Source organism: Scatophagus argus, chromosome 16, assembly GCF_020382885.2.
Source record: "Scatophagus argus isolate fScaArg1 chromosome 16, fScaArg1.pri, whole genome shotgun sequence".
Lineage (NCBI taxonomy): Eukaryota > Metazoa > Chordata > Actinopteri > Scatophagidae > Scatophagus > Scatophagus argus.
The window spans coordinates 9480138-9587227 of NC_058508.1; the positions used below are offsets into that span (position 1 = coordinate 9480138).

General features: G+C 41.9%; 10 protein-coding genes and 1 long non-coding RNA gene across 17 annotated transcripts; 7 read left to right on the top strand and 4 right to left on the bottom strand.

Moving 5' to 3' along the window:
• The first annotated feature begins 10074 nt into the window (after window positions 1-10074).
• Window positions 10075-18303, top strand: pecam1a (platelet and endothelial cell adhesion molecule 1a). Of its 4 annotated transcripts, none has more exons than XM_046416069.1 (16): window positions 10075-10222; window positions 10331-10354; window positions 11686-11976; window positions 12493-12789; window positions 12883-13143; window positions 13300-13584; window positions 13693-13983; window positions 14063-14344; window positions 14713-14845; window positions 14976-15043; window positions 15165-15218; window positions 15657-15746; window positions 15860-15916; window positions 16537-16559; window positions 16658-16731; window positions 18015-18303. In XM_046416069.1, exons 1-15 carry the CDS (start codon window positions 10162-10164, stop codon window positions 16688-16690), a joined length of 2250 nt encoding a protein of 749 aa, XP_046272025.1. In that variant the 5' UTR covers window positions 10075-10161; the 3' UTR covers window positions 16691-16731; window positions 18015-18303. The 4 variants fall into 4 exon arrangements, with proteins under 4 accessions (XP_046272025.1, XP_046272026.1, XP_046272022.1 ...); XM_046416070.1 differs by having other exon boundaries at window positions 18018-18303; XM_046416066.1 differs by lacking the exon at window positions 16658-16731.
• A 9791-nt stretch (window positions 18304-28094) lies between these two features.
• Window positions 28095-30856, top strand: ppp1r27a (protein phosphatase 1, regulatory subunit 27a). Its single transcript, XM_046416513.1, has 3 exons — window positions 28095-28878; window positions 29081-29231; window positions 29835-30856. Exons 1-3 carry the CDS (start codon window positions 28437-28439, stop codon window positions 29953-29955), a joined length of 714 nt encoding a protein of 237 aa, XP_046272469.1. The 5' UTR covers window positions 28095-28436; the 3' UTR covers window positions 29956-30856.
• Window positions 30857-31378: 522 nt separating this feature from the next.
• Window positions 31379-33865, top strand: mcrip1 (MAPK regulated corepressor interacting protein 1). The gene is made up of 5 exons (XM_046416371.1): window positions 31379-31479; window positions 32215-32308; window positions 32506-32624; window positions 32893-32997; window positions 33098-33865. The coding sequence occupies exons 2-5, from the start codon at window positions 32301-32303 to the stop codon at window positions 33160-33162; spliced, it is 297 nt and encodes a 98-aa protein (XP_046272327.1). The 5' UTR covers window positions 31379-31479; window positions 32215-32300; the 3' UTR covers window positions 33163-33865.
• Window positions 33866-34494: 629 nt separating this feature from the next.
• alyref (Aly/REF export factor) lies at window positions 34495-37651 on the top strand. Its single transcript, XM_046416368.1, has 6 exons — window positions 34495-34860; window positions 36277-36435; window positions 36561-36708; window positions 36899-36962; window positions 37064-37247; window positions 37336-37651. The coding sequence occupies exons 1-6, from the start codon at window positions 34621-34623 to the stop codon at window positions 37348-37350; spliced, it is 810 nt and encodes a 269-aa protein (XP_046272324.1). The 5' UTR covers window positions 34495-34620; the 3' UTR covers window positions 37351-37651.
• Window positions 37652-39059: 1408 nt separating this feature from the next.
• arhgdia (Rho GDP dissociation inhibitor (GDI) alpha) lies at window positions 39060-52121 on the top strand. The gene is made up of 6 exons (XM_046416370.1): window positions 39060-39216; window positions 47897-48092; window positions 48786-48869; window positions 49426-49502; window positions 49645-49708; window positions 50484-52121. Exons 2-6 carry the CDS (start codon window positions 47903-47905, stop codon window positions 50684-50686), a joined length of 618 nt encoding a protein of 205 aa, XP_046272326.1. The 5' UTR covers window positions 39060-39216; window positions 47897-47902; the 3' UTR covers window positions 50687-52121.
• Window positions 51966-59304, bottom strand: cdr2l (cerebellar degeneration-related protein 2-like). Its single transcript, XM_046416367.1, has 5 exons — window positions 58446-59304; window positions 55884-55996; window positions 55465-55613; window positions 54772-54936; window positions 51966-53734 (listed from the first exon to the last, which is right to left on the bottom strand). The coding sequence occupies exons 1-5, from the start codon at window positions 58522-58524 to the stop codon at window positions 52810-52812; spliced, it is 1431 nt and encodes a 476-aa protein (XP_046272323.1). The 5' UTR covers window positions 58525-59304; the 3' UTR covers window positions 51966-52809.
• A 120-nt stretch (window positions 59305-59424) lies between these two features.
• On the bottom strand, window positions 59425-71790 carry recql5 (RecQ helicase-like 5). Of its 2 annotated transcripts, none has more exons than XM_046416366.1 (19): window positions 71629-71790; window positions 71292-71413; window positions 70679-71200; window positions 69679-69775; window positions 69480-69591; window positions 69234-69396; window positions 69060-69142; window positions 64770-64988; window positions 64577-64670; window positions 63532-63568; window positions 63386-63444; window positions 62716-62786; window positions 62525-62618; window positions 62265-62450; window positions 61632-62167; window positions 61505-61553; window positions 61201-61431; window positions 61019-61091; window positions 59425-60944 (listed from the first exon to the last, which is right to left on the bottom strand). In XM_046416366.1, exons 1-19 carry the CDS (start codon window positions 71723-71725, stop codon window positions 60820-60822), a joined length of 2970 nt encoding a protein of 989 aa, XP_046272322.1. In that variant the 5' UTR covers window positions 71726-71790; the 3' UTR covers window positions 59425-60819. The 2 variants fall into 2 exon arrangements, with proteins under 2 accessions (XP_046272322.1, XP_046272321.1); XM_046416365.1 differs by having other exon boundaries at window positions 69679-69778.
• Window positions 65625-69034, top strand: LOC124073844. The gene is made up of 3 exons (XR_006845731.1): window positions 65625-66170; window positions 68011-68129; window positions 68220-69034. It is a non-coding gene; the product is annotated as an uncharacterized LOC124073844 (long non-coding RNA).
• Window positions 71791-72528: 738 nt separating the features above from the next.
• si:ch211-120g10.1 (E3 ubiquitin-protein ligase TRIM69) lies at window positions 72529-77306 on the bottom strand. Of its 2 annotated transcripts, none has more exons than XM_046416429.1 (10): window positions 77211-77306; window positions 75615-75697; window positions 75112-75210; window positions 74854-74955; window positions 74607-74741; window positions 74393-74530; window positions 74233-74284; window positions 74119-74145; window positions 73524-73550; window positions 72529-73432 (listed from the first exon to the last, which is right to left on the bottom strand). In XM_046416429.1, exons 2-10 carry the CDS (start codon window positions 75672-75674, stop codon window positions 72873-72875), a joined length of 1200 nt encoding a protein of 399 aa, XP_046272385.1. In that variant the 5' UTR covers window positions 75675-75697; window positions 77211-77306; the 3' UTR covers window positions 72529-72872. The 2 variants fall into 2 exon arrangements, with proteins under 2 accessions (XP_046272385.1, XP_046272384.1); XM_046416428.1 differs by having other exon boundaries at window positions 77092-77226.
• A 315-nt stretch (window positions 77307-77621) lies between these two features.
• Window positions 77622-85972, bottom strand: LOC124073899. Of its 2 annotated transcripts, none has more exons than XM_046416451.1 (5): window positions 85519-85972; window positions 84868-84977; window positions 82514-82606; window positions 82026-82199; window positions 77622-79670 (listed from the first exon to the last, which is right to left on the bottom strand). In XM_046416451.1, exons 1-5 carry the CDS (start codon window positions 85931-85933, stop codon window positions 79503-79505), a joined length of 960 nt encoding a protein of 319 aa, XP_046272407.1. In that variant the 5' UTR covers window positions 85934-85972; the 3' UTR covers window positions 77622-79502. The 2 variants fall into 2 exon arrangements, with proteins under 2 accessions (XP_046272407.1, XP_046272408.1); XM_046416452.1 differs by having other exon boundaries at window positions 77623-79670; window positions 82026-82196.
• A 1897-nt stretch (window positions 85973-87869) lies between these two features.
• On the top strand, window positions 87870-102059 carry xylt2 (xylosyltransferase II). The gene is made up of 11 exons (XM_046415763.1): window positions 87870-88079; window positions 92349-92886; window positions 93624-93799; window positions 95393-95595; window positions 96172-96252; window positions 96712-96928; window positions 97305-97481; window positions 97595-97851; window positions 98264-98459; window positions 98749-99082; window positions 99400-102059. The coding sequence occupies exons 1-11, from the start codon at window positions 87948-87950 to the stop codon at window positions 99720-99722; spliced, it is 2634 nt and encodes an 877-aa protein (XP_046271719.1). The 5' UTR covers window positions 87870-87947; the 3' UTR covers window positions 99723-102059.
• The last annotated feature ends 5031 nt before the right edge of the window (window positions 102060-107090 follow it).

Genomic DNA, 107090 nt, shown 5'->3' on the forward strand with positions numbered 1-107090 from the left:
CACTTAAAAGTTACAGAAAGCATGTGTAAACAACCCTACGTTACACTATCTCTGCCCAGACATAAGCCTCTTACGTTGCGTTGCTCCGATCATTCGGAGTTGAATTAATGATCCGCTTAAACGTTCGCAGCGTCGTCCTCGGCGGGATGCTGGCGGTCCGTTATTCAGAAGATGCGGAGTGTTGATCTCTCGGCGGCAGCGGAGAAAATCAGCGGTGAAAAAGTTAACAAACTTTGTTTCGTCCTTAACAAAGTCGGCGCGCGGCTCGTTAACGTGCGATCAGCTGATTGTTCAGCGATCCACGTCGGATGAAGAAAAAAAGGAAAAGTTACCGAAAATTACAGCAGTCTGTTTCTCGGCCTGCGAGTTGCAGAACTGTGACCCGGGATCTAAAATGATGTTAATCAAAACGTTTGATTGTTGCTCCCTTTTGGCGGTTTGGACATTTGGAGAGCCTGGAGAAGCTCTCACTGTCACAGCACGCACGGGGAAAAAGCGCATGCTGATGGTCGCAGTGACCTTTTATTACCTGAGTGACGTCACCTCGGACCCCCGTGGAGATGGCTGGCACGCAGCCAATGTCCGTGCTGGTTCTGAGTTTAAACTCAGGAATTTATGACTAGTTGCACATCATGAGTGGGGGCTCTAACAGTTGGTCACTCTAACTCAGGCTTTATGGGTTACATGTAGGCCGCTCTATTGTTCTCCAGAGCGCATGGCCAGAGATCCCAACATCCCCCCTTTGGTCTGAAGAATGGGGTAGGGGCCACGGTCTTTAGAGCAACATTCTCTAAGGTCGAATGGTCCATGTGCGCTGAAGGTGGTCATCCTTCTGGCTTCCTTCCTGTTGGCTGATGAGCAGACACAGTGATCAACAGTTCAAAGTTCAGAGTTCATTGAGGCTTTAGCTCAGAGTTCATTGAGGCTTTAATTCAGAGTTCATTGAGGCTTTAATTCAGAGTTCATTGAGGCTTTAATGTCTGGACAGAGTTGAGGCACAGTCTGGGCAGATATGAATAATGAGCTAACTAACTCTACTATGATTATTTGGCATTTCAACAACACATTTAACACAATTTCAAAAGAGCATAGCTCAATGTAGGTACCCAAGGAAAGAAAGAGAGGAGAAAGAAGAGGAGGAGTATCAGTGAATTGGCTATGTATTCTAATGTAGCCAGCAGCTTAGTGGCTGTATCATGCCGGTCGTAGGCTAATGGGGCTTTGTGGTGACTGTATTCACCAACCATAGGTGGCCAATTCACTCTGCAAGGATCTCACTTTCCTCTGTTCTTGCAGACACGGTACCCTGGCATTTTTGCTAGGGTGAGTCAACTCTCAAACCACAGAGATCATCCACATCTCTAATCAATGGCTGCTGGGGCAGACTCAGTGGATATTCCTGGTTCAGGTACATGTGTTAAGGTTCAAAATACAATGAGGAGTCTCTCCTCATAATACACCAATATAAATGACATACGTGTAGTGTCTTGCCAAAACCAACATTCAAAACAGACTTCAGTTGCTCATTCTGCCAGTCTATAATAGTTATGGTTACAACAGAGCCTAGCTCTAATTTCTAGAGGTCTATGATAATTATAAGGAGGGATTTATTACCTTCAGTAAATTTAGGGATTGGTTCAATCTAACTGACTTGAAGATTAGAATATAAAAGGGTGACCCCCCTTTCCCTGAATTTGTGCTCGATTCAGAGGATGGTTGGTTAAAAATGACAGCAGGTAAGGCACCCTTGAATTTAACCTCTGGTGTCGTTGTTCATGGATGTCCAATATGCAACCTGCTGAAGTGTCTGGAGAGTGGCTTTGTAACCATGGTGACCACCACAGGTGAGTCAGGGCGTGTGTTAGCATCAACCCCCCTTCCCTGTGGCTGGTCGGGTTAATCTATCCTATATAGCTGGTGATGCTATAAGAAAATCAAAAGGAAAAATAAAAAGAAGAAAAGCAATCAAAGGAACAGGGTTTCTGGTGTTAGGAGTATGTTTGAGTTACTAGGCGGCCTGAGTGGTCGATCTGAACGTCTCAGCCACACACTTCCTTATAAGCTCTTTTAAGCTTTCCTCTTGGAAGTCTTCCTCTTTAAATGGAAGTGGGGCTTTGCCACCATACCTCCTACCCTGTTTGGAGTTGGGTTTAAACCTGCCCTTTCTGTCTGGCTGGGGAGTGTCTTTTGCCGGTGGGCTCAGGTTTCGTGACCAGTTAGGACTGTTGGTCCTCTGACTGGGGTGTCCACCCTGTGGGCGGAGTGATTGGTATGCCGGGGGACCTGGTCCCGCTTGCATCTGGGCACGAGGCATCTTGCTGCCTTCCAGTGCCACCTCTGCAGTGGCGGACGGCTGGATCTTCAGTACCCTGGCACTGCTGTCAGCTGTCCTACCTGGGCGTACTCGTGTTTCCCATGCCAGCTGCGCGTACCGCCTCATCTCCTGCATATTGAGGTTGTTAGTGCGGCAGTGCATGGTCACGTCGTAGCGTACGCTCTCGTGCAGGTTATGGAGGAAGAGAGATTTGAATGCATGTTCTTCCTCTAATCCAGGTGCATTACGCCCTTGGAAATATGCTGCTCTGAGCCGCCTGTAATACTCCCAGGGAGGCTCAAGTTTCTTCTGCATGACAGCAAAAGCATCAAGAGTGGCGGAAGCATGGTCTGTGTAGTGGGAGTATTCTTCCCGCAGGGCTTGGCAGAGCGCTGAGTAATGGTCTCTGGTTCTTGGTGGGAGAGTCTCCATGAAGACACGGGCACTCCTGGAGGTGGTTTTCCAGATCAAGCGAAGTTTCTCCCGGGCAGATGCATGGGGAAGATCAAGGAGACAGCGATCTACCTCCCTCAAGTAGTCATCAATGGATGACTCCTGGTTCCTGGGGTCAAAGCTCTCTATGTCTCTTGCAAGAGATTCAAGCTGACGTATGCGCAGACCCTGTTGATAGTAGGTGCTGGCGTCGTCAGAGTCATCTGAGGGTTCTGGATTCCTCAAGTCCTGGTGGGAAAGACCATGACTACTCCTTCGTTGCAGAGAAGGGGTTTGGTCAAAGTGAGGGCGTGAGCGGCGCCCTAGATATGGCATGTCGGCCGGTGTGGGGCCAAAGTCCCTGTCGTCTCTCAAGGAGTATGGCTGATGTCCACCTTTCTCCAGGGAGGTTCTTCCTTTGGCAAAGTCAGGTATGGAGCGCTGGAGAGCTGATGAAGTTGCACTTCTTGTGCATGAGGCATTCCCATGCCTATGGTGGACCAGTGGAGGAGTGTACTGGTCAAGAATGATCATGTCGGGAATCTCAGTAGGGGCTGCTACCTCTCCACTAACTGTCCTCAGATCAGTGGGTGTGGCTCGAACTGTCTGTCGAGCACCCTCAAGCTCCTGACATATGGTGGCTATCCGTGCTCGGGATGCCTGTCGTTCAGCCCGCAGCTTGTCCTCCATGGTGTCCGCCGTTCGCGTTTTAACCATCTCTTCTGGGACAGGGGCTGCATCTGGGTCAGAAACAATATCAGACGGACCAGGGATCAAGGCTGCTTTCACCTGATCCTCCGTCGTTTGGAGCTGCAAATTTAAATAAGGACAATCCTGCTGGATGGTCTCATTTTCCTCCTTAACTTCAATCAGCTGATCCCTAAGGTCCTTAACCTCTTGCTGTAGGATCAAGTTTTTGTGTTGCTCAGCATGATAGCTGGTCTGCAACACTGTAATCTGCTCCATATACTCTGCAGCTTGTAACTGGGCTTTACGGTGATAAAGCATTGTTACCTGACTGAGCATCTGAGAAATGAGGGACAAGTGACAAGTGACCACTTCCTGTATTTTCTTATCACAGGTGCTAGCGTTGTAGCTGTTCAGGTCACTCATGCCATTAACTGCCAATTTCACGAGGCCAGTGACTGTGGCCTGCAGGTTCAGGTCATCTGCCTCTTGGGAGCCTCTAGCTCCTGGGGTGTGGGAATCCCTACTGCTCATTTTGTCTTTCCACTGAACAGACAAAACAAAAATCACAAAACTGCTACGCTGAGCAAGTTTAAGTTGCACAGGTGGGCTTCAACCTGTGGCTTATAAAAACTACACAAATCAACAATGTGCTGGGCTAACTATGGCTGCTAAGTAGTTGTAACTGAGGTTACACAGTAGCACTATACCTTATGCTAAAGGAGTTAGTGCACGTCAAAACAGGACTCACAGATCCAGGAAAGCAAGAGAACACGGTCTGTGTTCTGCTACTTAACCTATGTAATCCACTATCCAATCTATGGCACCTCTTAGTGCAATCACAACACAACACAACCAATACTCTTAGTACCTGTAATTAATAGTTAACAATTAAAATGCAAGGGACGGCTTCTTCACTCTAATTCTGAGAAAAGAGGAGAATAAGGAGAATAATAAAACAACACAAAAGAAAAGAAATTCTCTAAACCGTCAGCAGCAGGTTACTGTGGTGATACTGTAACACAGCTGGAATTAGACAAACTCACCTGGGACCCCAATTATGTTGGTGGACCCATGGAAAAGTTTGGTTTTGCCTTTTTTGTTATTGTGTTTATACGGTAACACAGCTAGAATAAGACAGCCTCACACGGGGCACCAATGATGTTGTGCGACTTAGTAGGAGCAATTTGGTTATTGGCAAAGAGTCAATGATTATGGAAAATAATCATCAAAGTAAAATCAGTGTATGCTTAATACACATAAATATCGGGGCACCACCCTGTCACCAGGGACCAATAGCCAAATTAATTAATGGGAAAACAGTCTCTTAAAATTGTGAAGGATGATTCCGAGCACTGGCTGTCATGAATTCAGCTGGTATTACAAGTACATACACAATAACCACAGACAACGACAGGTTAAACTATAACAGGATTTATTAAACAGCAACAACCATCCATAGATAAGTATCACTTTGTAATAAACACTATTATAATCTAAGTTTTATCAACACACATTAACTATTAACTAAGATAATACAGGTACAGTAGCAAGAGTATATCTATATACAGGTGTGCATATATACAGGTGTGTGTGTGTGTGTGTGTACGTATGGGTGTGTGTGAGAGAGAGATGATGACAACAGTATGGAGGCTAACAAGCTAGCCAGGTAGCGGCTAACAAGCTAGTGGCTAAAAACAAACAAAATGGCGGTTAGCAAGCTAGCCAGAGGGTGGCTAACAAGCTACAGGCTAAAAACAAACAAAATGGCGGTTAGCAAGATGGCAGCTAACAAGATAGCAGCTAACAACAAGCTAGTGGCTGACTATAATTAAGATGGCGGATGGCCACATGAGGGGAGGAGCTACAACCAGAATGGCGAGTTGGGAAACTACAACCAAAATGGTGGAGGACTACATGAGGAGGGGTCAGCACACCAGGATGAACAACCACATAAAGGATGACTCAGCAAACAAAACTAGTCACACGCATGTGATGACTCAGCAAAACTCCAAATGACTACCGAGGAATACGCCGGCCGTATTATTCAGAGCCAAGATGGTGATAACCAACGTGATGTTGCTTATGTGGTCACAGAAGGGAACAATGGGCGGAAGCCTTTGAGCGCCACGTACCCCTTGGTTACGGTTCGTGATCGCGTGCTCGGACTTTCGCCTCACCGTTCAGATTAAAGAGTGTGAGGAAAGATAGAAATGAAAATACAAGAAAACACAACCCAATAAAATGATCCACTCTAATTCTTTAGAAACTCGCGTGTCACCACACAATAGCGGAGTCAGTAAACCGGAGCTTATCTGCTCAGCTATTGGTCCTTTAACTGGTGACGCGCGGTCTCGCTGAAACGGCGGAAATGACCGACCGGAAAAAAAATCAATAAATGCAGCACTTAAAAGTTACAGAAAGCATGTGTAAACAACCCTACGTTACACTATCTCTGCCCAGACATAAGCCTCTTACGTTGCGTTGCTCCGATCATTCGGAGTTGAATTAATGATCCGCTTAAACGTTCGCAGCGTCGTCCTCGGCGGGATGCTGGCGGTCCGTTATTCAGAAGATGCGGAGTGTTGATCTCTCGGCGGCAGCGGAGAAAATCAGCGGTGAAAAAGTTAACAAACTTTGTTTCGTCCTTAACAAAGTCGGCGCGCGGCTCGTTAACGTGCGATCAGCTGATTGTTCAGCGATCCACGTCGGATGAAGAAAAAAAGGAAAAGTTACCGAAAATTACAGCAGTCTGTTTCTCGGCCTGCGAGTTGCAGAACTGTGACCCGGGATCTAAAATGATGTTAATCAAAACGTTTGATTGTTGCTCCCTTTTGGCGGTTTGGACATTTGGAGAGCCTGGAGAAGCTCTCACTGTCACAGCACGCACGGGGAAAAAGCGCATGCTGATGGTCGCAGTGACCTTTTATTACCTGAGTGACGTCACCTCGGACCCCCGTGGAGATGGCTGGCACGCAGCCAATGTCCGTGCTGGTTCTGAGTTTAAACTCAGGAATTTATGACTAGTTGCACATCATGAGTGGGGGCTCTAACAGTTGGTCACTCTAACTCAGGCTTTATGGGTTACATGTAGGCCGCTCTATTGTTCTCCAGAGCGCATGGCCAGAGATCCCAACATGACACTTGACCGGACAGATGGAGTTGAGGTTGGGTGCAAGGTTGTGTGGGACAGGTAGCCTCAAAGCTTTGCCTTGTAGCAACACACTCACTGCCTCCTGCAGGCTGTTGCGCCAGAGGCAGAAACATCTCGATGTCGTCCCTCATCAACAGTGTTCCAGCTCTTGGTTCATCCAGCCTGGTATATGGTGCAGGAGCTCTCAGGGGAACCAGCTGGCTGCAAACTGTCAAAACACAACATTCCACAGGAGATGCAGAGTGGCTTTGTAAAGTAAACATTTGGCTGTAGTTGGGCCAGCCACATAGATGGGCAGACTGCTTTTTATGCAAGATATTGCCAGTAGGTGCACCTGCACATAAACAAATCTGGATGGAAGGAACATAAGTTTGATTAATTGCTGATGACTATCATCCTATCAGTGCATCAGTCATTAGTATGGCATAAGAATGAGCTAAAAGTAGGACTTTGGAATTATGGACTAACAGTGGACTAACATGGGAGACAACTGTCCTTTTCCTGTTTCCAGCTGAGAGTTTTTTTAAGCGTGATCAATCTCTAACCTTAACAACATGTTTAGGTCAGGTCAGGAATCATTTCCATGTGTCTTTCTAAAGAGCAGAGACCAACAACGTGTTTTTCCATTTAATGGCTTGTTGGTTTCTGTAAACATGCTGCATAAAAATGCTATAAAGTGTAAAGGAAATAGAAAGTCAAAGTCTGAACTAAATCTGGCTGTAAACATGGCTACTATCCTACATGCAATTTCTCTTTTTTGATTTGTTAAATTAAACCATTTTCTCCCCATTTCTGCATCACTGTACGGTCTAGATTTGCTACAGAGTCTGAGCTGATTGCTTGTAATTAGGGCCTGTAGACATTTGCCTTAGAGCAGAAATACATTTCCCATTTCATGTCTTTCAGTGGAGGGTTATATTATTTGTTAATATTTCCCATAGGCCTAAATAAAGCAGGAGCCTAGATTAGTTTTTACTTTATCTCCTTATTTTCTGCTCCTCTTCAGATGTGTAGTATATTAGAATGTCCTTGTGTAATTCAGAGCAACATCAGGACAGTCCATTATGTTCAGTTTGAAAAACATTATGAACACTGAATCATTCTTGATTTCTTGCACTTGTTCTCACCTCAAGCATAAGCAGTATTGTTTGTGTTTGAACTGTACCATAACATTTATTTTGTGCTTTTAAATTTAAAACTGCATGCAATGAGACTTCCTGTGTGTCTTCTCAATGCTACCCACGCACAGTTTTGTCAATAACAAGTCACCCAAGTACCAATGAAACGAATCTTGAACACCTCAAGGTTACAGTAAATTGATTGAAGTTAGTGTAGAACTGGGGCTTCTGTCTTCATGGATGGCGTGTATGATTGCAGTGGTTGAATCCATACTTGCATCCATATTGCAGTGCAGCAGAGGCCCCAACACCCTGAACCTGTTTGGCAGTCTGAGAGAAATGGTGGAGCTCAGGGCAAAGACATCATTCACACCAATGCCCTGGACTTACCAACACCTGTGAGAGTGTCAGTGGCGTACTATCATGGCCATCATCAATCACTCTAATCAATGCAGCACACTCTTTACAGTCATGAAAATGCCAATACAGTAAATGCATGCTGGTGCTCTCCTCTGCCATGCTCGTCCAGCAGAATTTTAGAAGTTGGCTGCTTTTCGAAGGAGAAACCAAGCTAAAATATCAAAAAGACAAAATTATTGCAGGCCACAATGTCAAGTTTTAAGTCTTTATAACTTTTCTGTACCTAACACAGCCAAACCAGCCTCAAAACTCTGTTGCACCGCTGAGAGGGTGGCTCCCTGCAGGATTTCCATGTAACCAGTCATGAAGAACACAGATGAACTTAGCATGATATTCTTTGAACATTTGAAGTTGTTTCATTTGAGTTGTGTGCATGTGTGCGTGTGTGTGTGTGTGTGTGTCTTTAATCAATGATAATTCAGTGGAAATGAGGGGGTGAACATGTTATGGCTAAGCTGAGCTGTGCACAGCAAGGAGCTACAAAGGTAAGGCTATTTCCTGCAACGGGCTATTTGTAGAATCGCTTTTAAAAACTATCACAGCCATGTCTGACACTGTTGGAAGACCACTGACACACTAATAGAGGATAAAGACCAATTGGTGCTGTCATACTGACCAGTGGCTATATACTATATACTATGTACTATACAGACCCAAGGAATGCTTATTAGGCCAATGCTAGGTTGCCAATCAACACAAACAATAGGAAACAGCCTGAGCAGAGTCTTTGCTCTTACTGATCGGTCAGAAAGGACAGTTTGTGTCGAAATAACATGGTGGTTTCCCATCAAGGCCACCCTGGTATCAGCTCTGCAGAAGTTAAAATGCACCCTGTACTGCCTGAAAGCATTTGTCGCTTATAACATGTGGCACAAATGGAATCAACTGGGATAAATCTGCAGAGCACAGAACATGTGGGTTTTTCAAGCACCTTTTTCCTGTTAGTCTTCAGCAGCTCTTAGTGGTCATAGTTAAGGATTGCAAGTTGCTGCATGGCATTGCATACTTGCATACATCTGGAATTTGAATACAAATGAAACCCAAAATGAAACCCTCTCAGCATTAGAATGTTTGCACAGTCATGCACTTGTATCTCTGATATTGGCATTCTACACATATACTGTGCAGATTGGAGCAACTGTCCCCCAGAGCATTCCCATAGCTAAAGGCTTTTTATTTGACAGGGAAACACATCCATGGCAGCTACAATATTTGTTATGAGATTAACCTACATTGAATCTGACATTCCCTTATGTTGTGTATTTCTCCACAGATTGCCCAAACACTTGATCATATATAAATCATTAATACATGCTGTGCACTTAAAGATCTTAAAGATCATCTCACAGTTTTAACAAGAGAGTACTAATCACCAGAGGACGACCGTGTGGGCTGTGAGCTGATAGGTGGCATCATTGTAATCATGCAAAACATTGTATGATTATAATGATGTGAAATACATTTAATTTGAGACTGGATCATGACTCAGTGGGAACTGCTTGCAGTCCACTAAAGAAACAGCATATCATTAATTTAGGAAGTGAGATCTGTGGGCGAGGCAAACTGGAGTGAGGCCTCCAGCACAAGGTTATCTGAAAGCAACACTCCACTCTCTAATATTGCCAAGTGCAAGCACAGAATGTGCATTTAGCTCCAAATGGCTGTCATTTATATTGAAATGTTGAATTATGTAGGAAACACCTTCCATGCTCAGCTAGAACTGAGGACGACACAAGGTTTCTTCAAGTCTCTGACGTTACTGTTGAAATTTCTTTTCTCTCAACACTAATAAAAGAGTGGTGGATTCTTGAGGAAGTAACAGCCATTTCCTTGAGGCAAGCAGCGCAAGGAGCGTGTATGATAAGAAAAGGAACACCCCCTCACAACCACCACCACTGCCTGAGAGAGTTTGTCTTTCACGCGCTCCACCTCTCCCTTCCTATGTCCCTCCCATGTTCTTCTGATTGCCCCTCTGGCCTCCATCACCTTATTCCTCTGTATTTTAATCTTACAGCAGTAAACCACTATCACTCAGGATGGACTCCCCCAGACCCCCCAGCCTGCTGCTGCTGCTGCTCCTCACCTTCGTACACTTCTGTAAGGATCCACCATCATATCGCTATAAGGATTGGATGTTCCTTCAGTTAATCTAAAGATTCTCACTTTTGTTTTTAATTCCTTTTCTTTGTTTTTCTCCAAATACAGGGCAATGTGCCAGAGGACAGCCATGTAAGTATAACTACAACTGCATATTTGACTTTTGCTTAATATTCGGTCTTTAGGGCTTGTAGTTTCTCCAGCAATGAGGAAGTTTCAACTTAACCACCATAGTCCTTTCTATCTTAGACAGTAAAACTATTTTTACCTCACACAGTTATTTTTGTAGGAAATGAGCATTGTGTCATGCACTCCTGGGCTCCCTGATATTTTCAAGTCTTTTATGAGATTCATTGAAACTATTTTTAGTTAGAATGAACTTCCCACATTCTGAATAGCTTTCAAACAATTTGAATTTGAATTAAGATGATAATTTCTTCTTGTTTTTTTGTTTGTGGCAGGGTTTTTCTTTCTTGGCTAGGTGGCTGCACAGACAGCCAGTGCCTGATCAGAATAATTTTACATTTTAGGAAACACCTTCCTGCCAAGAGTTAAATGAAAAAAATCATAATGCTGTCATGTCTGCTCAGAATAAGACTACAGACGTTTTAAGGGATTTTATGGTTTAACTTAACATGGAGACATGAAGAAAGTCAAGGTCTGAAGGTGACAAAACCAGCACCTCTGAAGTTCACCAATAACCTGACTATATGAAGTTACAATACTGCCCTCATAAAATGACAAATTGTTGTTTTCAAACTTCAGTTTTTGTACAAATAGAGCAAAAGAGATCTGATTTGTTAAACAGTGAACTTCAGAGGCTAGCTGCTTCCCCCGATTCCCATCTTTGTGTTAAGCTAAGCGACTGCGAGACTGTAGCTTCATGTTTAGAGTACTTTCACTTTTGGCAAGAAAGCGTCTTTCCGAAGATGTTGAACAATTCCTTTAAAATTGCAAAACCTGAACGTGCTCTTTGACTTAATCAAAAATAAACTTTCTCACACTGTACTATTTCTACAGCAGCAGAGTTAGCACTGTCATTCACTGCCTCAGTCACCCTACATCATTGAGACCAAACTAATTTTGTACTTTTAGAATAAGTGATCGTTTCGTAACTGTTGATGTAGGTTACACCCGTCTGTTGCTGAGTGAAAGCAGAAGTCAGGATAAATCAACACAGCTCTCCCACGGGAGTCAGAGAGGGTAGATGCTGTTTCTTGAAGCTTTTTCCTTCCTTCAGTAGCTTCTGCTTACTCTGCAGTAGACGGGTGGCCAGAGGCCGCCTTCCTTCAGAGTTCACCTTTATTGTGGAGAGAATAATAGACCCTGAAGACTATGGTGTATTACTGGCACAGTCCCTGTTGTTGATTTCACAGAAACAAGACATGCAGTTCTGCTGACATTATTTCTTTCTAACACATGTGCAATTTGTTTGTCTGTCTGTGTGACATTTCGACCCACAGCATACATTATAGATACAGTTGACCTGGCAGTCCGACCCAGCAGTACAGTTCAGAGCGGGACAACGGTGACTATACAGTGCAGGGTTAGCGTCAGTCACAACATCCCTCACCTCACACATACTTTCCAGCTCACAAGGGATGAGGTTTTGGTCCACTCTTCTACCACCATAGAAGATTCAATCGTATATGAACTCAGCACCGCCAGGGCAGCTGACTCTGGTGACTATGAATGTCGGGTCACAGTCAAGGACAAGAAAAAAACCAGCATCATCCAAAAACTCAATGTCACAGGTAAAGCTGGAGGGGGGGTTATTTGTTTTCAGTTGGCTGGGTTTGTTGGTTATTCCTTCTTTTGTCTCAGGGCAGCATAATGTAATGCAATATGAAAAATGTCAAAATATACCTGAAATTCTGCCATATATCAGCATATTTGGGAGGAAAAAAGTCAACATGAAATAACTGGACAAAACCAATGGTTTTTTTTCCAGTTGTTAAATAATTCACATTACTGCCCATCATTTTAGAAGTTATGTCATGAAAAATGCCACGTTTTTAATTTAGAACAACCTTGGGAAATTGTTATCAGGAATGTAAGTGTACACATTTTCATGTGATTGGGTTAAAAACACAGAAAACCATGGGTTTAGCCTTTCAAATTCTCATTGTCCATAGTGGTGTCCAGTGTTATGTAAACATTCATCATCAAGCTCTAAATCACATGTTCTTTGTTCCAGCTCAAATATGTGCCATTATATGTGAACAGACAATGTAAATAATAATTAACCTATGAGATTTTCCTTTCCTCAGGCCTGCAGACCCCCATTCTGTATTTGAGTAAGACTAAACCCTATGAGGATGAGGAGTTCATAGCCATCTGCAGCGCTCCAGAGGAGAAAGGATCCCTCAACTTTCGGTTTTACCAGAGATTTAGGAACGGAGAGTCTTGGATGATAAAGCAGTCTGCACCCACTGGGAACTCCTCACAGACCACACTGGCCCTGAAGCCGGCTGGAGACAGAGTCCTCTACTGTGATTATGAGATGAGTTTGATTTCTGGGTTCAAACGCTCCAACCGCAGCAATGAGATTACAGTGATAGTCAGAGGTGATTAGATCGAATGCTGTCATGTCGCAAAGAAAAGATCAGATTGCTTAAAGAAGGGACATGTGATTGATTATTCTGAGTTGTGTCTTGCAGGACTTTACATTTCCCCAATCATGAATGTGCTGCCCTCTCCAAATGTCTATGAGGGTGATATATTGGAGGTGGTATGTAAAGTGGTAAGTCCTCCAAACAACACTAGAGTATTCCTGACAAAGGACAAGAGGATCCTCAAACAAGCCCCAGTCAGCCTCAGTCATCGATTCACTGTACAAGAAGGCGACTCTGGAGATCTCATGTGCAAGGCAGAATGGGGCAGTGTGCTGCAAAAGAGCAATCAAACAATCACAGTCAAAGGCAAGAACTGGATGAAATCCTCTTTGTTTTGAATTGTCCTATGCTGTGATATTAAGTAATCTGTTATCTGAAGATTAAAGCCTTTTCTCTTCTCAACGATAAAAAATATACCATATATACATTGCATAATGATTTTTGCCATTCCTCCCCCAACAGAGGTGTTTTCAAAGCCGCACCTGACTGTGGAGCCGACAGATGTATTTGAGGGGGACAGCTTTAAACTGACCTGCTCTGTGTCTATTTATATTCCTGAGAGGATCAGCAATAGCTCCATGCAATTTTCCATATACAAAGATGATGTCAAGCTCACCAGTGCGTCGACACACATTATTGTGGCACATTCTTATAACAACGGCAACTACACCTGTAAAGTCCAGGCTGCTTCTCTTACACAGAGTGTTCTTGAAAAACAAAGTCAAGCGCTTGTTGTTAAAGCAAAAGGTTAGTCATCAGTTGCATAAAATAACATTAAATTGGCACAATTTTAGCCTTGTTAATCTGAATCCACTTCTGTTGCACTGACTAACTTGTCAATTATCTTATCCCCAGTTCCTGTTTCAAAACCTGTGCTGAGTGTGGTAGGAGGTACGCTGGTGTTGGGAAAGCGCTTCCAGCTAGTCTGTCAGAGTGACAGTGGCACTCTTCCCATCACCTACACCCTTTATGGACCCAACAGGCTGCAGGAAACCCAGGTGGTGAGCGAGCCATGGGAGAAGGCCATCTTTAACTATTCAGCCATTTACAAATATTCAGATGTAAAAAACTTTCTTTGCCATGCGAATAACAGTCAACACAGGCCAACTAAGACCGCGCAGCTGCATAATTCAACCAACGTCATAGGTGTGTTGGATGCAGCGGTTATCACAATGCATTCAGACAAATTTGTGTTAACTTGGTCTAACATACGCTTTCTGTGCAGAACCTGTGTCAAAACCAGTGTTGAACATGCTCCCCAGCATGGGAGATGTCTCTGAGGGCCAGGACGTGACCCTTGTGTGCTCTGTTCAGAGAGGGTCTTTTCCCATCAGCTTCACCTGGTACCATGCTGAGAAAGAGGGCGCGCTCACTTCCCAGACCGCCAGGAAACTGGAAGCATCCTACAGGATCACCAATGTCAGAGAAAAGCACAAAGGGAGATATTACTGTGTGAGCAACAACCCAGCCAACGAAACCAAACAAAGTCACACCGTCATGATTGGAGGTGGGTTTTCTTGAATACGTGTGATGATGTTTTTGAGTGTGCTTCCTTTCATCTGTCTTTGTGAGGACCAATCAGAGTTGTTTTTGTTTGTTTTTGAAAAGGGAGAAAATTTGTGTGATTGTGTGGCCCAAAATAATCTTTTGATTTAAGTTTCTCATTTTTGACCCAAAACCCACATGTCTACTCAGATTGTCTCTGGACTCTGACATGATTATAAAGGTAAATAACTACATAATTAGACCCAGCGGGGAAAGGTAAACTACATTAAACTGAAAGGAGAGAGAGTTGTTGTTTTTTTAATGTTGTGTTTAAGACTAATTTAGAATATAATCATCATATCCATCCCTGTATGTACTTCTGTTTTGCAGTGAAGCTTGCAGGCTGGAAGAAAGGCCTTATCACAGTCTTCTGTATTCTGCTCATACTGGCTTTGATCCTTGTTATCGCCTTCAGGAAACATCTCCTTCAATTTAAGAGGAAAACAACTTCCAAGCTGTCAGTGTAAGTAACATTCCTCATGCTCTGAGCAAGAGTCAGTGTTTTCAATCTAATATGAGAAGGTAGGATGGTGACACCCATACAGCTTCCTGTTTCAAAAAGCTGATTGTGTTTTATGACCACCTTGTCACAGGAAGTCAGCCGGGAGCAAAGTGGAGCGGCTGAGCCTCACCCAAGCAGAGGTCAATAAGGCTGTCAATGGTAAAGTCTATACAAAGTCTGATACAAACACTGAGCTACCAATTGTACTCTCGAGCACAATAAGTTTTAAACTAATTCAACTAATTCTACAACTGAGACTGTTTCTCTCCTTTCTGTGTAGCCACTCCAGGCATGATGGGAAAAAGTGTTTGGAGTGAACCTGTTTCAGGCTCTGGTGAGTAGAGTATATGCACAGGTTTTGGGTTTTTTGTTTTTGGTTTTTTGGGGGGGGGGGTTTTGGAAGTATTTTCAGCTGCAGATTAATAAACAGTTGGTGCACCAGTGAGTTTTTACCGCAGTAGGTGGGCGTACACGGGACTGAAGAACCAGTGTTGATTATAATGAAGAAACATGTCAGGCTGTGCAACTGTTGACTTTTAATAGTTTTTGAACAACAATGGAGCTCTGTTAGAGTAATGAGATATATCAGGCTTAGCAGACAATACTATGCCTGTAAGCCCAAGTGATGTTTTAACAAAAAAAAATATATGTATAAAATATCAACATCCTTATCCTTTAAACATTACCTGATCTGGCTGCTGTAACATTTGATTTGAAATAATATGAAATTAAGTTTATCTTTGTTAACGTTTTCTGCTGTATTTTACTGCAGAGTCTGATGACCAGAATAGTGAGAAGTCTCCAGAAACGGCAGAGCCTCAGTACACTGAGGTGCAGACCAGACAGGCAGATCCTAACAGAGGTGAGACTGTCTCTGACATTTAATACTTTTAGTGTCAAAATGAAATGTCATCATTGTGATCTGAAAAATACCGTCTCAAAATAAAAAACAAAAACATGTATTTGTTGTGACAGCACCGGTAACAAAGGGCACAGACACGGTGTACAGCGAAGTGAGGAACTCAAAGGAAGGTATGGCAACTAACATCCTGCTCTTCATTCAAGTCTCCATTTATGTTATGCAGTACAAAAACAAAAAAAAAAAATCAGGCCACTAAAAAGAAAAAAAGCGCCAGGAAACAGGATCAACTCCAACTGTAAACATCAGCATTGTTAGTGAAAGAATGTCCCATTAAAACACAAGCACTGGACCAGGTGTCCACTTTCTGCTTTCGTCAAAGAGAACTTCCTGTTCTAACAATCAGAGCCAAACAGTTTGTACATCCGTTAAGACTGAGTGTGCAACATGGTCCATTGTTTGATATTCATAAGGAAAACTTTTATCCATTGTTCAGTCGTTGGCTCCTAATAACTAATGGTTTAAATGTCAGCTGTGTTCATACCAACAATGATGCAGCAGAAGTAAAGGAAAACACAATATCAGCTTCATTTTTCACTCTATAAAGACACTTTGCAGATAAAGACTGTTTTAGCATATACATAGAGTGTGAATGTGTGCGATATGATAAGCGACCAGTTTCCTGGGATCTGGGAGCTTGTTCATGGGACTTCTGATGACTATATGAGTCCTCCTTCAACCATCAGACTCCTCTGTAGTTTCCTGAGCTTGTCCTCCTGCTTTATTTTTGCAGATGTTCCAGAGCAGGCTGATGGTGTAAGTAGAAACACACGCATCGCGCACACATCATGCATGCAGTGCATACTCATACCACAAAGAGGCACACACAATGAATCTGTTGTGTCTTTGCTCAGAGAGACCTCTCACCGACAGACACAGTGCAATAAATGGAAACCCTGTGGAGTCAGTTTTAATTGTTTGTAGACAGGTAACTGAAACACTTTCCTGGTTCATAAATGTATGATCATTACGTAGGAAGTGCCCTTGAAAGAACAATGCAGCTTGACACTAATTGTGTTCTGTTTTCACAGTTAATTAACCTAGAGCAGGGGTTTTCAAAGTGTGGCACACAGGCCAATGGTAGCACTCAGAAACATTTTGTGCAGCGCCCTCACTGACATGAAATTTATCCATTATAGTTTAATTATTCCATTTCAACACTTTGACTTTCAATAGTGTACATTTTACACACAAATCAGCTACTGCTCAAGCCTTGCCCACCTAACCAGTATCTGTCGTGATAGGAATGACAACTTGCAGAAAGCTTCTGGTTGCATGGCAACTAGTGGCATCTTGCGAGTGTTGTAGGAATTACATTTTGTTGTCAAGGTTAGTGCTTTATTTCAGTGGATAATTGAGCAGTTTATTTCAACTCAACTACCACAGGGGGATAAAAGCTGTAGTATGTAGAAGGAGGTTTCAGGAAAAATGGATTAACTCTCAACACATCTTAAGGGGCTAATCTTAATAACATATAAAGTGATCTGCCCTTTCTTCGAACAGGTGAATTTGGTGCTCAAAAAATTAGAATGTGAAACGTCATGAGATCAATCACAAATCCTGCAACAAGCTCATGGGATTTTCCGTGCAGGCCTCAGCCAACCGCAGGCCCCCAAAACTGGCACTCAGTCATCTGACCTTTGAGAACCCCTGATCTAGAGTCAGTCATTACACTGCAGGTCAGCTGAACACGCAGAAAGTGTGCCTACAAAAATTCGTCCACAAATACAGTTGAGCAGATATGAGAAATAAAGTTTCCTACAATAAATGATTGTTTATACAATTTTACTTGGGCTGGAAGTACATTTCTGTGAAAATCAACATGTGCTCAGCTAACTAAGCTACCTCAAATAACAGTTTCATAACTTTCTCTTTTTAGCCACACTAACGCAATCTCTTTATTTTTCTGGAAATGTCAGTCCAGGCTGAATTATTTCAGAAACTTTTAGGTGGATTGTGAAGAAATTTTGCACAAACATTCATGGCTCCCAGAGAATAACTCCTACTGACTGACTGAAGATCCTAATGGACCATTTATATTATTTGTAATTTTTTTTCACTAAACTTTTTGGAAATTATTCGAAAAGTTTAAAGAAGTATCGGACTCTTGTCATCCGACAATTATTTGCATGAATATGTATTTCACAGACAGATAATTACGCAAAGAAGGTCTGTCTTGCAGCAATCCCTTCTTGTTTTTGCTCCTCTCAGCAGGGGTCAGTGGAGTACGCACAGCTGAATCATGATGCGGATCACCACGGTAACCCCGCTAGCCATGATGACCACTGTGTCCGTGAGGAATAAAAACACGACCCAAAGCCAGAGTGTTAATTGACCAACAAGAATGTTTATTCCCTTATTTATCCAGTTCCTTCATCTTGCGTGCTGAAAGAAAAAATAGCCCTGAGCAACAATGTACTTTTTGCGTTTTTGTAATTCCACACTGTAAATTCACTTGCTTCGCCTATGAAGTGCAAATTAAAGGTTTTTGTTGAGTGAAGTGTTTCTCTTTCCATCATCAGTTGTTTTCTCGCCAAGAGGATGTGTGTTATGGTGCCAAAGGAAAAGACATCAGTATATCCTTCCATTAGTGGCAGCTGCGACACAATCTGAAGAGGAAGAGAGGTCTTTGAAGGGAGCCAGGCAGCAGTGTTGTCTCTTGAGTGATGAGGTTGGGAGTACAGTCATCAGCCCCCTCTGCCGTGTGTGCTTTCTGTTTAAACCAGCAGAGGACAGACTTCAGGCAGCGCTGCATGGAAACTTAGTGCCATCTGGCTGTGATCTCTCTTTCTGTGAAAAGGGCTCTCGCTGTGATGTCAGGAGATATCAGTTTCTTTTTCCATTAGCTAATGTTTGATTGGATGATATAACATGAACTTATTCAAGGTCTCCGGACATGTTTAGTAGCAGTGGTGGTTATCTGTACTTTACTTCTTTTCTGGCCGCTTTAAACTTCTGCTCTTTTCCATTTCAGAGAGAAATATTGTGCTTTCTACTTTATGTACTTTGCAAAAATTATCCCACAGCTCTAGTTATGGGTTACTTTGCACTTTCTTATGTTTTGGCATACAAAACAAAGAGAATATTTAATATTTGTTACAAATGTAGCTACTAAGTGCAGCTTGATTCTATGTATTTTAATTTATTTATTTATTGCTTAGTATTAAGTATTATTAATCTACAAATTTAATATACATGGCAGCCACAGTGGACATTTTTCTAAATTGAGTGCTTTTATTTTTGATACTTTAAGTTTAATTACCTGATCATATTTGCATGCATTTATATATATTTTCCCAAGTGATATTTGTACTTTTAGGTAAACGATGTAAATTCTTCCGCCTCTACTGTATAGAAAATCTCTTGTTCAGAGAATAATATGGTATATTAATGAATGCCATGTGCTCAGATTTTGAGCGCTAATATACTTCTAGGAAGCTGCATTCTCACTGATTTTCATGCTTTTTGTTTTATAGTTTTATATGGTTTAGCCTCTTTCAAACACCTGTGGATGTCATTATTTTCGTAGTGAGGCATTTTGCAAAGAAAAAAGGTTTTCACCTGTTAGCAGGTGTAAACAGAGCAAATTAGAAAGGTGCTGCACCGGAACTGAATTCAATAATATGCATTGGGTTCACCCGGTTCAAGGCAACTGCTGTCGACAGTCTGGATTATGAGGATCTGTGTTGCGACAGGAAGCTCTAATAACACTGAAAAGTAAATTGAATCCATGTGGGAGGCCACACCGGACACCAGAGCTAACAGCCTGCCACCATTTCACATGCTTTCGGCTCCATTCTTAGCACAGATAAATGTATAGACTAGCCGACATGGGAGATGAAGTGTTCATCTTCATTATCTGACTGTGGGAGTTCGTCCCTGTGCTTGTGTGTGTGTGTGTCAGTCTGATCTTTGCTGCTGCACCACCTCTGAGCTTTTTTCACAGCTGCGGTTGTGCTAAGTCTTCATGAATGTGTGTACAATATGTGACACCAGGGTGCGGTACAATATTTCCAGGGTTTGCACCATTCCCCCAGGCCCCACAAAGCTCTCATATGCAGACTGATATGGCCTACATTAAGTCCTCAGAAGCATCTACAAATGGATACGACCTCAGCTCTGAGGTGCCAAAATGAAAATTCACCCCTGCTCTGAGGACAGGATAGTCGACTCATGGTTTATTAATCATATTACTTAACCGGGAGGCTGGCCTTGACAGGAGGGAACGGCACATACTGAGTACTAGCGAACAGACGCACAGCAACTGATATGGAGTTACAGGAATATCAGGAGTTATACAGTATCAGTTGTTAAAAATAGGCAATTGCAGTACAGTGATACAGGGTTAACGGAGGAAAGCACAACTTGAATTTGCATTGCTTTTATTTTTGGGAACACATGACCAACAGACAAAACCACAAAGTTGTGTAACACCCGTTATAATCAGTGTGTTTTTGCAAGCGCTACAAAACTGTGTGAGAGGGAAGAAGGGAGTGCTTTGAGTGCATTCTCATCTCTGACACTGTACACTTTGCCCAAGGATGGTGCTGCTGTGCCTTCAGACCATAACTGCCTGTCAGGGGAGGGGAAGATGGATTTACTACTGTTCCCAAAGTTACCATGAGTCTTAGACCTTTGGGGTTCCTGTTACAAGCAGGCACTCAATACCAACCTCTGGGAGCAATACACTCACGTGACTCAACGCTTATGGTGGTGATAGTGTGCCAACTAAGGAAAGGGGTTTGGTTATACACATCCATATGGTGACAGATCTTAAAGGTCCAGTCGAGTCCTCTGTCCCCTCTTTATTGCTGCACGTACGCTGTTCGTGTCTCCGCCAAGTAACCTGATCAGGCCCCTCCTGTGTGTGGAGCAGAACCCCTGAACTGCCATTGGCTGCTGAGCTAAAATTAGCATATTGACCCCTGTGAAATGCATTCTGGGAATATGCTGTCTTTGACTTGGCCTTATGGGGCCAGTGCTGTTTGCCATCTTCAGATGCAGGGATGAAGTCATCATGAAGACCCCCATCTTTCTTGTTTTTGCAAAGACACGTTTATGTTCTCAGCCACCAAGTAATTAGCATAAATTTTTGTGGTTTTATATTTGCGCTTCACATTAAAATCATTGTATATCAGTTCATTTAATTCCTGAAGCACTATAATTCTTTCCTCATGCACGTTGTGTGCACATACACTATTAATATATTCCTTTTACAATAGTTGTTATGGGAGTAAAGAAATCATAGTAAAAAGGCCCTTGTTCTTGAAATAAAGAAATAAAATAATCATTATCTATATGAGGTGATTTGTCGACCCAAGTAACTGAGGTTATGTAAGAATTCTTATTCAGAACCAAAGATGAAGACAAATAAGTGATAAAGACAAATGAATTGCGTTCAAGTTAGAGTTTTATTATAAACAGATATAGAGTGCATTCATTTCCATAGCTGCAAAAATCAGCAATCCAATCATACATAATGCAGGAATACAAAGTAAAGTAATATAAGACATATTTTGGTATAATGACCTCCAGTGAAAACCGGTAATCGTGCTTCAACAATGCTTCTAATATTTACAGTTTATAGGGGAATATTTGTGTTACTGCTTTGTTGATTCAATGTGCAAACAGTGACCTCAAATCAATTACAAACCTTCCATTTGACATACAGTTAAAACTAATTATGAAGCTTGGACCAAACAGATGATATTGTATGGTCCATTTGTCTCCCTACGTACCACTCACTGGTACAAGGTGATGATTTACATAGACCGGTTTCTTGGAGGGGATTTGTGGAAATAAAGATCAGATAGTGATAGTGCTTTTATTAACATTACAGCATATTTTTACTGCTGTCACTGACAAGCGGCCACATGTCACTGTCCTGTATAAAGGCCAAAAGCAGCTCAGGCATCCCATTGTTTGAAGGTGTGCTACTCCATTGTCCTTCATGCTGAGTAAAGGTTAGATTTAGTAAGTCCACCTGTTCAAAGTCCTCTGTCTTTCATTGCTTAAGCTCCCCCAGATCCAGGAAATTAATTCATCATAACCTTGGGCAACCTGGTCAGGGCACATGGCTGCAGTGACGGAGGTTCACTCCTCTTCACTGATTTCCAGACTGAAGCACACACCCTCATTGTGCAATCAGGCATCAACAAATTAGGCTCACATATGCACAACTTTTAACCTCCGACCTCCTTTTCCATGGATGCAGTCTTCGGCTAAGGAAACCCAATCCTCACACAAACAGTCAGTCAGCCTTGATGCTACTCTCACTCCCCTCTGTGCTAAGTCTGAGCCCTCTTTCTCTAAGTGTGTCCCAGACAGCTGCAGCACCTGTTTACTGCCTTTACCTTTTTGCAGGGCAGCGTTCTTTATTTTGTCAGTGTCAGCAACAGTGTCTCTCAGTGGGGCAGCAGCTTTTTTCTAGTCTATAAAAACTTTGATCCTTCTCATCAGACTATTTATTCAAAGCTATACTGGAAGCCTTTTAATTTTGGGTCACTTGGAAAATATCACACGGTAAACTGTTTATGAGGGGATATACAAAGTCAAGAGGTGACCGAGCTCAAATGCTTTGCCTTCTCTTTTGCCAGCATTAAGACATGGCCTGAGTTGTTATATTTCTGCTAGAACAAAAAACACGTTTACACTCCCAGAAGAGTTCATTCACCTCCACCACCTGCACCCATTATTGTTTAGGTCTGCATGGGCGCTATGGTATTAATTAATGATTTAAAAATATGTTAAAACCTACATTTGAAGACCAGTTAAGAGGTAAACAGTGGGAACTCGTATAGTAGTCTGAATGCATATGATCATTTTAGGCTGATCATAACCATATCTCTTTGTGACCAAAACATAAGCCTGCAAATCTGAAACATTTGAGGTAATTATCAGTCCTTGCTTTATGAAAATAACTTTAAGCCCCAATGGGACAATCTGTCATTATGTGATTGTGGTAATTTTTTCCAACTTTTGAAAGCGCCCTCCAGAGCCACAAAGACATTATATCACTGCTTTCACGGGCTAAGAGGAACACCTTTTGACAAATAAACCAAAGTTTATGTGTGAAATCGAAAGAGTGCCCCTTAAACTGTCAAGTTTAATTTATAAAAAACATGCATCACTCATTATAATTCTTTTTGCACCACTTTCTGTTAGCTCCAACCATATAACAATTAAGTTTTATGTCAAACTAAATCTAAATCTGGGAAGAAAAAAAACATGAGTTCAAACACATAAAATTTGACTACCATTTGAAAATCTCTCTTTTTTTCTTTATAAATAATGCATATTTATGTTACAGTGGTAATGAATAGCGACCAATTGCCATGGAAACTATGTGCTCATGACTGGGTGGGTTCAGCAACTTAAGAGTCCAGAGGTATGGGAACCATGAGAGCCATGCCATGTATGTGGGGCGAGATGGCTGTTGGGCTCATTTTCAACACCAAAGGCTCAATTTACTTTTGGTTGGTGTCTCTTATGTGATGTCCCTTGGCTCAGTGTGGGGAACCCATTCGTCTGTGAATTCACATCACACCAGCTGATCTAGTGGTATACATGCACACGAGGATCCACCAAAGAGCATGAAGCACAGGAGTAAAAAGTGCGTAGACTTCTACCTCATGAGCAGCTGTTCAGTTTAAATTCCCAGGAAAATATTAAGAGAAGAATTTGCTCCTCTCAAATACACTAAACAAGGGTGTTGTTACATTCCCAATGTCCATTATGTTATTTGTTCTTCGCCAGATCCACAAAACGAATGCTTACGTCACTTTAAATCAGCTTCCAGTGTAGCCATATTTTACATATTTTATATCTTTAATAACTAGGTGAAGAATTTAGTTGCTGTTTTATCAGCGGTATGAAAGAATGTGCATTTGTCCTCATGTCACATTCAAGTGACAGGGTAACAAGAGTTAATGTTGCTAAAATGACACTTACAGATTTGATTTAAAGACAGTTTGTTCTGACATTCGGCTTTGACACCAGCTACTTGTTGACTGACATTTAAATATCAGGTATAACTCAACTCAGTTTGGTGTGACTGACTTCACTGTTGGTAAAACACAGAAGGGTATGTGATGCACTCCCAGCTGTATCAAGTACTTAATACTGATTTCCCGTTCTGCCATAAGGGGTAGAAAGTACAGTACAGTACGTGATCTTCTTTTAGAGACCTACTATCACACATCTAATTATTGCCGTGTCTAGCAAATATCTCTTTTACTTTTTAAGAGTTGAGGCTGTATATGAGGGTCAGTGTGCCTGATTTAACGTGTGAATCTTCGTTTCCCATGATGGAACCATCTCCACGGCCGCAGGTATCATGCTGTCCTTCTTTCTCACTGCATGCTCCTCCTCTTTTCAGTCCAGTGCGCATGCCGTACCCAGGCAGTCCTCAGACCCAGTTAGTATCTCCCACTGGGCCTGTGGGGATCCAGACAGACTAATCCCTGTGGTATTTACCGCCCAGTGATCCAGGTGTGTTCATATGCAGCCTGTTAAGAAACACTGCTCCTGTTGTCCCCCATGGGACAGCATATGCCGGAGACAGCAGTGTGGTTTCTGAGAAATAGGCTTACAAAGTCTCACAAGAGGGACAGTGGAGATCAGTCTGTGATTTTGTAAAGATACACCTTCCACTTTTCTATCCAGCCGGTGGCCTAGTTCTATTTAACATTGCTGCCAAGAATCACAACAAAGCTGTGAAATTACAGTATGTTTATGCATGCATATGGATTATTCCAACTGAATTTTCACAGGTACATATGACTTGTGTTACATTGACCTTGTTAGATAGCAATGCTTATGAGGATGGCAGCCTGCATTCATAACATGCTAAACACAGGCAGGATGTTTTGCAGCTTTTATTTTTAGCCAATGCAGTCACCATTTTGCCTCCTACCTGCATCACGTGAGGCAGTGGAGTGTTTAGGAATGCATAACTGGCTTTTTTGTGACATGCACAGCCCAGTGGTAAGCCTCTGTGACAGGTCGCTATTAAAATTGTCGTTTTCTTGGCTTCAGCTTCATGCGTTCTCAACTGTCTGTCCCTGAATAGCCTGCAGTATTGGAATGAGGTACTGTGGCACAGAGTGGATCACTGGTGGTACCAACCAACTGACAGTCAACTGTTTCTTGTTTGCTTGTTTGTTTGTTTTTTGATAATAAGTATCAGCATTTGAGTTTGGTTATCTATGCTGTGAGATTAAGGTCAGCTGCAATAACAATAACACCCTGGTTATTATTCAAACATTTTTTTAAACAGTGTTTTTAACTAATTTAAATGGTTGTTTTTGAATTAAAAGACTCAAGCACACAAAAACATTTTCTACAAATGAATGTTCAATGTATGTACTTGGCAGATATCTCCATCCAAAATATCAAGTAGCTAGTGTGACAGAAAATAACATCAGAATCAATCAATGTTTTTCCTTATGAATTGCAGCTAATGCATCATGTAGGTGAGAAACGTGTGTCATTATTTAAAAGCGTTAATAGGCTTCTTGTGAATGATGTCTCTGATAGAGAAAGTTCATGAACTGAAGTTGGTTCTGGTAGAGATGGTTTAATAATTTTAAAGCAGAGCACCACATTACCTACAGATTATTATGCATTTATTTTCTTTTAACATTTATGGTGAAAATCTGTCATATTTACTTCTAAATTATTATGTTTGGCCCTACATTTATATTGATAAATCAAAATATAAATTGTGTTGATGATCAGAGTAGAATTCACGTGATGCATGTCCTGTTTTAGCCAAGTTATACAAGCAAATATATTGCTGTCCCTACCTGCCAATCTTAAAACCAAACCTACAACCTCAATGTTTTGAATGCTTCATGCTACAGAGCTCCAGCTATCACTGAGGACACTGAGGTCATGTCCTCTGCGGATATTTTATAAGCTCATTCCTGTGTTGGACTCAGTAAACTTAATTTTAGGCCAATAAAAAAACGAAGAGAGAATTTTAGTCTTTGCTGATTGAAGAAAGTTTGGAAGCAACATCAAAATTTTTCATCTTAAGAGATAAAATTTATAAACAATACGATTTCACGGGTACCTGCATTGATATATGAGCTATTCAAATGTGTGAAATGAACACCTTATTCTTGGTGTCTGATCAAACCCTCCATCCAGACACCAAGTCTGAACAGTCCTGAACAGAACAATAGCACTGGGTCACTGAGTAGGGTTGAGACTTTAGACTCAAATCACAGTTTTGTTGTGGTAAAGCATTTAATAAAGCGGATACTCTAGTAATACATACTTATGACCATACTGCATCACAGTGAAGGAGTTGATTGTTGTCGTGGCAATGTTCCATACACCTGGGCGTTTTCAACCTTGACTCCTTGGTAATTTGACAGATCGTAACATGCACCCTAAAGGACTGGTAGGGAGGAGGAAGGGCAGCCTGGGACTATGTATAGCAAAAAGCTGTAACACATGAGGCCTCTCTCTGGCATTTGTCCAAGAGTAGACCTAACACTGCACTGTAACAAACTAACATTTTCCACAGGCTGAGGTTCTTGTTTCTTCTGGTCAGGAAGTCATCATGCAGAGGAGCAAGACAAGCTGGAAGGAGTAACACCGTTGCTCAGGGATGCCCCTGCACCCTCTCAATACCGTATAAGAGACTGTGAAACCTGATAGCTGCTGGTAAATGTCTCTTCCTCAAGCTGTGAACATTCAAATGCTCTCACTTCAATTTGTCTAGACATTAGTTGTAAGCCTATTTCCCTGTTCTCCAGGTTTAGAGGCCAGTAGTGCAGGGAGGTGTTGAATAATAAATCGTCCTGGCATTCAGAGCTGGGGTCATCTCATACCATGACAGAAATTAATTAAAAATGTCCCGCTGAGATAATCTGAGTCATGTGATCTCCCTCCTATGGTTGTCTAACAAAACTTGATATAAAATGTCTCTTTAAAAAAATGCATGAGGCTGTGTTTGATATGAAGGTGAAGACTGGTGAGCAGATGCCCTTAAAGTGATGAAGTATGTAAATAAAGTAGCCTTTGTGGAAATGCACACATTACAGCAGAGGAGCTCAAGCTCCGCAGCAAGGTCATTCTTGAAGTGGTTGGCGTCGTGGTGAGAAATAAAAACCTAAGAATGGAAGCTACACTATTTCCTCCATTACATTGGCAGCATCTGTGAAATGCCCAAGTCCTCTTCCAAAGGTTTTGGGAACCAGCTGTAACCAGCTCTGCCCGTCTTAGAAGTCTCTCTGGGGACAGCTGGTGCCAGCAGCACAATATAACCACGCCATTCAGATGCTTTGTTTGTCACATGTAACATTTTTCCACCAAAATTAGCACACATATGCAGTTTTATTTTTCACTGATAAAAGCTTTTGTTTTCATTCTTACTCTGTGGAAATCTATTGCTCTATGTACATCAGTCTTATTTAAGAAATTGTCATTTTCTTGTGTTTATTTCAGTCTGTGGTTTAAGTTGCACATTGCAAACAGTTGGCTTTCTGGCCACCATGTGACTTTTCAGAGGCATTTGAGGGAAAAGGTTAAATTTTGCCCCCTCAGTTGGTCCTGACTACATTCCCACACATAAACTTCTCAGAGGGGGGAGTTTATTGGTGTATCTGGGTATGATGAAAAGGGCAAGTGTCACATGAGCAGGTGCAGGTCAATGGGGAACATGAGAAGGAACGTGAATGAATGGAGCAAAAACATTCTAGAAATTTTACTTAATGATTCACTTGTTATTCCAAAAAAAAAAAGTAAATGTATAAAATATGTTTTTGAAATCAGTTTCTAATGCCTCTGGCGTAACCTACGTTATATTGCACAATCAGGTATGACGTGAGCAGACAAATCAACAACACATGCCAAAATGAAATCATGTGCTAGTGCAGGATACTGTTGTTTATTTGTCTTGCAATAAATATCTCTTATTAATGGCATCAAAACAACATGATTCACAGAACACTGACATATATCATTGCTTGTAATAGTATAAAATAGGGAAATAAATGAGCTCAAAGTCTCTTATACAATTGAAGTATAGTCTCCCTCTCTCTCTCATATGTAAAACAGATAATAATCAGAGTCGCTTGGATGTTTATTTGGGGTGATGTATGTCTCAAGGAAGACTCAGAGGGAACATTTTGGTTGTCAACATTTTTATGATCTCAGGGTGGGTGCAGTATGAGTGAGCATGTGACTGTTCAAGAGGAGGAGCCGGGCAAGGGCCACTCATTTCTGAGCTGAAGTCACTGGATCTTAGGCCCTAAAATAGATCCAGAGAGGGTATATAAGGGCTCCTCTCCCACTTGCCCCATCGGACGACGTTTTTGTACAACGGCAAACATACTGTGCAAAACCAGTTTCAAATTCAGATGGGGGAGATCCACGGCAGGCAAGAAAAAGAGGACTGTAAAAGCTAAAAGCAGGGGACTGACGCAAAGGATCTGAGAAGTATTTGTATTCGACGGTAACAGCAGGAGGTATTCCAGCAACTGAAAGGATAATACACAAGCGAGGAGAGGGAAAAGGACCAGAACACGGGATACTGCTCAGACTGGTGTGTTCTTGTGGATTTCTCACTTCACTCCTCCTGGGCTGACAGTGAAGGGGGAGGCAGAGCTGCAAACTGCAGGGATGAAGTACAACTACCATGTACCAGTGTCAACGTACACGCGCAGTTCACAGTACACACCAACATACCACACACCTACCTATTACACCCCCTCACATTATACACCAACGCACTACACATCTTCATATACTTCTACAACAAAGTATACCCCGACTCAGTACAGCACAACACATTACACCCCATCACATTCACATTACACGTCCTCTTACAAGGCTACTTCAACATATATCCCTTCATACAGCAAAAGTTCACGGTACAGTTCATCACAGCACACGCAAGCACAAGACCTTCCTGCGCCTGTAATACCTGTCACACCTGCAAAGAGGACTGTGCACTTCCCCAATGACATCATCTTCCAGGATATTGTAAGACGAGGAGATCTGGAGCAAATCGGTCGTTTCATGAGAGCGAGGAAGGTTCGTGTCGATACACTCTTCCACTCAGGTGAGCAAAGTCTCCACAGCTTTTGCATTTTTTTGTCCAGAAATGTTTGCAACAAGGATTCATAACTTTAAACTTTGACGTTTGATTTGAAATGAGAAATTTAAATTGTGTCAGCCAGTGAGGAGCAAGGCTTCAAAACTGTTTAGCTGTTAATGCCTGGCATGAGCGCTGCTGCAGAGGTCTGATGTAGTCTTATGTGCAGGTATGGCAGCACTACATGAAGCTGTGCTGACAGGAAATCTGGAGGTAGTGAAGTTGCTGGTAAAATATGGCGCCGATGTTCATCAGAGAGACGAAGATGGCTGGACGCCACTTCACATGGCCTGCAGTGATGGCTACCCAGAAATTGCCAGGTGACACAATTTTAGTCTTGACTGATCATGCTTGCTTTTTAGAATCACAAAATGAGTAATTTTGCTACAAAACAAAAAATATGTCTTTCATTCTTTCAATTGATAGAAACTGGGGGGATGTGAAATAGAAATTTTCCTCATTTTCTATGAAATATCCAAACTTCAAATCCCTCAAAGAAAAAGAAGAGGTCACCTACTTACAATGACCTTTGAAAAGACAAACTATCTGGATATGACACTAACGGTTTGGCTTCAAACACTCAACATAACATAAAACTGCTGCATAATTCCACAATCACAATACACAAACATGACATTTAACATTTATTAGAAGAGAGGGAAAACACAGGATAGCAGAGAATTTACAATGTCAAAATATTAGTGGGGATGTTTTGTGTTTAATTAAATCCATAAGTAGAAATGAACTGATGTACAAAACACAAAGCTGAACCAATACTGCTGAATTTTGGCATTTCCCCTTATTCTGAAGTTGAGGCAATGGGGAAAAAAAAGAAAATCAAGCATAGTAATGATAAACTACATCATGTTTCTTTATGCCTGAAAACTTCAATTTAACAATGTGTTGCTCCATTCCTCACTCAGGTATCTTTTGTCAGTGGGAGCCAGCACAGAGGCAGAAAACGAAAGTGGAGAGAAGCCTGCAGACCTCATTGATCCAGACTGCAAAGAGCTGGTCAAACTGTTTGAGGCAGGCTGTGTGTGATGGGGCACCAAATGGATCCCTGAGAGAAAACAGAAAGCTGAGCACTAAGAAAAGAAAAGAATAAAAAATGAAACAGATTTAACTGTGTACAATACCAAACAAACTTGTAACAGAGTGGATGAACACAGCCAGAGCTAGGGCCATGTCACTAATCCTGTAGTATGGTAAAATGGTGGTTCTCTTTTTCAAAAGTGCAGCACAAATCGCTATGAGATTATTATTGTTTTAATTATAACCTTAAAGCAGTACTCAACTGAGCTGTATGTTTTCTTTCTGGTTGTTTTTATTTTATTTTACTTTATTTTGTGCATTTGGGTATTTGTCATACTGCCAGTTTCTATACTGCAAATTTTAATCCTCTTTTATTCCCCTGTCTTCACTCTCCGCCCACTCTGATGTAATACAATACCAACAATGTGTCACTGAATCAATATGCCATTTTCACTTGTTGTGTGTGGCCCATTTCTGAAGAAATTAGGTAAGATGAATGTCTGTCTTCATGGTTTAAGTATTTTTATTTTGTGTTAGTGTTAAACAATCACTTTTATAAGTGGCTGGTTGCACTCTGCAGACTGTATGTTTAGAAAAAAATTGAACTGATTATAATATATATTTACAACACAGACTTTAGCTGAAATGTTGGTGTTTTATCTATCCTCACTGCTGGGCAGAAAGAGGATCAGCCAAATTAATAATTGATACTTCACTGATGGTCAGTAATCAAAAAAACATTAAGTTTATGGTATACAAGCACTTCTACTGCCACGGTACAGTTCCTTTATATATTGCTATAGTTTTTTGTTGTAGGAATGCAAATGTCAGCAATGAAAGTCTTATACTTTTCTCTTCAACAATTATTTTTGTATGTTTTCAGAAATAAAGAGACCTTTTATAAATATGACTGAGTTGCTGCTGTGTCGTCTGTTCAAGAAAATTTTAAATTAAAAGAACTGGAGCAAACACACCTACATTTTCACCACCATCATTTGATGCATTTCATCCACTGTCTCAGCATAAAACCTGTTACAAGACTAGCTAAAATAAAATTTTATGCGGTTTTGCTGCTCCTGCTGAAGCTTTAGACTTGTGACAGTCACTAAATTGGAAAAAATTATTATAGAACATATCCTGGCATGAATGTAAAATGGAAATACAGGGGCAGTTATGAAAAATATAACTGTAACGTTGTATTTTTATGAAATAAGACGCAACATATTTTTAAAGAAAGCGGTGGGAGAGTCTATGTAAACGAGGCAATGTAAACCAATAAGCATACATATAAGCTTTCTCTTTTTTGAAGAAACTATTGTACTACTATTGGCGTCGTTATTGTTGGCTGTATATTCACATGGTGCATGATATATAACGTCAATATTTACTTCTGTGAGGACCATAGATGTTGAGCGCTTTCACTTCCGTGTCTTTTCCCGGAAATGATTGGTTGGCATTGGCAACGTTTTAGCCAAGTCTGACGGCGTACACAGTCTCTGAATAAAGAAATCGAAAGGAAGGGCCAGAAAAAAGGTTTGTTGAGTGTCTTAGCAATGTGTACTTTACTGGTCATCTTGAAACATTTATAACTGTTCTAATGTCTTTCTAATAAATTTTAAGGACCAATAACGCCTGCAAAATATTAGCTGATTGAAGCTAACGTCACGACAGGACAATGTAACTCAACTAGCGAGCTAGCAGGCTAAAGTTAGCTGAAATTATTGTGTCAGCAAATCTATAGTTAGCTGTCCCACAGGACATAGCTATAGGGGGACACGAATCAGATTCAAGCAGAAGCAATTGTAGAACTAATACACATTCTTACTGGTGTGAAATTTACCAGTGCTTAACTTACTGGCTTTGGTTCTGTAGCCTGCTGCTAACACTATTGAAACCACTGAATTAAAAACGTAAACAATAGCCCCTTGGCTAGCTAACGTCAATATTTGTTCATGTAGTCGAGACACAGGGCGTACTTTCGGGATAGAGAACAGTGGTTAACGCTAGCGATTATGAGTTAACAAAACTCGTATTGCCCCTAATGTTACATTAATCATCAGAACTCTTCAGATAGTAGCGCTGCAGTTTATTGTAAGTGAATAGCAAGTAGCTTTAAAACTTTACTGTGTGATCTAACTTACAATGTCAATAGTTAACCGTTTCTAATAGGTAGCTTTGGTTTACAGGTAGGTCTGTGTTGTGCCATTTAGAAAATAACTTCTTAGATCGAATGTGGGTGCTATTGTTGTCACTGTTGTTTACCGATAGAATTCAGCTGAGGACTTCTGATCCTTTGTGTTCTTCAAATCCACTCACCACAGAGGAGCGAAGAGCGAGTGCAGACTGCAAACAGAATGACCAGGTCTGTAACAAGTTATTCAATTTAGTGCTAATCCGCAAATACAAAAGGGTCAATTGAAAACATTGGTGGTGTTCTACTAGGTATGTGCTGCTTTGGGCTTGAGACACAGAAGTATTGTATGTGACATTTAGGCTACAGTAAACAGTGATTAAAAGACTTGAATGTCTGCTCATTTTGCTGTTTTCATGTTTGTGAAGCTCATCTGCTCCCAGGATGGTGAACAGTTACAAGCGGACTTCAAGCCCTCGGTCCCCGACTAATAGTGGGGAGCTTTTCACCCCAGCACATGAGGAAAATGTGCGCTTTATACACGATAGTAAGTACTGTTGCTTACATTGACATCTGTTTTCCTTCAGAATGATATAACCATTTTATTTTGGTAATGATCAGAATAATCAACCTCTGAGAACTGAACATTTCTATAACTTGGATGCAGCAAGACTGAACACTATATTGGTCTCTCCTTCATTAATTTGAACTTATTTACTTTTAGTCTACCTTGTCATGCAGTGCTAACAGATGTACAACATGAAATAAGATTTTCTAAATGTAACACAAGCATGGGTGCCCTTACGCTTTCACAGCCTGGCAGTGTGTGCTCAGAGACATCAGATCAACACAAAATAGTGAACGTAATGACCGTGGACCACAGGAGTATGTGGAGAAGAACCCAAATCCTAACCTACATTGTAAGTTACATTGTAACTTAATAGTGAAGTGGGCTACATTTCGGGCTTACATTACACAAGTAAAGGCTAGTTAACAACTTGTTTCTGTCTGGTCTTGCAGCTTTCACACCAGTGGACCTGAGTGACCTCAAGAAACGCAGCACACAGGACTCCAAAAAGTCCTAGTCTTTCTCATGATGGTCCGGTCGCTTTTTTCCACCCATTATCCTCGAGAACTTTTCCTCCATCAGCCAAGTCAGCCCTGTTGGCCCTTCTAGCACAGAATGCCATTTCTGCCTCATTTCTGATCTCTGGACCATAGCAGCCCCCCATCTTGCTCTTTACCCTTTACAAGTAAGAAGAAAAGAAGTGGGATTTCGGAGGAGCACAAATTCTCCTGTGTCCTGGTTCATGTTTTTCAAGTCAGAAAATCTTCATATGTAGATTCTTTATGTGGATGGGACTGATGCAAACTTTTATTAAAAATTCCTGACATCTGATGCAGAGGTACAAACTGTTGACACTCTCCACAGGACACAAAAGACTGCAGTCTTAAATACAAACCCTTTTTCTTCACTACTGCTACTTATATGACTTTGGAAGAAAATGCAAAAGGGCTGGCTTCTAATTTTTTTTTTTTTTTCTTGTTTTGTTTTGGAAGATAGTTTGATCAGTAAAATGTAGAGGTAATGTAAGGGTCACATTGGATACGCAGTTTATGGGCAAGTTTTGGAAGCCAAATCTATGTAGAAGGCCAACATTTTATTACAATTTTTTTTGTCCTCAAATGGACTTAACGAAGTAGAGACCTCCCCGAATATGCTGTCCTTGGATAACTCCCATCCCCTAAGCCTTGAAACAAAATGTTGAATAAAGGACTTTTACAGAACTCCTGCTCGTATTGATCCTACATGAATATGAACATGGTGAAGGGACGTACAGTGAAACATACCCTGAATTTTACACCGGAGGGAATTTCATAAAGCCAGATAATTGGAATAATCTATGCTATGTCCTGGCTGTGCTAGTTTTATAGCTGTGAACAATGATTACCTTCATAATCAATTGCTCCAACACTTACCAAATACTGTGTTTATACTAATACTGTTTTGTCTAGCTGGAAATTTAGTGTGATTCTATAGACTAACAAGAAATTGGCAAATATTCATATTTAAGAGGCTGGGAACAAATTTTAAAATGGCTTCTAAGAATAATTGATGATCAAAATAGTTTCTGATTATTTTTCAATTGATTAATTGACAAATTAATTTAAACTATCGAATTAATTAAATTCAGTTCTAGCTTTAACTGCATCAATGACTAGAGTCTGTGCAGGAAAACTTAAAACTATTACTGAGTTATTGAGGAACAAGATGACAGCTGTGACGACAGCATGTTTTGTGTTACAGCTGAATTGTTACAGCCAATGACTCACGTTTCTTGGACACGCATATTACGCGATGACGTCACGTGTACGTGCAGGACGCAACGAAGCGGTGTGTCTACATACGGCGATTGTTTGCTCATTGTGTTTCTCGGTTCAGAGAGCGTCGAGCTGTGCAAGGAGAAAGTGAGGGACCAATCAAGGCTAGGGTGTATTTTTTTTATACTTTGTTGACAGTTTAGCACTATTGGGGCAGCATAATGACCGACAAAATGGATATGTCTCTAGACGACATTATCAAGCAGAACAGGCAGCAGAGAGGTGGAGGCCGGGGAGGAAGAGGTCGGGGCCGCGGAGGCTCAGGCGGTGGCCGAGGAGGAGGCGCGGGGCGTCTTGGAGTCAGCGGTGGAGGATTTGGAGGCCGAGGCGGCGGTTCCGGCCCTATGAGGAACCGTCAGAACCTGAACCGCGGTAGAGGCAGACCAACGCCTTACAGCAGGGTATGAGAAAATTAGAGGAATGGGCAGAAAAAGGAAAAACCTTCGGCAAACCAGAAAATGCCTGGGTAACATCCTTCTATTCTCCAGTATGCTTGCTAGCTAACCATCTAGCCATTTTGCTAGTCAAGCTAATAAAATGATTGCTATAACCGCCGAGGGTCCCTCATATCAGAGCTCTGTGGTTTGCGGTTATGCATTAAAGGAAGTTGTATGCATAGTGTGTCCCTTCTCCCACAACTCATATGTGTTACATCGGTTTCAAGAAGAGGCCTTTTGGAGAGCAAATATGCTAGCCATATTGGCTAACTAGCTAAAGTTGGATCGCGAAGGCCTCGACAGCGCCATTTTGAATCCAGCATCTTAAATTAGCGCTAGTCGCTCACGGTCAGTAACAGTGCTTTCCACTCCAAGTGTCAAAATGAAGGTGAGAGGAAACCACTTCATCGAGAAAATTCACCCGAAAATGATTTTTTTCCACCGCTTCTGGGAGCATAGTATCTCGGTGCAGCGACCAGGCGGCCTTTTGTTCAGGAGTGGCTGGCGGGTTTCACAACAAGGCCTGTTTGGTGGCTTTTCAACCATTGTGGCTGTTACTTGTGGATGGATCAGTGGACTTCAATCCCTGCGATAGCGTTCATATAAGTCGTCACTCTTTAAGTGTGAATACGTGTTTATACGAGCTTAACAAAGCCACTATCAAAATGGCGTGGTTTCAAAATGGACGCTCGAATAATCCACGCTTGCATAGAGGGGGTAGTTGGCCCTAGTTGTTTTTCCGACCCACCTCATCTTATGGACAATTTTCCTTCATGAAAGCCCCTTCGTGGCTTGGTAAAGAACTTTTGGGCGGGCCGGGAAACTTGGTGCAACGCTGGAGGCAACGCTGCTTCAGATGGCGACCCCCCTGTGTACCCGAGGATCAGATCTGGAGAGCCTTTGGTGGAGGCGCAGATGGCAAGAGAACAAGGGGCTATATTTCTAGCTAGTTGGGGAGGGCAAGTTGATTGAGGGGTTAGTATAGAGATTGTGGGTGGGTTTGACATAATAAACTGCTCAATTTTGACTTGTCTGTTCTCAGTACATTAATATATATATTATAGTCTCAGTATATGCTATTAGACCTTATGTTTGAAATTATATAGTTTGAATGAATATGGAGGTCATTTACCACACATCCCCTTGCTGTTGTAGTTAAGTTCTTTGTCTTGTGTATGTCCTCCTGTCTGAACTGATTCACTTGCTTGTAGTGATGGGGTGGGCAGGGAACATTGGGGGACCCTCTTGGGGGAGTTGAGCACCCTGGCCCTGTTGGAAGTGGAGCCTCTGCTTGCCCCAACACCCAGCCGTGTGGACTGTGATTGACAGAGGCAGGGGGATCCTGAAGTCAGCAGGTGCGTTCTCTTTCGTCTGTTGCAGCCTAAACAGCTTCCAGATAAGTGGCAGCACGACATGTTTGACAACGGCTTCAGCGGCTTCAATGGTGCTGCTGGGGGTGGCGGAGGAGCTGGTGTGGAAACTGGAGGGAAGCTCCTTGTCTCCAATCTCGACTTTGGGGTCTCAGATGCAGACATTCAGGTATTTGAATTTTCACCTTTTACAGGTGTTGTTTTTGTCAGTGGAACATGTTTGTTGAATTGGTGTGCTACATGGTGCAGGTCGAAAGCATAGATTGTAAGGGTTGGCCTTTTTTCTTTTCCCAGGAACTCTTTGCTGAATTTGGGACCCTAAAAAAGGCTGCAGTTCATTATGACCGGTCAGGAAGGAGCCTGGGAACCGCAGATGTCCACTTTGAAAGGAGGGCAGATGCCCTTAAGGCCATGAAACAGTACAATGGCATCCCACTTGATGGTATGCCTCTAGCTCAAATTTTAAATAACACGTCATTGCTTCCATTATTCACCTTTTTATGTGATTATCATTATTATATTTGATTACTTCATAAAACACTGAAATTACCTGACTAATGTTTCAAAACCACTGCTGTGTCTGATTCATGAGGTTTATTAATGTTTATTATGTTCTATCTTTTTTTCATCAGGGCGCCCTATGAACATACAGCTCGTCACATCACAGATTGACACACAGAGGCGACCTATGCAGGGGTGAGTTTAGGGGGTTTTTGTTTTGTTTTGTTTTTCCACCTCCCCAAGAAACTTAATTTGCAAGCCTTGCAGACTTCTAATTGTATGGGTGTTCTTTTCAGTCTTAACAGAGGTGGCGGGGGTATGAACAGAAATCGTGGAGGTGGCTTCGGAGGCATGCAGAAAGGACGTGGCGGACGTGGTGCAGGCGGGTCCAGAGGAAGGGGTCGAGGTGGACGAGGAGGCGGCAAGCAGCAGCTTTCAGCAGAGGAACTAGATGCCCAGTTAGATGCCTACAATGCTAGGGTGTGTTCAGTTGTCAAAGCAGTACCTATGATCAGTTCACATTTTATTTTTGCAGGTGTCTAATTTAATCTGTTTTTTATTTCTCCAGATGGACACCAGCTAAGGAACGAAGGTCCTCAGTTCTCCCTTCCTCTCTGCATAGAAGGGTGGTTCTTAGACATTTGCAGAATATTTTACACTTGGTTGTCTTCTAAAGTAATGGAAATTATTGTACCGACCTCTTCTTTTAAATGCTCCGAAGTGTTTTTTACCAGTATTTTTATTTTTGTTTTTTGTTTTTTTCCCCTTTTTCTGATGAAAGTGGTTTTGGCTGTAGGTAAATGTGAATTGGGATTTCCCAGTTCTTTCTTCTACCCTGTAGTTAATGGAACTTGTAATAAAACCTGCAGTGCATATTAACCAAATTCTGGCTCTGTACTTCTATTTCCTTAATCTGCTTGACCATCCATAAAATGCATTTTTATTATTTTTTTTATTTTTTACAAGTCTTTAAAGATCATGGTTTTGTGCTGAAATAAGTGCAGTGATTTTATTTTTTCCCCCATTGCCTTGTCTTTTATGCCTGGTCTTAAAATAGTATAAACTCTGCAGAACACTAGTCAAAGTTAAATCGTAAGGATTGTATATATGAAGCACAGATGGATTTGCCTGATGTGGGTTTTTGACCTTTTGTAACAAACATTTGTAATGTATGACACATTTCAGTAGGGTTTCTGATGAACATTTAATAATAGACATTTAAGTTATGTGTGATGCTTTTAGTTTAGCAAAATGACTCACAAGAGAACAACCAACCAATGAAATACGGCTGATCTAGTGACAGAATAAACATTCCCAACTCTTCAAATATATAAGTACTCGCGAAGTATGTATAGGTTTGTGACTGTAAGGAGCTATATGTAAATACACGGCTAAATTAATGCAAATCGTTAAAATTGGTGATGTTGTTCTCGATGTTAGTCCACATGATTTGGCCGGAAAATGATACCTCTCACAGCCGAGCAACCTGGGCGCTGTCATTTTCGCAATTTCAGGTAAACGTGGTTATGATCCTCATGTCATGCTTGGCCAAAGCATAGCCACTAGATGTCGTGCTGTACCTGTATCAATCATGTGTATTGTATATCTTACCATACAACATATATGATATATATAAGTCAACATGAATCTTTGGGATTTGGGGCTTTTAAAATATACTTCTTAGTATGTGCTCGCCGCTACTTTGATATGAACAGATGAAGAGCCTCTGTAGTAGCTCATTGGCTGAAGGCAGGACGCCTGCTGTGGGAGGGAGCTAAAACTCAAGTGGAAGTGAAGTGAACAAAGTCGAAAATGTAAAGGAAGGTATGTGAGTGTGCAGCACAGATCTGCATGCCCACGCGTGTCGCAGAAAAGCCGGAAGCCTATCTACAGACAAGTTTAAATAATGAACATATACAGTTTCCGGTTAGGTCTTCACTATTGAGGCAAGTAGTTTTTCCCATTTTTCCTTTTGTTCTTGGATAAAATAATTGGAAACCCTGACATTATACCGTCGTAGAATATAGCACTGTTTATTTTATATAACTGTCAGTGGAGGAAAAAGATCCATTGCTTGCAAGTTGTATCAAAGTGTTAAATTTCATATAAGTTTCTTCTGACTGTTGCATAAACATCCAAGCAGGATTTTGTAGATGAATAAGATGAAGTTCATTTAAACAAGTTAATATACTACTGGATAATTTAATTAGTAGGAGTGCCTAGTATTTATAAAATTGATTGACTTACTTGTTGACTTTGTACGTTTTGTTTTCCAGATCTTTCACTGCGTGGCCATCCCCGTACAAACCTGCTTTTATTTTGGAGGCAGTAAACCGGACGTTGTCTGCTCCGTCTGTCCGTTGGCTCAGATTTTCCTCTCTGCAGCTTCACTTCATTCTCTCTCATCACCATTCACAGGAGACTGCCCCAGCCTTCCAGCGGTATAACGGTAAGGGTTGATTAATTAGTTGATAAACTCCTCTCATAACTCGTTTTAGACGGTAAATATGCATATCCGAACTGCTGTAGCCTAGTTAGTAAGTTTTTCGATACTTAACTTGGAAGTATTTTCAACTTACCCCATGAACGTGAATTTATGAAAGGTGGAAATTTGTTTACCAAAGAGCAACTTCCTGCAGTTACGACCGTGCCTTTGTAGTTTCACTAATCATGTTGTAGTATTAGTGGATGTATCTCTCGACCTGTCAATTTACTGCTAAGTCAATATAAACTTATCCGGCGGCAGCGAGTTAAGAGGCAAATACTAGTTTTTCATTTCCGGGTGTTCGGTCTGAACTGAACAGCAAGTCCCATCGGTAACGATATTGTCATCTATTTGATTAAATTGCTCACAATGATACACACAATGTGTGGATGCATTGACAAATGGCGCAAAGTGCGAGGTGGGTAATTTAGTATGCTTGAAAATGTGTGTGATCCGACTGTCATGTTGTGAAGAGGAACATTTTCTGATACTTCCTGGAACTAATTTGAATTGGCCAGGAGCGCTCACACCTTAAGTCAGCCACCATCTTGATTCTTTTTTTTTTCAAGGTTTTCACGGACAAGTGCACATAGAGCACATCTGCTGAGATCAGAAGTGCTTGAAGTCACCCTCACTTTTCTTGACTTTTGTGTGACAGTTGCTGTGTACTTAGCTGAATGGCCGATAAGTGATTTTTACCCAAACCAGGAATCCTCCCCTTCCTTCCTGTGTTTTCAAATGGTTTGGAGGACTTCTTTCTCTCATACGACTTACAGAACTTTCAGAAGATACACAATTGCCTTTTCATATGTAGCATTTGAATTGTAGGCATTTCCTTGAAGTCTGTATTGAAAAGCTTCAAACATGCAGCAAGCAGGCGTGCAAGGGTTACAACGGCAGGCCTGCCCTGAGCTGTAAAGATGTTGCACATGTGAGCTCATATTCAGATGCAAGTGAAGGTGTGTATATAAAGACTATTAGTTGGATTTGCATGAAACATATTCATACCACTTGTCGGAGCTTTGAAGGAATCCACTGTTCAGCTGTAATTCTGCATTGTGAAGAGTCCATCAACTTCACTGACACGCTGTTTCCCAGGGAGGCAAACTGAATCTGGGCATGTTGCGGAAACTTCTCAAGAGCAAGGAATAAGCCCTGACCCCTCAGCTGGCACCTTGGCTTTCCCATTCACTCACAGCTTCCTGCTGCTACACACAGGGATTTCTCACTAGCTATTTTTAAAGCTTCCTATTTGTTCTGGCTCTTCCTGGGATAGAGTCATGTTTTGTTTCTTCTTCTCTCACAGCCACCTCTCTGTTGCTCATTTTCTTTGCAGTCAGATTAGTCTTGTCTACAGATAGAACAAATTCTGTGATGGACTTCCTGCAAACGTTGTCTTGGTTCTTAAGAGGCTCTTGGACCAAACTCTTTTCACTTAATTAAGAACACAAGCTCATAACAAGATTTCTAGCCTGCTCCATCTCTAATTTTCATCTTATTGCATTTCTGTTTTATTCTTAGCTCTTCTCTGTTTCAGTTGAAGTTATGTTCCTCTATATTGCATCAGTTTTTTAAGAGCTAATGGTGTAACACTTCCTCACAGCTCTGTTATATGTAGAACCGCTTCTTTAACTTAATGGGATCCAGCATGATTTTATCTACATAATAACATATTGTCATAGAAAGCTTCCTTTTTCATTTATATCACTATGGCATTTTCAAAAAGTGATTTGATTGGGTAAGCCTCACAGGTAGAACGTTAAGAAGATGAGCTGTGCTTCAGTTTTGCAGCATGTGGTTTAGCGCTCTAAAGGATGTGAATCATCAAGCTCGCCTGAAAAAGGAAGTTTGCAGTAAATTCTTGACAGACAAAAAAGGTCTGGTTGCAGTCTACTTAGTCACTATTTCATCAAGTATAAGGCTGTGGTATCCCAACACTGTACTGCACTGTATTCGTTTTTTATTTGGTTCAGTCAATAACCTAATTTTAATCACAGGCGTCATGGCTCTACTATTTGCAGCAGATGTGCTATTGTCACTGAAATGCTAAATCAACACTAAGGAGATACTAAAAATCGTTTTTAAATGGCTGCTAATGCTGCTCTGCACAAAAGAGAAATGCTTTGTATGTAAGTTGCGCAAAACTGCATATGCATTGATGCATTTGCGTTGACGCGTTGCTAGAGGATGTGCTAATTTCAAAAGCCCTGCTTGCATTAGCATTAACTGTTGCAGAATCATTTATCTGCAATAACCTGATGTCGGTGTGACCAAAATTTTGATCTGAAATATTCTGTGAAGAAAATTGACTGAGTGTTACACCTTTTACGTGATAAGCTTTTATTAAAGCAGCATGATAAGGATATACTGAAATGTAGAGAAATCATGTGTATGAAGGGAATAAATGCAAAGCACCAAAAGAGATTAAAGCAGCCATAAGTCTGTGGGCAACATCTTCAATAGGGAGGTGAAGCCAAGAGCTGAATGTCACCCCACAAGGGTTGCCAGTTCTCACTCTTAGTGGAGCAGCAGTCATGTCCTGTTTTTGTGTGTGTGCGTGCCACCTTCCAAGTAACCACAATTATGAGTATTACTCATCAGCTGCAAAACTCTCACTCCTCATATTATCAGTAAAGGTACACTGCACTAATATTTCTACTAGGATGATTGTATATGTGAATTTTTGTATATTGTTTGGAGTCAAATCTTTTGTATGTTTGGGTCAATAAAAAAACAAACTACAATAACTGCAACGGCTATGATCAACCATGAAGCACCTGTTAGATTTAGTTTTGTTCTGACAGCCACATGACTGCTGCAGTATCGTGGGAAAACATGGCTAATTTGTGTGTTTCTGTGATGCCAGTAGCCACAGTTTGCTTGATGTGATAGGATTGTTCATCCTTTGCGAGAGTGGAAGTTGTATACTTTGTAGTGTGCAGGGTTGTTTTCAAGGTTTCCAGGTAATAAATGTGTTACATAAGCAAGGCTACTCGTTGCTCTCCCTTTGCCACATTTTTGTTCCTGAAAAGATTCTGTGTGTCAATCCCGACCTGTAACGCCTATTTTACGACAGTTGGCACCAGACAGGGCTCATAGGACTCCGTGAAAGGGTAGTCCCACATGAAGATTTTTGATTTTGTGTTCTTCAGCTTTACTTTAATTCTGATCAGGAAGTATTGGCAAAATTAAATATTACAGTCTTTGTGACCAGCTGCGTTCATATTAAATGTGACATGATTGTCAGTGCTTTCAGAAAATATTTACAAACCAGAACGTTAAGTAAGTAATCAGTCACTGTTTTATTGTATTTTATTGTATTTATTTATTTAAGCTTAAGCTTGGTAGGAGAAATTATTAGTTTACTACAAGTGAATTTGTTACTCTAGTACTGTTGTCCATCAGTGATTGCAGTCATGCCGAAGAGTTCAAATGGATATTTCTAATAATAACCAGATGCTAGGAATGAATCAGTTTCCTCAAGTGTCTGATGACTAATAACTGACTTCTCAAAACACAATAACCAGTAATCAACAACCAGTCAGCTAATGATGACCAGTTAGTCAAATAATGATTTATTGTTAGTCAGTATTCTAGTCTACTGGAAAAGTCTGAAGTCAAAATATTGTGTAATGCTGTCTTAAAGATTTGGAAAACACAGGACATACACACACCCCTCCACTTCATAAAGCCAGTGTTATTCCTCAGGGATTCCCTGGTCCTCTGTGAGCTTGCTGATCAATTATCTTCAGCAGCATTTCAATGATCTTAATGACTTTTGTCAAGAGAATCCTCTTGATGTGTCACCAGTGACACCTCCAAACACTTTCCTCTCCTGTCCCTCAATGCCTCATTAGCTGTAATCTCACTTTGTATAATCTTACTGTTCAGCAGTGTTGCTAAGGAACGGGACTAATCTGAAGCCTCAGCTGATGCCAAGCTCAGTATGTTTGTAAAAACTGTGCTGCTTAGCCCTGTAAAGCAAACAGCTTATCCTCCTGTAGCAGAGAGCTGCATGTGGAGGGCTGTGCAGGTGCAGGTTAGGACACAGAGGTGAAGAGGTTCAGCGGCATGTCCAGCGAGCGTTCGCATGATCTCGTGGCCTGTGTGTTGTCTCCCAGCAAGCTGAACAATGACGGGGCCTTTTCCTGTCAGCTTAGTATGTATCCAGTTAGCCACAGCCTGTATTGTTTGAGCAGGGTTAGCCAGAAAGAATGTGCATCATTATGAGGGTGGTGAATATTGTTAAGACTAATCCATTTTGCTCTTTAATTTGCTGAACCAACAATTTCATACTTGGCTAAGATGGCGTCTCAGAGTGTCGTGGGTGTGTGCAAAATGCAGACATTGTAAAACTCAATTAGAAATAATTTCTTTTCAGTTTGTTAATGCTTTTCTTGTTAAATGTGATGTTGTTTACCGTGACAGGCTGCAGGGAAGCAGCACTGGGTGAAATGAGCAATGATGTCCTGTAGCTACACTTTAAAAAGCGCACTTACTGCTGACGTTCCGCTCATAACCGCTTCATGAAATCCCCCGTAGTTTTGTATAGTTTCTGCATTTATTTTGGTTATTATGTTGCTGATCTGACAGGTTTACACAGCGATCTAACTCGAAGGCTTCCACAATCTAATTTTCAGTCCTCTTACTTCTGTTTCCAAACTTAACATAATCTCATTGACTAGCAGATCTGTGCTATGTGAACAAACCAACAGAGCGATGGCAAGCTAGATGGCTGCGCTGATTGGATAAATTACTTAAAGTGGCTCTTCAGTGGATGATGTGTTGTAAATAATGCAACATGGGTTATTGCAGGCAGTTTTGTGGATAAATTGCTTGTGCCAAAAAAGACCTCTCTTTAATGCAGTATTGTTTGAATGGTGCATACTGAGAAAACAGAAAAGCTGTTTCAAGTCTGGTTATAGTCTACAGGACATTTAAAAACTGAGGAAAAAAAGACCATTTTGACTATGGATTGTGGTTGCTGTTAAATTATATAATGGTATTTTTTTTTTGGGTTTAGATTTCTCACACCCAATCCAGGTTAGTCATCGTCACTGTTAGCCACTTTGACCTCTACGGGACTGGACATCTTTTGAATTTTTTTTTGTAATAGTTATGATGCATACAAATTAGATTTTATACTAAAAATATACTTTTTTGATATTTTACTAAGAGAAAATTCTCGAATGCTGTATTTTGTCACTTTATCAGCTGCGCAAGTGCATCCCAAATACAGGTGAAATTAAAAACAAAATGAAATCTGCTTCCCAACTCTGCTCCAACACACCGCACTTGCACTACGGAGAGGAGTTGGTCCTTATCTTGGCCCTTATGCAGGCAAAATAACCAACTATTGAGAGATAATGTACAATATGTTGGAGAAGAGTTCAAGTTTGAATGTTTGAATCCCTGACCTTTTTTTTTTTTGATAGTATTTATTAAGGACACATATCACATGGTTAGGAAGGAAGTATTGAGGTGTGATCTTCAGTCCTAGCACTCAAAAGAGAAGTCCACTCCTGTAACACTGTTTGTCTTACAATGTGCAGGTTAAAAAAAACAAAAGAAAAAAACATAACAATCACTGCTGAGAAAGAAATATCATCTTCCTCCTTCCTTGTCAAAATATGGCACCTACATTGACCACAATGCAACTTGACTGCCAGCAGTTCAGGTGTTAGTTGCAGCTTATGTTGCTCTGCGCTGCTAACCTCAAAGCAGAGCTGAGGCGCAGCCTGAAGAGGTCTGGTAACTGTTTAACTTCACACCCACCCCAGATTTTTTTTTTCCTTTTCTTACTTGTAGCCTTCATCCCCAACTGACGCTAAGTCAAGTGACATCACCTGCGGCCATTTATCAGGCTTTGCAGCTCCCTTTGGAGCCACTAACGGATTTATTCAAGTTTTTAAACATATGCTGTAGTAATCCCTAAGACCTGTATACAGACTTTGCCGTATGTAAAATCAGTGGAGTTCCCCCTAAATCCCAAATGCATGTCTTGCGTAGACTTTCAGTGTCGCGGAAGCCTCCGGTAACTATAGCTGTGTATCATGCAGCTTACGGCAGGAGACGACTTGCACAGCAAGAACCAACTAGAGGAAGTGAGAAAAACAGTCTGTTCTTTGATACTTAAAGAATGATATGGCTGCATTGCTGTGTTATCTGGTGTTGTTTTCCTGTGTCACTCTGTGCATGCAACAAGAAGTCTCTCAGTTGCTCTCTCCGACCCGAAACACTCACTCACAGCTGAGCAGCCAAAAGCATGCTATTGGCAGGCAAGGAATTTGTGCTTTTATGGACACACAGAGGCCCCATTTGGAAAATCGGTGCTGTATTCTCAGTTCCTGTTTGGCTAACACCCAGCTGTATATGGCGGACACAACAGAACAGAGACGAGGGTTAGATGGAGGGGCAGAGAGACAAACCAGTTTTTTGTGTTGCAACGTGGAGTTTTGTGTTTGCACACGTTTGATTTGTTGTGGTTCGTCAGATTGTATGTCTTGTGTTCACACATTATTTTTGCTGAGAGTATCCAACTGTGTTCAGTATGTCATCAGGTCATCATCTTGTGGTTTTCTTTTGTGTTTGCATTTGTCCGATTTGTTAGCTTGCCTGTGTTGAGTTATGACGGCCTTTAACTCCCATGCCAACACTGATTTGCAACGGTAAATGAAACTGAGCTGACACACATAAGTGGGTTATGTAACCTAACTCGAGAACAAGGTCCAGTGTTATTAAACTTAATGGAGAAGCAGTTTATGAATCTATGTTACATCCTCCTCTTTGACTTTAAGGTCTTTCAGATTTGATAACAACATTGACATTCATGGTCTGGTATTCTGTTATAGTCCTGCAGCAGAACAGAATACAATTTTCTTCTTCAGAGTAATAAATCCTCTTCTGCAGTTTGACACATTAGGTTCATGCTTGGTTGAATTCGCCAGATACAGGAAGTTGGGTTCTTTCAACATTCAAATGTCGAAAACATTCGGGGAGGAGAAGTTTGAGCACATAGTTGACAGTTGACCTGTTGAGGAATGTTTTGTCATTGGCAAAAAAAACAAAAAGCCAGATTGAATTATGAATAAACAAAATGTGACCTGACCCCACAGCTAAATCTGCTGCATTTCCTATTTGATTACTTAGAAGTATCAGTTCTCCTAACCAGCTATTAATGACTTTTTTTCCCCGCATCAGGAAAGCATGTTGTAGTTTGGTTAAGTCAACCGTTATTAAAAGAGCTCAAACACCATTAGGCTGATGTGTTCGTGCTCTCTGAGGACTGCAGGCAGAACGAAAGCAGAATAGACCACACAGAACAGCGTTACGAGCGTACCATCATCCAGCTGCTCTTGGCTTGTGCAGGTGTTGATCTACTTAGCTATGCCCAGCATGTGTGCACCAGATGTTATTAATAGATAACTTTCTTTTTTTTTGTTATTTTCGAGCTCCACAGCATTTTATGAGCAACGATTGAGTTTTGCTTTCAGAAAATGAATATGAACTCGGCATGTTGGTGTGCTGTTCCCTGCTCAGGGTGTGTCGCTGCAGCTGGGTGTAGCTAGCCACAGTTATTAGCGTTATTATTGGCTGTTTTTCTGCTGTGTGGCAGCAGTGTGTGGCAGAGGAGAGACAAGTGAAGGAGAAACCCTGGAGCTGAGATAATCATCGGTTTTCAGACCAACGGCCCCTGCTGTATGTCAGACACTGAGAAGGTTGGACGGTTACATGTCCTGGCTCTCTTCTTTGCTAGTGCGTACATTTGTGTGCTCGCGTATGTGCTTATGTCTGAGGTACGCAGACACAATAAAACAGCCTCATCTTCTGTCAGAAATAATGACACAGTGACCCAGGAGAATCCACACGGAGCTTGTTGTGAATTGTGTTGTATTGAGGAAGAAGTTGTGACACATTGTGAACATTTGGGGGTTGGTCTCAGTTTATTCAGGTGATAAACAATAATGAAAGTGTGACATAAAGTCAGCTGCCTGCTCCAGTTCCTATGCAAATATACCGTATGTGGAGAAACAGAAGTTAGCTCAGTTCAGTGGAGGTTTTTAGCTTAGCAGCCACCATAAGCACAGATATGTTACAATCTTTGTAGGATGAGATAGAAACTGATTTACAGTTCATGATAAGAACAAAAATTAACACAAAAACAAAAAGAAACTATAGGACGCACTGGGATTGAACATGTGACACTCACCTCTGCCACAGGATAATTGCACCAAAGGGAGAGCGGCGCAGGGGAGGGCGAATACAATTTATCGGGAGGTACCACAGAAGAAGAATTGAGTGGGGAGGGGCCCCAAAAGTTCACAGCTAAATACAGAAACTGCCGAACCTCCGACAAGCATGCATGAAAGCAGCCTAGAACATACTTTGTGTAATTTTAACAGTTTTATTTTTGACCAGGTTACAAAAGCAAATTCTGTTATGCTCCAAACTTCAGCAAATCACATGGAGAATATCAGGATAAATAGACAGCTAACAGAGAGGGTTTTATTCATGGTGTTTCTGTCTACACAAACTGCTGCTGTATATTGCGAGAACCCACAGGTCAGAGTTCACTGAGGTGAGAAGACAAGTGTTGTTGTGTACTAACCAGTCCTCTCTGCTGTCACTGTCTCGCTGTGATTAGTACACAATGGCTGAGCAGGAGCCCACACCAGAGCAGCTGGCAGCGATTGCAGTAGTCAACGAAGACGCCGAAGGCCAAGTCAACTACAAACCTCCCGCCCAGAAGAGCTTACAGGAGATCCAGGAGCTGGACAAAGATGATGAGAGCCTGCGCAAGTACAAGGAGGCCCTGCTGGGCAAGACTGCTGTGGCTGCAGGTTAGCGATGCTTGCTAATTAACTCTTCCATAGCACGTGTAATTTTAGCCATTAACTAAGCACACACTTACACATTTCGATTTCATGCATCTGGTGTCAAAACGGTGGCAAATTATTATTATTATTTATTTATTTATTTATTTTTTTATTTTTTATTTTTTTTTAAAAATCTTTCCTCTACGTTTGCCTTACGTTTGTCTCTGTTATGTCTTCAAAGGTCTAATGTGTTTGTGTGTTTATTCATAACATTAGTGCCAACAGCTGTAGTTGTGTGTTTGCACTACCAATAGTACAGGGACTCAAACCTCAGCTATTTGTTATGAAAACAGTTTAGATACTTAAGAGGTCTACTCTTTACTTGAACAGATGTCTGATTTTAAGTTAGTTTGTCTATATTAAATGTTTTAAATGACTGAGTCAGCACCAAGAAGTTAGACCAGGTCCAAAAAGGACGAGAAAATGCCATTAAGTATACAAATGTTTAGAATATTGAGGTTCTTACTTTTGTTTTCAAAATCGCAAAATTCAGGCATTAAGCAATATTTGCTGTTGTGTTGAAGAGAAGATCAACAACACTTCTTGAAATATTGATTGATAAATCAGAAAAAAATATTTCAGCATTTCTCTCAGGTGCTGTACATGAACGATTTCATCTCATCGGTGTGGATGCTGTTTCCTTTCTCTCTGTCTTAGATCCCACCTGCCCTAACGTCCAGGTGTTGCGAATGACCTTAGTCTGTGACTCAGCGCCACAACAGCTGGCACTCGACCTGACAGGTGAGTAGAACAAACATGGAAGTTTAAAACTCAATGCAAGTTTTGGTTTAGGTTTTTTTTTGTTTTTTTTTGTGAAAATAGATCATTTCTAGTCTACATTTGAAAGCACAAGAGCCCACATTCAAGCAGCTGTCTTTCCTTACAACAGACACACTGAAAGAATTAGCTCATAGTAACAATTATGAACAATAATCGCTCCCATCCTTGTGTGCAAACATAGACTGAATGACCTGCTGAGTCGTTAGTCAGCTAATTAATAATGACATGACTCCTGTGTAAGTGGGTTAATGAGCCATTTCCTGATGGCACTCCTGCTCTCCCTTGGTGGTCACACTGAGCTACAACAGAGCAGGGCTCACTTGAGGTACTCTGCCTCCTGGTGGTCAGTATCGTTCCTACAGGCTATTGAAAATCAAAATACTTAAAATACTTAGGGTAAAGTTTCTGCTTGTTTGTTAACCATGTTTTAGACTGGGTATGAATGTTTGCATGTTATTTCAAAATAAATTTATGTAGCTAGACTTTTGTTTTTACGCTGTGTTGCTTTCCCTGCCAGGAGACTTAGAGAACTTCAAGAAGAACCCGATGATGCTGAAGGAGGGAGTTGAATACAGAATAAAGATCACCTTCAAGGTTAGAGAATCTGGCCTTTGGTCCCGGGGTTTCTCTCTGTTTGTTGTCTCAAGCTGTCGAAGGCATTTGGATGTTAATGCAGCTGTGGTGAAGTGTCACTGGATGTACTGGAACAGGATATATGATGTTTGCTTTTTTGCAGGTCAATAAGGAGATTGTGTCAGGCCTGAAGTACTGTCAGCAGACATTCAGGAAAGGAGTAAAGGGTAAGACAGTAATTTCATTTAATCTCTGCAAATCCTTAGGTGGATTAGGTGGACTCTGACTTCAAACAATACTTTGACATTTTATGAAAAATGATTGTTTGCTGTCTTTCTGAGTTAATGAGGTGAGAAGGGTGGAGGGGGTACAGCACTTCTAAATCTCACTAATGAATGTTTTCTTCAGCTGATAGCATTGCATTGAACAAAACTGAAGTCACACGGTAAAAACTCTTCACACATCCGAAGTCTGTGTGAAGTTGTTTTTTTCACGCAGCATGTATACACATTTTCTCCTTTGGAATTCCTTTTACAGTTTTGAAAATGTGGCTTCACTATTAGGTGTCATTTGTTAAATGCAGACAGAAAAAAGTGTGAAAACATTACCTTTGGACAAAACCAGACTGGCTGTTTCCAGCTCTCTCCAGTACTATGCTAAGTTACGCTATAGAGCTGCTGACTAGAGTTACATAATTACAGTACAAATGGTCATCTGACCAATTAGCATCTTTTCCAAAAACCTGTTGAACGATTCCTTTAAAACACTCCCATTTTAAAAGGTTCCAAATGAACCTGCCTTCCTGTTGGAAAGCTGCAGGTCATACTGTATGTTGTGAGGACTGTTTAATGTACACTGTATGGTGAAATTCCCCTTAGTAATTTCCTATGCACTTTTGCTGAATCCACAAATTAGGATGTGTATAAAATTCCCAAGAAGCTTCTTACAACTCATTTTCTCTCTCTCTCTCTCTCTCTCTCTCTCTCTCTCTATAATGTACAGTGGACAAATCAGATTACATGGTCGGCAGCTACGGGCCCAGGCCAAACGAGGAATACGAGTTCCTGACCACCGTGGAGGAGTCACCCAAAGGGATGTTTGCCCGCGGCACCTACACCATCAAGTCCAAGTTCACTGATGACGACAAACACGATCATCTCTCCTGGGAATGGAATCTCACTATCAAGAAGGATTGGAAAGATTGATTCCTCTTGGCCACCCATCACCAACATCTTCCTCTATTTTGCCCCTCTTTCTTTTTCCTTCTCTGATTCCCGTCTGGATCCATCTCTGGATTACGTGTGGATTTAAGCTTTTGCTCTCTCCGTCCATTGACACCAGCTCTTAGTTTCCTATTTTTTTTTTTTCAATTCTAAATTCCAATTGCATCACCATTCCTCCCATCTTAATCATTTCATTTGTTTGCACCTGCTCTTTTGTTAGTATTAAATCCTTTAATACGGAGAAAGCAAACAGTGCGCACAATCCAGATTTTTCGTTTGTTTATAAAATAGAAACAAGTTAAAAAAAAAATCTGATAAAAGTGATGATTCCTGCTGCCCCCTTTCCTTATTCTTTTCTTCCCCCCTTTGACTCTTCTCTATTTTTCAGATTCTTTTGTATGATTACCGCGATCTGCCTTTGAATGCATTGTACAGGAAGTAGTAGTGCTGTATGTACGTGGCCACTGAGCAATCATTGCTGGACACAAGTCTTTGACACAGCCCTCCTAAAGCCTTTGAGCAGATTATTTGTACCAGGGTCTTGGTAAATTATTTGGAATTCAGGCTACCTCTTTTTCAAATGATTTAGCACTGTACAAAGTCTGCTGAGAGAACGGGGGAGGGGATGGCCTCCTTGTGACTCCTTACTTTAGGTGTAGCTGTTCCTCTTCTGATCAGGGTATTTTGGCAGTTTGTTCAGCAGCCACGTGGCCTTAACGAGAACCCCTGGGAAGAAAAAGACAACCCAGTTGAGCCATTTGCCTTCATATTATATTTACCAGACCAGCACGTGAGCCTGTTTCAACAGTACTTGTAATACATGAATGGGGCATCAGGACTGCAAATTTTTAACACCTTTATTTCAGGTAGAAGGTAGAAACCATTATGTGTTGGTGTGGAGCGTAGCTCTATTTACAAACACCTTTTTCATTGCAGTAGTTCTCCAAATATCAGTTAAATGAACTTGTTTTTTTAGATCATTTACAACAACTGTAAATACAAGTCTGAGTTGTACTAATGGCTTTTTGTTACCCAGTGTCCTCTCTAGTCCCTGAGGCCATATTTTCCAGTTTAAAGATTACCAACACTGACTGTGCCTCCAGCCTCATACAACCACATGCTGCTCCCACTGAGTCAGCAGCACTCTGAGCTCAACACCAGTGAGGTGAAACACTGTCTGTAATTGACTTTTAAACCAGTACGGAGACATCAGCCCACAAGGAGACATCAATTGAGAACACACTTGCCATATTAAAGTGATTTGTTGTTTTTTTTTTGTTTTTTTAAATACACTCCATAAATCTGCTGTCATGGACTGATGTTTCTCTCAGTGGGTTGGGTTTGACTCAATGTGTGCTACTTGTATTACCTACAGTTTACTGATCTCCTGTGTTCACATTAAAGTGTTCAGACTGGGCCTGCATGTTTTCCATTGTTTTATTCAACCAAACACATATGATCTAATTTTTTTTTTAACACTCAGTACTTCATATTCAACCTGTTGTATGATGTGAAATGTTGCCTCGCTGAGCATGTGACAAAAAAAATAATGGTCAGTGCATTTCTTATTTTAGTGAACAGAAGACTTTTTCTTGAAGGGCCTACTGCAGGAATAACTTAGATAATGCTAATTTGACAAAGCTGGTTTGATTTCTGTCTGCTTTTAAAGACTGATTCAGTGTTTATTAGACCGATACAAGCTTCTAATGCTGTTTATTTTTCTCTTTTTATATTATTTGGTTTAATTACTGTTCTCCATAAATAAATTTTCCATTCTGATTATTTTTCAGTTACGGTCACTCAAAGTAAAAAGCCATTTCATCCACATCACCAATTTCCCATCCACATATTGAAATCTAACCTTTGTCAGTTTCAAATTGAATCAGTGTAGCTTCCTTTCTAGAGAGCAAACTGAGGTGTCCACTGCTCGCAATATGCATCATTAATCACCCAACCTCTTGATTACAGGCATCCACCCATTAGGTCACCAGCTGTCAGATGCAAGACAAAATGTCTTCAAAACACTGAGGTACATTAAGATAAATCTTACGTAGTCACTGTTTTCATAGCCTGTAGTATCAGTAGCTGTTACAATGAGCTCCAGCTCACTTATTCCTCTTCCTGCTCTTGCTGGAGCTCATGTCACTCTTGGTCTTCTGCAAGCGGGAGAAGATCTCTTTAAACAGGGCTTTGTACTCCGGCGTGTTCTGGCTGAGCCGTTTGTCCACCTGCTCCACCTGCCTGCTGATCCCTTCCAGGGCCTCCGGGGTGGAGGGAGTTTGGGGTGGTGTGGGAGGAGTGGCAACGGCCCCAGATGTCGAAGGCCCTCCCGAGACCATGCTGTACTCCTTCATGGAGGGGTCTCTGGAAACAGGCCGTGAGGTCTGCACCCCAGCATGGCACAGACTCTCCTCGTGACGCCGGCACTTCCCCAGCAGCTCCTCATACTTCTCCAGCAGGGCGTGGTACTGCTCGTCCACCTCCCGCAGGATTGACATGCCACGTTTGCGCACACCGTTGGCATGAAGGGCATAACTGCCCTGACGCCTGCCTGAGGCATCACGGGCTGAAATGGCATTCAGAGCCGTGTCGCTGCAGCTTTTCCTCACTGGGACTCCCTGCTGCCCTGTGCCCCCGACCTCTCCTTCTCCTTCCTCCAGCCCAGTGCCCTCCTCTGGGGTATCCGTCTCAGGGCCGTTGTTGAGCAGTGTCTCCAGGCCATCCTCCATGTCCCCAATCAGACACATCCTGGATTTCCTCAGCTGCTGCATCTCCTGGAGCTCAGCCTCTAGCTCCTGAACCCGCAGCTGGCAGCCCTCTGCTCCTAGGAGACGCTGTTCCAGACGCTCAAACTCCTGCAGCACGGTGGCACACTCCCGCTCAGCGCTCTCCCTCATGGACCGCTCGTTGGCCATGGCCGTGCGCAGGGAGGAGACGATGTCTCTCAGGCGCTCATTCTCCTCCTCCGCTGGCTGTCTCTCAGCAAGATCCACACTGCCCGGGTTGGCCAACAGGAAACCATCCTCATACCTGACAAAAATAAGTGTTGCATCACATGAACTAGACTTTAGGCAGATTTTTTAATTGCTAAACCCCACAATCATTCAATCAGTGTGCTTGGATATTCTTTAAAATGTATTATAAAACCTACAGTAAGCCATGGGATTACTGTCAGTGACTGCAGAGAGCAGTGACTACAGAAACAGGGAAGTTGAGAAAAGGGTATGAAGTTTAAAGGCTCTTAGCCAAATTGTATAACAGAGAAGTTGTAAAACCTTCATTTTATGCTGATTAGTATTTATTGTCCAAGACCATATTAGTGCTTCATGTACAGACAATCTAAAGGACACAGGGAAAACTCAGTGTCTACAAACAAAATGCGATCTTGTTTCTTCTTCAGTTTTCTTGCCCATTTGAACTAATGAGCTAGTTTAAAAAGATTCATCTCTAATTAAATACATTATGACTTAAAGGTCGATTAACCACATCAAATCATGTGAATTCCACTAGAGTCTGACACTGCAGAGACAACTGTTTCTGCTTCTCGGCTTAGCTAGACCAGTTAGCATTTAGCGGGACTAGTTTATCCGGTCTCTCCGTTTAAGCTACTGTCTTATGCTTTATCACAAACTCGATGACTAAAATGTTGGAGCATCAAAGTTTTCAATTCCTGGAAAGACAAAAGTAGGTAAATTAGCTTTAGCTAAGCTTATCTCACCAACAGTCACTGCAGACAGGTTTTTACTTCTGTTTTATAGTTCTGCCCACCCAAAATATGTTTTTGATGGTATAATAGTAAGATGTCGAAAAAGTAATTGCTGAGGTTTGGCTTTATAGGACAATGCAGTCTGAAATGAGAATCTCTTTAATCGACCCCCCACGTATCCTGCAGAACAATCAGCTCATCTGTATTATACTGTACACAGCTAGTATTAACAATATACTGATCTGTGTGAACAAGATAAAACGACAACAGAATCTGACTGCAGAGTGTGGGTGTGTCCTGGGAGTGATCTTTACAAAGTGCGCTTGGTACAGTAGAAAATAAACCTGTAACAGTAAGTGACCTTGGTGCAGTGCAGAGCTCTTTGAGGCAGGGGAAGGAGTGGACAGTCTTGCGCCGCTCCTTCTTCTCTCTATGGACTCTCAGCTCCTCCAGAGTTCGCAGCTCCTCCACCCGAGCTGTCAGAGTGTCCACCTGACCCTGCAAGGTCTGCAGGGTGCCCATCAGCCTGTGCACACACACACATTTGTTTGATCAGTGTGTTATGTCATTGTTAAAGTGACTTCATTTTGCTCAGCATGTCATTCTCAAAGGGACACTGAGTCATTACCAAGCAAAGAACATTAAGGATCTGATTTAGAAAAAACAGAGGGAGCCTTTGAAAACTACTTTTAGGCTTCCAATACGATTTGTAAAGAATCTTAATCCCTAATTGTGATTATGAAATTGCTGACGAGAAAAAAAGTGGAAATTTTTGCAGTTGCTCGGGTGGATGGGTTATCTGTACACACAAATACACAACACATGTTGTCACTTCAGCAAAAATGTGGATCCATCATAGAAACATCAATATACCAGTGTCTATTTTGGCTTCAAAATGACCAATTAACCTTTGTACTGTGATGCGATGATAACATGGGTGAAGCGCGATGTCATTCTTGTTACAGTCTTTCCACAGAATATGACTTCTGCCACATCAACAGAAGATGATAATCGTGAAAGTGTCAGACACGGTCAGACACCAGCTGTTGATCACCTGTCTATTTTCTGCTGTGAGGCCTTGCTCTCCAGCACCAGCTTCTCGTTGGTGATCTCCAGCTCTCTGGCAGTCACATCCAGCTGTTCATACACCTTTGCGTGCTGCTCATTCATTTCCCTCAACATTTCCAACTGCTTGGACAGGTACTGCAGGGGAGAGATTATTTATAAAACAAAACTATATACATCTAGCTCGACTAAATACAGTTTGAAACAATAGAAATTCCATTTTTTATATAAAGAAATTATATCAAAAGGAGCTTATGACACATCATCTGATTGTTTGCTTTACAATAATTAGCTTAGTACAATACCAAGAGGAGCCAGTTCGTGACCGTTTTTTCTTCTCTAGGGTGTATATAAAATCACTGACTTGAACATGACTTGGCAGAGTTACGATAGGCAGAACAAGCATACCTCTATCTCTTGCACTTGCTCCTCGTTGTTGATGTACATCTGTTGCAGGGAGTCCTCCAGCTCTTTGTTGCGCTCCAGGAGTGTCTTGCCGAGCTCAGCTGCCAAGTGCAGGTCTGACCGGAGCCAAGAAGCAAGAGCAGACATTAACAGCAGAAAGTTGTGAGAGCGTCAAGCCCATGACATCACTGCATAGTGTAGATCACCAGGAAAGACTGGGCAAGAAGGACTTGCTGCAGCTGTGGAACACAACTGTGTACAGGCTGCTTTAGCACAGATCATATCATATCGATACAAACCTCCAGCAATCTGCACACCGGGGAGGGCACCCTCACAGTCACTGTTATTTCACAACACAGCTTGAGGCATACATTATTCATCTCCTGTGCTGACAAGAAACCTAGCTGGACTGAGTATGAGGAGGAGAGGAATCCTACTGGCTCAGCATACTTGGAGTGCATAACAACACAGCGCTAAAGGGGTGGAAAAACAGGAGAAGAAACAGGGAGCCATTGACATCCATTATTGGAAATGAATAGGGTGATTTATTACCACAGTGTAGGGCGTGAGCAACAAGGAGCACGCACACACCTGCATCATCGTAGGTGTAAAACATAAGAGTTAAAATTGATTTACACCTGATTGATCTGTATGTTTAAACTGCTATACACAATCCAACACAACTAAATGCAGCAGGAATCCTTCTGTTTAATCTGAGATCATTAAAAGCATCATTAGCTCACACTGCGCAGGCCTGTGCTGCTAACTTTTGCATAGTGAAACAGGGACAGGCTGTAATTTCCTGGCTTAACAAAGCAGCACTGATAACACTGGTCTGAATCACAGTGATAATGAGCCGAGTGTGAGCGTGCGAGGAGCGAGCACAGCGAGCCTTCACCCTCAGGTCCAACTCCGTCACAGTACCGAGAGCCGACACGTGCCGAGTGTTAGTTATGTAATTTCAGAGTCAAGAGCAGGCATGAGAGGCTTTGTTAAGGGAACACCAATTACCAGACACATAATAACACAAAAGGCTGTCACATCTGCCCAAGATACACTGATAAGCGTGAGCAGAAAGACTTCAATGACTATCCATCCACACAGCCTCATCAGTATATACACCATATTTGTGCATTTACTCTTATGTTTTCTGCTCTCTGCACGAGCATCTCTGTGATGCTCTTTGATATGTGAGTCTCACTCTCAGTCACAGGACTATTAGATGAGGCTACATCACTGAACATGACATCAGCACACCATCTGCCAACACGCATATCATATGTTTGTCACATCGTAATATAAACACCAAATCTCAGAACTGGCAGTTAAGAAGTTGCGTAACAGTATCATTTTTGGGGCAAAAACATGCCTGATTATGAGTGCATGCAAGATGAGGTTTGGTTGGAGCAGTGGGCATAACCATTATGCCTCCAATCTGACCCTAAAGCCTGGAATCTCTGTTCCTGACTAAGGAGGTCTGGATTGGGGTTCCCTAATCTGATCAGCAAGGGGCTTAATGACTTCAAGCTCAATGCTGAATAATGCTTAGATGAGATAAAGATGGCATGGCCACACAAATACTGTACACACACACACACACACACACACACACACACACACAGCAGAATCCACCTGCCTCTCTCAGACTATGGACAATGCAATGATGAGACACAAAGCTGCTTTAGTTCTCTGGGTCAGCAGGTAATCAGGGGTGGGGTGATGTTGAGGCCAGCGCTGCACAAGAACACACTCACATCCCTCTTCCGAGATGCACTGTGGATGAAAGCGCATCCATTTAAGTCATTACTGGGAAGGCTGATCACAGACACACACACGCATCACATCATACGTCAGTGATAAAGGCTGCACAAGATGTGGAACAACAAACACAACAATTAGACAGTGTTTTTCTGCCTTTGCCTCTCATGTCCACTTAAGGCCACAAGCATGACTGTGAGCCTGTTCTGAGATGCCATAAAATCAATCACTGCCCACCGAGCTATTACCGCTTTTTACAGACAAACCACGCTCTGTATTTTTGCTTCACAAACACACCCTAAATAATGGCACTCCCTCTCCCCATAGCTGATCAGTGCTTTCACATCCATCTGTCCCAGAGCCCCATAACTGTGCAGAATGAATACAGCGTGTTTGGTAGATTTAAAGAAAGGAGAGCGATAGGAGTGATGGGATGTAAGACTCAAGCCTGCCAGGAGGGAGATGAAACAGAGGAAACATTCATTCAGTCAGACAACAGGACTATTCTAGGAAACACCACTGACAAGATCAAAATAATTGGCAGAGGAGGAGAGCAGAGATGAAGGGCAGGCAGATACACACTCTGATGCAGAGATGTGGGTTTTTCTTTGTGCGCGCACTCGTGCATGAAACGAAATTGTGAAATGTTTTACAATGGACGCAGCCTCCTCTCTTCTTCCCTCCTTCTTCCTTTCATCCCAGAGTACAGTGAATCTGGATGGGGCTTTGTTACATCGTGTGATACCCCCACTCTCACACTCACACACACACACACACAACCCTGACACACGAGACATGATAACTCACCTTGCTCCAAGTCCCGCTGGTCGTACCACGGTTCCTCTTCCTCCGTGACAAACTCCTCCATCCTGCCTGCACGAAGCATCTACACTGATGAACTTCTTCTTCTTCACCGGCGACGTGAGCTACTAATTGACCGACAGGCTCGCCCGGAAGTGACAACAAACAACAGCGGCGCAGCCTCCCCGCGACTGTAACCCTTTGAGACAAATTACTTAAAAATCCCCACAGCGCACCTGCTTCGTGAACCATCTGCAGACGAGAAAGAAACCACATCCGATTGTCCAAACGTGTAGAGCTGCAGATCTGCAATAAAACAGCTGCTGGAGAATTTCACCGCGTTTCTCGTGTTGGTCTCATCAGCCTATGATGTGCAGCCGGGCCCTGTAGACGCAGGTTGACAGACCCGCTCGCAGCTCAGTGAGGCAATGCTGCTGCTGCTGCGTTCAAGTCCAGCTGGAAATACTGCATGAGATGTGCGAGGTTTTAACTCTTTACTAGGCTGCACTTTTGCAGGTCGGTTTAGCACTGCAGTGGACCTACAAGATTAAATCGTCGCTGATTGGTAATTTACTTCAAATGTGTTTATTTAATACCAGAGGCTATCGTTGTGATATTTTACTGTTTGCAAGTCAAAAGGTGCAACTTCTGTCTAGATAAATAGATGCTCCATCTTCTTCATTGTAATTTAAAATATGCAGAAAGTCAAGCTGTAGTTTAAATCTACTTGCCTGATCCTAGATTTGCTGTTCGATATTTGATTAAACACTTAAAACTGGCACTAAACGAGCGCAAACCTGAAATAATAGAGCTCGAAATCCTGATAACTAAAGCAAGTTACGAGGTGCACCTGAAGGCAGCCGCACTGGAGGTGACGTCAGTGTCTATTTAACAGCGTTCCCGGCACGGACGTCTCCCCCCCCCAGTTCAGCCCCCAAAGCTTAAGTTTAATAGTCCAGTTGAAGACATGAACTAACACACAGTCTCAGACTGTTGTTGGTCTGTTCCTGTTCAGCAGAGACTTTATTGTAAACATGTAGGAACAAAGAGTAGACAGGCTATAGCTGTTCTGACTGTATGCACAGCCAGGCATCTGTCTGTGTCCATCAGTGGGTTACCTCCTGACTGTGAAAAACAAAAACTGTGGCCTCACAGGCACTATAACATTTCCCACATCGGAAACTATGTTGCTAAAGAAGAGAACAGCTTCACTCTGCAGAAGAGATATAACCTAAGCCAGAACTGAATGTTGTTTTAAATGACAGAAAACATAAACAGCATGGTTTTACATCATACAGTGTGTCATTTATGTCCTTTTACTTTGTTGTCTGTTCCGCGGTCCAACGGCCAAAGACAAAATATGTAGCAGCACTAAAAATATCTATTAGGCTCAAGCAAAACAGATCCATCTGGTTTATGTCAAATACTAAGAAACTGTTTTATGGTGTTACTTTAATCACAGTTCACCTCAAATTATGTATTCTTAAAATTATTGTCAACCATTTCCAGTGTGCATTTAGCTGTGCTGTTGGTGTGGCTCTACAGATGGAAACGTCAGTCCATTAGTTACTCAGACCACCGCTTTGGTCCCCATTGAAATATATCAACAGCCAGACAGCCATGAAATTTGGTACATACTTAAATGGTGCCCAGAGGATGACTTTTCATCTGGCAGTCAGATCAAAATTTCAATGTGTCCAGTACTTTGCAACCTGCAAAATTAATGACATTCCTATGTGCCTCATCTGTACTTTCTATTAGGTGCTAATTAGCAAAATATTTGCATGCCAACACGCTAAACTAAAATGGCAAACATCACACTGGCTAAATGTCAGCACATCAGCACGGCCACCATGTGTATGTTAGTGTGTTAGAGTGCTAACATTAGCATTTAGCTCATGGCCTCACAGAGGTGCTAGCATAGATGCTGATTTTTTTTCCCCTATTCAGTTTTAGGCTGAAGTGCAGACTGACACTGAAAATCAAACAGCACAGTATCACAAAACATTCATACCGTAGCAAAATAAATGAAGATCAGTTCTTCTTGTAGAATGAGAATTAAACTTAAAGATTGGGGTCATGAGCAACGAAAAGTGTACATAATCCACAGTTTCAAGTAAATGAGCTCAAACATAAAGCAAACATATTGGTATGCACAGTATAACCTTTGCTCTCTCAGACTTATTCCACATTACTGCTTAATCATAAGCTACTGTAGCAGTAACAAGCCTGGAAAAAAGCACAGACCTAGCAGCAAATCAACCATAAACCTGGTCAGCAGGCATCTGTGGCGAAGCCTGATATCAGTGGAACAAGGGAAGCTTAGGCACTGACAAAGAGGAAGGGTTTGACCCTAAAAACAACTACATTTCCCTTCTCATCATTTCTTGTTCTCTATGGTTTTACAGCTGTGTGGTATTTTAAGATGCTTCCAGTCTGCCTCGCTCTCACAGCGCTCAACCCTTCTGAAGAAGTTCTTGATGAGAGCTTTGGCCTCTGCTTTAACTGCAGGCACAAAGACAAGCATTAGAGCGGAGTTCAACACAGCACACTTTTTAGATGACTTATCGCCTGCTTACCTTGGCCTTTCCCCCGACTTCTTCCCTCAGTGAGAAGGTGAGACAAGTAGCGCGCAAAGGACTTAAACAGCTCCTACAACCAAAGAAAGCCACAGCTGAGAATTCGTTGGCAGGCGAGTGAAACTTTTTATTTCACACTGCTTTTTCTGCATACGTGGAATCTTGAGACATCCACCTCTCACCTTGGTAGCAAACTTCCCCTGAGTGTAAAAGGGGTCCAGGTAGCGGACCACAATATCAGCTGCTTCCTTCAGCGTCACAAGCTTGGGCAGCTTGTTGACAGGGTGCAGGGCCCTCTCCTGCACATTGGGGTTGAAGGTTACTCTTCTGCTGCCACCTGCAGGGCGGCTGCGCTTTGCTGGAGGAGAACACTCTCTGTTCGACTCTCTGTTCACTTTCATGTCATCTGTCAACTGGACACACACATATCACCAGTTACTGAGCGGGAAATAAATCTTAAAGACCAGGCAGGGGAAAGATGCTTACCACCACCATTACAGGCGCTTTAGCTTCTTCTTCCAATTGGGGTTTTTGTCTGTGTAAGAGAAAATAAAGTCAGAGCTGAGACAAGACTTGTCCATCTTTTTAAGATCCTGCATTGAGGGTTTCTTACTCTGTACTGGACTCCAAGGTCTCCGTTTTATGGGTTTCCTCCTCTTCATCAGGTATAATTATTATGTCTGTCTTACTTTCTTCTTGGACATCCTCAGTCTCTGACTCCAAGGGGATGATCTCCACAGCCTCCACATTTATGGGTGAGTGTTCCCACTGGCCACTGTTTTCGTGAGGCACCACAGTCTCAGTCTTGTCTGTTGTTTGTTTCTTTGCAAAGTACTGGGAAATGTTGCGAGAACTTTTTGCCGCATCTGCCAGCTTCTGCTGCTTCTTGCTCAAGGCTCTGCCTGCCTTCGTCGGGCTGTTCAGGGAAGTAGCAACGGCATTTGCTCTGGCTCTGATGGATGACGTTACAGCCGAAGGTGGATCTGTGTTTGCCTCCCCAGGGCCTCCCAAGCTGTCACTGTAAAACCCACCGCTGTCTGTCCCTTTGGTAGATAAACTGCTCATCATGGAGGACTTGAGCAGGTCTTTAGCAGCCTGGAAGGGGTTAGATGAGCCCCTCTGGCCTGCCCCTACCCTCTTGCGCTTCATCTGGGGGAATAATGGAAAAAAGAATACATGTTTATGTCTGAATTGTTTGCAGCAACAAGAATCCAAATGTACAAGTGGCTGGTAAAGTGTATCTTACTGAGTAGATCTCAGATGCAGATGTGAACCCCTGCAGCTCCCCAGAAAAGGAAGAAGAAGAGGAAGAGGATGCTTCTTCTTTCAGTTTTGACTCAGTTTCTCGGGATTCACTGCTGCTGGTAATCTTGTCGCTGTCTTCTCTTTCTCCACCACTCAAAGCAGGTGCTGTTTTCTTCATCTCTGAAACCTTTAAGACAAGATGAGTTCAGGAATATATCTTCTACCAGTTACACTATGATAGACAGAACAGTCACAAGTTACCCTCTTCAGGATGGCAGCTTTGTACAAGTTGGAGGACTTGCTGCTCTTGAAGACCTCATGTTCAATATCTGCCGCTAAAGACAGGTTGTCACAGCTGAGAGAGGGAGAAATCGATGACAATGTAAAACATTATCTATAGAAAAAGAACAATGTACAAGAATGATGTTTGGAGCCTATGTTTCCATCATTACTTGAATGCGTCTTCTGCCCCCTGGTGGCCATGTAATGCCTCCTGCAAAAGGCCCAGGCAGTGCTCTCTTGCCTGAAATGAAATATATTTATACAAGATAAACCAATAAAATCTACAAGGTAGAAATGATACATGTATTAATAATAGAAGAACAGGAGTTTCTTTTAATTCAGTAGAAAGATGCCGATCATGCAGATCATGGAACTGCACTTCCACAGAAACGGCTAAAATGTGCAAAATTCATGTGTATATTTGCGTTCAGAAATGTTCTGTAATTACACCAAGTATTTAACTGCATGCATTACTGAGATAGCTTCAATCTTCAGAAATATCTTCATATTTTTTTAATATATTGTATATCAGTAAAACTGCTGAACGACCTCAATATATTGAGGATTCTGATAGTGAAGCTGCAGATTCCACTCTCATTGCTCACTTTCATTGTATAAAATGTTGTACTGTAGTACACAGATGAGCCATGAGTGGCACTATTGTATTTTCATTTACTGCTGTCTTCTCCTCTCAGGGGCTGTATATATACTGTTGCTGACATGAATGATGTGCCTCTACCACCTCCCTTCACATCTCATGACAGATGAGTCACTGAATTCCTGAAGACGTGTTAATGAGTGCAGCAGGTATGAGGAATGTATTCAAGTAGGGTGTTGTACCTTCACAGTGAGCCTGGGGATCCTCTGGCTGCTGCCCTCTCTGAGTGGGCAGTCAGCATCTGCACAGAAGGATACATCGTTTATATGAGAGCACAGATGAGCCTGGATGTCCTCTGATATTTATTTTATTTTTCTCATGATACTACCTGGGGGCACGAAATCTTCTCTCAAACCTTCATTTGCCTACAGAATCACAGAGAAACACATAGCGAAGTTAACAGTCAGATATTCACTTAAACAAAGTAACTTACAGAAGAAGAACACACAGACACATGAAGCCATTTGGATATATGAATGTATGGCTTAGTTGTTAAAACACTGACTATGAACAGCAACAGGTTCAAGGTTCAAGGTTCAAGCTAAGCTAGAGACCTGCTTTTCTTCCTCTTTCATTTCCTGTCAACTTTCTACTGGCACCATCCAATAAAGGCACAAAAATAGTTAAATAAATAAATGCTTCCTTTGAGTTTGCAACAGGCCCTTTTTTGGCTTAACTGTGGCTTTAAAAGTTAGTATGTTCCTCATCAGTGAGAGGACAGCAGCAGTCAGTTTGAATTTAGTCACCTACTACTGATTAACAGCAGATTTCACAGCAGAAAAAGCATTGTCTAGATAGCATATTCTTAACATACTTTACAGGCTAAGTTATCTCAACACCTGCCCGACAATTTTCACAGTATGTTCCAAACAGTCATATCTGTTCAAAGACATGACTTAGGCCAATTTTTAAGCCTACAGGGGATTAGCATTTGATTGATAAGACATGTTTTTCTTTAGTGGAGTATCACTTCAACCTGGCAGATCATTTATGTAAAGAGACTTAAATGAAGTTCTGAATGGTGTGTGATCTATGGTCTGGCCTCCTTTTCATCACCATACATCTCTTATTTGCTGTTTTACAATCATGACATTCCTGCTTTTAATGATATAGTAAAATAGACAAGGTCCTCTTGGACCTGCCAAGGAACAGTTTTACTTCAGTGCTCCACCAATTGTACCTAACATGTGGGAGCCATTTACCACAATCCCCACTTGCGGGGGCCTCAACCGCCCTGTACCTTCTCTCTTGCCAACAGCTGGCAAACAGATGTACAAAGGCACAACACAAACACTGCATGGAGTTGTTTTTCCAAGTTGCAGAAAGTTAACATTCCTAAAAAGAGCTTGTGTATGCTGATGATTGTGATTCACCTTCCGCAGGCTCATCTGCTTCTTGAAGAGGTCAGAGAACTCCTTCTTCCTCTTTTTGCTATCATCATCACTGTTATCATCACCTTCATCATATCTGTAAGATTTGTTGTCAGCGTCAATCTCCAGATTCACTAACTTATGTTTCAAAAGTAGCAATCAAATATTTCTGATGACATTACTAAAGTGGTCCTGCCTTTCAAAGCCGTATCCCTTCTTTCCACCTTCGTAAAGGTCCGGCTGGAAACCAAACGGTCCTTTAGGCTCTTTGCTCTGAGCTTCAGTCTTGGTGCTGAGTGCAGCTGCCTTCTCCAGCTGGGCTCGCACAGCTTTGGGGTTACGACAGTAGTCGCAGGCTCCCGCACAGTTTGGAATCTGGTCCCCGAAGAACTTAGAGATGGTGGCATGGCGACAACTGGTGGGAAGATAAGAGAGACACTGCTTATTAAATCTAAATACATGTAAGGACAGGCTAGTGATACAGCTCCCACAAGTTAAGAATAAATTAGGCAGTGTGAGGCTGGTTAAATATTTGAGTCTGCATTTAAAAGGTCAAGCGCATAGGAAACATCTAGTGCATCATTGATCTATCAGCTATTGTGTAACCATCACAAATGACTATGATCAATGTTTCTGTTATGAAATAAGTCAAACAAGGTTCCCTTTTCACATTAAATAAAACATACAGTTGTCTGACAATCACAACTAAAAACCAGAGTTAGAGCCATTGTACTGCCTGCAGTACTTCTTCATGTACTGCTAACAGGAATGCATTCGAGCAAAGTAAATCTTGGTTTGGGACATAATTAGTTTTATTTTCCTGAACTTGTATTAAGGCTTTTTAGACACCGCACTCCTACTCATGTCCAATGAGAACTCACCTTGCTGAAGTTTTTATTTTCTTTCTAAAATCACAGCTTTAGTTGTGATGGTTTCCATTTTTTAAAAAATAAAAAACAGCCTCATGCTTTTGCCAGATCCTGTATTATGTAACAAAATTCACCTACCCACCATACAGTCTGTTTGAGAATCATCCCATGAACAACATACTAACTACCCTGCTGGAAATGGAAATACTGTCTGCACAGCCATGAAAGAGAGAGGAACAACTTCACCAGAGGAGGTGGGGAGAGGCAGAGAGGCACACAAAGACTCTGTGAAAGTCACAGTCACTCCCAGAGAGGACTGCTAAGGAGAAACCAGTCTTGCAGGCAGGCAAACTAAAGCAAGGCACAGCAGATAACTACTCTGTGTGCCACTGCCACAGACCACAAAGAAGAGACCAGGGAAGCAAAGGAAAGCAAGACTTGGCTTTAGTGGCATCTCAGTTTTCCTCCACTCCATGTGTAGAGAACCAGCGGCACTCAAGGAATTATCTCTCCTAACACTAATTTCCACCTGACTGCTAACCTCTGGTGTGAGGATTCTTCCTCTGGATGACGTACTGAACGCTTCAGCAACAAATGAAAACCCTCATTTCTTCCCTAAAGGAGTTACATGTCACCTCATAACTGGTCTGCTTACTTCTGTCTTGGAAACGTTTTGCCAGTGTGACCGGGCTTTGCTGAGTGCATGAAAACAACAAAGCCTTTCACAGGTAAGTGCCTCTCACTGTGAGTGAGTCTGGAGATGTGAAGCACCTGAGAATTTAAAGAATGTGCTCAAAAATACTTCGTAAAGGCTTGTTGGGTTCAAACAAACATTGGGAAGTTAGAGTCAACTATAAAATAACAATGCTGGGTGTCTGAGGAGATTCCCACTGTTTGAACACTATCTGTAAATGATGTTAATTTCTTTAAAACATCATCTGCTGGACTGGCAAAATAACTAGATGTGTTTCTAAAGTGACGAGAGCTTCAAATTTGCCATCTGCAGTCTTAAACTGCACTTCAAAAGTCTCTTTCATGCAAGTTCTTCATGAAAACATTCAGTTAGTAGCAATGAGCTGCCAGTGTATTAGATATGCAGTGTTACTGTACACAGCAGTTCTACAATAAATCTAAGCTTCATGTTATAATATTTAGCTTGTGTTTAAAATGTTTTATAAAGGTAGTGATTCAGCTTTATGGAAGCAAAAAGTTAGCAGGTGTTGTTTGGATGCAATGGAACCAATAAATTTAATGTATCTTACAGAGTAACACAACACGGTACAACAATCCAACTATATTTGGGAAAAAATAACATAAAAGTCTTAAACTAATATCCTAACCCTAGAGAAACGTGTTTGACATTTTGGGAACTTCGCATCAGTTAGCGTGGCTTAGTTTAGCTGAGCAGTGCAACCATAACAAATACTGGAAACAGGAAGCTAGCTGGGTTCTGTCCACAGGTAACGAAACATGCCAACCAGCTCCTCTCAGGTTTAATAATCAACAGGTTTCATTTTGTTTGTTCAATCCATACAAAAAAGAGCAAGTGTAAAAATTACTTTTTGCCATTTTACAGGTCAGATCTAGTTACCAGGAAACCAGTGGAGACTCAAAGAATTTTCTGCTCCTTACCAAGACCAAATCAAAGGCACAAAACACTGTGAAACTGCAAATTGTCATTTTTATGCTTTTGGTTTTGTACTGCTTGAAAACACAAGATATAATATGTTAATTAATGAACTTTAGAGGCAACGCCAGGTGGATTCTGTTACCTGTGGACAGAGAAAAACTAGCTATTTATCGCTGTTTCCACCCTTTATGCTAAGCTAAGCTAGGCCAGCCTGCTGCTGGATCCAACTACATATCAGTGGTGTCAATCTTCTCATCTAACTCTCAACAGGAAATAATTAAAAGTATTTCCTTAAAGTTCCAAATCTTCATTTAAAATGTTATGAACTGCATTCCCGTATATATTCAACCAAATACAACAAACTGCTTCCAAAACCAGCAATGAGCTGAACCGTCACACCCAGAGCCATTTCACCTACTGTGCAGCACAGTAACACAGTCAACAATAAATCATGTAGAACTTGATGCTTGAGCACCACCCATTAAAAACACATTACAGTCTACAGATATTACACACAATGAGACTTGTGTGAGGGGAGCCCTCTGTTTACGAGCTGAACACAGAGACAGACCCTGTTATTTTGTAGACTTACAGAAAGCCTGACAGAGTTAACTCGTTAGTTGAACACCATCAACCGCCAGCACCACCCACTGTATTATTACCCAAACACATTCACTTTTAGACTCACAATTGTCTAGAAACACCACATGCTTTGCATCTCACTGTCTTTCCTTACTGCTCACTTTCCCAGAGTGAGAAACTGTTAAACAGCACTTTATTCACAGATACAAAGTTGTAAGTTACGCGCTTGTGTCAACACAGCAGCGATGTTGTCTCACAGTAACAAAAAGCAGGACTTATATCCTGATGACACCAGACATAGGCAAATAAATAAGACACTGTATAAACTGAGGGCACCTCATTTCTGCCTCACTTAGAATGGATGCCAGAGAAGAGACACTGGACCTCCTGAACAAGATATGGGTCAAGCTTCAGGGTTTGCCCAATGCCACCCCTGTGGAGCTGGGAGCTTTCTTTGTCATCCTAACCTTCATCTGTGAGTCTCCACTCTCTACTACAACTTATTCCTGTGTTTTTCTAAAGGGTGACCTGGTCATGATGCTTTTTTTTATATGCATTCTCACAGTGGTGGTCCTGCTCATGATGGTGCTGACATGTGTGACCTGCTGCTGCTGTCGCAAGACAAAGACGAAGGGGTCGAATATTTGAGCACACCCCGCAAGGAAACCTAACAGGACATGGTGGAAAACATCCTCGAGAGTTGTGGTCATACAGTCAAAGGGATAACATTCTAGACATTATAGTTGGGCACTAGAGGAGCCCAACCCTTGAACAACAAAGCAACTGACAAACACAGAGACAGACGTCCTGACTGTCTGCCAAACACGCCCGCTGCAGCTGCCAGGTTTTCAGGAGAATCTACATTCCCTGGAGCATCCCTGCCTGTGCTACACAACAAAACCTCTGACCTGATGAAAGGCAGGGCTAATCCAGAGAATCTTTAATTATGTCAGAAAATACATCAAATAAGATCTACAAAAATGTATAGAATAATCATAAACTCTGCAGCAAGTTGCACAGTGAGATACGAAGAAAAAAGGTAAATTTGTTGTTAATATTTTTCTACACTTATGTCTATGTGTGATTTGATTCTATGGATGAGATTTGGCAGTCAGACTAGGAGGAAAGATCCTAGTATGGGGTAAGAGTTTCCTGACACTTCATCAAGGCATAGATGAGAGATCAAGTCTGCCCTCTGCTGCACATAAACTGGAATGAATGGTGATTTTATTTTGAAAAGCAGAGCATATAATCAAGTTCTGTTTCATGTATAAAACTACAAGTGATGCATGTGCAAAAGAGTGAGGACATGATGTAATGGTCTGATACTCTGTTTCTACACTTGACTTCATGCAATAAACAAAAAGTTACTTGCACGCAGATGTGTTCTGAACAATCTACTTACGCTTCTTGCACACAAAACGATACCATGGCTTCAAAGTCTGCAATGGCTGCTTTATCGGTCTCTTTTGCAGAGCCACGTTTTTCCTGTAGGCAAGTTTACAAAATGTTCAACGACACTGAGGTTTGTTTCATAGTCTCACATTTTGAGTTCTGAATGCTTTTTGATTGTACTGACCTGTCTGCGGCCAACCTCCTGGCGGATGAGAAAGTTTATTTGCTCTGTATCTCGTGGAGAGTAGTACGTGCGGCAGGAGGAGGGAAGGCCGTCTCTCCCAGCTCGCCCAGACTCTTGGTAGTAACTGGCTAGAGATTTAGCCAGGTTCCAGTGAGCTACAAACCTGTGGCATTAACAAAATATATTAGCACATGCAAAAAAAAAAATTCAAGAGAAAACAATACAGCAAAAACCTCACTGCCTCACCTGACATTGGCCTTGTCTACTCCCATACCAAAGCTGATGGTGGCTACAATAACCAGCACCTTCCCCTCCATCCACTCATTTTGAACTTCTGTGCGATCTCCTGCCTTCAGACCTACAGTATAAAGGCCAAAGTCAAACATGTGAACCCCAGTATTTTCATGTTGTCTAATGCCTCCAGGGACAAAAAAAAAAGCCTGACCTGCATGATATGCCTTGGCCAAGACTCCAAGCTTGGTAAGCTGGTAAGCCACAGTTTCACAGCCTTCCCTGGTCCGACAGTACACAATCCCACAACCCTGCTTACAAACATTAAATACAGTAGGCCAAAGAAACCAGGGTTTTTACTCATGTATTCAAGGGACAAAAAACAATCAATTGTGAAAAATTAGCACAAATTCACTGCTATCTGCCTACATGACAACAACATGTAAACAAGATTTCCATGCTCAGATATTTGAGGGTTTACAAAATTCATATAATGATGTAATGCATACAAACATTTTTATCAGAATCATTGAAATGTTTTTATCTGAACAGTTCATTTTATGGTTTAAAATGTTTCTAATTGATCTTAAGCACCTGCCAATGCGCCTGGTTGTGTGTGAGCTCAGAGCTAAGCCCATTAATCGCTCAAGCTCCACTCTGGACACTCAGACGCTCAGATTTACTTCATTGCTAAATTAAATAGTGGAGGAGGTATTCAGATCTTTTACTTCAGCAAAACTACAGAAGTACCAAAGCCCCAAATTTTACTTAAAGTACCAAAAGTAAAAGTACTAATTATATAGTATGGTCAGACAGAGCACACAGCCAGCATACTGTATTCACACCTACACATTAAAATGCTATTTTAGGTCATGTGTTCAGGCACAAAACAGAATAGTGATTTGCCATAAGTTATTTTTTTGAAAGCTAAAATACAAATATCTGTATTGCATTATAAATGAAGAATTTTAAAAGCCTTACTTTATTTTGCTCAAATTCACTGAGAACAAGTGAAGTGAAAACATTAGGCTAACCATGGCTATTCTGTTCTGACATTTCTGTTTCTGTCCTTAAAAAGCACTGTTCTTCATCTGATCACTAAGATATGATGTTACTATAAGTGTAAAAAAAAAAAAAAAAAAAAAGAAACAGGTGATCTGACATTCAGACAAAAGGAACTGTTCCACACAAACACAAACAACAAGTCTACAAACCTGTCCATTGGACCCGCTGTCCAGTGCCAGTGCCTTCTTAATGAAAGCATACAAGTGGACGTAGGGGTTTGGCAGCATCTCCCTGAAGATCACATCATAGTGCAAATTACTGCGGAAGACAGGTGTAACAAAAGACAGCGGCCAGCGCAGATTCAGGGACATAACAATATCCTCTTGTACATTCTTGGGTGCTGTTGCTGTCAGGGCCAAACAGGGAACCCCTGGCATGCGAGCACGCAGCCCACCCAGTTTGAGGTAGTCTGGCCTGAAATCATGTCCCCACTGGGAGACACAGTGAGCCTCATCCACAGCCAGGTAAGACAACAGACCACGGGAGCACAGGTCTGTGAGGCAGGGCTGGAACGAGGGAGATGCCAACATTTCAGGAGTGATGTAGAGCAGCTTTAGCTTAGGGCTGCTGCTCGCTAAGTCGGCCAAGATCAGACGGCGCTCGGCTGCTGGGAGCTTGGAGTTGATGGAGCAGGCAGGGATGTTCAGGCCCTTCAGGCGGTCCACTTGGTCCTGGGGAGGAACACAGGATGGGATCAATACACAAGCTCTTAGACGTATGTCAAGGGTTTACACTGGAGCAACTGGTGCATCAGAGACTGACCTGAATGAGAGCAATTAGTGGGGAAACAACCAGAGTAATACCCTCAGCCAGAACTGCAGGCAGCTGGTAGCAGAGGGACTTTCCTGCCCCAGTGGGCATGCAAACAAACACATCCTTGTGACCTGCAGGAAGACAACACCAGTCACCAGCACCGAGCCAGACATTATTCTTACTATCCGTGACAGATAATTCAAACTCATATCTACTCAGCTTCACGTTTACATATGAAACAAAACGTCAATTTTCACAAAGTTGCTGTTGCTACCAGCCAGCTAACGTTTGCTAGTTATCAGAGAGATAAACTAACAGCAGATAAACAGGCTGTTCGCTCACTTACCTCTGACGACCGCTTTGACAACATCTTCTTGTAGTTTAGACCTAAAGTTGTCAAAGCCAAAGTGTTTTTTTAAAGCTTCTTTTAAAGTTGTTGTCATCGTCGGTGCCTCTGTAAGAACTCATATAGACCTCTCCGACGACGACGTCGCACACAGATGACGTCATCTGTTGCGTAGAAAATCTGAGCATAAACATAACTTGTAAAATCTGTTTACTGACCCCGTATAATTTATTCACATAGTTTACTCAACTCTCTATCTCTTTGTTATTGTTATTACATTAATATATTTTCTCACATTTCTTTTTTATTGTTATTGTTAATGTAAATGTTGTATTATGACATAAATTTGCTATTTAACTAGTAACTAAAGCTTAAAATTAGTGTAAAGAAATAAAAAGTACATTAGTTAACTATGAAGTTTGCCTCTAGAAGTATAAAGTATATAAAGTGGAAATATGAGTAAACTAACTAAAGTAACAAAGAACTGTACTTAAGTACAGCAGTCTACTTGAGCAACTGTGTTTCGTCACATTCCACCACTGAGCGAAACCATAATGTTCCGTAGGTTCGACATTCAAAATTTTAAATATTATCAACAACATATCCTTAAAGTATCAAAAGTAAAAGCACTCAATATGCAGGGATGGTGCGGAGAGAAAAACATGAGAAGCTGCTGAGGCTGATGAGTGGCACCACAAACTGATTTATCAGATACTGTAAGCTGTCAGGGCCTGGGTTTGACCACATACCGCACAATTCAGCTCTCACGTCAGATATCTCCCTCGAGGAATTAGACACTAGAAGTTCATCTATCTTTGTCAGTGCTTGCCGGAGAGTGATTCCCGTTTTTGTGGTGTATATACAGATCACTGCATAATAAACACATCAAGAAATAGGTCATGGATTTGGTTTATTTATTATTCACAGAAACGCATTCTTATTGCAGGGTTAACATTGTACAACGCCTTACATTAATATGACAGGTTTCCTTTCAAGTATATGAAAATACATCATGTATTCGAGCAAAGTGTAGTACTATAGCTCTAGAATGAGAAAGTGGTTGCAACGATCACGTTAAAGCAGCAGCACAGAGCTTGGTCATACAGTGGAGCTATTCAATAGCACGATGATTGTGTTTTACATCAGGATCTCTGATTACTTCCAGTGATTATTATATAACCTGATTTGTTAGATTTTTTTATGATATCTACTGGCTTTTAAAGGTGCATGTGGAAGAAGGAGACTCAACCCCAGACGCAAAGTGTGGGGCAGAGAAATTGGGATTTAGCTGCTGGAGACTTGATCACCAGATCCTTGACGATCTCCACCGTACCAAACAAGGGAAACAGCTTCTCAGTGAAGCTCTCATTGTAGGTGTAAATGTGACAGCGCTTGTCTACATCATAGAAGGACAGCTGGCCACAGTCGTAGTCGAGGTAGATGCCCACCTTGCGGGGAATGAAGCCCGGGGACAGGGCAGTGAAGGGCACTGTCAGTGCCTTCAGCTCGGTGCCCCTCTCCAGTCGCAGGGTCAGATATCCCGTATCTGTGTTCAGGGACTTGAAGCCCTTCCTCAAGGCTGACTCTTTGGCCACACCCAGCCGCCAGTCACGCTCGCCCACCTCCACCTCCCAGTAGCGGCGGCCGGAGTTAAAGCCCTCCATCCCCACAGCACACCACCAGCCGTCGAAGCGCTGGTGGTAGTTGGGGACATCCTTCCTCTCAAAGCCACATCGCATCTTCTTCTCGTCAGCAGAGATGAGCAGATCAGGGTTCGCTGTGTCCAAATCCAGGGTCACCTCCACTAAAGAGAGGGTTAAATAAACCAGACAGGTGTGGTAAAAAATATACTAATTAATTACAAATGTAAAAATAAAAAAAAATAAATGCAGTACCTGCAGCATCTGAGATCCAATCCCACACTGCAAAAAAAACATATAGGAGATTATGTGATAATGAGAATGTTGTACCAAAAGCTGATGCAACATATGTTATCTAAATGGTCTTCTGCAGGGCAGCACGGTAATAGCAAGAGGGTTCCAGGTTCGCATCCCAGTCTGGGCCCTTCTATGTGGAGTTTGCATGTTCTCCCTGTGCCTGCGTTGGTTTTCTGTTGGTACTCCGGCTTCCTCCCACAATACCAAAGACATGCACATTAGGTTAATTGGCTCCTCTACATTGCCCCTAGGTGTGAGTGTGAGAGTGTGTGGTTGTCTGTCTTTGTGTGTCGGCCCTGCGATTGACTGGCGACCAGTCCAGGGTGTACCCCGCCTCTCGCCCATAGTCAGCTGGGATAGGATCCAGCCCCCCGCGACCCTGATGGATAAGTGGTATAGAAAATGGATGGATGGATGGCCTTCTGCAAGCGAACATCCATTTAAACAATAATGGGCTACATATGACATAACATATGTTTTGTTTTGTTTTTTTATTTTGCAGGTAACTCATTTGGTTTTCAGTGTGTAAGCAGATATACAGTATATCACTCACCTGGCTGAGGAATGTAGGATATGGCACCTGGAAAAAGACAGTAACTCATAAGGAATTATATTTATATTTATATTTATACCAAAATCCAGCTTGATTCAGTACTAATTTACAAACCACTCTTCTGAGTCCTCTGCTTCCACATGAGCCACTGCTGTGGTAGGGTGTCCTGCAAGGACACATCAAACAGGTTTGCACTACAGCTACATAATAAACTGATGCACTGCAGATAATACACAAGGAGTTAAACATACTTTATAAACTTGGACTCCTCTACCTTATCTGGGCGCTGCACCATTAAAGTCCACATAACCAGCTCCATAGCGGTCAGCAGGTTGGATGTGCGACCCCAGCGCCAGGCGGACTGGAGGTCCTCCAGAACCTTTGCTACAGGTTCCCCGGGCCACACACTTTGCTACAGGATGATCACAGTAAATAAAACATGTCTACTGAGTACATTTTTTTCATAATTTTATTTGAATGTTTCCCACCTCAGGCTGAGCTCTCAGGTCCTTGATCCAGTTGAGGACCACAGTTTTGGCCTGCTGGAGATCTTGCTCATTAATCAGTTTTGGCTGTTTGCCCTCATCCATCTCGGGCCAGCCATCTGTCTGCATGGGCCTCTTCTGCATGCAGACACATACGTGTGTTTAGTGAATAAATCTCTACATCTTAAGTATCATCATTTTCTGTACGTATACTCTTTTCTGGAAATGGATGATTTTCTCAGATTAGCACCTTGCTCTCCAACATGGAAGCCCACTGCAGGATAAAAGCCCTGCAAAGAGAAGTGGGCCAAACGTCATCCTGGTTCCAGATGTGCTCCAGGACTGCTGACCTCTGCAAAACAGAGGAGTTAGGTTTGGTGATTGGTAGACAAAGAGGTAAAAACAAGGCCTTGTAATGCCCTTGAAAAAGATGATTTGAAACTGGTCAAATCATCGGGCAGTGACTCTGATTGGTTAACAGTTTCTGGTTTGATGAGTGAGTTGTTACCTGGCACACTCGGCTGAGATCTTGGGCCAGCTCCACAACAAACAACTGATCCTCGTCCAGAGGCTCCCTCTTGTCCTTCTTCGTTCTCTTGTGTGTTTCCTGCAAGGAAATTCAAAAAGATTTTCTGTGGAAAACTATTTAAAAAGAATTCTCATTAAAAAAGGCATTTGGAGGACATTAGTGCTGCTTTACAAGTGCTTTAGAGAGAAATAAGGTCAAACTAGAAAGGAGGTGGTCACTCAGCCTGATCAAAATGCGCATCGTGGCTCTGTCCCTGTCAGCAGAAAATGAACCCCCCCCCCCCCCCCCCCCAAGACTCTCTCTCAGTTCATCTCCCCAACAACAGTAGATCTCTCTTGTTAAATTAAACAAGGAAAGGAGAAATGAGTGCAGTCACATGGTACTAAAAACATTGCCATGTCAACTGTCAGTAAGTATGAAAGGTGACCCAAAAAAGGCAGGTTTTCACATTAAACACACAATGTTGCACCAAAACATAATACCTTTATCTTGGCCGTTAAGGTTTTGGCCGGCTCCACCATGAAGTGAAAACACTGCATCATCTTGGCTGGTGTGTAACAGAACCCTACAGAGAATAACATGTTAGTTTGATAATCCATATCTTATTTACCCAGCAAAACTCAGGTAGTTTACCAATACTGTTTAATGAAAGGCAAATCATTTCATTGTAAACGTTTAAATTCTAATTTTATATGATGAAGTCCAGATCCATTATTAGTTTTAATCTCAGATTTGAAACGTTCTTACTGGCCTTCAGTCAGCCTGTGAACTAGAACACCTCTGATGTTTACTTCCAAAACACCAGTAAGTCGTGTAAATCATCAAACACGTGATGGAAAGTTTGCATGGCTCTTCAGGAAACAACAACTGACTATTATCACAACAGCTTGTGCTATTAATCCTCGCCTCACCAGAGACTAAAGGTACCACTAATGAGACATGAGTGTTCAAAAGGGAGTCTTATGAGGAGATCACATCAGGCCAATCATTTATATGAGCTGAATCAAGCAGTAAAAGCAGGACATCTGCAACATGACTGGTCCTGCACACTTGCAGAGCCTCAGTAATGCCTCAGCTGACCGTGTTCTTGGTTAATCGCTTCCTCACTCTCTCTTTCTTTCTGCCTGTCATTCTCATTTTCTCTTTATGTCCCTCTCACTCTGTCTCCACCGTCATCTGCAGGACAAATACATGAGCTCAGTCTGTATCTTGCTGGCACCGAAGCAGTTAGGATGACCAGTCCAAACGGGTTTTCATCCATGATTACTTGTTGCACTTGCATAAATAAATCTGTATTTCACCTCATTTGGTTCTGTAAAACTATTGCCTTATCCACAGTTTTTAATAAACATAGTGACAAACAGACCCAGTCAGGCTGTGAATGAAGTTATTCAAGATAATAAAAAAGGGGGTCCGCCTCAGCTCAGTCAAGCTCTTCGAATCTGCAGCACTCACGTATTTGTACACATGCTATATGAGTACGAGGCTCATATTTTGTGTTTTGATACAGTATATGCAGTGACGTGATTCATACAAAGCTCAATGTTAAATTCAGTTACATTTCTGCACGTGCACGTGAACAGACACTGAATTGTGAAGACTGAAAACATGCGATACGCCGTCTGAACTGAAAATACTCCATCAGTAAGGTTTTTTAATGTCATGGGAAAACATGACCAGTCAGGTTTTTATTGCAGCGTAAGAGTGACCCACTTCGAGGCCAGATGACTACTGCGCATGAGGTAAACACACACCGGCCGTGTGACTTTGCGGCAAACTCGGATTATAGAAGCAACGCGACTCCTTATACACGGTGCAAACCGATTTATCTGCAGCTGCACATGTAACAGAATGACATGTTTGAAACATGCATTGTGATGATGCCATGTAAAACATCCACACAACGCGTCCTACTCAATGACACAAATAACACAGAGCCGATCATGACGCACAGCTTACCTTTCTGCTCAGACGTTAGATTAAAAAAAATTATTCTTCTCTTGCGTTAAAACTAAGCAGCCAATCTGTGCTGAAAGTGTTTGATCCGACTGCTGCAGTGTCTGACCTTGTTTACATACCAGACTGGGAGTCGGCTGGTCGGGCAGGTTCGGCTTTTTCCGTCAGTGACGAGACAAGATTCTCCGGTAGACACGGTGCGTAGCCATGATTGTAAGGTCATAATGAAGACGTCGATAGTGACGCATCATTATGACCTGCTCTCATACTTGAACTGATGAAGATATTTTGAATTTGAGCCTGATACGCCGGCTTTTCACAGTAGATTGCTGGTTTAATGATCTTTGACTTGATATGGGAAATGTAATGTAAAAAAAAAATAATAGTTAGGGTTATATACTTGGTTATGTTATTGAAACGGTCCTATTTTCCACATCATAAAGTCAAATACATAAAACCTCAGAAGTGTTCAGATTTTGACGAATAAGATAAAAAAAGAAACACAAGACATCTTCTAATCAGTGTAAAAGTGATTTCTTTCTTAGATAATGATTCTACACAATGATGATCCTACACAAATAGGAGGCAATAAACAAAATAAAAATAGACAATTGGTGAAAAACAGCTGTAGAAGGTTGAAGATTTAAGATAAAAGAACAGTAAATGAAATAGAAAAAGGATTGACAATCAATATAGGAATGATACAGTTTAAAACCAATAAGCTAAAAGGGGCAGCAAAAAGACAATAAAAAGACAGACAACATCACATAAAAGCCAGTCTATAAATGTGGGTTTTGAAAAGTGATTTAAAACAAGTCATTGACCTTGTAAGCCTTATTTCCTCAGACAGGTTGTTCCAAACCCAAGCGGCTCTGACAGCAAAAGCCCGGTCACCTTTAGTCTTTAACCTCGATTTTGGAACGACCAGAAGGGCTCCACTGGAGGATCTCAGGCCTCGGGTTGGCTCGTATGGGTGCTTTAAAAGTGATCAATAAAATCTTAAGATTAATTCTAAAGTGGACTGACAGCCAGTGGAGGGAGGCTAGGATAGGCTGATGTGATGCTGTCTGTTAAAACTCTTAGTGAGAAGTCCAGCTGCTGCGTTCAGGACTACTTGCAGGCGTGAGAGGGACTTGTGGAAGATGCTGGACAGGAGAGGATCACAGTAGTCTAACCTGGAGAAAATGAAGGTATGGATTACCTTTTCGAGATCAGACTGTGGGAGGAGTGTTTTGATTCTGTAGATCGTAGCTAAAGAGCTGACAGACAAAGATCATAAGACCTAGAAAGAAAAGTGCAAAAACAGTCAAGGAGCTGCAGTCAAAATCAGGATCAATGGGAAGGAATTTCTCAACAAATTAATTTAATCAGTCTAAGGACACAGAATAGAAAGTCTGTGAGAAACTAGTTGGAAAAAGTCTCCTTTCTCTCTCTCTCTCTCACACACACACATACACACACACATATAAACAGTACAGCCATGGAAATAAAAATAAACATTCAAAGCCTTGCTATGAGTGGTAATGATATTGTTTGTAACTGCTGATGTTTAAGCATTTATTAAATATTCATAATGTGCCGCTGTTATTACAATAGTCCATCAACAAAACAATAAAAGCATTCATTACACTGGTTTGAGAGAAGTAATGAGAAGTCGCTCATTTTTCTTCAATAAATACAGTAGATGACAATGTGCAGGACAAACATTTGGCATGTGTTTTCATTTCACATTCACTCTGAAGGCTTTTGGAGAGCAGAACAACAGAGCCAACACTAAAAAGGATAAAATGTTTCAACAGAAAGTGAGAAATCATAGGGTCCCATCTGTTTTAACAAAAGCAAAGTGGTATAAAAAAAAAACGTGTTGTGATACATGTGATACATTATAACTTCATGGAACACACTCTCATTAGCACCTTTATAAATTCTCCCTCTCACAGGCTGAACCGCGATCTGGAGCAGCGTGCTTCGGCTGCACACAGAAGCATACACGACCATCTCACAAACCAGACAATGAGGCCTCTGGCTCAGGAACAGCAGAATAAAATAAGAGGGCAAACAGCAGAGACAAGTTTTTCACTGACATATAATCAACAAAGTAAATAGTGGTTAATTTTTTGGTATGTTGCAGTCCTGTAGTCTTCAAGATGTACCAGCCACCTCAGTAAATGTCACAAAGTGTTTTTTACAGCCAAATGATCCCAGCCAAAGGTGTCCCTTCCTGGAGGGTGTGTCGCACCTCTTTGGTCGCTCGGCTATCAGCTTTCCCTCAACATAAACTCAGTCTTGAGGTATCTGAATCAGCTCACATGAAGTGTGAAGGATCCAATCGTGATCACATTCTCTGTCTGTCTGTATGAAAGCTGTCAAATGTTTTTTCTCATTCGTGGCGCAGCTGGAGCACTTGATCAGCATCACACAGGTAGAACAGCGCTGTCGGGGTCAGAGCTGACCGGATGAGGTGTGTCAGGTCCTGAACTGGTGTAGATGCCCTGAGGAGGGGAGACATCCAGACTAGATGAGAGGATGTTGTATGGCAGCTCCATCGACTGGCGGATACTCTCCTCATATGTTGGAGGAGGCTGGAGGAAAAGCGAGAAAGAGTTTGAAAATACAAATACCTCTCAGTATAATGCAGCCCAGTATAACACCTCCTTTAACTAGGATGATAGCATGTATTTACACATTGCACACATTTATTTTTATTACCTTTAAAAAAGACAGATGATATACCAGGGATTCTGCACTGGATTGTATTCAATTGTACAGGTGTGCCAAATAAAGTGGACACAGAGGACAAATAACAAAAGCAAAGCATCAGGATGAAAGGTGTTATTTCATTCTGTTGGCAACAGGACACGTTGCAGAGCAGAACTTTGAGGCTGCACTAATCAATACTGCTATATCAAAAGGAATCAGGTTTTATTGCCAAGGAGGTTTTCACACTTGAGGAATTTGCCTTGGTGTTTTGTGCATAGGAATAAACATGGTTCGTAAAGAAAAAGAGAAATAAAAGTAAGTATTGCAAGTACACACTAGCAGCACAAACAGAAAATAGACAACTGATAAAAGTTGTAATGATAAAAAAAAAAGTGCAATATGTTTTTAAAAGATGTAGTCTTGTGAGGGAATGTGTAAAGTATTCAACAGGGAAAATGCAGATGTTTGCACTATAAAAATATGCCAAATGTGCTATGTGACCAAGGATCATATTCATATTGATTTTGCCTTTGATGCTTGTATAAAAAATAAAACAAACACTCGTGAGAGTGTGTGTCGCTCATAGAGATGAAATCCACAGAGAGTCATCACCTGACTGACTGCCTCTGACTCGTTGCAGGCCACAGTTTTACTGTTTGGTTCACTTTCTCATAAGCCTCATTTCCAGCCAAAGCGCCCATCAACACAATGCAGCTTTTAGCAGCAAAAGAGACAAATATTTACCTCAGGACTTGGTGGAGAGCAAAAACATAGCAGAAAGAAAGTGGATATTCTGCTCATGTTTGCTCAGTGGATACAAAGATGACTGGAGGTGAATGTTAATGTCCCTTTGTGTCTGCTGGATGTGTACGTAAGCATAAGTTTATCAGGTTATAATAAAAATATAACTAATAAAATAACGAATAACTAATACAGGTTCATTTCATGAATAACAGATTCAAATTCTGCTCTCGTTGTAACCTTAGAGGAGATTTCATGTGTTCTTCTATCTTTTCAGTTTTTTTGGAGCTTTTCCTCTCTTGCTACCTTTCTAATATAAGTTTGTGATTCTGTTTAAGACTATTATTGTGGTTTATGCATGCAAGTGAGAAACACTACTGAATATAATAACCACAAAATTCTTCAGGAAAATTAAAATATCAGAAATAGGCAGACAGAAAATATTATTTCCCAGGATGAATGTGTTGGTTGGAAAACATCTTTAGGTCTGATATCTATGCCTGAAAATAAATGGAACATGTCTGTATTTACATTACTGATTCATCAGTCTCCACAACAGACACCTGAACATATTTTTTCCAATGGATTATCTTTCTGATCACATCAGGCAGATTCATGCTGACTGAGTCTTCTTATCTTTTAATTGCTTGGGGACCCTCAGGCGACAAGAGCAACCCTACAACATCACCCTTTGTCTGACACACACACACACACATGCACACACAACAGGCCACCAAGTTTTACAACTGTCCTGCCTCAGGCCATAGGACAGACATGGGTACCTAAATTAATCATCTGAACTCCTCACACAGTCTAAGGAGGGGTGGGGGGCTGACTCTACTAGTGATGGGTTGACTGGAAAGAACTGTGTGTGAATGTCCTTTCTTTGTGTGTGTGTGTGTGTGTGTGTGTAAGAGACAGGCAGTCATGCTAGGGACTGTTTAATTAAGGAAAAAAGGGAGGTCAACGAAGAAGAAAAAAAATACGAAAGACAGGAGCACAAAGCTGCATTCCCAGCCCTGTTTGCACTCAGGATGCAGGCTTTAATTATGTTTGATGTGCCTTTTTCTCATTACCTTGTTTGCTCGAGCGTTATGGGAGTCAAAAGCAAAAGATCGACGCGGTAAAACCTTGAAACGCAGCCGCCAGCACAATTCAGCAGTGAGCATTAGATAAGCTGATAGCGCATCCTGTTTACTGCACCCTGAATGCAGTCTAATCTTTGAACAAGCTCTTGTTACAATATTGTATGACAGTGTGGTCATAATGGAGAGCCAGCTTCCTATTATCTCCATTCATTGTGAAACTACAGTTGATGGGGGGGCTCCATAATAACACGAGTTTATACGAGCTTTAGCATCCTTTGAAACTGTAATAGGAGTAAAATATCCTCTCTACTCCCAGGCTTAACAACAGCACCTGAAACACTTTGTTGTCAAAGTATTCGTGACTGTATCAAGTGCTGAGACACAGTCCTAATCCTTAACTTAGCCTACCTCAGTCACAATGGGTCCATTGAGGCCGAAGCGATCTGCGATCATCATGTGGATCTGCCTCTGGCGGTCCTTCTTTCGGACACTCTCGTAGGAGGGGAGCCTCGGCAGGGGGGTCTCCAGTGTTGGCAGGCTGTAGCTGGAGGGCACACCGATGTAGAACAGCTGACCTGCCTGCTGAAACACACGCACAGGCCCAAACACATAGTGACAGATATGTGGGACTGAAAAACAGAGGTTTTGATGTGCTGATGATTTGTGAAGAGTGATTCAAAATATACCCCATCACTGAACTGTCAGACAGTAAGCTGCAGTCACTGAAACATTCACTTCAGAGCCCGATCGACCCACTGATGTGTGTACTGTGCACTGTGTGTTCAAAGAGGGAGCTGAGAGGATGTCTATTTACTGCAGCAGCACACACAGGGAGGAAGCTGATGCTTTGCGTGGCTGATAGCAGATTTTGCCAGTGCAATAATAGGCTCTCTCACCTGAGCGTTGCTGCCATCCATGATCTGAGTCTGCTCGAGACAAGGAGATCCCACCAGAGTCTGCCTGCTGCTGTAGTACTGAGGAGGAGCATCCTGTAAAACAGGTAACAATGGCTGTCACAAGAGTGTCTCAGAGAGCAGAGCCTTAGTTATTCTTTAAACCATTTCTGTTAATCAGTTTATATTTTAATCAAATGCTCTACATGGTGGTTCGTTGTCGCTCTGCTGCAATTAGTCAGAAATCCACTCATTTCAGCCCAATTGACCAATTTTCATGCCTTGTTTATTCACTGTAGACACTGGCTGGTTTGGCAATACCATAAATTATCTTATCAATAAGACAAACACCCTCCGATTTCCGTGCCTCCTCCCTGTCCCACCCCCTGTAAAACAAGACCTGTCAGAGTCTCACTGTATGAGGTGCAGGAATCCTGAAAAAAGGCTGCCAGGAAAACAAGGTAATTGCCTTGGGTCTAAATGAGTCCCCTTTGTGTGCAGGACAATGTGGTGTCCTACTGTGTCATCAGGGTCCCTAGGCAACAAACCACACCGTGTGGTCTTTGCTCTCTCTTCCCTTTGTAACTGCAGCAGGTACCGCTTAACGAGCGCGCTCCAATACACATTATGGCCTCGTATGTCATTTGAGACGGCATTACAACAAAGTCAATTTGTTGCCTGACTGAGATTTAAATCCAGCATGAGGATAAGAAATATCGGGACAATATTTGTCCTTATCACTAAGGAGATTTCCTCAGACTAAAAGGCAACACAACTGGGAGTTCAGCGTGCAGCAACACTGAGTAGTATTGAAAACTCAATACACAATATTTCAGTACTACTACTTCAGTAGTATTGAAATATCAGATTTATCATTTTCCCAGGCCAGTTAGACAATGACATCACTCACGCTAAAAGTGACGCACTCTACCGACCTTTGCCATAACCCTCACATCATTTTAGAGACAGAGAGAGACACAACACCAAAAGGTGATGTCAAAGGTCACTTTCCCTCACTGGTTAGTACTTTTAAGAACCAAAAAAAAGGTCCTCAGGAAAGAGGAAAAAAAGAAGACTTGTCCTTTTGTCTCCTGCCATTGATTCAGCCAGTGTGAAAAAGCACAACCGTGTAAAATCAGTGTTGAAGTCGGGGGAGGAACCCAGCGGCAGTGTGCCTCTTTCACGGCCGCAAACCTAAAGGAGATCCATTGTCCCTCTTGTGTCCCCAACACCCACAGTGGGGTCTGCCCACTATTCATGGTGCAAACTGAAGCAGGGAAAGGTATGTGACTATGAAGTTGAAGACATGAAATGTCCCACAGCAACACAATGAAAGAGTGTTTGTGTGCACGTTCCTCTCTGGGAATGACTTCACTTTCCGTCTCCATGTAATGAAAAACATTTCTCAATCATATTCATCAGTTACATATTCAGGAACAATATCTGCCAACTAAATAAGTCTACAGTAAGAGTGCAGGCTCTGGCATTCACTGACACGATAGTATCATGTCTTATCAGCCGCTCTGTGAATGAATACAGCTGTAACCGCAGGTCAGTACGAACCAGTTTGTACCAGTGAAACACTGTGTTAGTTCCTTAAACGGGACAACAAATCTTCTCCAGTAAAACCACGACTGAGCAGAACTTCCTGTCCATTAGGAGGAGGGGGGTGTGAGTTGTGTCTCTGCAATCCGAAGATAACTCTCAAACTTCACCCCTGGGACTCACAGGGGTGAGAAACAAGTCAGGAAGAGGAAGCAGAGAGACTGGGCGACCAATGAAAGGTTACCTCAGTGGTGTGTTTACATTTCCTTTTCACCTCATCCTGGACCGTTGCCTTTACACACACTCAAACAGTTATCAGTTATCTGGCCTCTGTAAACAACTGGATTAATAATGATATAAAATGCCACATGCTCACTTAAAAACCTAAAAGATTGGATTGTTTTGCTTAACCTGCTGTGCCTGATGTTAGAGGTAAAATCTGATTTGTAATGATTTCATTACACTGGTGCTGAACTAGCCTCAATATGCATGCTAAGTGCTAATTCTGTCCAATTCCATTAGAGCTACCGTGATGCTCAGAGATATCTCTGGAGGGCAGCTAATTTAACTGAAGCAAATCCATTGCCTGACAGTGATCATATCAAGTTTATTCTGGTCCTTTTCCCACAGACTTGCAAATTGAATCTGATAGCTACTTCTTTATGTTGGTACAATGGGTGCACGCAGTGTGTTTGAGCCCGGATCCTCTCTCTCTCTCTCCCTGTTTAAAACTGAACATACGGGTCACTTTAAACAAGAAAGAAAACTCAGCACAAAGATCATTTTCTCTATCTTTTTCTCTAAGGGCTCACCATATCTGCATGTGTCCCCTGGCAGGAGCGGAGCTTGCAGCACTGAGGATCCTTACGGTAAATTATGGACAGAAGCACCACGATAACCACAAAGAACACCAGGGAAGACACTGCAGAGGAGAAACAAATGTTTGGTGATCAGAGCTAAACAGACAATGTGTCTGAGTCATGTAAAACACCCTGTTGCTCAACTTGCAAAAAAACAGTGTCTGGAAAGTTTTAACAGTTTAAATCTGTCACTTCTGTAAAGTTCAGCAAATGAAATACAAGCTCATTCACTTTGAACACTTGACTGACAGTCTGTCTTTACAGTTTGGACACTTACAGGTGTAACTGCTCCGCTTTGCTCTATCAAAAACAATGACAGCTTGAAAATAAGACTTGACGAACTAATTCTGTCACTGTATTACGTTCTGAGCTTTGAGTGGCAATTGGATTAGCTGCTGTCTGTCTACTGTCCCTACATGTGCAAGATGGGAAAGAAAGAAGTGATCAAAAACGATCATTCTCATAATGCTGCAATGTGGCAACATTAAGTGCCAACACTCAGCAAGAAGAAAAGTAAACATCTGTTGGATTTTATCATTAAAATTACTTATTTTCTTTGGTGTTTTTTTTCAACGTTTATGAGAGTTTAAAGGTTTCACTTACAGGATGCAGCAACCACTGTGAGTTGATCGGATGTCAGCTGTGAGGAGGGAATGGTTGGACTTGCAGTAGTGGACATTTCCTCTGTGTAGACTGTTAGTGTTCCCTTCAGAAATCCTCCTAAACTCGTCAGACTCAACGCAAAGGCTCTCATCTTATATACCGAAGAAAAAGAACAGGAGACTGACTCTTCCTCATCGTCTGTTTGCTCCCGGACAGAGTGCTCACATGCGCTCGGCAGGTCGGACCAAACTGTGCACTCGGTGTCCACGGCACAGCGTGTGTGTGGGGAGCCAGAGGAGGCGCACTGAGAAGCTCTCCTCTCGGCGGCGTGACGTCGCTCTGCCTCTGCTTCATAGGCTGACACGGAGCAGCAGCCTCTAAAGCCAGCAAACTTATTACTTAGGCTGATTGGCATGGATTTATATATTTATTTTTAACAAAAAACGTGCGTAAAAGAGATTTCTTACTTGAGAGGGAAGGTTCCAAAATGATTGAAGGTCCAGCTTAATTTCGACATGTAGTCGATATTCCTTATTATATCGGGACTAGGAAACAGTCCGATTATGTTCAAAAAGCAGGAAAATACTGCTTCCTCCGCCGCCTATAATTAATCCATCCAGACCAGTAGGTTAACTCGCTGGATGTCTGAGCTGGACTCCCGTCGCCCAGGAGACCGGGGCTGATTTCTATACAGACAAAGAACAGAAATGTAGCATTAGTATTCATGGAGGGAAATATGGACTAAAGAGATCTGGTCTAAAATTAGAGGACATGCTGTGAGAAATGTCTCCGAATTTCGTTTTAATCAGAGGTGGCCGTGACCTTGATCTTCCACAGAGGCAGTCAAATTCATGTGAAGATGCACTGATAGACTTGATGATGAAAAATATACATAAAGATTTTTTAAAATACTTTTTGTAAACGATTAAGTTTAAGTAATGTGGATGATCAATTAAGCAAAATGTAGGGGACTTCTGTAAAAAACAAACAAACAAAAAAAACCATCCAATAAGATAACATCAAATGTGGGCTAAATTATTTTTGCAGACTTTGGAGAGTGAAAGCGTTTGAAAACACTGCAGGGTTGAAGAGATAAAAAGATTCAGAATTTCATGAGAAAATGGGAAGAATATACATTGCTTTGTGTAACAAAGTATCAGACGATCCCCTGCAGGGTCCTGATTTGTTGGGAAACTCAAAGTTAAATTGTTGGGCTTTTCAGTTTAGCAACTCTTTTCTCTTTGGACTTCTGTCTCACAATACTATGGACATAAACATTAACATTTCAAGTTTGCAAATGTCAGACTCAGGTTGTCTGAGGACCAGGGGTGAAAAATAAAGAAAAATGGAGGGTAAGGTTGTTGATCAGAATCTGAATTTCTTTATTTATCCCCAAGGGGAAATTCTTTAAACATACTGTCCCATGTGATGTGCTCATGACAGTTGCAAACCCGGGCTAAGATACAAATTGTTTTAAAATATGAATTTGATTTAAACTATAACTACTACACTTACGTAATAATGACACACAGGGAACTGTTAAGTATTTCACCCAACTCATTTTTAAATATGTCAGCCTCCCTAGAGGTCACAATTTTATCTTTCCTATCTACCCAAGAAGGCGCATTTGCAGTGTGATTTCTCACAAAAATCTTCTTCACATATTTTATGTTTGCACTCACACATTTATATTGCAACTGCTGCACAAAAAATTCTGTGGGGTAAATAAAGTGATCTTATCTTCTGTAGAGAATGAAAGAGTTCAGAAATATTACATCACTAGAAAAAAGCTTCAAGGGTTTTTCTTAGTTATGATTTATTCATGAATCTACGAAACATGTTAAATCCAAGAGATATTAAAGTAAGAATGTTTTCTTCAAAAAGCGGAGAAAATGTTTCAAATTAGTTATCTTGGCAACACAGTGTGTGTTTTTTAGAGACTGAAATCTTTGACATTGTACGAGTTTTGTAGCAGACATGTAAATTGCCAACAAATACTGTGATTTGACGTTTTCAGAATAAGTCGGTGGTACATAATTTTTGCTTGTGAATAACGTAAATGTGACTGATCACTGTGCCCCCTGTGTGTGTCTGTGTTTTCCTCCAGTTCAACCAAAAGGTCTTTCTTTCCTGGAATCTTTCTCTCTTTCTCTTTTATGTCTATTTTAAATTGTATTTTGCTGCACATTAATCTGACTCCGCAAAAATCAAACTGTATTTTATTTTTTCTTATCTTTACACATCGCTGTGTGACAGACAAGGGACTACGGGGCTTCCACTATGCGTAAAACACTCAAAACAATGAAACGGCCAAGCGAAATGACAAACTTGGCAGCAACTTGAGGACTGCGAGCGACATCTCGTGCGCGCGCAGTTCAGAATTCTCCCGGCACGCGCTCCTCGCCTCCTAGTCAGCCGGAGCCGAAAAAATGGTGGCCAGCGCTCGAGTGCAGAAGCTCCTCCGACGATATAAACTAGCAATTGCCGCCGCATTGACTATCCTTCTGATCCAAGGGCTTGTGGTATGGAGTCTGAGAAGTTTGGAAGAAGGCGAGGCGGAGGTGAGCTACAGCCCCGCCAGTTTTTTCTGTCTCGATAGTCATTCGAGTGGGTTTAATTGTAGTGCTAGCCGTTAGCGCTTTGCTTAGCTCGCGGTGTGTTATGATACGGTCACGTTAGCTGACGTTAGCCAAGTTAGCGGTTGGAGAATAGCACTACCTCGAAACATTTCAGTACAATGGGATCATCCCTGTCTCCTCTGTCTGTGACCACAGCATCAGACCAGAACAGTGCAGTACACTGTGCCACATGTTCATAACTATTAATGTACTGGTACAGATAGTACTCTTTACATGTGAGATTAGTTAAGTTGTTTAAGGAGCAGCAGTGGTCCTCGCACGGGTGATGGTCACTGAGTCACTGAGAAGAATGTAATGATGGGCAGACAGGAAACGGACAAACCCGTTTTTCCCACAGAAACACAAGAGGATGTCTGTGAGGTGATGCAACTTTTTGGGGACTTACTGCGTAATGACGCGTTGATCGTTAACAGTTCATCAGTGTAAGCTGACTCGCTACATGCCAGGATATTCAGAGTCTGTTCTACTTTATTTTTGCCATTCTCACTCATTTATGTTCACTAGAGGCTTTTCCCTGTGAGGCTGCTCTTTCCCTGTGACCTTCACTAATCTTTGAATCATACCAGAGAGGAAGCATGTCCCAGGGGTAAATAAAGGCTAAAGTTAAACAGAGAGTTGCCTCCACTGCACACCTCTGAAACAGTTTATTTAACATTAGCTCATCTCTTCCCCCCCCCCCCCATACACACCTGGAGCACACTACCTTGAGGCATTTCATGTTCCTCCCCTAAATAAGGTATGGAGAGTCGTTAACAGATGTGACCTGTGCAGGACCGAGTCAAAGGAATGCAAGCTGGAACCTGAGTTGGGAATGGTGCTGTCTGCCTATCGTGATAATGCAAGTTTGTAAGGTGTATAAAATTCCTCCTGACATAGATGGATTGCAGATCTGTACCTGGAGGGTGAGGCAGGCAGCAGATGTAATGCGGTGGCTTCAGTGGCAGAAGGACATTTATCAGAAAGGGGAAAAGAGCGATCATGATTCTGTTTTCAGTGAACTCTGTCCAAAAAGACATTGATGTGGGCCAGTAAACACAAAGCTAATTCACAGCGAGAAGCTGTCATTTGATAAGAGTGTCACTAGTCTAGATAAAGTAATCTTTCTCCTTTTTGCAAAGTTAAATGCAGCATTGTGACAGAATAGGAAATGAGATGTGTCGTTCATCATATTGCAGAAGTAATGTTCCTTTTGACTTCTATCACCTGTTTGCATTATAAGCCTCCAGGATTGCTGATTCCTTATCAGGTGCATTCAGGCTTAAACATGCTTCAGCAAAGATACAGAGGAATGTCTGAAGAGGTTTGTGGTTAACTGTAGTGTGCATTGGACTCTAAAGGAGCAGAAGTGCAGACCTCATTAATCTCAACACAACTACATGCATTGTTTTATCAGTAATCTAATTTCAATGTTAGTTTTTTTCACAAATAATTAAAGAGGTGGAGACAGGTCTCATTCCTTCCTTGTGAACTTCGCTTCAGAAATATGACACTGCTGCTCACCCTTGATGCGAAAGTATGTTGGCAGACATCTATGCAAATGTCCGTGCACAAGGTCTTGGAATGCTCGGAGACTCAGATTCACGTTTCAGGCTTAAGAAAGCATGTCAATCATCACCACCTCTGAATGGCGCTAAGGCTGGATTTGTCCATGCTCTGTTGTCTCTGCTCTGATTAGTGGCTTGCTGTGCCTCATTTATGAAGTTAAAGCCTTTGTACAGAAGAGGAAAAGGATGTTGAGGACAGTATAAGACTCTGCCATCCTTGTGTCAACCTCTGCTTTCTTGCGCTCTCCTATGGAGGGGAGTGCTTGCTGCTGCTTCCCACTTCAGCAGATGGCAACGCTGATATGGTTTCACTCCGCTTTAATTGAAAAGTAAAGACTCTGCTTGGCTTGCCTTTGAATCAATACATTTTTGACATGATGGTGTTAATTGAAAGTTGTGAAAACGACTGATAAGGAAAATTGAAACATTAGCCCCTGCTGTATGCTTGTCTTCTGTGTGGGAACATTTACTCTTGTGGCTATAAAATGAGTTTCTTTATCATTTTTTGCAGACAAAATGCATACATCTTCATTAAAATGTTTGTATTAACTGTGCAGAATTAAAATATCCCTATTGAAGAAAGTTTGAAATACTTAAAAATTTTGCACGATGCTGAGAACAACTCTTTTATTATTGTAATTAGTTCCCAAAATATGAAGTACTTTAATGTCACAATTTGTGTCTGCACCAAAACTGAGACTAAAATTGGAATACAAAGTTGTGTATATCATTGCTGGTTTTTAGCTTTGCGGTTTAGCAGGCCTCCCCTAGCAATGACCCCGCTTACATGCATTGCAAAATGGATTTCTGAGAAATCAGATTAAGACAGAAATCGGAAAACCACCGTTTTACAATGACGCAACGGTGTTAAGGAGACTGATAACCGATATTTGTAGTCTAAGTGTCAATTTAGAATAACCAGTGATGGAATCTAACTGAAAAAAAATTTACTCAAGCACTGTACTTAAGTACAGTTTTGAGGCGCTTTACGTGAGTATTTCAATTTTCTACTTTATACTTCCACTTCACTACATTTTCAAAGCAAACATTGTACTACATTTATTTTATAACTATTGTCACTATGCATATTCAGATTGATGTTGATAGGCTATTACTCGTGACACAAAATGCTTAATATTGGACCTGATAATCGTCCATACCGATAATCCGTCTGCCCACAGTATCAAAGTTTAAAATGCTCTTTTTCGTGACAACCTTAAGTGCATGTAAGCTCACTGAAAGAAGCTTGCACTGCAATGACTGCTATGTAACTGGGCTCCACAATGCCATTTACTGTAATGGGTTTGAGAATGCAGTTGGCAGTCGTTTGCTGACTGTTCTGTGTTGGTTGGCAGCTGGCTTATTGGCAATGTATTATCTGGCTCCTTGTCCTGCCACACAGCCCCACTCCCTCTTCTGTTCCCACCGTTTCTGCGCTGTTAGCGTGCCAGCGGCGCGAGTCGAGCTAGCTTGCATTCTGCCATATCGTCTGACAGAGGCAGAAAGCTCTCAGCCCACTCACTGTTCTTCTTCCTCTTCTCCAAATGCACATTTTGAAGGGCTTTTTGTGTTATTCAGTAATCTGCTGCACCAAAGCTGTGATGCTGTTTGGCTAGGAGATTTAAAAATGGCTCAAGTCATTTTTTCAAAGCATGCTTTCGGGTTTTGGAGGTGTGCTTTGTGCTCCAGTAAGACTTATTCTCTCTATATAGTTGCATTAAAATGGTATTATACACTTATGACATTTAAAGTGTAGGAATCAGAATCAGAAACAGAATTCTTTTATTTATCCCCCTTTTAGTGATGGTTGTGATGTATCCAACACTGGACAAAAAAAAAAAAAAAAGGAAAAAAAAAACAGATGAAAAGTCTACATACATTTTAGATAAGTTCTAGCTCTTTTTTTTATATTAACTACAATTTTCTATTGCAGGAATGCACAGCTCAACACACCCTGTCTCTATCTATATGACAAATGATTTCTGGGTGTTATAGTCTAATACTGCTACTATGGGACACTTGAATAATTTTATTACTTCAAAGCGGATATACTGTAAGAGGATCACGTCTTGACATTTGAAGGAGTCTAGAAAATGTAAATGCCACACACAGATCATGAAGTCATGATGAAATGCTTTGATGTTAAAGATTTATTTATTTATTTATTTTTTCAGCTCAGTTTTTCTCTCTGTATTTTATGTGTTTTTGTGTGTGTGAGAGAGAGAGAGAGAGAGAGAAAGAACATGTGACATATGCACTGGATATATTTTCCTGCATTTTCAACTGGAGGGTGCAGACAAGAGGTTTGTTGAGGTCTCTACAGTGAGTCTGTGTGTGTGTGTGAGTGAGTGTGAGCGCTGCGTTTTGCAGATTAGCTCCACAAAAAGGCAGAGGCTCAGCTAAAAATAACCCATATCAGAGAAATGAAAAAACCAAAACCAAATAAATACCACATCTTTCCCTCTAGGCCTTTTCAGTTGTTGTTTTAGTGGTCTTTGTATACCTTATGTCATTCTTGGATTTTGAATCAACACCTCCCCTTAGTACTGTTTGTTCAAGAAGTTCATATGGAATACAGCATACCTGGATTTAAAATGTGTTTTTGTTCTGTGTATGTCTCATTCTTTACCCCCCCCCCTCTCCTCAGAGAAAAATACAACAGTCTAAGCTGCCTGACCACAACAGCCAGGACGCCAAGAGAGACACTGCACTTTGGGATAAACAAAAGTCAGGGAGGAACAAGGGCAGATGGAGTGGAAGGTTGGAGAGGACGGGTGGCACAGCAGCCAGTGCACTAAGGAGAGGAACCAGCCGCAAAGGAGAAAAGTCCAGCATCAGGCACAAGTCTCCCCAGGAGCGGGGGATGACAAGAACTGGATTGGATGGTGTGGTCCTCCATGACCTGTCCAGCAGCCGTAACTTCAGCGACACCCGAGGAGTCACTGATGGGGCGGCCAAGTTACCTGCTGCCGCCATAGCTGGGGAGCCGGGCAGTGTGGACGGAGCACACCAAGCCCCCAGCAGTGACTTTGTGCCTAAATGCGATATCATAGGCAAGGATGCGTTGTCTGCCCTTCATCGCGCCGGCTCACAGCAGTGCAGACAGGAGATTGCTAACATTGTTTGTCAGCATCAGGCCGGGCAGCTCATGCCAGATGCACTTCCTCAGTTCTGCCCACAGCTCGGTGAGGACCCTGTGGCATGTGTTCATGATGCTAAGTTTGTAGACAATCTACACAGTGAGATTGCTGATCATTTATTTGTCTAATTTTTACTGACCTATTGATTTTTCAATCAAAAATCCCAAAACTGTGTTGTGAATTTTCTTTTCTTTTTTCAGTTATTTCACTAGACGATAATTAAATATAATCATACTGTCTCTTCATGTAAACCTATCATGACAAAATGTTTATTTGAAGAGAGTGTGGTGTACAGTTCGGAAGTCTAAATGAAGGACATTCACATACTTTAGAATATTTTTTAGGCCTGTGGGATTTGTTCTCGTAAAATCCTAAAAACAACATTTGATTTGTTAGATGTCAAAGGCAGCCAATCAAATTGCAAGTATCAGATTTTTTTGTTAACACACAGTAAACTTGTGTTTAGCTGTAGTACACAACTGTTGTCCAGTGGGACACTGTTTAGTGGGACAACCCACGCCTGATTTGTGCATACCAGTGAACACAGCTGGCAGCGTTTATGTGTGTGGGAAGCTTTGATGGTGGAAAAATTACAATTAAGGACAAAATGTCATCACTCCCTTTTATTTTTGTGCATTTCATACATTAACCTTTAATGTAACCTTTTAAAAGCAAATATTATCCATTGTACTGCGTCTGTCTCTGCAATCATAGATACTTGTCTTTGAAACCCTCAAGACCCCACTGAGTCAGTCCTTTATGTCTCCGTCTTCTTTGGCCAGGTGTATCTAATCAGGTCCAGGCTGTTGGTGAGCTGGACAATAGCCTGTCCAAAGTGGAGAACCCTGTCAGAGTGGCTTTCGTTCTGATGGTACACGGTCGCGCTGTACGACAGCTCAAACGACTCATCAAAGCCATATATCACCGTGACCACTACTACTATATCCATGTGGACAAGGTAAGCCCTAAAAGGAGTAATACTGTACACTTTCCATTATATGTGCAGCTGTCCTTGCTTACACACAGACCAGTGTAATCCAAATAAGAGACAATTTATTCTTCTGTCTGGAAGAGATCACATCTGGAAAAGGTTCTGCTAGTGATACTAGCTTACAGTACTGTTTATTTATGCTCAAGCTGAAGAGTATTTGGCAACCTGCTTGGTGCTGGCTACAGTCAGACATGCTTGTGTCGGTTGGGTCTTCTTGCATTATGAAAGTCAAATTTATCCTGCAGGTCCCACAGTGTGTTAAAGGGGATTAGCCTGGATAGAGTAAAGTGTGGTTATTCTTAGAGGCTGGATTTGGGAAGGAAAAGTCTGCTCTCATGTGCAGCTGGAAGGCAAAAGACAAATGTATGACTGAGTGGCGAAACTGAGCCTCAGGTGTTTTCAGCGCACACAGCAGAGAAACAGGTGCACGTTGTCAGTGCACCTGCGTGGCCGGAAAGGTTGTCGAGTCCTGCGGAGTTGGTCTGTTCTGCTGCCAAGGGACCGTGGAGAGGCTCACGGGAGGCAGTAATGAATAAGAAGTCAGTAGGACAGTCTCACCATAGATGCCGTCTTAGACACTTTTCCAACAGCACCTCATTTATCTTTGAGGCAAAAACCTGTTTGAGAGATGAGGCTGTAAAGCAGGTCAGGTTGTACTGGAATCAGTCTGCCAGCTCCTCTGCACTCCACTACCCAAACCTATTTTTTGCCCTGCTGTCTGCGAATGAGGACTGTGACTTTGTGAGTCATTCTGTTGCCTTTTCTCTCTGTGGGTTGGACACGGTCAGGATACCGCACACATTCTTGCAATGTCTGAAAAAGTCCTGGCTAAATTTAAGGCTTTTGAACAGGAGTCACTTGTCTAAGCAACACATTGGCATGGCTCTTGTGCACACAGTTTGTGCTTCACTAAACACAATTAGACTTCACATCCCCAAACAGCTAATTTCAATGTGCCTTTTTCTGTTAAAGTGCCCATTTGTCACTTCAGAACCTTTTATTAGCTGTGTTTGCTTGGAAAAAAGGCTGCTTGTTAATTAGTTGATAATTAATGTAATTTAACTTCAATAGGAAATTTAAAAAAAAACCAAAGGTTATTTGAACTTACAGATTTTGGCTTTCTGCAATCAAACGGTCACACATGCTCACTCGTACCTGCACCTCCCACCACCTTTTAATGTCTCCGCATAAAGCTTGACAGCTGCTGAGCTCTCTGACTTCTTCTGTCTCATCCTCCATCCCCCGCTGCAGTTTAATCCCCATTTGACGTTTTTTCTTTTTTCTTTCCCTTTTTTTTCTTAATTTTTTTTTTTTTAACAGTGAATCCCTTAAGCTCAGTTCCTCTTAGCGTTGGGTCTTGCCAGTTCGAGAGAGAAATAGCTCTTCTTAATTTTCTCTTTCTATAATCTCAGTGACCCATAGTACAAAGCACCATGTGGCTGTTGTTCGGTTTAGATCAAATTCTCTTCTCTCAACATGAGCCATTTCTTCATGCTTAGCTGCAGTGAGCACAGTTTTGACTCAATTAGCTGTTTGACCTTTTGCTTTGAAATTCTTCAGCGGTCCAGCTACATGCACCGGGAGGTGCTTGAGATAGCCCAGCAGTACCCAAACATACGAGCCACGCCCTGGCGGATGGTCACCATCTGGGGTGGTGCCAGCCTACTGAAGGCCTACCTCCGCAGTATGCAGGACCTGCTCTCCATGCTGGACTGGAAGTGGGATTTTTTCATCAACCTAAGCGCCACAGACTTCCCCACCAGGTTGGTCCAGCAGAGCAAGATTGTATAATGTCCCTGTATCCCTGTATAACTTCGTACTTGCTGCCTTTAACTCCATTCAAGTGTTAAATACAGTATGTTCATTGTAAATATTGTTGCTGGCATCAGTCTTGACCTTGACAACTTTTCTACTTTGTGTTGATTCCCTTTCTCATTGATAGTTTAATCTTTCAATACTGCATGGAAATTTGATTTCCTCTCTTGCCTACAGTGACTGTGACTCTTACTGCAAAATTAAAAATTAGCAGCAGGAACAAAAGGGTAGCTGGTAGCAGCATTAAATGAATTGTTTTGATCATCAAATCATAGAGTTGGCAGTAAACTGTCTTCTTTTTTGTTCATCAGCTTTGTTTGGCTTCTTTGTGTCGAAATTGTTCTTTGGGCTGCTTTTATGTTCAGATTGGGTGGGTACACACTGACCAAAGTAACCGACTTCACTCATGGATATTATCAGCAGTTTATTTCCAAGTAATCTTGGGGGAATTTTTTCTATCTTGAACTGCCTGTTCTTTCTTTTTCTTCTTCTCTTTCCATTCTCACCTGAACACTCTCCTGCAGGACCAATGATGAACTGGTTGCGTTCCTGTCGCAGCAAAGAGACAAGAATTTCCTCAAGTCCCACGGGAGAGAAAATGCCCGGTGAGTATACCAGCTGTAAGGTACACTAGTAGCTAAAACACACTTTTGGTTGATGAAACATTTAACTCTTTTCATTTAACTGTTTCCCCTCTGTAAATTAAAGGGATAGTTTGGTATAGTTGGTCTTATAATTTGTTTGTTTTTTTTTTAATAGTTATTTAGGGAGCAATTTGTATTTACTCAGTGATTTTGGTAAACGATGCATGGACATAAGCTCACTCTGTGGATCCTGTGGCGATATTGTCGTGAGTCTGCAGCAACAAATGGGACAAATTAATAAAACATTTTAAACTCCACATGCACACAGTAGGAAAAAAATGATGAACTAATTCTTCTATCATTATTTAATAAAGCCTAGCAGCTCAGACAAAAATGGTTTCTTTGATTTCTTACTTTGATGATTGCTGGAAATAGCATTTTCTCTTCCACACATCAATTAAACTGTGCTCTGTGTTGAAGGTTTATTAAGAAGCAGGGCCTTGACCGTCTTTTCCACGAGTGTGACAACCACATGTGGCGTCTCGGCGAACGCAGTATCCCAGAAGGCCTGGAGGTCTCAGGCGGCTCTGATTGGTTTGCGCTCACCCGCCGCTTTGTGGAGTACGTCATCAACTCCCAGGATGACCTGGTGTCGGGTCTGAAGCAGTTCTATTCCTACGCTCTGCTCCCTGCTGAGGTAAGTAAGCCTTAGGTGGTCTGTTTATCTCTTGTGGTTGTGACAGACAGTTTGATATACAAGTCTGTCTCATGCTCGTCCTCCCCTGCCAAGTCAGAGGAGCCTAGCAGCAGAGATAGTGTAATACTTTAAGCTTTCAGGCGCAGTGTGCAGCAGAGGTGCCAGACGAGAGTAGGGTTCATTTGAGTTTATTTGAGTGTATTGTTTAATGCCTCAGAGGAGGTGCAGTGGTTGGTTCCTTGTTGTTTGGTGCTGTAGAGGCGTGCCCCTTCACAATTTCAAGTCAATGGATAAAAGCTGGTTGTCACAGTACACGGCCTTTGCGTTGCACAGCACACTGCAGAAATGATGCATTTTTTTTTCCCCTTATTCCCAGTCTTTCTTCCACACGGTGCTCGGGAACAGTCATATGTGTGACACTCTGGTGGACAACAACCTGCGTGTCACCAACTGGAATCGTAAGCTGGGCTGCAAATGTCAGTACAAGCACATTGTGGACTGGTGTGGCTGCTCTCCCAATGATTTCAAACCACAAGACCTCATTCGGATTCAGGTGAGTGATCCAGATGGGGACCAGATGTGTTTTCCCCAATCTCCCATGTTTATTATTCCCAGCTTGGTTCATTGTCTTATAGGCTTATTTCTGTTTTCTTTTTTAATCCACAGCAATTGACCCGTCCGACATTCTTTGCCCGTAAGTTTGAGTCAACAGTAAATCAAGAGGCCATAGACATCCTGGACACTCACCTGTATGGCCAGTACGCTCCAGGCACCGTTGCCATTAAGGCGTACTGGGAGAGCCTGTTCGAGCAGTTGGATGGCATGGGCTCACTCAGTGACGTGGCTCTCACTGCTTACATGTCTTTCTTTCGCCTGGGCCTCAGGAATCTAGCAACTGTTCAGAGCAACACAGAGGCCTGCAGGTTTGTAGACAACTTTCTTTTTTTTGGGATCTGCATGATACACAAGGATGGAGTTCTTTTTTAAAAATTTTAATATTAAAATTTTAATTTTCTAAGAATAACTTGATCATACAAGCAGACTGTTTTTCATGGGGAAGCAGGCAGGCAAATGTGTCCTAAAAGTGAGGGGAAAATAATGAGTACAGGTAGCACCAGTTTGGGAAGAGATGTTTGACAGTGGAGCATTGTCTAACTGTCTGCATAGGAGTGTGAACTGAATGGTCACTGTGAGTTAATGCAAATTTTCTGAGGGTTGGCCTGACAATCCCAAACATAGGAATGCATAGGAATTCTGCATATAATACATGTATTTATATGCTGAATAGAAATGATTTTCATCTCGTTTGTGATATTTTTTTTCTACTCTGTGCAGGTTCGAACCAGTAGGCTATCCTCTATCAGTACACTTGTACTTTTATGACGACCGCTTCCAAGGATACCTGGTGCGTCAGGAGGTCCAGGCTGTAGGTTCAAAGGTCAGGGAGACACTGGAGATGTGGACAGTGCCCCAAGCCACTCTGATCCTTGAGACAAACCTTAAAGAATTTGAAAGGCTCAAAAATCTGGAAGTAAGTCTAGTTCTTGTCTTGTCCTCTTGTTCTAAAGAAGATGAAGATTCTTCATTATCATTGAAGTTTCTGTGCTTTACAGCTTTTGATATCAAGGTACCTTAAGAAAATTGCCGTGTAGGAGGATTTTCTTCCTGATATGAAAAAAGTGGGGTGGTTTTATCAGGGCTTGATGTGGCCAAAACTTAACTTTTCAAGTACAGAAGGTGCCAACATATTTTCTCACTGTGTCCTCAAATACAATATGAAAGTCAAAGACCGTGATTCCTTTTGTCTTTCTCCTTGACAGATCGGCACGGAGTGGGATCCTAAAGAAAGAATCTTTCGTAACTTTGGCGGGGTGGTCGGCCCTTTGAGTGAACCGCTGGCAGTCCAGAAGTGGGCACGCGGTCCCAATCTCACAGCCACTATTGTATGGATTGACCCGGCTCTGGTGGTTGCAGCTTCGTATGACATCACTGTGGATGTGGATGCGGAGTACACTCAGTACAAACCTCCGCTGCAGCGCCCGCTGCGGCCCGGTACCTGGACTGTACGGGTGTTAAAACAGTGGGAGCGCGTGGCAGAGGTTCGCTTCCTTGTCATGCCCTTAACCTTCAAAGATAAGGAACCACTACGCAAAGGTGAGATTTAGATGAATCTGTATTTTTCTTCTTGAGACAATTCCCACAAAAGACCAAAAAAACAATGTGTTAGTCTGTCTCTAAATGAAGGAACACGCCATCATTGCAATAGTGGGCCTCTTTACCGCATTGGATGTCTAACAAAGATGACTGAACAATACCTGGTTTTGGATACACAGGCATTATGTTTGCATGGGATTGTCAAAGATAAGAAAAATGATATCACTGTACCTAACCCTTATTGACGATTTAAATGTGATAAATCTCATTTCCCTTTTCATTTTCTCTTTGTATGCAAATCTGATTGACCACTGCAGACGTGGACAGCTGGCTCCATGCAGGCCCTCCAGGGAACCTGTACCTGGAGCAAAGCTTCCAGCAGTTGAGCTCTGTGCTGAAGCTACCTCCCCAGGAGTCTGCCATGCAGGAGGCGCAGCGTAAGGCCCAGCTGGTGGGTCAACCCCTTGAAGCGTGGGTGGACAGCAGTGTAGCGAACTTCTGGGCTACAGGCGACCTGTGCGCCACACAGACTTCATCTTGCCCAGCCATGGGGCTTTGCTCCAAGACCTCCTGGAGTTCTTTGTCCCCTGACCCCAAATCTGAACTGGGCCCAGTCAAAAATGATGGCCGCATCAGGTAGCCCCAACAGAGGAGAGACTGTAGATGAATGTGCAGGAAGACTGAGGGAGCTGGACCTGCACCGGACAGCTCCAGGAGAACCTGTGTGAACCGGATATTGTCTCAGAGGTTGACGCAGACCTCAAGGGCACATAAACAACATGACAACTTAGTGCACTGAGCAGTTGAGATATTTTCAGTGCAGGGATAATACAGACTTTAAAAGAAGAGGATACGACTGCTGGAAATTTGCACAAAGTAATTTGCAAGCGCAAAGACTTTTGTCATTGTTTTCTGAATGGTTACATGTCAGATGTATTGTATTGTTTTACTGGCACACAGATTTTCAGTCTGAGCTTGTCAGGGTTCGAGTTTGAAAAGAATCCTCTGCGCATGTTTGAATGCACAGCTTTCAGTTTGCCTCTGCTTTAAAAGAATCAGGAAGCAGTTGTCAAAACTCAACAACGTGCTCCTTGCTGTGTTCTGTCTTCATTTCAAGGGTGAACCTTTGAATCTAATTATTGTGCTTATTTTGAAGCATTGTGGCGTAAGTATATGGAGCAGACAGATGAAGTGCACTTTACTGTAAGATTATGTTACACGGAGATCACTTGGTTACAGTGTGAGAAGTCATGTATAAGGTCACATCACTTCATTTTGCAGTAGGGCAAATAGCTGCACTACGGTCACTCCCCTGCAGACACATCACTAAATACTTGGACTTACAACCTGTATTAGGAGAAAAAAATGAGCAAAGCAAGTGAGGGTTCTTAGGTTTGTAGTCTTAAGTCTTTTCTTTAAGTTCTGTTAACCGTGTCTTAACATTTTTGAACATGTGATACTTTGTCAGTTTTGTGAACGTTCACAATTCTTCCATGATAAATGACAACATCGACTCGAAACATCTTGCTATAGCTGAAACATTCTGTGAGAAATTGGCTCTCAAGCTGAGACTCTTTTGTCAGCTGTTGTTTCAAAGGTGAAATCCCATCAGTTTGGTGTGCTCTTGGCTCCAGAACTCTTAAAAACCAGTTTAGCAAGATGAAGAAAATTAGGATAAAACTTTAAAGGAATAATTTTCTAAATCGGGCGTTTGATTCTGCTCTTGTGTGAAGCTACATCCAATAGCCAGCAGAGGGAAACAGCTCACCTGGCTTCCAAATGTAATAAAATCAGCCGTAGCTCACTTGTTTATTTAATCTGTGCAAAAAAAGTGCCATTTTACTGATGCTTTTTCCTTGTTTGGGACTAACTAATGTTATTTAAATAGTCCTTACCAAGAAATGGTCTACATACCCATCAATGAAACAGCAATTTGTCATTTTCACAAATTTTGTCAGTGAGCTCTGCTGGTAGGAGGCTTTTGTTACTTTGGAACAGAGGAAGACTAACTCTTTCCTGTCTTTGTACAAGCCTAACTGCCTGCTGGTAGCCATAACCACACAAACATCTGCTCATCTGTCCCTTGACAAGACAGCGAATGTGCACATAAAATGACTAAAATGTCTACCTTTTGTTTTAAATGCAAGACTTTTAATTTGTAAACTTGGTTTTACGTCCTGTGTGCCAGTTAGTATGCAGTATTAATAGTGTGTGTGAAAGTGTGTGCTCTGTTTGCTTCAGAGGTTGGTTATGGTTCACATGTCATTTCATAAGGTCCATCTAATCTCCTAGTCCACCAACCAAGAGAACAGACCACTTTTTGTTTGTGTTTTTATTTTCACATGATCAAGAGACTCTAAGCTGCCTTTACACACTTGAAAAGATGAGCTGTTTACTATGGGATCATAGCTTCCAGAGATGTGCAATGAATACCTTTTTAGTTGACAGTGAAACCCCCTGTCTGTGTCTTAGTTTGCAATTTATTTCCAGTTTTATGTGACCTTTTTATGTTCTTAAATAACAGCTGGCCACCATATGAGTTTTTAAGTGACCTTGTTTGACTTGCACAACACAGTTGCTTCAGTGAAGCCCCAGTTTTATTGATACGAGAGAGCAGAATAATCAGTGTAACAGATGTTATTTTTCTATACTGTTTGAGAGGAAGTGTGTATGTTGTCCATTCATCTCCAGTACCAGATAAGACTATTTAAAAAACAAAAAAAACAACAACAAAACCTGTCTGATTATGTTGTATCTGGCCTGTTCAGTGCCGTCTGAAGCAGGCCTGATTTCGGTGGGTGGGGGTGGCGGGTGGACTGTTGTCACCGTCCATGCAGCAGTCCTGAGTCATCCTGAACTTCGTGACTTTTATCTGAGAGCTTCAGCCTGTCACTGATTGCCTGTGGGGAGGCTGTAGGATAAGCATCGTGACTGAAGACTCAATAAAAAAAACACACTTTAATGAAGGTTGTTGTCATGCTGTGTCTTCCTACCTCGCCTGTCATCTTCAGCTGGTGGTTGCCTTATTCCTGGTGGGTGTTTTTATATATATATACAAGATGTTTTATATTAAACCCACTTATTTTGTCTTACCTGTTTTCTGTGTTGAGGAGGTCTTTTTCCTCATGTTTAGGGCATGTTTAGGAAAAGCAGAAGCGCTCTCCAGGGTGCTGAACTCCTCGTTGTCACTTCCTTGTAGAAATGCACGACATGGTTTTACCTCATAAATACTGTAAACTTACACCTCCGTGTTTGTCTCTTCAGTATTAATATTTAGTCCGGTGTGTGCGCGCTTAAACCACACGACCCGAGCTTGTTTTACGTCTTTGATGAGGATATAAACCGGGGAGGGGGACATGCAGAAAAGGGAGGGACGAAGGTGATGAAGAGGAGGTGTAAACGTTTGCTTTGTTGACAGAAGCTCATCTGTTTTTTGTTCTTTGTTTCTTTTGTTGTTGTTTTTTCACCTGATTAACTCGATTAAACTGCAGAAGAAGCGGGATGGACGGCGCATGCGAGTGCCAGGAGCAGCTGGACAGGAAGCTGGTGTCCTCGGACAGCGCGTACGGCTCATCCGCGGTGGACACGGACATGGAGGACGGACAGACGCCCACAGCGTCTTCATTCCCTTACAATGAAGACATGACGCATAAGGTGACCACTTCTGGCAAGTTCAAAATGTAGTGCCAACGTGTAGTAGATTAAAGATATTTAAAGATTGATATTGGCATTTTTCACTACTTACACTTTTTACTGAAAAAAAAAAATCAAAGAAATTTTTAAACAACTTGTGTGACACCCTCATCACAAATTTGATATGCTGATGAGCCCTGAGCAGGTCAAAGAGATTTTACCTTCTTCAGCCGTTTCATTTAAACATGTCCAGGGTCTCAAAAGGCAAAAAACACTTGCACAGTGTAATGAAATCCAGCATAACATCTCTGTATATGAATTACTAAATTTCACAGAGAAACTCACAGTAGTTCATTCATTTTGCTGTTGACAGGTTATTAAAATTAATTCACCTAGAAAATCCCTCAGGACTCTTACGTTGGTTGGAAGTTCTGTTTTTCATGTTAAAATCCTCAGCCGAATTAGCGTCACCTTTAAATGCTGCGCTGTTATCTTCACATCACATGGTGAGTACAGCATTAGTATTAAAACTCAAAATGATCACATGCAGCAAATCAGGAGTCATCTCCCTCACCTAGATGCACAAATCTGCTTGTATGCATGATACACACACCCACACACACAGGTAAGTGTTTTTCTCCTAATAAAAAAACAAACAAACAAAAAAAAACCATCAGAGTAAGAGCCTGTTATTCTTCCTGAAACTCAACCAAATCTGCTTTAATCAACAACTGTACTGTCTGTATTTACCAATATTTAACACTTTGAAATACATGTTACTTAAGTAAGCTGTGTGGTGAGTTAACTGCTGGCTTACCAGCTAGACATTTACATACACACTGCCAGTGAGTGGATTCACTGGGCTCTCACATGTGAGGGTTTCCTCTCATCAGTTTCATGGCGACAATCTCATTATGAGACATGACATGACAATCTCATTATGAGACATGGCTGCTGCTCATTCTTGATGAACCCAAACGTCTCAGGGAAATCTCATATTTCCAGCATTTCTATCCCTGCTGTAGGACCCCTCCCACATTAACCTCCACCCTCCACCTCCACCCTCATACATGTATTCAGTTTGCATGTGCTTCCTGGAGGTAAACTGCCCCCTCGCTGCTGCTCTTTTCTTCCAACAGTGTTTGTCCTGAGAACGTTCACATGCCGCCATCAACATTTGATGAAGGAGGCATGAAATAGTAATATGTTGATTTCACACTGGCTGGTTAAACGCTGCACAACCTCCCCTTCAAGCAGTGCGTCATGCACACAGCGACTTGCCTCTGTTCTGCATCATTTGTACTTGAGGACTCATCTGTCCTTGTACCCACTCACACTGTGGAGGAACGTCTGTGGTCAACCTCAGAAAACATTTACTATCAATTCCTGCTATTCAACAATAAAACCACAGCCTCCTATAAAAGATTATCTATGATTATTTATGTCTTGTGTACTTTTTTTTTTTTTTTTTAATGATCACAGTCTCTCAGCTGGATTTCTGAAGCTTTTTCTGTATTTGCAGTATAAAAACGTTGCTCTTGCTCAGCATTTTGTAAGGCTGCATCTTCAAAGAGAGCTCTGCAAAACATCCAACTTTAAAGCACCACAGAGTCTCTGATATCCTGTAGATATCTGTATATCTGCTCAAACTGTCAGGATGTTATGTTTTTAATGGGAGTCGAATGTTTGGAAGCTGTGGATGTCAGTGATGAAAGTGAACATATTGCGAGCTGCAGAGCGCTGCATGCTGTAATGCTGCGTCTTATGTGGGCTCTTTGAGACTGCAGATGAGAGACAGGCTGCAGGGGCCACCCTGCCGGGGGACGGTGGTGGTGGTGGGGGGATAAATGTCAAGAGGCTGCGTGCACCAGCAGCCCCCACATTGAGACAATAACCATGGTGACAAGGCCGATTGATGCCTGCATCCCGTACTGCGGTGACGCACGACCTTTGGCCACGAGAGCTGGTGGTTTGTTTTGTGATTTGTGCATTCACATCCTGTGCTTTAGTAAAGGTAGCAATAAAACTGTAAAAAGATATTCCATTTCAAGTTAAAGTTGCATATTTAAAACTATATGTATAAGATAAAGTCTCAAAAGTAAAAGTATTATCTTTGAAGAGGCCCCTTTGTCTGATTTATTATAACATAATGATGCCTGACTCTGTCAAAGCCTCACGTATGTAAATCTGAAGAATGATTGTATTTATTTTTCAAACATTTGTCTAATTTTTGTTGTTTTTTTTTATTTAATGTTTTTCTTTTTTTGAAATACTGGATAATTTTGTTTCTGTGAGCCCTGAACAAATACTGAAATGAAAACAGATGTTGGTGGAGCAGCTGACATCTCACTGACATCAACAACAACAGGACACTGCTTTACATCAGGGGTTGGGAGATTTAAACTTTAATGGTTTCAACTTTAATAACACATTGTATTAATGTCTCAGTCTGTCAGTCAGTCTATATGTAGTGTAGTAAGAAGTAGCCGACAAAATTTTGCTCTTAACTGTGGTGGAGTAGAAGTATAAAGTGGAGTAAAATGGTAAAACTTAAATCAGAATTGTACATTAACTCAAGTCCTGTACTTTACTTTCTACCATTGCAACAGAGATAGTTGTGGTCAGTGTGTCCCTGTGGGTCAGCCTGAGATGTGAGCAGCTATCTCTGATACAGTTTCAGGCCCAAGTGCACACACACAGACACACACACACACACACACACATCCTCCAGTACATGCCCAGTTCACCACTGCACATTGCCCTTCCCTCCTGTAGGCACTGTGCCAACCTCCAGCTGCCACACTGCATTACAGAACACCAAGCTGTGCACTGAGCAACAGATGAACATGATGCGCAGTAACCTACACCATGTGCCCACACAGTGTGCTGGCCTCAGGCTGGGAGGCAGCAGAAGGAGCCCGGATTCATTATGTCGCCTCTTTCTGTGACTCTCTGTGCAGACAATCCTGGTTGGAGACAGTGGAGTGGGCAAGACCTCTCTGGTGGTTCAGTACGACCAGGGCAAGTTCATCCCAGGGTCCTTCACTGCCACCGTCGGCGTTGGTTTCACAGTGAGTCCTCTACCCACACCCCCACCCCCCCCTCCGTTATGCAGCTCACTTCACCCGAGTGTTGAGAAGGACATGTCACTGCGATGGGCTGTTCGTACTGAAGCGGCGACATGACAGCAGAGCAAATCTTCTCTCTTTCTCTGCTGTTTGTGTGTCAGTGTCAGTGAAGCACAGCATGAATCAGTGGTGTTCTCCAATGTGGGATGTCGCATCTTCTCACTGCATTCATTACAATCCATAGCACTATGTGTGTGTGTGTGAGAAGACTGAGGGGGGGGCATCACTGCTATGATTAAATTACTGTGACGAGAGCACAGCTAATGAATGCCACGGTGGCAGGCTGCTTGCTGCTGGATGTTTGTAACAAAGCTGTTTTAAACAAGAGTGATTTTATGCTTTATGACATGTGAGGAGGGGGCTGCAAGAGGAGACAAACAGGAAAGATGTGAGGATCATTTAGCTGATGATTTTTCAGCGGTGGCAGCGGTAACTTTGGCTTTGTGTCACTGCCATTAGAGCAGCACAGAGAAGGCAGAAATGTGTAGGAAAGTATGAAATTGGCTTTGCCATTTTGCATTAGCAAAGGTTTGTGGAAGTGTGTGATTCAAGGTTCAGAAACCGTGCAGAGAAATGCACAACAGGAACGGAATAAGTCACTCTGCTACATATGTCTGCTGGATTTAAAGTCAAGCATGAGACAGCTCCTGCAAAAATGTATTTACATACTGCTTTAAATGCATGCAAGTTGAAAATATATCCGCTTGCCTGTGCTGCTTCGTGAGCATTTGTTGTCGTGAGCCTGACATTTTTCAGCCTTTTTTTAAGAGATATTTTAGATGCACTTTTTTCCACTTGTTCTTGATTCCTTTCAGAATTAAATGAGTCAGTTCAATTCACTCAGCTCCATCTACGTATTAATGAATGAATGAATGTCTTATCACTATGTTCTCGTCAGAGGGGCTGCAGCAGCCCATTCACACAGCGTGATGAGGCCTGGAACAACAGATTACATGACAGCTATGCAACATAAGTGATCTCTGAGCGTGTGTCATTTAGTCCCGTCGCCACGCAGAGCTGGAGAGACGCGCTTCTTCTGGACTTGAACACTAGGGGGAGACAAACACTGCAGGACAAGGTTAATTTTCAGACTTGAGTGTGGAGTCTAGATGAAACCATTTCAGGCATGTATGACAAGCTAATTAAATGAAGGGATTTGGGTTATTTATAGGATCGTGTGTTCTTGACAAATAGAGACTTGGATCATTTCTTCCTCAAATGGGTTGATGAAGAAGATGGTGTAAAAG

Excerpts from the sequence above, each read along its gene's own strand:
- xylt2 (XM_046415763.1), top strand. The coding sequence starts at position 87,948 with ATGGTGGCCAGCGCTCGAGTGCAGAAGCTCCTCCGACGATATAAACTA. Across the intron at positions 96,929-97,304 it reads ACGCTCTGCTCCCTGCTGAG|TCTTTCTTCCACACGGTGCT; the intron begins GTAAGTAAGCCT and ends CCTTATTCCCAG. Across the intron at positions 97,852-98,263 it reads AGCAACACAGAGGCCTGCAG|GTTCGAACCAGTAGGCTATC; the intron begins GTTTGTAGACAA and ends TACTCTGTGCAG.
- alyref (XM_046416368.1), top strand. The coding sequence starts at position 34,621 with ATGACCGACAAAATGGATATGTCTCTAGACGACATTATCAAGCAGAAC. Across the intron at positions 34,861-36,276 it reads GACCAACGCCTTACAGCAGG|CCTAAACAGCTTCCAGATAA; the intron begins GTATGAGAAAAT and ends CGTCTGTTGCAG. Across the intron at positions 36,709-36,898 it reads CAATGGCATCCCACTTGATG|GGCGCCCTATGAACATACAG; the intron begins GTATGCCTCTAG and ends TTTTTTCATCAG.
- arhgdia (XM_046416370.1), top strand. The coding sequence starts at position 47,903 with ATGGCTGAGCAGGAGCCCACACCAGAGCAGCTGGCAGCGATTGCAGTA. Across the intron at positions 48,870-49,425 it reads GCTGGCACTCGACCTGACAG|GAGACTTAGAGAACTTCAAG; the intron begins GTGAGTAGAACA and ends TTTCCCTGCCAG. Across the intron at positions 49,503-49,644 it reads GAATAAAGATCACCTTCAAG|GTCAATAAGGAGATTGTGTC; the intron begins GTTAGAGAATCT and ends GCTTTTTTGCAG.
- cdr2l (XM_046416367.1), bottom strand. The coding sequence starts at position 58,524 with ATGCTTCGTGCAGGCAGGATGGAGGAGTTTGTCACGGAGGAAGAGGAA. Across the intron at positions 54,937-55,464 it reads TCACAGCAGAAAATAGACAG|GCTGATGGGCACCCTGCAGA; the intron begins GTGATCAACAGC and ends GTGTGTGCACAG. Across the intron at positions 53,735-54,771 it reads GAGCTCTGCACTGCACCAAG|GTATGAGGATGGTTTCCTGT; the intron begins GTCACTTACTGT and ends TATTTTTGTCAG.
- ppp1r27a (XM_046416513.1), top strand. The coding sequence starts at position 28,437 with ATGAAGTACAACTACCATGTACCAGTGTCAACGTACACGCGCAGTTCA. Across the intron at positions 28,879-29,080 it reads CGATACACTCTTCCACTCAG|GTATGGCAGCACTACATGAA; the intron begins GTGAGCAAAGTC and ends TCTTATGTGCAG. Across the intron at positions 29,232-29,834 it reads GGCTACCCAGAAATTGCCAG|GTATCTTTTGTCAGTGGGAG; the intron begins GTGACACAATTT and ends TTCCTCACTCAG.
- pecam1a (XM_046416066.1), top strand. The coding sequence starts at position 10,162 with ATGGACTCCCCCAGACCCCCCAGCCTGCTGCTGCTGCTGCTCCTCACC. Across the intron at positions 11,977-12,492 it reads CCAAAAACTCAATGTCACAG|GCCTGCAGACCCCCATTCTG; the intron begins GTAAAGCTGGAG and ends TCCTTTCCTCAG. Across the intron at positions 15,917-16,536 it reads AGTGAGGAACTCAAAGGAAG|ATGTTCCAGAGCAGGCTGAT; the intron begins GTATGGCAACTA and ends TTATTTTTGCAG.
- LOC124073899 (XM_046416451.1), bottom strand. The coding sequence starts at position 85,933 with ATGCCAATCAGCCTAAGTAATAAGTTTGCTGGCTTTAGAGGCTGCTGC. Across the intron at positions 84,978-85,518 it reads CACAGTGGTTGCTGCATCCT|TGTCTTCCCTGGTGTTCTTT; the intron begins GTAAGTGAAACC and ends TCTCCTCTGCAG. Across the intron at positions 82,607-84,867 it reads AGGGGACACATGCAGATATG|GATGCTCCTCCTCAGTACTA; the intron begins GTGAGCCCTTAG and ends CCTGTTTTACAG.
- si:ch211-120g10.1 (XM_046416429.1), bottom strand. The coding sequence starts at position 75,674 with ATGATGCAGTGTTTTCACTTCATGGTGGAGCCGGCCAAAACCTTAACG. Across the intron at positions 74,285-74,392 it reads TGGTGCAGCGCCCAGATAAG|GACACCCTACCACAGCAGTG; the intron begins GTAGAGGAGTCC and ends GTGTCCTTGCAG. Across the intron at positions 73,551-74,118 it reads ATCCTACATTCCTCAGCCAG|TGTGGGATTGGATCTCAGAT; the intron begins GTGAGTGATATA and ends TTTTTTTTGCAG.
- mcrip1 (XM_046416371.1), top strand. Across the intron at positions 32,625-32,892 it reads TGTGCGCTTTATACACGATA|CCTGGCAGTGTGTGCTCAGA; the intron begins GTAAGTACTGTT and ends ACGCTTTCACAG. Across the intron at positions 32,998-33,097 it reads CCCAAATCCTAACCTACATT|CTTTCACACCAGTGGACCTG; the intron begins GTAAGTTACATT and ends CTGGTCTTGCAG.
- recql5 (XM_046416365.1), bottom strand. The coding sequence starts at position 71,725 with ATGACAACAACTTTAAAAGAAGCTTTAAAAAAACACTTTGGCTTTGAC. Across the intron at positions 69,143-69,233 it reads AGGAGGTTGGCCGCAGACAG|GAAAAACGTGGCTCTGCAAA; the intron begins GTCAGTACAATC and ends ACTTGCCTACAG. Across the intron at positions 60,945-61,018 it reads AAGTCGGGGGAAAGGCCAAG|TTAAAGCAGAGGCCAAAGCT; the intron begins GTAAGCAGGCGA and ends TTGTGCCTGCAG.